Here is a 143,104-nt window from a genome sequence, read left to right as displayed (position 1 = left end):
TAGTCATCTGCCATCTTGGACCCATTTGGTTCTAATCAGTTTATGTCATGTCCTCGGGCTATGTCATTCTTTTAAAGGTTGTGCCCTGCTCCCTTCCTTTCTCAAAATGATTACCACAATAAGGTTAGTTAACACCTCCATCCCCTCTCATAATTACCATTTGTGTGTGTGTGTTAAAACATTTAAAATCGGACTCTTAGCAACTTTCAAGTATATAATACAGTATTGTAAATATCGTCACCAGGCGGTACTTTAGATCTCCAGAATTCATAACTGGCAGTTTGTACCCCTTGACTAAGATCTCCCCAGATCCCCTCAATCCCAGCTCTTAGCAACTACCATTCTATTCTCTATTTCTATGAGTTCAGCTCTTCTAGATTCATATGAGATCATACAGAATTTGCCTTTCTCTGTCTAACTTATTTCAGAAGACGTTTTAGTATGATGTAGTCCCACTTATTAATGTTTGCTCTTGGTGTCATATCTAAAAAACTGTTGCCAAGACCAATGTCAAGGAGATTTTCCCCTATTCTAAAACTTTTACGTTTTCAGGTCTTCCATTTAAGTCTTTAATCCATTTTGACTTAATTTTTGTGTAAGATCGGAGTTCAATGTCATTCTTTTGCATGTGACTATCCAGTTTTCCCACCACAATTTATTGAAGATAAAATCTTTTCCATATTGAGTGTTCCAGTCTCCCCTGTCAAATATTAGTTGACTATATATGCATGGCCAGTATCCTGTTTTTCTCCATCCTGAATCCCCTCAGGGTACACCAGGGAAGGAGTGGGGGGCAGCTGGCTGTAGTGGCTGAAAGCTTTAAGACCTCCAAAACATCCTTTGTTTACTGAAATGGCAGGCAACATTCTTTGTCCACAGTAGATACTACCAAATTGGGATAATCCCAACAACACAAGGCTAGTTTAACATTAAATAATGTATTAATGCAAATTTATCACATCAGCAGATTAGTGAAGAAACACCATATGATCATCACAGATACGGAAAAAGCCTCCCGTGAAATTTAATATTCAGTCATGATAAAACTCTTCACAAACTAGAAGTAGAAGGTGAGTTCTTTAACCTGATGAGAAATATCTCCAAAAAACCTATAGTAGCCATCATACTTAGAAGTGAAATGTTACTATAGTTCCTTTGAAATCAAGAACAAGTCAAGAATGCTGCCATTACCACTTTTTGACATTGTACTTAAGATCCTAGCCAGAAACAATTAGAGAGGAAGAGACTAAGTTATTATGATTATCCACATGGAAAATTCAAAAGAAACTATAGATTAATTTTTAGAATTAACATATGTTTAACAATGTTGCTAGGTAGATAGAAATAATTGTGTTTTATTGAAGCAACAAACAAAATATTACAAACTTTAAATAATACCATTTACAATAGCAACAGTGAAAAATAACAGCTGGACCTAGAGCTCATCGTTGTCGTTGTCGCACTTCAGGCTGAGAGGTTGGCAGGTCCAGCCCACCCTCAAGGGGAGGGAATTACACCAGACGGTGAACATCAGGAGGCAGGTATCACCCACATAGCCACTTTAAAAGCTGCCTACCGCACCCATTTGGGGGGGGGGGTGTTTTCTCTCAGTAAATATTCCACAATAAAAATCTCTATTGTGGCGATTTCCCTGGCGGGCAAGTGGTTAGGACTCTGTTCTTTCACTGCCAAGGGCACAGGTTCAATCCCTGGTCAGGGAACTAAGATCCCGCAAGCTGCGAGACGCAACCAAAAAAAAAAATATCCCTATTGTGGGCCCCCCAGGAACTTCAGGATCAAAACAGTTTCCTCAAAAAAAAAAAAAATTAAAAATAAAAAAACAAAAAAAAAAACCAGTTTCCTCATCATGGTAATGCCATGCAAAGAAGCCCTCTTGCATGGCCTGCCCTTGTCTGCCCTCCAGCCTCCATTGCCCTCCCATCAGACCAGTCGACTTGACTTTCTCAAACAGGGCATGTGCAGTCAAGCCTCCAAGCATTTCCCCACACTGTTCTCCCACATAGGGTGTCTTCTCCTTATTGATCTTCTTCACCTGTTGACTAACATGCATCACCTCTCCCCAAAAGCCATCTCTGCTCCCATTCCGAATCTCCCTGCCCTCAGGCCCGGGTTGGGTTTTGCTGATCTTACCGTGGCTTTGGCACCGGCTGCATTTGACTCTAGGCTCTCAGAGGGCAGGGCATTCCTGCCTGTGTTGCCTCCCAGGACCTAGCCCAGAGCCTGGCACGTGAGCCACCCCAGGTGAAACAGCCCAGAGAGAGTGAAGGGATGCTGGTGGACGTCCAGGCACAGCAAGGGGTTAAGAAGAGGCTGTGAAGGGCCTGTGATGGTTCAGGTGGGCCTTTGAAGTCAAAGCAATTATGAAAAACGGTTAGTTTTTAGAGTTTTTGAATTTCCGATAAGAGATTGTGGATTTGCGTTGCTTGAAATATTCAGCATTATTGTGAGGAGTTGTTTTGGTTGTTTTCAGGAGTTTTTTTTTTTAATTTAATTTTTTCTTTGGAAAAAATTTTAAACCCACGAAAAGTCGCAAAAATATTGCCACTAACTTCCATATACTCTTCATTTATGGTTAACTTGTTAACATCTTAACACATTTGCTTTTTCTCTCTCTTTATTTCAGTGTGTGTGTGTGTGTGTGTGTGTGTGTGTGAATGATGGCCCCCAAATATGTGTACATCCTAATCCCTGGAGCCTATGAATATATTACGCTGCATGGCAAAGAGGAATTAAGGATGTAGACAAAATTAAGGTTGCAAATCAGCTGACTAAGATAAAGAGATTATCCTGGATTATCCAGGAGAGTCCATTGTAATCAAAAGAGTCCTTCCAAATGGGGACAAGGGAGGCAGAAGAGTCAGAACCAAAGAGATGGCATCGAGACAAAGACTCCACCCGCTATCGTGAGCTTTGAAGGTGGAAGGGTGTCATGGAATATGGGCAACCTCTAGGAGCTGGAAAAGGCAAGAAAGCATTGTTCCCTAGATCCTGCAGAAAAGAATGCAGTCCTACACTTTGATTTTAGCCCACTAAGACCCATTTCAGACTTCTGACTTCCAGAACTGTAAGATAAGAAGTTTGTGTTACTTAAAGCCAGTAAGTTTGTGGTGATCTGTTAAAACCACAAGACGAAACTAATACAATGTGCCTATAATGTACATATTCACATTAAATTTTTTTTTAAGTTTAATTTTTTTCAGTTAAGAGTGAGTTTCGGAGGTCAAGGACATTCTCTTATATAGCAATAGTGCAATTATTAAATTCAGGAAGAGTAGCATTTATACAATACTATCATCTAATGTACGGTGCATGTTCAAATTGGCTGCTTGTCCCAATGATGCCCTTTAGAGCAAAAAGATCCAGTTCAGAATCACATGTTGCATTTAGTTTTCATGTCTCTTTAGTCTCCCTCACTCTGGAGCCATTCTCAGCTTTTCACTCTCAGACACTAATATTTTTCAAAGTACAGACAAATTCTTTTGCAAAATGACCCATAATTGGGGTTTGTCTTATTTTATCCTTATGATTAGATTGAGGTTATGCACTTTGGGAAGGAAGACCACAGAAGTAATATTGTGCTGTTGCAAGGCATTTAAAGAGCTGATAATTCTATTCCTGAACCCACTAGAAAATGATTGCCAATGCAACCCAATTTTTAATTTACGTGAAAAGTAGCTTAGGAAAAAAATCTACCCCAACGTTTCTCTCAATTCAAGCGTGTTTCTTTCTTTCTTTCTCTCTCTTTTTTTTTAACCATTACAGAAAATTTTACTGACCCCTGGTATCATGATTTTTATGAGGATCAAAAAGTCTGAGAAATGAGCAAGAGTTTTTTGTTTTGCTGGGTGCTGGGGTGAGGAGGAAATAATAATTCTTCTTTGGGTATATTAAAATTGAGATGCCAAGATGCCTCTTAGTTATGCAAGTGGGGATATTTCCAGGGCAGCGGGAAATACCAGTTCGAAATTCAGGGGAGAAATAAATGTTTGAGTCATCTTTATACATATGGTATTTAAAACTGAGGAATGGATGACTGGTCAACTAGAGAGATGACACTGAAAGAAAAAAGAAGAGCTAGACCCAAATCCTGGGGCATTCCTTAAGTTAAAGGGTGCTCAGAAAAGGGAGAGCCAACAAAACACTGAGAAAGAATGGCCAGTGAGGTACCAAGAAAAACCAGAAAAATGTTGCAGAAGCAAAGAGAAGGTTTATCAAGAAAGGAGGAGTTGTCAGTTATTATCAAATCCTCTCTCTCTTTTTTTAAACATCTTTATTGGAGTATAATTGCTTTACAATGGTGTGTTAGTTTCTGCTGCATAACAAAGTGAATCAGCTACATGTATACATATATCCCCATATCCCCTCCCTCTTGCATCTCCCTCCCACCCTCCCTATCCGACCCCTCTAGGTGGTCACAAAGCACCAAGCTGAGCTCCCTGTGCTATGCGGCTGCTTCCACTAGCTATCTATTTTACATTTGGTAGTGTATATATGTCCATGCCACTCTCTCACTTCGTCCCAGCAAGCGTGTTTCTAATTGAAAAGGCTTCAGGAATAGAACGAGTTTAAGACTTACATAGAAATGAAGCATCTTGCCCCTTCAGAAGCTCTAGGGGGCGCCCGGCAGCTGCTGTAGGGCTTGCAGCCCGGTCTGTCTCCTGGGTTCTGCGGGGGGTTCTTTCCCTTTGAGCCCAGCAGCTGACACTCAGAACCCACGGAACCTGGAAACAGCATGCACCCACAGAGGAGTACCCCCGAAAGTTCGTTGCAGTAATATTTTAGGAAAATCTGGGCGTTGCTTAAGGGCCTGGTAGATTACAAACATTAAAACATGGAGAGAAATAACAGAATGATTTTATAGTCTTCTGTGATGATAAAGAACAAATTAAATGTAATTTGAATAAATATTTTCACCATCACGTATTTGTCCGCTAAGAAAGACACTATTTGGTACACAATTTGGTTATATATGTCCAAAAGTGGGCTACATATTAATAATTTTATGATTTAATGGTATAATTTAGCCAGAATGCAATTATGAATTTGAAAGCAGCAGCTGGGTACTCCTAGAATCTCTACCCCATAGGGGCATCGTATGCAAAATATTGACATTGTATCTTTAAAACGATTAAAGATACAATTCTTTAATTGTATCTTTACAAATCTCAAAAACTGATTCTAATTGCAGTTGTGATAAATGCCCTCTTTTTACCTCCCCCTAGCCCTTCTCTTCTTGGGACATGGGATTTTATGCTGACTTGAGTGGGCATTAGAGTAAATACTTTGCTGTGTCATACAGGAAATCAAGAATTTAAAGTAATATTGTGGTTTTTGGTGCAATTTCCTCTTTGTTCTCGGAGGGTTTCCCTTTAAAGCAGGTGGGAGGAGGAGAAGAGCCAATGACTGCAGTTGGCCTGTCCCGGCGGCCGCGAGAGTGTGTTCACAGTCTAGGGAAGCACAGAACACATTCATCAGTTTTCCTGTTTATTTGTTTACTAATATTCAGCAGTGTTTACTGAGTTACAGAGAAATCCTGGCAGAGCTTGCTTGAATTTAGAACTTCCTTCAATGGCTCTTCATTGTTTATGAAAGACCAATATAATTGCACTCAGTTATATTTGTGGGAGAGGCAGAACTAGGAGAGAGAACTGCTTTCCAAAGGATTCGGTAGGTAGAATTTGCATTTACAATTGCGCCCCTGGAGTTTCAGATTTGGAGACAGAGACAGAGTCCCAGGACAGAAAGTCCAGCTAGCTGTGCCCCACAAAATAATTGTACCTGATGGGCAGTGAACGCCCTGCCCCAGGTGAGGAAGTAGAGGAGGGCAAAGCTGTTCAAATGGGGAATTATCAAAGGGGGTGAGAGAATCACCATGGTTTCCTAGCTCAGACAGATCTGGGTTCAAATCCTGAGTCTGCCCCCCGCTCTGGGAACTTAAGCAAGTCATCTTCTCCTATTTTTCCCATCTATACCTGCCCCAACAGGGCTGCTCTGAGCTCTAAATGTGAGATACACTTGTGAGGAGGCCTGCTACCCAGTAGAAGGCCAATACGTGCAGTACCCCGCGGGGCATTCCATTTTGCCCAAAGGAAAGCTGTCAACTCCGCCTTTATTAAAACCCTTTATCTGCCTGACCTATGCTTTGAGAAATTTCCGCCAGTGTCAGTCTTTACTATCTCAAGAAAAAAAGTAGAAACTTGTGTGCAAAGGAAAGAGTTGGGTAAAGAAAGCATTTTCCTTTATTTTAGAATGAAAAACATATATGAAAACAGTGAGAGGGGCTATGTCCGTAAGTTGAGTTCACCCAGTGCCTACAGAGGGAAGGAGAGAAATCACAGTATAAATTTGCCATGCCCAAAGTTCTGCAAAACCAATTTGGTGTTAGAAGACAAAAAAGTTGGTCAGTATTTTGTTAGAAGAAATACGAATTTTGGTGTGTTTCGTATTGATTTCTCTCATGTCACAGTTCTTGGGAACTCGTATAAGTTCCTTCTTGTGACTCTCAGGCAAGGGCTAGCTTAAGACTGTGAGTCTAAAGCTCTTACTCATCGTTGTCGCATTTCAGGTTGAGAGGTTGGCAGAAATCTGCCACAAATGCGTTTCCTCTCTATTCTTACACTGCAAGCAAAGCATGGTTAGATTATAATTTCATATCATCTAAGGATTAATTAGCTAACCCAATTAAATGGGCAAGTGTCTTACGAGAAAAATGTGCAGCGTTGGCTTGGCTAGGTGTTTGTGTATAAAACAGAATTGGGTTGATGGTTAACACTTCTTATCCTTCGTTAGCTCTTCCAACAAAAACTTAGGACTTAAGTCGTCGAGGGGCTCAAGGCTCAGCTCTTTCAGCATCGGCAGTTTCCCAGTGTCTACTGCTTTTTCATCCATCAAATGGGGACAGTGATCCCCGACCCCAGAGTCACCCTTGGAATCCAGCAGAAACCTGAAGAAGAAAGCACAGCTCTCACTGTGGTGACTCTGCTCTCGCTGTGGAGCTGCAGAGGCCATTTTTTCAGCTGTACTGCTAGCAGTCCTCAGCCAGGACAGTCCCACACACTAGGGAGCTCTTGCAAAGCACTCTTAGCGCCCAGGTCCGCTGGAGGGGTCCACTGTCTCCTGCAATGTGTGGGGTGGTATGATCTCAGAGTGCTGTTACTGCTGTATTCTGCCTAAAGGTCATGACCTCCCCTGTATTGTGCCTGTTAAACATCTTACATTTCCTCCCGAGTCTGAGCGGAGGGAGTCTGCTCTCAGACCGGGTGGGGGGGGCGGGCAGTGGTGGTCTCACTATGAAATGAATCTGATTTCTGTGTCTACAGCGAGATGCCGTTGTCGTCATGCTCGTCAAACCACAAAGCTGTTCTGCACCCCACAGAAATTCTCACTGTCCTACCAGAAACTCATGTAGATGAAAAACCTGTTCCTAATTAGCTCATCCTGGAACTTTTTAATATAAACACATAGTATTTTTTTTAACATCTTTATTGGAGTATAATTGCTTTACAATGGTGTGTTAGTTTCTGCTTTCAGTTTCTGATTCACTTTATAGTGAATCAGCTATACATATATATCCCCATATCTCTTCCCTCTTGTGTGGTTTTAATATTGTGTTTTCTAGAAATGCATCTAACTGTGTAAATCGAGGTAAGATTATGCTTTGTTTCATTCTGATTGAAACCTTACTGAGGGTTTTGCCATTTTAGAAAGTTGAAACCACTCCTGTATTTGAGTCACTAAGAAAACACCCCTGTTAGCCTGCCACACAAAGCGATTTTAGGTGTAGGTATTAGCATCTAACTATATACTTCATTGTGTCTGCTGGTGTAATTGCACAAGCATTTATATATTGAAATACATATTTTTACAAATTACTTTCTTTTCATTTCTCCTAACGTAACATTAGAATTGGGACATTATACTGATTTGGATATATTACATGTGACTGATTTTTATTTCAAGATGATAAAGGGGACTTTGCAAGATATTTGTCATATAAAAGGAAAGTTTTCTCGGGAAAGCTGATAGCCTGTGAAGCAGGGCATCACTGAAGGTCCAGAATTCTGCAGTGCTTCTGCATCTGACGTTATTGTTTATATCTATTTCGATTAGGCTCATCTACCCTGAACAAAATACCCCAATACATGGCTTAAACAAGATAGAGTTCTGTTTCTCTCTCCCATAAAGGAAGTCCAAAGATAGGTGTCAAAAAACAAATGATTCATGACACTTGATCAAGACCGTAAGGAAGACTCTATTCAAGGGGCTCCACTACAATGGGGTTTTGTAGCAGGGGACTGAGATCAGGCTCAACTCTGAATACAACAAAGACAAGTAGGGATTTATACCTAAGGAGCAGGGTAGGAGGTAAATGGATGAAAAACTACTAGTAGCAAACATCAGGGATGAAGGAGGATTCTGGCTAAAATGGCCTAACAGTATTCCTGCTCAAGGCAGGCCAGTGCAATCAGACATCAGCTGGACGATGGTGGAGGATGAAGAAGCTGACTTGATATCAAGGGTGATCAGATATTGATGGCGAGGGCACTGTTCTGGCTAAACTACTTTAGCAGGATTCTCGCTAAAATTGAACAATGCAGAGATGAACACGGGAAGCTCAAAAGTCAGGGTCTAATTGAGAAGAGAGCTCAGGGGAGACTGACTAGAGTTCGATCAAGTAGAGAATCTTGGTCATAGGCAGTCCCACCTGGCATGGCAATTCCTCCTCATCAGGGACCCAGACTCCTTTATCTTTTTGTTCCCTTATCCTTATGCCAGGTTTCCATTCTCAGTGCTGTTTTATGATCCAAAATGACGACGGAGCTCCAGTCATCCTGGCCACAGTGTAAGCAGGAAGCTAGGAAGGAGGAGGCCAATGGCTACCCAGCAGTTGTCTGTTCCCTTACAAGGAGCTTACCCAGAAGTCCCAGCCAACAACTTCTGCTTATATCTCATTGGCTACTCCCTAACTGCAAGGGAAGCTGGGAAATGTAGTCTTTCAGCTGTGCACATTTTTTTCCAGAGTTCTGATAATAAGAAAGAAAGGGGGAATGGATATTGGAGTGACATTTAGCAATTTCAGTTGCTGCTGCTAGTGTTTTTGATATTGTAAAAGCACCTCCCTCCCCAGGTGTAGGGAGCTTCGTTTTTATGAAATCTAAGAGACTTGGATCACACTGTAACCCATCCACTTACTTATTATGTGCTGACCTTAACCATGTGACTTAACCTCTTTGAGCCTCACTTTCCTTGTCTGTACAATGGGAATAGAAATGGTACTTAGCTCTTAGGATGGATGTGAGCTTTAAATTGTTTGTGTAGGCCTTACCAAAAGCCCTTAGGAAATCCACCTCTCCTCTCCCACACAGACACAATTACACACTTCGCAGTAGCACCACTGAGTCCTCCATGAGGAAACTTGTCACTCTTTGTTTGAGGTATCAGCTTGGTGAGCAGAGGAAGCGGGTCTCCAGGAAAACCCCCGCCTCACACCTGTCAGCTCTTGGCCAGTTGCTCTGCGGGAAGGATGCGAAGACAGCTGGGCTTGGTTTTTCTGGGCTTTTCTCCATTGTCCTTTCCGGCAGGGCCAGCCAGAGGCCAAACTCTTGAAAGCAGTGAGGTTTCTTTGCAGCATCTGTCTCTCCTGGCGGCACCAGAAAAGATCTGACCAGCGATTGTGGGAACTGCTTGTCTGCTTCACTTCCACAGGAGGAGAGCTTTTAAAATGATTGTGTTCTTCACCATTGTAAAGCAGTTATACTCCATAAAGATGTTGAATTTTTTAAAAAATTAATTAATTTTTAAAAAATGATTGTGTTCTTTTAAGCACCAAAAAGGAATCAGGGCTCCTTGGAAAAATGATTAACCCCAGGGCTGGGGCAGGATGTGGACAAGACAAGCCTGGGACATCTTGTGCCAGAAAACAAGGAAGCTCTCAGGACTCCCTGGGTCCTATGGAAAGGAGATAAATCCTCTTGAAGGGACTCTCTGTGGCCAAAGATGAGCCAGTTTGAGCATCAAAAAGAATAATGATCGTAATTTATTGAAATATCATATATACTTTAAATCCTCTTTAAATGATACTTACTAAGAATTTATTGTGGCGTTTTTGTTTAAGTTTGGTAAGGAGTAAGTCATTCTGAAAACAGGTAAATAAAAAAGAAAAGAAACAAGCACTTATCCTGTCTTTACTGGGTAGACTATATTTCAGAGTAATCAAAGAGTTGATGGGGAAAAGTTTATCTTTAGAGAAGAATCATGGTGAATAAAAGCAAGAAACATGATTTGATGAGAAAACCACTATTTTTGCAAGCCCTGTTGAAATAATGGGTCTAAGCCACAGTCATCACTGCTGCTAAAACCATGCAGTGAAAGGCAAGGGGGCTTTATGATGGTTAATGAACCCCCTGATCCATTTTAGCATCACCCAAAGTGCAGCACCCAGAGGTGACATGCCTTTGGGTGCAATGCCATGGAAAATACACAGCACTACTATGAAGTATCCCTAGCCCCCAAACTGACCCTGACTAGAACCACACTTCTAGATCTTCCTACAGAAAACGCAGGGGGTGTAGGAACGTATTAAGAAGCACTGGGAGGATACGATCAGCCAAGGCCAGAATGTGGGAAATTCTACAGGATAAATGACTCTGTTTCTCCAATAAATAAATGATGTAGGGTAAAGAATGAAAGAGGCTATTATTATAGATTAAAATAAATTAAAAAGATATTAAAACACATAAGCTGTATGCAAAAGGAACATAACTGGATTCTGATTTGGACAAACCAACTACAGAAAGACATTTTAGCACAGATGGGGAAACACGAACATGGATTGAGTATTAGATGATTTTAAGAAATTACCATAATTTTGTTGGGTGTGATAATGGTATTGTGGTAATGTTTTTTTTTTTTTTTTTTTTTTTTTTTTTCGGTATGCGGGCCTCTCACTGCTGTGGCCTCTCCCGTTGCGGAGCACAGGCTCCGGACGCACAGGCTCAGCGGCCATGGCTCACGGGCTTAGTTGCTCCGCGGCATGTGGGATCTTCCCGGACCAGGGCACGAACCCATGTCTCCTGCATTGGCAGGCGGATTCTCAACCACTGCGCCACCAGGGAAGCCCTGTGGTAATGTTTTTAAAAAAATAAATTTATTTATTTTTGGCTGCGTTGGGTCTTCGTTGTGGTACGCGGGCTTCTCATTGAGGTGGCTACTCTTGTTGCGGATCATGGACTCTAGGCGCGAGGGCTTCAGTAGTTGTGGCACAAGGGCTCAGTAGTTATGACACATGGGCTCTAGAGCACAGGCTCAGTAGTTGTGGCGCACGGGTTTAGTTGCTCTGCGGCATGTGGGATCTTCCCAAACCAGGGCTCGAACCCATGTCCCCTGCATTGGCAGGCGGATTCTTAACCACTGCGCCACCAGGGAAGTCTGGTAATGTTTTTTAAGTCCTTATATGAGGGTTAAATGATAAGGTGTCTAGAATTTACTTTAGTATGATCAAAAAAAAAAAAAAAAGATGAGGGGATAATGGACAGAATAGCTGAAAGAAGAATGGCTAAAACTCAGTCACATCTCCTGCTGACTGCAAGGGAGGCTGGGAGGTACATCTTCCCATGTGCCCATCCTCTGCCCCCGAGACTTGCCAATGGCTGATGACAATGGATCATGACTGAGGAATAGGATTAGCGCCATCATCTGAACTTGAGGTTAAAAAGAAGAGAAGGGGAGCTGAGGAAGCAAAGGTAAATAGGCAGAAAAAGAAAACCAATGGGCTTAATCAAAATTGGGTATTGCTTTGCTCACATACATGAAAGGCTCAAGCAATGCCAGGCTCAGAGGACCCTCGGGCTGGGTCTCACTCGTCTCTTGGTCCTGCTCTATATGGTTCAGTCTCAGTAGGCGGTGGGCTTCGGTAGCTGTGGAGCACGGGGTTAGCTGCTCCGTGCCATGTGGGATCTTCCCGGACCGGGGCCCGAACCCGTGTCCCCTGCGTTGGCAGGCGGACTCTCAATCACTGCGCCACCAGGGAAGTCCCAGTGTTTTGTCTTTCTGACCAAGGTTAGAAGTCGTGCAAGAGGCCAAGAGCTCAATACTTACCTTAGGGAAAGAATCAAGTGAAGCAGATCAAGAATATTGGCCTTGGAAACAGACTGCTTGGTTTAAATCCTGACGTGTGACCTTCAACAAGCATTTCTTAGACCCAGTTTCCTCATCTGTAAAATGGGAGTTAGAATTTGGCTGTGACACTTAAATGGAGAAATTCTTTGGGTCCGGCCCAGGCAGGCCAGCACACAGGGCAGCTTCCATCCCCCAGCATCAGGATGGTCTCAGGCAGCACGTGTGTGTGTGTGTGTGTGTGTGTGTGTGTGTGTGTGTGTGTGTGTGTGTGGTGGGGGGCTTGGTGAGGACCACCCTGGGGCCTTCGCCACCTTTGTCTGTCCCCTTTGTTCGCCATCTGTCTGGCCAGGGTGCTGCGTGCTGGAAGGTTCCCACTTGCTCCCCTCCCCCAGCCGGGAGCTGCCCGGGGCCTCCCTTAGAACAATGCAGGACCCCTTCCGGGGCCTGGGTCAGGCCTCTGCTTTGTGTTTGCCTGGGGACCTCTCTTCCTCCCGGCCAAGCCCAGCCCAGCCAAGCCCAGATGGGCGCATGGCCGAAGCCCTTTCAGGGGACGTCAAAGGGGGGCTTTGTGGATAGGAATGTGGGGGACAGAAGACAGAGATGGCCCCAGGGCACCACAGCCTCCCAGACTCCCTCGCTGTTCACCCCAGCCCTCGGTTTCCTCAGCAAGGATGGTTCTGAGCTTGTGCGGGGACCAGGCAGGCCTAGAAGCACAAGTGTATCTGGATTTATGAGAGCTTTATGCAAAGTTAATTCTGTCTCCTGGGAACTATTTTCCCCCCTTTTGGGCACCAACCTATTCCATGTGTTCAGGTGGCATTCTTTAAGGTAATTCTCTCTCTCCTATAATTTTCTTGCAATGACTCTGTGGATATTTTCTTTTCCAGTTTTATTATGATATTGACATATCACTTGTAAGTTTAAGATATACAATGTGATGCTTTGATACATGCGTATATTGCAAAATGATTACCACAGCAAGGTTAGTTAATACCTGCATTTTCTCACATAATTCCTTCTGTGTGTGTGTATAACATTTAAGATCTATTCTCTTACTAACTATCAATTATGCAATACAGTATTGGTAACTGTAGTCACCATGCTGTACACTAGATTCCCAGAACTTATTCATCTTATAGCTGGAAGTTTGTAGCCTTTGACCAACATCTCCCCATTACCGCCACCCTCCAGGTCCTGGTAACCACCATTCTACTTTTTATTTCTGTGAGTTCAGCTTTTTTAGATTCTACATATAAGTGAGAACACACAGTTTTGTCTTTCTCTGTCTGACTTATTTCACTTACACAATGCCCTCAAGATCCATGTTGTTGCAAATGGCAGGATTTCCATCCTTTTATGGCTAAATAGTATTCCATCTTCTTTATCCATTCACCTGTCGATGAACACTTATCTTGTTCCTTTATCTCAGCTATGATGAATTACACTGAAACGAACACGGAGTTGCAGCTATCTCTTCAAGATAGTGATCTGTTTTCCTTTGGAGGCATACCCAGCAGTGGAACTGCTGGATCATATAGTAATTCTATTTTTAATTTTTTGAGGAATGTCCAACCTGTTTTCCATAGTGTTTTCCAGTTTACATTCCCAACCAACAGTGCACAAGGGTTCCCTTTACTTTGGTGGATTTTTTCTGAGTTAGACTCAAGCACAGGGAGAACGCATGGACTGAGAGTGTCTGATGATGTACAGAAGACCAGGGGTAGGGAATAGAGGAAGGTAAAACAGAGAAAGAAAAGAATAGTCTCAAATAATCAGTGGGGCGGGGAGACAGTTCTGTTTTTAATTATATACATAACATGAAGCTTCAAATGTTTAGTTTTTTTGGTTTTTTTTTTTTTTTGGCTGCATTGGGTCTTCATTGCTGTGCACAGGCTTCTCACTGCAGTGGCTTCTCTTGTTGCAGAGCACGGGCTCTAGGCATGTGGGCTTCAGTAGTTGTAGCATGCAGGCTCAGTAGTTGTGGCTCGTGGGCTCTAGAGCGCAGGCTCAGTAGTTGTGGTGCTCGGGCTTAATTGGTCAGCGGCATGCGGGATCTTCCCGGACCAGGGATTAAACCTATGTCCCCTGCATTGGCAGGCAGATTCTCAACCATTGTGCCACCAGGGAAGTCCAGACTGTTTAGGTTTTAATATTTCAAAATAAAATGAGCCAGTAAAGACACTCCCAAAGGAAAAAATCACAAATAAGCAGATTTGTCTTCACAGAGAAAGAAATCAAGTGAGTTCCTTGTAGAAGGTTTTTTTTCTTTTTGAATTTTATTTTCTTTATTTTTATACAGCAGGTTCTTATTAGTTATCAATTTTATACATATTAGTGTATACATGTCAATCCCAATCTCCCAATTCATCACACCACCACCCCTCCCCACCACTTCCCCCTCTTGGCGTCCATACGTTTGTTCTCTACATCTGTGTCTCAATTTCTGCCCTGCAAACCAGTTCATCTGTACCATTTTCCTAAGTTCCACATATATGCGTTAATATACGATATTTGTTTTTCTCTTTCTGACTTACTTCACTCTGTATGACAGTCTCTAGGTCCATCCACATCTTTACAAATGACCCAATTTCATTCCTTTTTATGGCTGAGTAATATTCCATTGTATATATGTGCCACATCTTCTTTATCCATTCGTCTGTCGATGGGCATTTAGGTTGCTTCCATGACCTGGCTATTGTAAATAGTGCTGCAGTGAACCTTGGGGTGCATGTGTCTTTTTGAATTATGGTTTTCTCTGGGTATATGCCCAGTAGTGGGATTGCTGGGTCATATGGTAATTCTATTTTTAGTTTTTTAAGGAACCTCCATGCTGTTCTCCATAGTGGCTGTATCAATTTACATTCCCACCAACAGTGCAAGAGGGTTCCCTTTTCTCTACACCCTCCCCAGCATTTGTTGTTTGTGGATTTTCTGATGATGCCCTTTTTAACTGGTGTGAGGTGATACCTCATTGTAGTTTTGATTTGCATTTGTCTAATGATTAGTGATGTTGAGCAGCTTTTCTTGTGCTTCTTGGCCATCTGTATGTGAGTTCCTTGTAGAAGAATTTTATCTTCATTGTACATTTGATCATCATTAATAATCCTGGGAGGCAAGTAGTATCATTACAGCAGAGCACAGGCAATGAAAGCTCAGAGAAAGTAAGTGACTTGCCTAAAGTCACACAGCTGGCAAGTGGAAGCCAACTCAGACCTGAGTTTCTCGCAGCTTCCAAAGTGCGCTGGTTTCAGCACTCCTGGTCTCCCTTGAGACATCGGACATCCTGTGAGCAAGGTGCTTGCTCGTTGGTGGCAGTGAGGAAGGCCCTCTGGGCCAGAGTCTCCTTCCCTCTACAGTGAGGCTTTCTTATCCCCCTGCTCAGGGCAGCCCTGAGACTTAAGTGAGATAATAGATATGGAGGAATTCTTAAGAGTATTAAGAGCAGTTGTTCTCTGTACAGGTGCTGCTTTTTATCCCGGAGCCCTGTCACTTCTTTTAATTTGTGGCATTTGCAGTCCAGGCATGCTCCACAGTGGCTCAGGCATGTCCCCCGACAGACAAGGGGAGAAATGCAGCAGCTCCGGCTAGAGAGCAGGCAGCTGATTGTGATGGCCTCGAGAAGGAAGCGATGAAGATGAGGCAGGGGCAGCCCCGGCCAGGGCGGGAGGGATGATGAGCATCCTGGAGGCAAAGCCAGGGAGGAGGCCTGACAGCAGGAGGGGAAAATACACACACACATGAAAGAAAGGAAGCCACAGGAAAGAAGCCATCTTAGCATGTTGACCTGCCAGCGACCTTGGATGCCCACAACACACACACGCACACATACACACACAAACCCCACTGGGTACCCCTACTCACCCTACGGCCTAGTGCTTTTCCCAGCCTGCACCCCTAAATAATGAAGATCTCCAAGATACCACTTTATTTGCCCCTAAGTATAAAAAAGGGTAATTTATACTTCTATTAACATTCTGTATTTGTGTACAGATACACATTTTATTGCCCATTTTAATTTTTTAAATAAATTTATGCATTTATTTATTATTTTTGGCTGTGTCGGGTTCTTGTTGCTGTGTGCGGGCTTTCTCTAGTTGCAGCGAGTGGGGGCTACTCTTCGTTGTGAGGTGTGGGCTTCTCAGCGTGTGGGCTTCTCATTGTGGAGTGAGGGCTCTAGGCCAGCAGGCTTCAGTAGTTGCAGCATGCGGGCTTAGTACTTGTGGCGCACAGGCTTAGTTGCTCCGCAGCATGTGGGAATCTTCCCAGACCAGGGCTTGAACCTGTGTCCCCTGCATTGACAGGTGGATTCTTAACCGCTGCGCCATGAGGGGAGTCCCTGCCCATTTTTGAAATTGACTTATTTGTTTTCTTATTATTGAGCTGTGCACGTTCTTCATAAATTCTGGATATAAGTCCCTTATCAGATATGTGTTTGGCATGTATTTCCTCTGCATTGTGGCTTGCCTTCTCATAATCTTAACAGTCTTTCAAAGAACAGAAACTTTTCATTCTGAGGAAGTCAAATTGACCAATTTTTCTTGTAGGGTTCAGGATTTTTGTGTCCCCTTTAAGAAATCTTGGCCTAAATGTTAGGTCAGAAAGATTTTACATTAACTCTATGATTCATTTTGAATTAATTTTTGTACATGGTGCAAGTTTAAGGTCAAGGTCCTTGTTTTATTTTTGAAAAGATGATGATGTAGAAACCATTGAATTACCTTAGCAATTTTGTTGAAGAATAATTGACTATATATAAATCAGTCTATTTCTCCGCTCTGTTTTGTTGCATTGATCTATATGTCTATGGGATCTATATGTGCGCCAGTTCCACACTGTCTGGACCATTATAGCTTTATAGAAAGTTATGAAACCAGGTAATGCGAGTCCGTTAACTTATTCTTCCTTTTCAGATGGGTTAGCTATGACAGATTCATTGTTTTTCCATATGCATTTTAGAATCAGCTTGTCAATTTAAAAAAGTCTCCTGGATTATTGGTTGGGATTGTACTAAGTCTATACATCAATTTGAGGGAATTGAATCTTAGTTATGAGTCTTCTAATTTATGAACACGGCATATCTTTCTGTTTATTTAAGTCCTCTTTAATCTCTCTCATACAAAGCTTGCACATACTTTATTTTATTTTTTATTTTTATTTTAATTTTTTTCGGTACGCGGGCCTCTCACTGTTGCGGCCTCTCCCACTGCGGAGCACAGGCTCCGGACGCGCAGGCCCAGCGGCCATGGCTCACGGGCCCAGCCGCTCCGCGGCATGTGGGATCCTCCCGGACCGGGGCACGAACTCGCGTCCCCTGCATCGGCAGGTGGATTCTCAACCATTGCGCCACCAGGGAAGCCCTGCACATACTTTAAACACTTTATCCCTATGTATTTTATGATTTTTATGCTCTTATAAATGGCACCGTTTTAAAATTTTCAACATACAATTAATTGTTAATAGTATGTAAAAATACAATTGATTTTTATATTATGATTGTGTTTTCTGATTTCACTTATCTCAGTTAATAGTCTTAATAGATTTTTTGTTGATTCTTTGGAATTTTTTTACCTAGATGATCATGTCGTTGGCAAATAAAGACAGTTTTGTTTCTTTCTTTCCTATTTAAATGCCTTTCGCTTTTGTGTCTTGCCTCATTGCTCTTGCTAGGATTTCCAGTATGATGTTGGTAGAAGTGATGAGAGTGAACATTCTTTTTTTTTTCCAGCCCAAAGTAACAAATTTATTCTTTATTTTTTATTGAGAGTGAACATTCTTGTTTCCATTCTTGAGGGAAAGCCTTCAATGTTTACCAAGGGGTATGAGTTTAGCTGTAGGTTTTTAATAGATACTCTTTCTCAGGTTGAGAAATTTCCCTTTGTCCCCTTCTAATTCTTAATTTGCTGAGAGTTTTTATCCTAAATGAAAAGCAAATTTTCACATGCTTTTTTTGCATCTATTAAGATGATCACATAGTTTTCTTTTTAGCCTGTTGACATTATGAATTATATTGATTGACTTTTGAATGTTCAGCCAATCTTGCATTCCTGGGATAAACCGCATTTGGTCATGATGTAGTCTCTTCTTTAATAGACTGTTGGATTAAATTTGCTAAAATTTTAAAGGAATGTTTATATCTATGTTCCTATTGGTCTGTGGTTTTCTTTTCTTGCCATGTCTTGAGCTTGGTATCAGGGTGATGCTGGCCTCATAGAATAAGTTGGGAAGTGTTCTCTTCTATTTCCTGGAAGAATTCATGTAGAATTATAGTATAGAGTTATAATAGCTGCTTTAAAATCCTTACATGCTCATTTGAACATCTGAGTTATCTCAAAGTGGTCTTTTTTAATTTTCTTTTTTTCTTCATGATGGGCTAAATTCTCCTGATCTTCGTATTTCAAATAAATTTGAATTGTATCCCCAACATTGTGCATCTAATTTTGTAGAAACTCAAGATGCTGGTTTGTATATTCGCTCATTTGTGTCTTAGTAGGTGATTACCTTTGTTGGATTCCAACTGCAAATTCTCTTTAGTAGCAGCTCAAATCTCACTCCGTTTCTTTTCTCTTAATGAGGCTGTTCACAGTCTGCCCTGGGCATGCATGGGTCAGTGGTTCCGGAGATGTGAGTGGAGCTTTCGTGGTGAATCTGGGACTTCCTCTCTCTGGCTCTCTCCTTTACAGGATCCACCTTCACTTTTCAGTGGCTACAGTTGCCCTGAGCTCTGTCTTCTTTTTCAGGCCCCAAAGTGAAGGTTTTCTAGCAGAGGTTTACCGACCTTGTGTGGAGCTAACTCAGGCTTACTTTAAGTCTAAAACCCATAAATATGAGTAACTCACACTGTGCCATTCATTTGTTTCCAAGTATAGACTCGTCCCCAGACTCTGCCTGCTTTGGTTCATTCTTCAGTGTCTTCAGGTCTTTCTTTTTTTTAGTACATTTATCCAAAGTTGTCATTGTTTTCTCTGGGAGGATCAGGTCCTTTGGCCATATTGCCAGTGGAAATATCCTTTACCTTTGTTTTGTCTATATCATGTTCCTTTTAAATTTATTTTAAGCTTTCTAAACACATGTCTGACGAAATATTGTCCAATATAAAATGGACTTTCATTTTGCCAAATTCTAACAGCCATGACATCAACAAAAATGTAAGATTATTAAAAGGAAGCCTGTTGACACCCCTTCAAGCTCTCCACAAGGAAGTGTTCATTCTTGTGTGTTCTAACAGCACTGGGGGAAGCCCTTTGAGGAATGCTTTTCTGTGATGAAGGCAAAGTCCTCAGCTCATATTATGGGGGTAGGAAGGGCGGGAGAGGGGCCGTGCTGGATAAACAAAGCCGCACTTCCACAAGGGGAGGTACCCCCAGCTGCGCAGGTGATTCATTTACTCATTAAATATTTACAGAGCACCTACTATGTATCAGATAAGGTGCCGGATGACAGGAATATGATTATCAGTGATTTACTAAGGGAGCCAGGCACAAAACGACGACCCACAGGTATAGGATTTGAAACCGTGACTCATGCCCTGCCTTAAAAGCACAGATAAGAGTGAATAATGGGGAGCTTGGTCCAGCCTGAGAGGTCAGGGAAGTCCTCCTTAGGAGTGAGAAATCATGGGAAAGAGGAGTAAAAGTGAATTAAGTGTGTGTGCTGGTGGGGGTAATTCCAGGCAGAAGGAAAAGCATGTGTAAAGACTCAGAGATGGGAGGGGGTATTGGAAATGTGCAGAAGGGAGAGACACAGGCGAGCCAGAGCATGGAGAGCCGGGAGGGCCCGGAGCACAAGATGAAGCCTTTCAGCATCACGAAAGTGCCTGATCACTCGAACTTTGTGGTCCAGTTTAGGAGTTTGTTTTTCCTTCTCCTCCCCTTCCCCATCCTCCTTCCGCTCTTATCCCTTTGTTAAATTGTTATGAAAATGACTCAAGGGTTATAGTCAAAGAAAACTCAGTGCCCTCCCGGATCCCTGCCCCATGCTATAGAGATAACCATTGTCAAGCTTTCTCATATGTGCTTCCAGAGTGATTTCACACACACACACACACACACACACGTAATATATAGCTTTTTCTAAGAAACAGCTGGTGTGTGAGGGGAAGGAGGATGGAGTTCTACTTGCGGTGTTTCATACCTTCATTTGTTCCTCTTGACAACACACGCAGAGACTTTTCCACATTAGCGCCGTTGGATATACATCGGTTTTTTCCAAGGGCTGCACGGTACCCCAATGCACGGGTGTGCCATTATGTATTTACTCAATCTCTGATTGATGGATATTTTAAGTTCTTACTATTTTTTATTGTTACAAACAATGTGGCCAGGAACACTCTTACAAAGACATTTTGGGGCACACGTGTGAATATACATGTAGGATAAATTCACTTCAGTGGAATTTCTGGGTGAAAAGTATGCACCTTTATAATTTTCAGAGGCATTACCTAATTGTCCTCTGAAGATGTTTGTCCAGGGCCCTTTTACCATTAAAATGTTCTATAGGCATAGTTTAGCATCAGGGGCCTAGGAAAACATCTGGGCACTGAACAGTATGGATTAGCTTCCTGACACAAAGGGAAACTGCAAATTTGAGATCAATAAATATTTAATTAAATATCTCTACAACATATTACTTGTAATGCTGTTATTCATACAAAGTTCATTATAGCTGAAAACAATTTGTAGGTTATATATTTTGCTTATTTTGCAAGAATTCACAAGTACGTATAATGACTGTTGAGAAATGAGCTGTTATAAATTAAATAGCCTATCATAAATTCAACAGCTCATCATAAGAATTACTTACAGCCAAGTAACTTCAAAAGCAAAATTATTAGAACCCTTTCAATACTTCAATATCAGCAAAAATTGTACTTAATATCGGATATACACGTATTGTAGTGTATGATGTAGGGCATGGCTTCTGACAGTAAGAGTGCCTGAAATCTGTAAAGGTTTTTAAATGGCCTTGATTATACAAACCTTGTAGGGAATTGCCTGAGCCCTTATACCTTCATCAGCATTTTGTATTTTCAAAACTTTCAATCTATCCCAAGCTGATAGGCAACTTTTTTGTTTGTTTCTTAGTTTCATATTTATTTAACTATGATGGCAGTTGGCACATTTTTTGTGTACTTCTATGCCATTTTTCTCTTTATTGTGAACTAAATTGTTGTGTTCTAGATCCATTTTGCTATTAGAGGTTGATCCTTTTCTTGTTGATTCATGAGGTCTTTTATATAAAGGAGGAATATAGCTCTTTGTTACTCAAATATTTGTTGCAAATATTTCTCTCCAATTTGTTATTTGCTTTTAGCCTGCTTTATGATAATTTATATGTATTCTTTTTTGCCTCAGAGAGTTTGATACATTTTTCCTAGTTAAATTTAAAGTTTTCCTTTATGGCTTCCTGCAGGAAGTCCAAGAACAAAAGGAAGCCTCGAATTGTTTTTCAGTGGGAAAGTTGATACAATCTTATTTGTGTTCTAAACGTGGCTGCTGCCCAAGGAACTGGAGACGAGTCTCAGGAGGGAGAGATAAAATCCAAAGAGAGTGGTTAGAAGGTGAGAGGTGATGGTGGCTTGGCTTGAAGGGGACAAATGGGAGAGCAATCAGGAAGCAAAACCAATGCAAACGATGATGGAGAATTTCCCAGATTTCTTGTTCTGATACTGAAATGCAACAGGGCAGCCACTCTCCGATACAGCAAACACTAAAGGAGGGCTAGGGATAATAGATATATTTATTGTTTGTTTATTTCGGTGGGGGGCTGGGGCTCAGGTTCGTGAGAATGTGAGTTAGGATTAAGACATGTTGAGCTGAAGTACTACTGAGATATCCAGGGGGGAAGTAGAAGAAGCCGTTGGATCCATGGCGATGGAGTGTAGAGGTGAGACATATAGCAGGTGTGTTTCCAATTTATGAGTCTTGGTTTCCACATTGAGCATCAAAGTTCAACAGACGCCTTTGTGGGTTTTTTAAATTAAATTAAATTAAATTAAATTAAATTAATTTATTTTTGGCTGCGTTGGGTCTTCATTGCTAAGCATGGGCTTTCTCTAGTTGCGGCGAGCAGGGGCTACTCTTCGTTGCAGTGGCTTCTCGTTGTGGAGCACGGGCTCTAGGTGCGCAGGCTTCAGGAGTTGTGGCTCATGGGCTCTAGAGCGCAGGTTCTGTAGGTGTGGCGCACGGGCTTAGTTGCTCTGCGGCACGTGGGATCTTCCCAGACCAGGGCTCGAACCTGTGTCCCCTGCATTGGCAGGTGGACTCTCAACCATTGCACCACCAGGGAAGCCCGGTGGTATTAACTTTGATCATTTTGTTAAAATGGTGCCTTGCAAGTTCCTATTTTTCCTTTTCTAATTAATAATTACTTTTGTGGAGAGATTCGTTGAGACTGTAAATATCTTGTTCCTCAGTAGACTTTCAACTAGACTTCCAAGTAGACTTTCATGTTTTAGCATCCCTTGATGATTTTTGCCTGGCTCTTTTACTAGGATGGTAGCAAAATGGTGGTTTTCTAATACCGTCATTTCTTCTGCATTTATTAGTTGGCATTCTACAATAAGGAAGAGCTGTCCTTTAGGTATGTGTGTACAGACTTGGATGAACTTATGGTTTCTTATTATACTCAATTGGTTATGACCCATAACTGTCATATATTTGGATGTTTACTGCCTTTGGGTGTCTCCTTGTACTTTTGATCTATTCCTATTATTTATTTTCTGTCACAGTCTGATGTTCCAGACTCATCTTGTACTTGCCCTGCCCCAGTCCTTGAATCAGTCATTTCTTCAGGGATCTCTGGTTCCTTTTCACAAAGAATGCTTTTTGGAAACGAAAAACTGTGTGCTGTACTGTGCTCAGTGCCAGTCCTGTCAATGCTTCTAGGCCCTTTCACTGGACAAAGCTAGAAATACTGAGATCTCTAATTCCCATCGAACTCTGTAGGGATTTGCTTGCTTTGCCCTGTTTCAGGGTTGTGTCACCTTTCTTCCACAGTTAGAACTCTGATTCCCAACAACATTAGTATATTCATTTATTTGTTCAGATCTCAAAATATAGAAAATAGTTGCAGAATTCTTGTACTCATACTACTACAAAAAACCAAATCTATTAAGTAAAATATAAGACATTTATTTATGTATGTAGTTGCCAGCAATGGCTGAAACCCATCGAGATTCATCCCTGAGGCTGGATATATTGCTACTGGATTAAAACTATTGTTCTGGTGATGTAAAAGGTATAGGGGAGCCTTTTCAGTGGGCAACCAATAATAATTGCCACAATCACTCTGGGTGTTATTTGGAGACCACTAGGAAGTGAGATGAGAGAGGGGAGTCTAAACTGCCAAGATCCAGGGGAGAGATGATAAAGGCCTGAACCAGGGAAGTCTATTGGGGCATGTTGCCCTTGAAATCAGCTGAGCCCTTCTGGAATCTTCACGGTCTAGTCTGTACCAAGTCCCTGGATAATACATTTCAAATGTGCATCCTCCAGTGTCAGGAGAATACTAGCTGTGTGACCTTGGACGAGTTATTAACCTCTCTGAGCCTCACACAGGTCACGCTGGCTCTACCAGAAAGGGTGTGGGCTTGTCCATGATGTTGCACAGAGAATTTTTCCAAATTTACTTCTAATCAGTGCTTTGGGCCAATAGTACACTTTTCTTTAATTGGCAATTACACATTCCTTTGAACGCTGCAGGAATCCCAGGTCCTTTTAATAGATGGCGCTGTAATTGCATTTTTCATCTTAAACCACTTTATTTTCAGAGGGAATGAGAGACTATGTCAAGAACATAATGAGATAATTCAGTGAAAACAATGAAATGCTTGACTACCACACAGGTAATGGCTGATAAAAAAAAGTCTCCAGTGACAATAGATTAGGTAGCGTGGAGTGGGTAACTTTCAGTTGTGTGGGTGGAATGTATTCTGAGTTATTAATTCCTTATTTGCTCAAGGCTGGCCATCCTCAGTGATGGCTTGACCAGGTTTCCTCTCAACAGAGGGTGTGCTATCCGTGTCAGTAGTGGGGTGTAGAGGCAGCAGTCGGGGCTTTGGAGTCAGCCAGACCTGTATTCAGATTCCAGCTCTGTTATTTATTGCTGTCTGATACTGGGGTGTTAAATGGGGTTAAAAAACATGACCCTATAAGATATCATGTGCCTTTGCTGAGATAATAAATGATGAAAGCCCAGTAGAGAGACCCATTGTAAGTGTGAGTTCTCTTCTTCTGTACCTCTGCAACTTCATGGATTTACTTCTGTGCCCTGACAGAGCCCTCTTATCTCTACATCCTCTCAGCCACACAATGGCCTCAGCCAGCTCTGAGGATTAGACCACCAAGCAATGAGAGCAATACTTCTTCCTACACCACACCCGGTATTTCTTCCAGGACTCAAAGAGCATTAAGTCACCTGCTTCTCTCTTTATAAAGACATTTAATAACGTTTTAAAATACCTAAACAGTGCTCAGTCTCTGTATTGGATTTTTGCAGATGATGCGAAGAAGTATAAGAAGTAGTCCTTGTTTTCCAGGAACATAGAATCCCACTAAGGACCCAAAATAATTACAATGCAAAGCACACAGACCTGGGTTCAAATCCCAGCTCTGACACTTACTAGCTATGTGACCTTGAACAGTCACTTAACCTCTCTGTACCTCTATTTCCTCACCTGCGAAACAGAGCCACCAATACCTAGCTGGTCAGGTCATCACGAGGTTTAGAATAGCTGCTATGTGTAAGGGACCTGGCACAACGTAGGCCCTGAGAGAATCCGAGTTCCTTGGTCTTCAAACCATGTGGTAGGTAAATAATGCAACAGGAGGGAGACCTGTTACAAAATTGCCTGTAAGTAATTGGCAAGTGAGATGCCCTGAAATAAAGGCTCTTGGAGTTCGGTGGAGGAGAGAAACATTCAGGCAGAGGTGGGTGGAGTAGATTCTTACATGAAGAAGGGAAGTGACTGGCATCCTCCACGGATGGGCTGATTTTCTCAGAGGCATCATGGGAGCCTTGTTTCCCGCACCAACGATAATGAATAAAGACTTGGATGCCTAAGATAGGAGTGGCGCACTGAAGACTGAAGAAAGTCATTAAGTTATCCACCCAATGCCCAGACCACTGATACTCTCTGTCCTTGAAATACCAGTTCTCACCGTCCATCTGTCTCAATGGCCTTTGGGCCCACTGTGAATGAATCCTTCCAAATCCTGCAGTCATCAGAGTAACTCTGGGCAATAACAAACCAAGTGGAGGACAGATACATACCCAAGATAAAGGAAATGTTAATGGACAGAGGTGTGTTCACCCCAATACTCTTTTTTTTTTTTTTTTTTTTTTTAATTTTTGGTGGTACGCGGGCCTCTCACTGTTGTGGCCTCTCCCGTTGTGGAGCACAGGCTCCGGACGCTCAGGCTCAGCAGCCACGGCTCACGGGCCCAGCTGCTCCGCGGCACGTGGGATCCTCCCGGACCGGGGCACGAACCCGTGTCCCCTGCATCGGCAGGCGGACTCTCAACCACTGCGCCACCGGGGACGCCCGACCCTAGTACTCTTTACAAAGTATAGCTTTGAACAAATACCACACAGGGAAACTTACGTGCAGAAGATGTTAATAACAGTCACCAGCTGTTGTAAATTATGTTTTGTTCCCAGTTATCAGCTCCCTCTTCTGTAAGAGAATCATACATCCTTTCTCTGCCAGGACTCTCTGAGGATGAGTGTAGTGGTCTCCCACTGATTTTCAGGATGGCCAATGGAATGTGAGAGCATGCAACAGGCACATCAAAGCACAAACGTTAAATGCATTTCAGTGATTTATTTGGGCTCATGCTTTTGTCTTCTCAGATGATCCTACTGTCAATCTGGGTCCCAGAATGAGAAAGCCTGGTACTCAAGGTGAGCTAAGCATGTCATGAGTCATGACAGATAATGACCAATAAACCAGAACACCCATGAGCTAGAGGTGTTTGTTATTGTAAGTCACTGAGGTGTGGAGGTTGTTTGTTGCCACAGCAAAGGCTGACAGGTACATCAACATTAACTGAACGCTTGTTCAGTGCTGGCGTTGTCCTGAGCAATTATATGTGTTCTCTCATTTAATCTTCACATTAATCTTGCAAGGTAGATTTTCACCCAGTGTTCTCCATTGTAAACATCAGAAAATTACTCTGCCTGTGTACAAAGGGAAGTACAAAAGGAAGGCTTCTGCTTCCAGCCAAGATAGAAAAACACAGGCTGGATGTGCCCTCCCACCTGAAAGAACTAAAAAGTCAGTGAGATATATAAAACAAATGTTTTTTTAAACAATGGTTTTTAAGATATTGCATAATGGGCAGTGAAGGACGGTAAGCTCTGAGATGTGGGAGTCTGCAAAAAAAGGGGTTAGACTGGCAGAGCTTGGTATTCTCCTTGGTTTGGGAATATGGAGCTGAGAGCAAGGAGGCCAAGGCAACTAAAATTTGCAGGGCAGAATACTGGAAAGGAGAAAACTACACAGAGGACAATGGAGATTTGCAAAGGGTCCCCGCAGAAGATTCAGCTGAGCACAGATCAGGGCGTACACAAGAGGAAACTAACCACGGTGTGGAAAGTAACTACCGATAAAACTAGAGGGAACAATCTCTGGAGCTCACCTAGGACTAGAAATAGCATCTCTCCCTACCAGCCAGAGTGGACATCAGGCAAAATAAGAAAAGGGTCTTGCTCCACAGTGGGAAAAAATTACCAGGCATGCGAAAAAGCAGGTACATGCAACCCAATGTGAGGAGAAAAATCAATCCATTGAAACTAACCCAGAAATGACCCAGATAATAGAATTAGTGGACAAGGACATTTTTTAAAGTACTATGACTGTATCCCATACATTTGAGATACTATTTGAGATATTTGAGATACCAAATATGTTAAATAAATACATGGGAGATATAGAAAAAAAAAAGGCCCGAGTTGAATTTCTAGAAACAAATCTACAGTGTTTGAGATGAAATCCCACTGGGTGGGATTAATCACAGATTAGACATGGTAGAAGGAAGAGTTAGTGAAATTGAGGACATAAAAATATAGAAACAATTATATGAAAATGAAGCACAGAGAGGAAACAGACGAAAAACATGAACAGAATAACAGCAAGTTGTGTGACAACTTCAGACAGCCGGGGCATGTGGAGTAGGGGTCCTTGAAGGAAATGAAGGAGCAGAAAAAGATTTGAAGAAATAATAACATCCAAATTTCCTACCTAATATGAATAAAACTCTAAACCCACAGATCTAAAAAGCTTAAAGAAACTCAAACACAGGACACATAAAGAAAATGACACTGAGGCACATCATAATTGAATTGATTAAAACCACTCATATAAAGAAAAAATGTTGGAAGTAGCTAGAGGAAAGGAGGAAACACATTACATACAGAGGAACAAAGAGGATGACAGCAAATTTTTTGTCAGAAACAATTCAAGCTAAAAGACCATGAAGCAACATCTTTAAAACAATGAAAGAAAAACAATCCATCAACTTAGAATTCTTTACCAAGAGGAAAAGCTTTCAAAAGTGAGAGCCAACAAGGCTTTTTTAGATATACAAAAGCTTCAAGAACTCATCACCATCAGACCTGCTCTATAAGACCCACGTAATTTAAAAGTAAAAGGATGGAAAAGATGCATTGTGCTAACACTAATTTTAAAAAGAAGTGAGAGCAGATATAGCAATATCAAACAAAACAGATTTCAGGGCAGTGAGTATTAGCAGGCACAAAGAGAGTCATTTCATAAAGGGATGTAACAACCCAAAGGTATATGCACCTAAAACAAAGCTTCAAAACACATGAAATAAAAAGTGATAGAACTGCAAGAAGCAGATAGATCCACAGGTATAGTCATACATCCTTCTCTTAACGACCGACAGAACAGATAGATAGAAAATCAGTAGGAATAGAGAAGACTTGAATAACACAACCAACCTGACCTCACTGATATTTCCAGAACACTCCACCCAACAACAGCAGAATACACGTTCTTTTCAAGTGCACCCAAAACATTTAGAAAGTTCAACTATATTCTGAGCCATGAAATGTTTCAGTAAATTTAAAACTATTTAAGTTATACAAAGAATGTTCTCTGACCACAATAGAAATAAATTAGAAATCAATACTGGAATGATGTCTGGAAAATCTTCAAATATTTGGAAACAAAATAACACAATTCTAAGTAAGCTATGCATCAAAAAGAAAAAAAATTACGTGACAAAGTATTTTGAACTGAACGTAGATGAAAATGCTACATTGCAAAATTTGTGAGATGCGGTACTTAAAAAACAATTTATGGCACTAAAGGCCTATATTAGCCAAGAAAAATGGTCTAAAAATCAGTGATCTCAGCTTCCACCTTAAGAAACTAGTGAAAGAGTAAATGGATGCCAAAAGTAAGCAGAAGAAAGGAAATAGAGCCAAGAAATAAACAAACAAAAAAAATAGAGAAAATGAATGAAACCAAAAGCTGATTATTTGAGACCATCGATAAAATTGATAAACTGCTAGCCAGACTGAACAGGCAAAATAAGAGAGAAAAGACCCAAGCCAGTATCAGAAACAAGAGAGGTGATATCACTACAGATTTTTCATGTAATAAAAGGACGATAAGGAAAAATTATGAACAACTTAATGTCAATATATACAATAATTAGATGAAATGACAAATGTCTTGAAAGATATAAACTACTATAGTTCATTCAAAAAGAAACAGATAAACAGAATGGCTCTATATCTATTTTAAAGTCATTGAATTTCTATTTAAAACTCTCCCCATAAAGAAAACTCCAGGAATTTCCCTGGTGGTCCAGTGGTAGAGAATCCGCCTTCCAATGCGAGGTACACGAGTTCGATCCCTGGTCAGGGAACTAAGATCCCACAGGCTGTGGGGCAACTAAGCCCGTGTGCCACAACTACTGAGCCTAGGCACCCTGGAGCCCATGTGCCACAACTAGAGAGAAACCCGGGCACCACAACAAAGACTCAACACAGGCAAAAAAATAATAAAATAAAAAATATATTTTTAAAAAGGAAAACTCCAGGGCCAGATCACTTCACTGGTGAATTCTATGAAACATTTAAGGAGGAAATAATACCAATTCTATATAAACTCTTCTTTTTTCTTAGAAGAAAAAGGAACATTGTTAACTCTTTTTTTTTTTTTTTTTTTTTTGTGATACGCGGGCCTCTCACTGTTGTGGCCTCTCCCGCTGCGGAGCACAGGCTCCGCGGCCATGGCTCACAGGCCCAGCCACTCCGCAGCATGTGGGATCCTCCCGGACGGGGGCACAAACCCGCGTCCCCCGCATCAGCAGGCGGACTCTCAACCACTGCGCCACCAGGGAAGCCCTGTTAACTCATTCTTGAAAGCCAGCATTAGTTTGGTGCCAAAGCCAGGCAAAAGACATTACAAGAAAAGAAAAGCGCAGACTGTATTCCTCATGAACATATATGCTAATGGAATCCAACAATGTATTAAAAGGATAATATATCGTGGCCAAGTGGGATTTATTCCAGGAATGCAAAGTTAGTTCCACATTCGAAACTCAATCACTGTAATTCACTGTATGACTAGATTTAAAAAGAAGGGAAATTGGGAAATCACAGAATGCCTGGGAAGGCTGGAGAGCAAGATCCAGGAAAAAAAAACAGGCAGGAGCAGCAACAACAATAAAATCAACAACAAATTCCGGGCAGCAGAAATACAGCTGGAATCACACCCCAAACCCAAACTACTGAGCTGCCATTCCCAGCACTGATCACTGGGCACGGGAGTGGGTACCACCGCTAATAGCATCCCTGGGATCTGGATGTTGCTGCTGCCAACGCCTCCATCAGAAGGAATTCTCCACCATCTTTGCTTTTTTGGAATAGCTGATTCCAGCTTTGAAAACCCAGGAGGGAGGTTCTGATTGGCCAAGCTGTCAGGAAGACTGGAAAAGGGAGGACAACAGAAGGGGTTCTTAGTTGCCAACAATAGAATCCACTCCATCTACTTCATGCAGGTGGGACTTAGTAAAACAGATTAAATAGCTTATGGAATCATTCAGATTGTTGAAAATTAGGCTCTGGACCGAGCTTTCTGGAAAATACTTCTGTCTACACTGCAGAACAGGCCTGGTAAGGGAGCTTCTGCCATAGCTGAGACGAGGAAGCTGCCACTCTTGCCCTGATCCCAGAAAAGAGTTGCCTCTACTTCTCCAGAAGTACCAGCCAGAACTCACACCGTAGTCTTAGAGGATTTCCTGAAGTAGCGAACTTCTGAATCTGACTGGTGTATTTGTCTGGTAGAATCCAGATCACACCCCAGGGAAAGGGAGGCTAGGACATGAAGGGGGTTTTGGTTTTGGTTTTTGTTTTTATAAATGTATTTATTTATTTTTGGCTGCCTTGGGTCTTTGCTGCTGTGTGCATGCTTTCTCTAGCTGCAGAGAGCGGGGGCTACTCTTTGTCGCGATGCATGGGTTCTAGGCACACGGGCTTCAGCACGTGGGCTCATTAGTTATGTCTTGCAGGCTCTAGAGCACAGGCTCAGTAGCTGTGGCACACAGACTTAGTTGCTCCGCGGCATGTGGGATCTTCCCGGACCAGGGCTCGAACCCGTGTCTCCTGCATTGGCAGGCGGATTCTTAACCACTGCGCCACCAGGGAAGTCCCATGAAGGGGTTTTATCTGTTTGATTTTACCAAAAATAAAATGCAAAGAGGGTTTGCAAGAGACTTGAGAGCCATGACTGGGTGCTGGGCTTTTTGTCCATCAGCAGGAAGCGACTCTGCTTCCTACCTGGATGCGTGCAGAGGGGAACTCCTCAGGCTTAGAAAGGTGGTTCAGCTGCTCAGTGTTTCAATGTGACAAATGCCACTAGAGAAAGGTACATTTATTAGTTCACAGATTGGAAACTGAGCTTCCCAGACATTTGGTAACTCGTGCGAGATCACAATTTGAAGAACAAACATTGGCCAAGCCCTTATAGACATCACCTCCTTTAATCCGTACAACTCTATGTGCTAGATAGTATCTCTCCCATTTTATATAAGAGAAAAATGAGGATTATAGAAATCCATTAAAGGCTAAAAGTTCTGTGGTGCGACCCTGCCGTGTTCTGCCCCCCCATCCTGCTGTACCAAGGTGTTTTATGACCACAGAACTCTCCAGGACTCTGGGTGTAGGTGTGTGTATCCTTAATATCTTGTCCTGCATCAGGTTCAGTGTTCACTGGATGAATTTGGGGATCTCTGTCACTGAGTCTCACCTGTCTTCTTTCTTACTACAGGCTAACTTGGGTGTATTGCAGAGTCCTCCTGGGGTGCTCAGACCTCAGGGCCCCAGTAACTCTGCTCATCTAGGAAGTAAAGGGCAACAGGAAGGGGAATGGAATAACCTGGGATCTGCTGCTATGTTGGTATGCAAATCATTTGTATGCAAATGATTCTAAGGAAATAGTGTTGTGGATCCCTGGGTCAATCATTTTTGTGTCCTGTGAAAGATGCAAATTATTTTTGGTGCCTTTAACCCTCCATGTTTCGTAGCTGTACTGAAACAGTTAAAAAAAATAGACTTCATTTTTAGAGTTGTTTTAGGGACACAGCAAAACTGAGTGGAAGGTACAGAGAGTTCCCATACACCCCCTGCTCTGACGCATGCACAGCCTCCCCCATAATCGGCATCCCCCACCAGAGTGATACATTTGTTACAACTGATGAACCTGCACTGACATATCATTAGCGCTCAAATTCCATAGTTTGTCTTAGGGTCGCTCTTGGTGTACATGTTTCGACAAATGTCTAATGACCTGTATCCACCATTATAGCATCACACAGAGTAGTTTCACTGCTCTAAAGATCTGTGTTCCACCTATTTATCCCTTCCTTCCTCCTAACCCTTGGCAACCAATGATCTTCTTACTGTCTCCATACTTTTTTGCCTTTTCCAGAGTGTCATATAGTTGGAATCATACTATATGTAGCCTTTTTAGATTGGCTTCTTTCACTTAGTAAGAAACATACATTAAAGTTTCCTCCGTGTCTTTTCATGGCTTGAGAGTTCATTTCTTTTTAAAAAAAAAATCAATTTATTTATTTATTTATTTATTTTTGGCTGCGGTGGGTTTTCGTTGCTGGGTGAGGGCTTCCTCTAGTTGCGGCTAGCGGGGGCTACTCTTCGTTGCGGTTTGGGGCTTCTTACTGCGGTGGTTTGTCTTGTTGCGGGGCACGGGTTCTAAGCGCACGGGCTTCAGTAGTTGAGGCACACGGGCTCGGTAGTTGCAGCTCGCGGGCTTTAGAGCGCAGGCTCAGTAGTTGTAGCGCACGGGCTTAGTTGCTCCGTGGCATGTGGGATCTTCCCAGACCAGGGCTCGAACCCGTGTCCCCTGCATTGGCAGGTGGATTCTTAACCTCTGCGCCACCAGTGGAGTCCGAGAGTTCATTTCTTTTTAGTCCTGAATAATATTGTGTGGATGTACACAGTTTATTTATCCATTCACCTACAAAGGACATCTTGGTTGCTTCCAAGTTTGGGCACTTATGAATAAAGCTGCTATCAACATCCATGTGCAGGTTTTTGTGTAAACATAGGTTTTCAACTCCTCTAGGAGTCTGCCCAACTGTCCTCCAAAGTGGCTGCACAATTTTGCATTCCCGCCAGCAATGTATGAGAGTTCCTGTTGCTCTACATCCTCGTCAGTGTTTGATGCTGTCAGTATTCTGGATTTTGCCCATTCTAACAGTTGTGTAGTGGTATCTCGTTGTTTTGATTTGCATTTCCCTGATGACATTTGATGTGGAGGATTGAAACAGTTTTTAGCATGTCTTTGGATAGGCTGACCCAGGCTAGACAGTGAATCAACAAGTCCACTCCTACGAATAGGCCCAAGAAGACATTAGCACAGATGCAGTAGGGAACCTGTTCAACAGTGTTCACAGCAGCACTGTTCATAATAGCCCCAAACTAGAATCAATCCCAACACACCTTGAAAGGACCATGGAAAAATAAACTGCTGGCAAAGACTCCTTCTTTTGACCAAACTTTAATGTTTCCTCTGCTCATCCAGGCCTGACCTTGGGCTTCCCTCTCTGTTCCCCTAGAATCCAGTTTGAGTAGGAATCCTGCTAAGTCAGTTTAGCAAAACTCTCCCACCCTTTGCTATCTGACCACCCTCAACATCTGATCAAATCTCTCATCCCTCATGCTGGCCTGCCTTCAGCAAGGACCCTGTTGAGTCAGTCTAGCAAGAATCCTCCTTACCCCTGTGTCTGCTCTTAGTAATTTTCCATCTCCTGACCCCCAACCTTGCTCCTTGGCTATAAATCCCCACTTGTCTTTGTTGTATTCAGAGTTGAACCTGATCGCTCGACCCTGCACCTCCCCACCCCGCCCCCATGGAAGAGTTTTCCTTACCATCTTTAACAAATGTTAGGAATAATTTTTTAACTTTGTGTTTGTTCACCCAATAATCTATTATAGCCATGAAAATGAATGAGCTACAGTTGCATGCTTCAATATGGATGAACCTTGTTGAGTCCAAAGAGCAAGTCCTAGAAAACTACATACAGTATAACATCTTTTAATAAAGTTTAAAAAACAAGTAAAACTAAATAAAATAATGTTTAAGCATATATATTGTGTATATATATATGTGTGTGTATATATATATATATATATATATACACACACACACGTGCAAAAACACACACACAGTTGACCCTTGGGTTTGAACCACACATGTCTACTTACACATGGATGGCTTTCAAGAACTATGTCCTATGCTTCTACACAACCTGTGGTTGGTTGAATCTCTGGATGTAGAACCTCGGATACAGAGGGTCAGAGGGCCAACTATAAAGTTATACAAGGATTTTAAACTGTGTGGGGATTGGCACCCCCATTTCCTGGGGTTGTTCAAGGGTCAACTGTATAGATATTTGAAAAAAATAATCTAAGGAAATGATAAATCTTAACAATAGGGAGAGTGGTTTTATGAGATGGGGAGGCAAGATGATGGGCTAGAAAAGGAGCACATGGGAGATGTAGGTGCCTTGGGTTGGGTGGTGGACTCATAGGTGTTTACTATTTTGTGAATAAGTACGTAACTATATAAGGGCCATGCATAGGTTAATGATGACAGTGTGTCATGGGCTGTCTACTGCGTACCTGGCCGTAGACTGGGTGCCAGGAGCACTGAGGTGAAACAGACACAGTCGTGCCCTTAAGAGAGCTGCTGTCTGCTGCGGGAGTCTGACAGTACCCAAAGGGTTTGCGATGGGCTGTGACAGAGGTAAGACAACAAGCTGCTGTTGGGCCCCCTAACCCACCCGGGGCTGCTGAGGAGGGCTGCAGACCTTGGAGAAATTAGTGAGTTGGAAATGGAGGTGGGAGTGCAAAAGCTGTAAAGAAGAAAAAGACAGCTCAGCCCTGGAAGTGCTCACATCTTGTGGGAGGGGAGGATGGCAAGAAAAGAGGCAGCAGCAACGGTGGAATTGGGGCCCTGAGAGAGGGCACAGGCCAGAGGGCACACACAGGAGGGGGTACACCAAGACTAGGCTTTCAGGAAGGCTTCCTGGAGGAGAGGGCATGCATACAGGCAGAGAATTGGAGTCACCTGGGCAAAGTCTGTGCCAGGGAGAAAGGTCAGTGTGTGTGAAGGCTGATGTCAGGGAGGAAGCTTGGTTCCCTGGAGTTGCTCGGAGGTGGCCTGGCCCAGAGCAAGGGTGCAGGAAAGTGAGACTAGCACGCAGGAGCCAGATTCAGCTAAGAAGTGGGAAAACCACGCTTGGGCCATCCTCTGAAGGGGGCGGCAGGGCTGACTGTCACCTTGAAAGGCCAGCTGTAGCTGTGGAGCAGCAGTAAGGAGGTGCTGCAGCAGTTGGGGATAGAGATGGTGGTGAGTGAGCTGTAGAGAGGACCAGAGAGGAGGGCCCCTTATGGGCAACCCCACACTGTAGGTGGGGCTCAAATGGGGTTTCCTCTGAGGGAGGGCAGAAGATGTGCCAACAGCACACACCACCCTTCTCCTCCCTGGCATGCATCTCCTCGGAGCAAGCCTCAAGCGCCAGAATTTCTCAGTACTGATGGTTTTTCCTCACCTTCTATTAAACTACAGCTGATACTTTTGGAAGACTGAGAAGGAGACTAAGTAAGGTTCCTGAAACCTGATAAGTAGATTCTAAGCCGCTTGGGAGAAGAGGCAAGCAAATGGTGGGGTTCACAGCTTTGCATTACAAACAGAGGTTCTGGACCCCTGACTGTAGCAGTGCCCCAGTGGACCTTCTGCTCTAGGCATGACTTTGCCTTAGCCCGAGAACTCCCAAGAATGCTGCAGGTCTTCACCTACTGCTCAGAAGTAGAAGGAAAGGACTTACTGAGCAGCTACTATGTATGTAACATGCTACAACACATAACCATACTCAGGAAATCCTTCTGTCCCCATTTTACAATGAGAAAGCTAAGACCCAAAGAGTCTGAATTGAAATTAAACCCAAAGGCTGCCTGGCCATACCCATGAAATATTGTGTTTTCTTTGGAGTGAGACTGGCTAGTTCTTTGAGGGTTTATTTTTTGAATCAACCTTGGACAGTTAAGAACATCTTGCATGAATTATCTATTGCTGCACAAGAAATTATCCCCCACATGAGCAGCTTAATACAATAAACATTTATTCTTTTACAGTTTCTGTGGTCAGGAATCTGGGCACAGTGTAGCTGAATGTCTCTGATTCAAGGTTTCTCATGAACTTGCAGTCAAGATGTCAGACAAGGGCTGCAGTCTCATATGAAGGCTCAGCTGGGACTGGGGGGTGAGATCTGCTCCTGAGTTCGCTCACTTAGAAGTTGAAGTGAGTTGTTGGCAGGCCTCTGTCCCCACCACATGGGCCTCTCCACAAGGCTGCTTCAGCATATAGCAGCTGGCTTCTCCCGGAGAGCTAATTCAAAAGCAAGTTAGAGAGAAAGAGAGAGAGAGAGAGAATGCTCAAAGTAGAAGCCACAGTCTTTTTATAACCTAATCTTGGATGGGTCATCCATCACTTCCACATTATTCTCTTGGTGAGAAGCAAGTCCATGAGGCCAGCCCACACCTAAGCAGAGGGGTTACACAAGGATGTGAAACCAAGAGGCAGAGACTGCTGGAGACATCTTAGAGGCTGCTACCTCAATGTGAAGAGTTTTAATAGTCAGGTTATTCTGGTTTCTACCAAAATGACAAATTGCTTCACCTGGTATCCAGGGGCTGGAGTATTTTAGGGCCTGCAGGGACACTTGGGGGGCTCTTGTGGCCACTCCTTTGGGCCTAAGGCATATTTGGAAGGGTCAGTATGGTGAACCTATCTGGAGCCCCCAAGAGACAGGGAAGTTAGTTTCTCAAATTGTGGCTATTTCTCCTTCCCCATCTTGTCCTTGAAGCTGTTGTCATGTTTCCAGCAAAGAGGGCAAGTGATAGCATCCTCCTCCCTCCACCCCGTCAGCCAGATTAGGTTCAGGTGGAGAAACCACTGAAAGTCTTTTTTCATTTCCCCTTTGCTTCTATATCTTTTTTCCCCAGATTTTCTTTTCTTGTCCCCCACCTGTGTCCATAGCCCCCTCAGTAACTTGCAGAGTAGGTGCTCCAAGAGTTTCCTGATGGGGGGATAGAAAGGCCTGCTGTGGAGACCCCCAAAATACACTAAGTGTGAATGTACATCAGAACTGCCACTTGGGTCAGTTCAAATCACATTTACTCAATGTCTGTTCTGTGCTGGATACAGGGAATCCAGAGATATATAAAATGTATTCTTGCTCTTTGAGAGAGTTCACAGCCTTAGGAGGGAGACAGACATACAAACAGGCAACGACAAAACAATAGGATAAGTGCAACAAATACTTGATCAATACACCCTTTGGCCATCCCACCACTGCTACCCTGGTTTATGAGGTATCATCTTTTGCTTGGACTATTTCAGTAGCTTCCAAGCTGATTTTCTCCATCCACCCACTCTGCTACTGAGAGATCTTTATAGAATGCAAATCTGACAAAATATTACCCTGGTTAAAGGCCTCAACTAATCTTGGGGGAACGGTCAAACTCTTTGGATGGCTCCCAAGACCCTAGCCACTGTCCATCCCTCCAGCTACATGTTACCTTGTTGTTTACATTCCAGTCATACCATAGGCTCTGTGCTGTGATAGGAACCTAGCCAGGTGACCATCCCGTCCCTGGGCCTCCAGGAGCTAATTCCAGACTGCCCTTCCCAGTCTGGGAAAGGAGCCCCAGAGCCGCCATCAAAACATTTCTCGCACTAGGTTGCCTTTACTTGCCTGTGTCCCAGATGAATGGGAGCTCTGCATCGAGGCTCTTTGGTACCTGGCACAGAGAGGGCTGGGGTCTGACCAAATAACTGTGGAGTGAACTGAGGTCACCTCTGGGAGCAGAGACGAAGGCGCCCAGACCAGTAACTTCCAATATCCCCAAGGAAGCACTGATGCTACAAGCACTCGCTTGGCCTCCGCTCTGGCCGCGCCCTCTTCCTTATCTCTCTTGCGCCTGCTGGCAGAGAGGCTGCCCACCTTCAGCGTTGGTAGCAGGCAGAGTAGAGAGACGCACCTACTTGCGCCTCGGGTGGTCGGGGAAGGCTTCGTGAAGCAGGTGCGGTATGAAATTGGACTTTAGAAGATGCGTTGGATCCTGATCTTAAAAAATAAAGTATAGACACGTGTCTGAGGAAGAGGTTATTAAACCATGCCCTTTCCCCGGCTGCTATTTCCCACATGCATTGGGTAAAGACAGCAAAGCTGCCGAGTGACTGTGTGTGTCCCCTCCAGCTCAGGGGTACCCACCCCGGCGCTCCCGGAGCTCTTGAATGAATAGGGAGGAGCGCGCATGAATGGGTGCGTGAGTGAGGGAGTGCGCGGGCTAGCGGGCTGGTGAATGGCGACCGCGCCGACTCGGCACGGGGACGCGGGCGCGGGCTCCACTTCCCTCTCCCGCCAGCTGGTGGCCTCGGGAAGGTGGCGGCGCCGGCAGCTGCCCGAGCTGGGACGGGCCGGGGCGCGGGATGGTGGGGGAAGGGGCGTTCCCGGCGGCCGCGCCTTCCGCGGCTATTGGATTAGTGGCCTTCAGGGATGAGCTCAGCCGGATCGGCTTTCAGCTGCAGCCTCCGGGCCGGCCGGGAAGGCGGGGAGCGGGCGGCGGCGGAGGAAGAGGGGGAGGCGGCGGCGGCTGCAGCATCCAGAGCTGGCCGCGGCGGCCGACGCGCCCCGCGCACAAAGGCGCCCAGCCCCTGAGGTGGGCGATGAGCGCACCGTAGCCCGGGCCCGGGCCCCAGCTCCAACCACCAGTGCGTGCGCCCAGGGCGCGGGGGAAGTCGCAGGGCGCGCCAGGGGCCGGAGGCCGAGGCGCGGCCCGTGCGCCCTGAGCTCGGGACTCGCCGCCCTCCGGGTCTGGCGCGGAGCTTAGGAACCGCTGGAGCGCGGGCCTTGGCGCGCCCCCGGGATCCGCGCAGAAAGGCGCTTCCCCACTCCCACCCGGCCTCCTGCGCCCTCCCGCCGCGCCGGAGCGCCAACTTCCCAAGAACGCTCCAACTCCAGGCCACCCTGCTGGGCAGAGGGGGCGCTGCTCCTGGGCACGGGCCGTGAGGACGCGCCCCTGGCCCCGCGGAGTCAGCCGGCATCTTAGGGGTCGCTCGGGCGCCCCTGAGTGGGCGGCAGCGGCGGCAGACGCCTCTCCCGGCAGTCCAGGACCTGCCAGCACTGGCGATTCCTCCAGGGCAGGCGCTTGCCCTCTCTTTTATGGTGAGTATTCTCCATCTTCTGGTGAGGGGCACGCGGGAGCCGAGATCTGGCCGCGCGGACCTCTTGAGGGCCGGCACTCGCCACAGCCGACGCTCCTGGCGTGGGTCCCGTCCAGGTCCTCGGGAATTCCTCTCTGCGGGCTGTGGCAGTCCGACCTGGTTGGTTTGTGCGCAGCCTTGGGGCGTTGAGGGCCGGCACCTGGTGCCATAGGTTCGAAGCCCGCTGCTTTTCTGCGTAATGGAGACACCACAAAAAACTACCCCCTCCCCCCAGTCACCCTGCCTGGGTTTGGGTCCATGATCTGTCATTCACTGGTTGGGTGACCTTGGGCAAGGCGCCAAACCTCGATTTCCTCATCCATAGGATGGGGATGATAATGGTACCCTTTTAATAGGGCTATTGGTAGGATCTATGGGGGTGGTCCTCGTAATGTACGTGGACCTGTGCCTGGCACATAGGAAATACTCGATCAAATGTTAGCCAGCATTATTATTAGCTGTGTGAGCCCAAGCGTGTTATCCAACTTTCCAGAGCTGCGGCAGCTCTCTCGTGTATGTATTGGGGACAGTAATTTCCAGGGGTCTGTTCATCTGGGTTGGTTGGGGGGGGGGGGTTCGGAGCTGTGGAAATCAAGCGCCTGGCACGCAGTGGGCGCTGGTGAAGTGGTGGCTGTTATCGTTTACTCTTGACGCCGGATAGTGAGGCTTGTCGCCCGGTCCGGGCGCTCCTTGGGGCCAGTTCCTGGCCTTGCTTGGAGACAAACTTGGCGATGCTTGGGAAGGGAGGGGGTCGCGTGCTTCGTGAGTCACGGGCAGGGGGTGGGGGTGGGGTCTGGGAAGGAGGGAGGAGGCCAGAGCTTGGAGCGCGGTAAATGTGTACGCCCGGGTAGCTCAAGACGCGCCACGGGCTCGGAGCCAGGAGGGGACGCGAGCCCAGGACCTCTCCCTGGCGGGAGAAGCGGTGGGGCGCGGGTGGGGGCGCGGATTGGCTGCTCACGCCTCCCGGATGGCGGAGCGTGGGCTGTTGCGGACTGGAAAGGAGAAGAGGGCACTTACGGGCCGCCAGCGCTAGGAGGTGGGGAGCTCTCGGCTCTGGAGTAAGGCTTGAGTTTGAATTCCGCCTCCACCACCAGCCTGCGGTGTGACCTTGGGCAAGTACTCTCATCTCTCCCAGCTCAGTTTCCTTGTCTGCCCCATCCTCCTCCTGGGGGAGTTTGGAGGGGTGAAGGTAGGAGTTCTCTCCTCTCTAGGAATCTGAGCCTCCCTCCTCCATGCACCTTCTGTCCCCCTGCAATCGATGAGCATAAATCAGGAAGGCGTGCCTGAGCCTCAGAAAAACGCTATTAAAAGGAGAATCCAGGAGCTTCCCGTCCCCCCTTCCAGGAGGTCATCGCACCGAGGGAAGAAGCATCAGTGCATTACATCTTTCCCCTCTCCCGTCTCTCCCTCTGTTTTCCCACCTTGGTGCCTTTATCCTCAAACAAAATCCTGCAGCCTCTGTCACTGAGGCTGATGGGGGAAGCCCTCCTCATCTCCCACACCTTCATTTTTCAAAAAGTGCTACTGATTAATGGAGTTTGTAGAAGGACGGTGTCAGTAGCATGATATGAACATGCTTGACACAAGGGCATAATCCTCTTGAGATACATACCCTCTGATTGATACCATTTTTTAAACTTCCTTTAAAAGTACTAATAAAAGGAATTTAAGCCGCTTTTGGCAAACAGCAAACAAAATTCAACTTGCTGGCCATTCCACTCAAATATCTCTCCAGTCTGTATTTTTATTTTATTTCAGAGACTGATAAACTCAATTATATAAAAAGAACATCTACAGGGACATCACCAGAAACAGTTAAAAGACATATGACAAAAGACATATGACAAACTGGGGAGAGAATCGTCACTCCTGTCACAAAGGGCTCATCTCTTTAATGTGTAAAAATGTTCTCAAGTCAAGAAGAAAAAGAGCAAAAGCAAAGACCATTAACAGTTCACATGCACAAAATAAAATTGAAATAACAAACATAAGACAAGCTGTTATACCTCACTCAGTAAGAAAAATGTAAGTTAAAACTACAATAAGATAAAATTTTTCACATATCAGATTAGCAAATAATAATTTATCAGAAACATCTTTTAAAAATATAAAATAGATCAAATCCCTCCCAGTCTTAGAAGGTCCTCGAGGTTGCCAGGGTGTAAAATCTAGGTGTCCCCAGGGCCCTCCGGGTCTGGTTACTGCTCCTTTCACCCCTTTCTCACTGTTTGCCTCTCTCATTACCCTCCACCCCCTGGCCTTTTTGGTTTTGCTCCAACACTCCAAGGACTTTTTCCCGTGGCTTTTTTAAGACTGGCTCCTTCTCCTCATTTAGACAGGCCTGTCCTTGGGAGGCTTCGCTTCTACCCCAGAAAGTGGCCAAGACCTGGGCCAGTGCAGAGTTCCCCATCCCTCTGGGAAAAGACCTAGTACCATTCACCATATGGGGGCTAACTGATTCTCCCTGAGCTGCCTGACCTGTTGTAACATAGCCAGGTTCTTGAAAGGCCCCTTCTCTATTGGTACAGGAATGAAGGGTCTCAGGCAGCCCGGCAGGTAGAACAGGCCACTCGGTGCAGAAAATCAGGGGGTGTGAAGGTACCTGGAGCAAAGCTATCAGAAGTCTCTGCCTGAGTCATTAAAAAAAAAAAAAAGTACATAAATACATGCACTTAACTTATGTGAACATAACCAAACATACTTGGCAAGAAAGATCAACAACAAAAAAATTAAATAATACAGCAACACATTTTATTTAGTTAGTTAGTTTTTTTTTTTTTTTTTTTTGGCCGTGCCACGCGGCATGCAGGATCTTAGTTCCCTGGCCAGGGAACGAACCCACGCCACCTGCAGTGGAAGTGCTGAGTCTTAACCACTGGACCATCAGGGAAGTCCCCATTTTAAATAAAATATTTTAAACAAAACGTGGTCCCTAACTAAGTCTCACTGGCTGTATCTGTTCTGAAGCTGGAGGAAAAACAGTTGTCTGTGCTGAACCCCTTGGGAAAGAGGATGGCAGACCCAAATTGGGTATCATGAACCTTCTTCAGAAGAACTTTCCAGGGCAGTGTTGATTGCATGTGATTTTTTTTTTTACACATGTTGAGTTAACCCCCATTTAAAATGTTATGAGAGAAAAGTTACGAGAGAAAAATGTTTGTTGTTAAAAATGCAAACTATACAAGAGGTGTGGAGTGAAAGTTTCTTCTTCAGTCTGAGAAGTGCTTTCTAATGCAGACAGAGGTAGCAGATGCCGGTATGGTGCTGGTAGGAGATAGAGGCTGGCTGGCGCTGGCCTTGCCAGCAAGAAATGTAGCACGGGGTGCAGAAGACAGCTGTGGATGCAGTATGAGGCTGAAGGGGGATGGAGGGACGTCACAGAGGGTGCCCAGTCCCACTTGCGGGTGGGAGGAGAATGGATCACTGTCAGCCAGGCAAGGGAAGGTGGGAAGGCCCCCGGAGGCCAAGGTATGTGCAGGATGTGGTCTCCCAGGGGAGTCTGCTATGACTGGTCTGATGGGGGCCGTGCTGGGAGACTAGGCGTGGGAGAAGTAAGCAAGAACAGGTCTTAAGGACTCTTATAGGCCAAGCTAAGGGGTGCGGCTTCTCCCTGGAGAAGCCACCTGGAGAGTTGAACAAAAGGTGTGTGTGTGCCTTGGTCAGATTTACCCTGTGGCAGCATGGAGGGTGGCTTGGGGGCCACAGACTGGAGTCAGGGAGCCCCACTGGGAGACCATGGTAGTAATCCAGGCAAGATCTGAATTGAGGGAGAGCTGAAGGCATTGAAGGAGACCGAGAGACAAGGGGATCCATGGCAGAAATGGGGACGAGAGAAGAACCTGGTTTGCCGGAGAGGGAAGAGACTGCTTTCAGTCCTGGGCATGTAGATTCTGAGGTGCCAGTGGCCCCCGAAACCCCAGGTCTGATATCTAGAGTGGGTGGGCATGTCCTAGGGGAAAGAGACCAGCTGGCTTTACAAGGTCGTTTGAAGGAGCCCCTAGTCTGGCGTGGCCAGAGGCCTTGGGATAGGTGGGTCTGGAGCTAAGGAGAGAAAGCGGGGCTGGAGACTCAGTCTGGGAGGATCCACAGAGGGCTGGAAATGCCAGTTGTAAGAGAAGATGCATGCAGAGAGGGAGTATAGCAGACACTGAAGATGCGGCAGTGGGTGCGCCCCATTTATGAGGCCAGCCAGGTGGACCTCAGAGCCGAGAGGTGGCAGGAGACTGCCCCGAGCTCTATAACTCCATGTGCTGGTGTGTGTGGAGAGAGAGAGGCCCAGAGCAGTTCCCAAGTACCCCACCTGGCTTTCAGTGCTGTGAAAAGTCACTTATGAGTGAGCCTGGAGCTCTGACTTCTCCAGAAACTAGTGGGGCTGAGTCCGCAGAGACCTCTCACCTGTCAGCCACATTCTGTGAGATGCTCAAGTCACACAGATTCCCGCAGGTCACACAGATTCCCGGGGCCAGAGTGGCTCTCTGCTCCCTGGGGCTCCCTCCCTCTCTTCTCTCTCTCTCTGGGTCTCCCTGTCTCCCCACTTCCTCTCCATCCCCTCTTCCTCTCCAACAATGCCCACCCCGCCCCGCTTCCCACCCCCCCATCTCGAAAATGCTCCCAGAGACAGCTGAAGCTTAACAGAGGGACCTTCAGAAATCCCAGCAGGTTCCTACTATGATTTCCTAGACCAAGCCTGAGTTTCGCTTTTCATTCAGGCATCCCGAGTTTTCAGACAACCGGTTATACTAAGTGGGCAAAGTTCGGCTCATGAGATAAATGATGGGCCAGACATGAAGATCATTGTGTTTTCTTCATAGAAGTTGATCCAAGAGGGTCCCGTTGTACAGCACCCACCCTGTCCCCTTTCTCCTAGCTCTGCTCCAGCCTGAGCCCTGCTGGGTCTCACAGAGGCCAGCTGTCCTGCAGAACTACCCACGTGTGCTTAGGGCACAGGGGCAGCTGGAGCGATGACCAGACCCGCCAGGAATGCACGTGGAAAAAGGGAAGAAGGGCCTCTGGCCTTCCTGCCTTGGAGGTGTGTCTCTTTCAAATGACCTGGTGGAGCACGCTGGCTTGGTCACCGCCCACCCAGCAAACCTCCTTCATCCCATATCCCCTGCGTTCCTAACTGGCTCACAGCCTGAGCTTCCGCCCTGGGGGATCCTGGCTCAGTCACGCGTGGGAAGATTCCCATGGAAACCCCACAAGAAGAAGAGGCACGGGGAAGCCTCATTGATTCACACTCCGGGAAGATGGGTGTGAGATGGTTCCACCTGGAGCTGCACAGATGGCTCTCCTGGGAAGAAAGGGCCTGCCCAGCCCAGTGTCGCATGAGCTCCATGCATGTGTACAGAGAGAAAAGTTAATGGACGCCTGTGAATAAAAGCTTGGAGGTTCTTTAGCTCATTCACCATTGGCAGGTTCATTCTGAATCAGCATCTTTTAATAGAATAGCCTCTCTACTTAATATTTGTACTAAGAAAATCTTAGAAACATCCCAGCCTAACCAGGTCCAAGTGGGTACCGCTGGCACCATTGCACAGAGGTGAAAATTGAGGGCTGAAAATGTAAATGACTTGCCCTAGCTCAGGGAGCTCTGCTCTCCCAGTCATGCCTCCTCGCTGGAGGTTTTTTTGTGTGTGTGTGGTACGCGGGCCTCTCGCTGTTGTGGCCTCTCCCGCTGCGGAGCACAGGCTCCGGACGCGCAGGCGCAGCGGCCACGGCTCACGGGCCCAGCCGCTCCGCGGCACGTGGGATCTTCCCGGACCGGGGCATGAACCCGCGTCCCCTGCATCGGCAGGCGGACTCTCAACCAGTGAGCCACCAGGGAAGCCCTGGAGGTTCTTTTTAAAGTGGCAGGTTGCTTTTATTTCTTTGCTCGTGCTTGTGCCTCCCCCACTTTCTCTGAGCCAGAGCTCTGCAGTGTCCTGGGGACTCTGGTGAGGAGACCCCGCCCCTGCTCTTGCGTTGTCCCCCGTCTGGTGGGAGGGAGGCAGCTGAGGAGACGTTAGGGCCCCTCGTGATCAGTCTGTGATGGAGACAGGTGCAGGGGCTCTGAGGGCCCGGGATGGGGAGCGCCCCAGAGGCACTGATACCCGAGTAGAATGAATTCCCCAGGTGCGTGTCTATGGAGGGGTGTGCAAGGGAGGGGGAAAGGGTGGAGGGGTGAGCAGAGAGTCAGTGCACTGCTTTTTACAGTCCTTGTCATTATTCAGACCTGTCACGGGTCTGACCCCTTCGGCGTGAGCTCTCCCAGGAGGGAAGTGATCGGGTCTTACACTTTCCTGTAGCCTCAGATCCCCAGGGAGGCATCGTTACTGCTGGTTAAATGAAGGAATGAAATCCGCCCCCAACCCCTACCCCAGCAAGTCCAGAGCCATAGGCCGCATTGAGGGGAGGGCATTTAACCCAGTCATTATCAATCCTGAGGCAGTCCTGTCTCCTGGCAGACCCCGTGCCTAGCTGAGTCCGGCAGACAAGACTTCGAGAATGGGATTTTGGGTCCTGGGCCTCTGAAGACTGAGGGCCACACCTTGCAAACCGTTGAGGCTCTTTAAGAAGTGCGACATCCACGCTTCATGTCTCCTCATTTCCCCTGTCAGGTTGCAGTACCCACCAGGGTCCTGGGAAGGGCAATTGGCAATTTGAGTTTTTGTTTCCTTGCTCAGCCGTCACTGAAGCCCTGGGGCGGATCCTTCTGGATAATGGCATTAAGCATCCCCATCCAAGCATGGCCTAAGAAATTAAGTTTGGTTTGAGGAAATGTGATGGAGGCATTGTTCAGTATGCTCTCTGCTTGCTGGATTGAGAGACAATGTTACTCTTACCGGGAACTTAGACTCTGTGGTATCTCCTCTGTGCCTGGCCCAGCGCCACGAGCTATGGTGGAGACAAGAGGAGAAAGGTGACCAGTACCTGCTCCCTCTGTCTGGAGAGAGAGGGCAGGGGCTGAGCCTGACCTGGCCACTGCTACGTGTCCCTAGCTCTCAGCCTCACAGAGCCTGGCACATGACAGCCATCCACCGAGTGTTTGTTGAAAGAATAAATGAGGCTGGGAACAGGAAGGGTGCATAGCAGTATATAATAAGGGGCAGACTGGATACAGCCCAGGGTCAGCGGCTCAGATGCAGTGACTATGTGAGTGGAGAACTTGGCCCCGTGCTCCCCGTGCTCTCATCTCCTGACTCCAGCCCTGGCCCTTTCCCTGCGGAATCCTCTAGAGAGAGCAGAACGTGAGAACTTGCTGAAGCCAAGAATCTCCTCTTCATACCCATACACGTATTCTGCCCTGTCTTCCAAAGCACCGTGCTTGTCTGTATATGTGCTAGGTGGGGTTAGATGGGAGGTGGTGAAGAAGCCCAGGGGAGAGCTTCCTGTCCCCAGAGGAATGCCCCTCAAGGTAGAAAATGCAGATCAGTGGACCAGAAAGTCGTGGCTGGCTCAGGGGTGACAGAAGTGTGGGGCAGGCACCTAGAGGCCCTGGGGGGATCAAGGTGGGCTTCCTGGAGGAGGTAGGGCTCTCAGGCTGGATTGGGGAGGGGAGGAAGGAAGGACTGGGGGTCCCAACTGCCTAGACAGAGACATGAAGATTGACCTGTGACCCCGGTTTAGGGGTTGGGAATCTGCATTAGTAACTTCCTGTCTCCCAGCTCTGGCTTGTGATCCTGACCACTGCCTTTGACAGGTTCCATGGGGACTAAAACCAAGTTACTTAGCCCGTCTTTTATTCATTTGTTAGTTCAGTCACAGTTGCAGGAGACCGTAGGAGCTGGAACTTCTCCGGGGCGAGGACTGCAGAGGCAACATCCCAGCTGGGTGCAGGGGAGGTACGGGCAGAGTAGATCTGGCTGGAAGCTGGGGACCCCATGAAAAAGTTATAGACCCCTATTGTGAGCATTTATCTTGATCTCCACCTTTTGGAGCTATGAACCACCCTGCCCTTTGCTTCTGTGGCTGAATCCTAGTGCACGCCCTGGTGTTTCTTTAGGATGCATTCAGGTGGTGAAATGGCAATGTCGCAGGACATACACAGTTTAAAGGAGCACTTAACATTTACTGGGTGCCTCCCAGGTGCCCTGTGCCATTTCAGACTTTACAGATGTCTCCCCTGATCCTTGCAAAGACAGGCAAGCTTAGCACATAGTTAGAGCACTTTTCAGATGAGTCTCAGAGAGGGTAAGCCCTTGCCAGGGCCCAATGGACAGGAAGGGATTCAAACCCTGCCCTTCGTTATATTGTGCTGTCACTAATTTTCCTTAATGGATGGTCATTAATGGACATGAGCACGCCACTCTGGGTCCTGCCTTGGGGGGAGCAGCAAAGGGCTGCTGTGTGTCCACTCCACCATCGCCAGGGTGGGCAGCTTTTGAGGCCCCCGCCTGCCGCTGATGGGGCAGAGGCCTCGAGGCCAGAAAGGAAAGCACCGTGCCCTCCATGACCCAGCATGGCTTCCTCTGGGGCCGCTGCTAGGCCGCTGCTTTCAGATATGTTAAAGGTGTCTTTCAACAGCTCCAAAGTTGGCCTGTGTGCACAAGGATAAAGCAATTTCCCTGAGAAATGTCCCATGCGGGCCGCAGAGCTGCTTACAGTAGGCACCGTGAGAGGCCCTGTTCTGTTTTTTTTTTTTTTTTTTTGCGGTACGCGGGCCTCTCACTGTTGTGGCCTCTCCCGTTGCGGAGCACAGCTCCGGACGCGCAGGCTCAGCGGCCATGGCTCACGGGCCCAGCCGCTCCGCGGCATGTGGGATCCTCCCGGACCAGGGCACGAACCCGTGTCCCCTGCATCGGCAGGTGGACTCCCAACCACTGCGCCACCAGGGAAGCCCTGTTCTGTTTTTTGATTAGATCTTTTCTTTTGTTTTGAAGTCTATTAATTTATTGAGTAAAAAATTCATTGTCAGACGTATTAAATTCAGTTTGGTTCAAGTTTGGCTGATGTCCATTTGCAGCAGAGATGAATGGAGGAGAAGAGAAAACAGTGATGCTGGTAAGGGGACACTGAACAAAACCATCTTCCGTTAATTATAAAAGTGGGCATCACACAGCCAGCATGAGTCAGTTAGCTAACAAGCAGGGATAAAACCAAAGTAAGCGAGAACTTTCAAGAAAAGAGAGGCCAGAGCTTTCAGAGGACAAGGTGCAGCAGGGGCTCGTTGGAGAGCAGTGCTGGGTGCAGAGCTGCCGGCTCACTTAGGGAACACAGTGATCACATCATAGCCCTCGGGTGGAGTGACCCGCTCCCGGGCGTGCTTTTCACAGTAGATCTGATCCTCCACAAAGAAATGGCCCTTCTGTTTCAGGTTGTTGCCACAGTCGGTGCACACGTGACACTCAGGGTGGCGGTGACGGTCCCGCCGCTTCACAAACATGCCGACAATACTGGTGCCACATTTGTCACACGTGGGCAGCTTCTGGGCATTTCCGATCTATGCAGCCACTTCGGTGACTGGAGCCTTAGCTCTTCTGAATCCTGAGGGCTTGTTGAGATCCCCCCTTTCTCCTCAGGCTCCAGGAATTCCTGCAAAAGCAGGAATGAAGTGGACTGTTTTCAAAGGCTCATTTAACCCTTGTTTCTCCTGAGGCATCTTGTAAACTTCGGATTCTTTATCAATGACGAGTCTCCTTGGAAGCTGAGAATGGTCTAAAGCCCTGCCATGCGTCTCCTGCCCACTGGCTGCCGTCTTTGACTCCAAGGCGCTGTTGAAGTTGGAGATGTTTGCAGAGGAGTAGAGGCCAGCTGGGTTGTTGTACTGGTTTGTGATGACCGTGGGGGCAGAATTGGAGGCAGGTGAGGCGGTAAGGGCACACGGCGCTCTGGCTGTGGTCGCTTCTAGGTGTAGGACCTCTTGCGGTTCAGAGGCTAAATTCATCTTGTATGCATGATGTTTCCCTTCCTCTGTCACCAGAAGAGACCAGATTTTCTGTTCACATCTGGTTACTGTGAGAGTCATGTTGTCTGTGCAGCCCTTGATTTTGTCCTGAGCTTCCAAGTGCGTCATGTGGCTGGTATTTTCCCCATCGATGGCTGTGATTACATCTCCAACACATAAATTCGCTAATAGAAGCCTTGCTTCCGGGAGTGACCCGGGAGATGGTGAGAGGCTGCTCGAAGTCCTTGCCCCCCACAAGGCAGAAGCCCCACGATCCCGGGCCCTGGAGGACTATTTGCTGGGTGGTCATGGCGCAGTGATGGCGGGTGGCGACTCCAGGGGACAGACGGGGCAGGACGCGGAGTGGTGCGTTGGGCTCTCCGGCAGCTGTGCTGATTAGATCTTTCATTTTTCTATTTTATTATGCTTAATTTGTAAATTTTCACTCTTCTTCATTTACTGATATAAGTACACCAGCCATGACTTCCTCTGAGCTCTACTTTAATGGAATCCCATAGGTTCCAATATATGGAATGTTTTTTGATATTCTTGTTTTCTAGGTACTCTACAATTTCTATATAGGTCTCTTTTTTGATCTGAGTTGTTTAAAAGAGAGTTTTCAAAAACGTCCAAGTGGTAGGATTTTGTGGTCCATAATTTTGTGATTAATTTCTAGTTTTTCTTCTGTGTTACCAGGTTCTGTATTATGTCTGCTTTTTTGGTGAGGTTTTATTTGTGGCCTAATATATGGGTAATTTTTAGAAATATGTATACATCAATTAAATGTCATTACTTACGCAATTTTGGTTTTTCTATGTCTTTACTTAATTTGGTCCATTGATCTGTCACAAGCTGAAAGAAGTGAATTAAAATCATCTGCCTCTACTGTGTATCCGTCTGACCTTTCTTGTATTTCCTGTAGCTTTTGCTTTGAATTTTGGTGCTGTTATTTGGTGTGTTCGATCTTCAATTGTGGATTATATTCTTTATTGTTATGAAGTGTTCTTTGTCTCACTTAATATCGTTTGCCCTGAATTCAACCTTACTTGCCTCATATTAAGGCTACTGTACCTGCTTAGTTTGATGTAGCCCTTACTTGATATATATTTACTTTTCCTATTTTTTCAACATTGTTGAATTACTTTGCTTTAGGGATATCTCTTAAATATGCCATAAAGTGGGAGTTTTGTCTTGTTCCCCAACCTTACAATCTTTTCTTTTTAGTTGTTCACTATGGCCATTCATTAACATAGCCAGTATTTTGGTCATAGTTTTACTATCATATTTTATGTCTCCATGTTTTTGTTTCTATTGCTTCTTTTTTTTTTAATTTTTAAATTTTATTTTACCTATTTTTTTATACAGCAGGTTCTTATTAGTCATCAATTATATACACATCAGTGTATACATGTCAATCCCAATCTCCCAATTCATCACACCCCCACCCCCATCCCCCTGCCGCTTTCCCCCCTTGGTGTCCATACGTTTGTTCTCTACATCTGTGTCTCTATTTCTGCCCTGCAAACCGGTTCACCTGTACCATTTTTCTAGGTTCCACATACATGCATTAATATATGATATTTGTTTTTCTCTTTCTGACTTACTTCACTCTGTATGACAGTCTCTAGATCCATCCACGTCTCAACAAATGACCCAATTTCGTTCCTTTTTATGGCTGAGTAATATTCCATTGTATATATGTACCACATCTTCTTTATCCATTCGTCTGTCAATGGGCATTTAGGTTGCTTCCATGACCTGGCTATTGTAAATAGTGCTGCAATGAACCTTGAGGTGCATGTGTCTTTTTTTTTTTTTTTTTTTTTTTCATTTTATTTTTTTTTTAATTTTAATTTTAATTTTTTTTAACATCTTTATTGGAGTATAGTTGTTTTACAATAGTGTGTTAGTTTTCCCTCTACAACAAACTAAATCAGTTATACATACACACATGCTCCCACATCTCCTCCCTCTTGCATCACCCTCTCTCCCACCCTCCCTATCCCACCCCCCCAGGCGGTCACAAAGCACAGAGGTGATCTCCCTGTGCTATGCAGCAGCTTCCCACCAGCTATCTAATTTACATTTGATAGTGTATATATGTCCCTGCCACTCCCCCACTTCGTCACAGCCCACCCCTCCCCCTCCCCATATCCTCAAGTCCATGCTCGAGTAAGTCTGTGTTTTATTCCCGTCCTACCACTAATCTCTTCATGACATTTTTTTCCCTTAGAGTCCATATATATGTGTTAGCATACGGTATTTGTTTTTCTCCTTCTGACTTACTTCACTCTGTATGACAGACACCAGGTCCATCCACCTCATTATAAATAACTCAGTTTCATTTCTTTTTATGGCTGAGTAATATTCCATTGTATATATGTGCCACATCTTCTTTATCCATTCATCTGTTGATGGACACTTAGGTTGCTTCCATGTCCTGGCTATTGTAAATAGAGCTGCAATGAACATTTTGGTACATGAGTCTTTCTGAATTATGGTTTTCTCAGGGTATATTCCCAGTAGTGGGATTGCTGGGTCGTATGGTAGTTCTATTTGTAGTTTTTTAAGGAACCTCCATACTGTTCTCCATAGCGGCTGTATCAATTTACATTCCCACCAGCAGTGCAAGAGGGTTCCCTTTTCTCCACACCCTCTCCAGCATTTATTGTTTCTAGAGTTTTTGATGATGGCCAATCTGACCGGTGTGAGATGATATCTCATTGTAGTTTTGATTTGCATTTCTCTAATGATTAATGAGGTTGAGCATTCTTTCATGTGTTTGTTAGCAATCTGTATATCTTCTTTGGAGAAATGTCTATTTAGTTCTTCTGCCCATTTTTGGAATGGGTTGTTTGTTTTTTTGTTATTGAGCTGCATGAGTTGCTTATAAATTTTGGAAATTAATCCTTTGTCAGTTGCTTCATTTGCAAATATTTTCTCCCATTCTGAGGGTTGTCTTTTGGTCTTGTTTATGGTATCCTTTGCTGTGCAAAAGCTTTTAAGTTTCATTAGGTCCCATTTGTTTATTTGTGTTTTTATTTCCATTTCTCTAGGAGATGGGTCAAAAAGGATCTTGCTGTGATTTATGTCGTATAGTGTTCTGCCTATGTTTTCCTCTAAGAGTTTGATAGTGTCTGGCCTTACATTTAGGTCTTTAACCCATTTTGAGTTTATTTTTGTGTGTGGTGTTAGGGAGTGTTCTAATTTCATACTTTTACATGTAGCTGTCCAGTTTTCCCAGCACCACTTATTGAAGAGGCTGTCTTTTCTCCACTGTATATCCTTCCCTCCTTTATCAAAGATATGTGTGTGGGTTTATCTCTGGGCTCTCTATCCTGTTCCATTGATCTATATTTCTGTTTTTGTGCCAGTACCATATTGTCTTGATTACTGTAGCCTTGTAGTAGAGTCTGAAGTCAGGGAGCCTAATTCCTCCAGCTCCATTTCTCGTTCTCAAGATTGCTTTGGCTATTCGGGGTCTTTTGTGTTTCCATACAAATTGTGAAATTCTTTGTTCTAGTTCTGTAAAAAATGCCAGTGGTAATTTGATAGGGATTGCATTGAATCGGTAGATTGCTTTGGGTAGTATAGTCATTTTCACAATGTTGATTCTTCCAATCCAAGAACATGGTATATTTCTCCACCTATTTGTATCATCTTTAATTTCTTTCATCAGTGTCTTATAGTTTTCTGCATACAAGTCTTTTGTCTCCTTAGGTAGGTTTATTCCTAGATATTTTATTCTTTTTGTTGCAATGGTAAATGGGAGTGTTTTCTTAATTTCACTCTCAGATTTTTCATCATTAGTGTATAAGAATGCCAGAGATTTCTGTGCATTAATTTTGTATCCTGCAACTTTACCAAATTCATTGATTAGCTCTAGTAGTTTTCTGGTAGCATCCTTAGGATTCTCTATGTATAGTATCATGTCATCTGCAAACAGTGACAGCTTTACTTCTTCTTTTCCTATTTGGATTCCTTTTATTTCTTTTTCTTCTCTGATTGCTGTGGCTAGAACTTCCAAAACTAGGTTGAATAAGAGTGGTGAGAGTGGGCAACCTTGTCTTGTTCCTGATCTTAGTGGAAATGGTTTCAGTTTTTCACCATTGAGAACGATGCTAGCTGTGGGTTTGTCATATATGGCCTTTATTATGTTGAGGAAAGTTCCCTGTATGCCTACTTTCTGCAAGGTTTTTATCATAAATGAGTGTTGAATTTTGTCAAAAGCTTTCTCTGCATCTATTGAGATGATCATATGTTTTTTCTCCTTCTGTTTGTTGATATGGTGTATCACATTGATTTGCGTATATTGAAGAATCCTTGCATTCCTGGGATAAACCCCACTTGATCATGGTGTATGATCCTTTTAATGTGCTGTTGGATTCTGTTTGCTAATATTTTGTTGAGGATTTTTGCATCTGTGTTCATCAGTGATATTGGCCTGTAGTTTTCTTTCTTTGTGACGTCTTTGTCTGGTTTTGGTATCAGGGTGATGTTGGCCTCATAGAATGAGTTTGGGAGTGTTCCTCCCTCTGCTATCTGTTGGAAGAGTTTGAGAAGGATAGGTGTTAGCTCTTCTCTAAATGTTTGATAGAATTCGCCTGTGAAGCCATCTGGTCCTGGGCTTTTGTTTGCTGGAAGATTTTTAATCACAGTTTCAATTTCAGTGCTTGTGATTGGTCTGTTCATATTTTCTATTTCTTCCTGGTTCAGTCTCGGCAGGTTGTGCATTTCTAAGAATTTGTCCATTTCTTCCAGGTTGTCCATTTTATTGGCATACAGTTGCTTGTAGTAATCTCTAATAATCTTTTGTATTTCTGCAGTGTCAGTTGTTATATCTTCTTTTTCATTTCTAATTCTATTGATTTGAGTCTTCTCCCTTTTATTCTTGATGAGTCTGGCTAATGGTTTATCAATTTTATTTATCTTCTCAAAGAACCAGCTTTTAGTTTTATTGATCTTTGCTATTGTTTCCTTCACTTCTTTTTCATTTATTTCTGATCTGATCTTTATGATTTCTTTCCTTCTGCTAAATTTGGGGGTTTTTTGTTCTTCTTTCTCTAATTGCTTTAAGTGCAAAGTTAGGTTGTTTATTCGAGATGTTTCCTGTTTCTTAAGGTATGATTGTATTGCTATAAACTTGCCTCTTAGAACTGCTTTTGCTGTATCCCATAGGTTTTGGGTCGTTGTGTCTCCATTGTCATTTGTTTCTAAGTATTTTTTGATTTCCTCTTTGATTTCTTCAGTGATCACTTCGTTATTAAGTAGTGTATTGTTTAGCCTCCATGTGTTTGTATTTTTTACAGATCTTTTCCTATAATTGATATCTAGTCTCATAGCGTTGTGGTCGGAAAAGATACTTGATACGATTTCAATTTTCTTAAATTTGCCAAGGCTAGATTTGTGACCCAATATATGATCAATCCTGGAGAATGTTCCATGAGCACTTGAGAAAAATGTGTATTCTGTTGTTTTTGGATGGAATGTCCTATAAATATCAATTAAGTCCATCTTGTGTAATGTATCATTTAAAGCTTGTGTTTCCTTATTTATTTTCATTTTGGATGATCTGTCCATTGGTGAAAGTGGGGTGTTAAAGTCCCCCATTATAATTGTGTTGCTGTCGATTTCCCCTTTTAAGGCTGTTAGTATTTGCCTTATGTATTGAGGTGCTCCTATGTTGGGTGCATAAATATTTACAATTGTTATATCTTCTTCATGGATCGATCCCTTGATCATTATGTAGTGTCCTTCTTTGTCTCTTGTAATAGTCTTTATTTTAAAGTCTATTTTGTCTGATATGAGAATTGCTACTCCAGCTTTCTTCTGATTTCCATTTGCATGGAATATCTTTTTCCATCCCCTTACTTTCAGTCTGTATGTGTCCCTAGGTCTGAAGTGGGTCTCTTGTAGACAGCATATATATGGGTCTTGTTTTTGTATCCATTCAGCCAGTCTGTGTCTTTTGGTGGGAGCATTTAATCCATTTACATTTAAGGTAATTATCGATATGTATGTTTTTATTACCATTTACTTAATTGTTTCGGGTTTGTTTTTGTAGGTCTTTTCCTTCTCTTGTGTTTCTTGCCTAGAGAAGTTCCTTTAGGATTTGTTGTAGAGCTGGTTTGGTGGTGCTGAACTCTCTCAGCTTTTGCTTGTCTGTAAAGGTTTTAATTTCTCCATCAAATCTGAATGAGATCCTTGCTGGGTAGAGTAATCTTGGTTGTAGGTTTTTTTCCTTCATCACTTTAAATATGTCCTGCCACTCCCTTCTGGCTTGTAGAGTTTCTGCTGAAAGATCAGATGTTAATCTTATGGGGATTCCCTTGTGTGTTATTTGTTGTTTTTCCCTTGCTGCTCTTAATATGTTTTCTTTGTATTTAATTTTTGACAGTTTGATTATTATGTGTCGTGGCGTGTTTCTCTTTGGGTTTATCCTGTATGGAACTCTCTGTGCTTCCTGGACTTGATTGACTATTTCCTTTCCTATATTAGGGAAGTTTTCAACTATAATCTCTTCCAATATTTTCTCAGTCCCTTTCTTTTTCTCTTCTTCTTCTGGGACCCCTATAATTCGAATGTTGGTGCGTTTAATGTTGTCCCAGAGGTCTCTGAGACTGTCCTCAGTTCTTTTCATTCTTTTTTCTTTCTTCTGCTCTGCAGTAGTTATTTCCACTATTTTATCTTCCAGGTCACTTATCCGTCCTTCTGCCTCAGTTATTCTGCTATTGATCCCATCTAGAGTATTTTTAATTTCATTTATTGTGTTGCTCATCATTGCTTGCTTCCTCTTTATTTCTTCTAGGTCCCTGTTAACTGTTTCTTGCAAATTGTCTATTCTATTTCCAAGATTTTGCATCATCTTCACCATCATTATTCTAAATTCTCTTTCAGGTAGATTGGCTATTACCTCTTCATCTGTTAGGTCTGGTGTGTTTTTATCTTGCTCCTTCATCTGTTGTGTGTTTTTCTGTCTTCTCATTTCGCTTATCTTACTGTGTTTGAGGTCTCCTTTTTGCACGCTGCAGGTTCGTAGTTCCTGTTGTTTTTGGTGGCTGTCCCCAGTGGCTAAGGTTGGTTCAGTGGGTTGAGTAGATTCCCTGGTTGGGGGGACTAGTGCCTCTGTTCTGGTGGATGAGGCTGGATCTTGTCTTTCTGGTGGGCAGGTCCTCGTCTGGTGGTGTGTTTGGGGATGTTGGTAACCTTATTATGATTTTAGGCAGCCTCTCTGCTAATGGATGGGGCTGTAGACCTGTCTTACTCTTTGTTGGGGATAGGGTGTCCAGCACTGTTCTTTGCTGGTCCTTGAGTGAAGCTGGGTCTTGGTGTTGAGATGGAGGTCTCTGGGAGATTTTCGCCGTCTGATATTACGTGGAGCTCGGAGGTCTCTTGTGGACTAGTGTCTTGAGGTTGGTTCTCCCACTTCAGGGACACCGCCCTGGTGCCTGGCTGGGGCGCCAAGAACCTTTAATCCACACGGCTCAAAATAAAAGGTAGAATAAATAGAGAGGAAAGAAAAGGAAGGAAGGAGGGAGGGAGGGAAGGAAGGAAGAAAGGAAGGAAGAAATGAAGGAAGGAAGCAAGAAAGCAAGGAAGGAAGGTGCAGAGGAAGAAAGGGAGGAAGGAAGAGAGGAAGGGAGGAAAGAAGGGGGAAGGAAGGAAGAAAGAAAGGAGGGAAGGAGGGAAGAAAGGAAAGAAGAAAGGAAGAAAGAAAGGGAGAAGACAGAGTAGTATATAGTTATTAAAATAAAAAATAATTATTAAGAAGAAAAATTTCCTTTAAAAAACAAACAAACAAACAAACAAAAAAAAAAAACAGAAAAATGGGTCGGTCTAACCCTAGGACAAATGGTGCAAGCAAAGCTATACAGACAAAATCTCACACAGCAGCACACACATACACACCCACAAAAAGAAAAAAAAGGGGGAAATAATAGTATATCTTGCTCCCAAAGTCCACCTCCTCAACTTGGGATGATTAGTTGTCTATTCAGGTTTTCAACAGATGCAGGGCACTTCAAGTTGATTGTGGAGCTTTAATCCGCTGCTTCTGAGGCTGCTGGGAGAGACCTCCCCCTCTCCTCTCTGTTCGCACAGCTCCTGGGGTTCAGCTTTGGACTTGGTCCCGCCTCTGCGTGTAGGTTGTCCGAGGGCGACTGCCCTTCGCTCAGACAGGACGATGTTAAAGGAGCAGTTGATTCGGGGGCTCCAGCTCACTCAGGCTGGGGGGAGGGAGTGGCACGGGGGCGGGGCGAGTCCGCGACGTCAGAGGCCGACGTGACGCTGCACAGGCCCAAGGCGCGCCGTGCGTTCTCCCGGGGAAGCTGTCCCTGGATCCCGGGACCCCGGCAGTGGCGGACTGCACGGGCTCCCGAGAGGGCCGGTGTGGAGAGTGACCTGTGCTCACACACAGGCCTCTTGGTGGTGGCAGCAGCAACCTTAGCGTCCGACACCCGTCTCTACTGTCCGTGCCGACAGCCGCGGCTCGCGCCCGTTTCTGGAGCTCCTCTACGCGGTGCTCTTAGTCCCCTCACCTCACACCCGAGGAAGCAAAGAGGCAAGAAAAAGTCTCTTGTCTCTTCGGCAGCTCCGCGCCTGCTTCTAGGGCTCCTTTAAGCGGCGCACTTAATCCCCTCTCCTCGCGCCCAGGCAGCAAAGAGGGAGGAAAAGGTCTCTTGCCTCTTCGGCAGCTCCAGACTTCTCCCGAACTCCCTCCCGGCCAGCCGTGGCGCACTAGCCCCCTTCAAGCTGTCTTCACTCTGCCAACTCCAGACCTTTCCCCGGGATCCGACTGAAGCCCGAGCCTCAGCTCCCGGCCCCGCCCGCCCCGGCGGGCGAGCAGACAAGCCTCTCGGGCTGGTGAGTGCCGGTCGGCAGCGATCCTCTGCGGGAATCTCTCCGCTTTGCCCTCCGCACCCCTGTGGCTGAGCTGTCCTCCGCGGCTCCGGAGCTTCCCCCTCCGGCGCCCGCAGTCTCCGCCCGCGAAGGGGCCTCTAGTGTGTGGGAGTCTTTCCTCCTTCACGGCTCCCTCCCACTGGCGTAGGTCCCGTCCCTATTCTTTTGTCCCTGTTTATTCTTTTTTCTTTTGCCCTACCCAGATATGTGGGGAGTTTCTTGCCTTTTTGGAGGTCCGAGGTCCTCTGCCAGCGTTCGGTGGGTGTTCTACAGGAGAAGCTCCACGTGTAGATGTATTTCTGATGTCTCTGTGAGGAGGAAGGAGATCTCCGCGTCTTACTCTTCCGACATCTTTAGGAGCACTCGCATGTGTCTTTTTGAATTATGGTTTTCTCAGGGTATATGCCCAGTAGTGGCATTGCTGGGTCATATGGTAGTTCTATTTGTAGTTTTTTAAGGAACCTCCATACTGTTCTCCATAGTGGTTGTATCCAGACCAGGGCACAAACCCATGTCCCCTGCATCGGCAGGTGGACTCTTAACCAGTGCGCCACCAGGGAAGCCCCCCTGTAATTCATTTTTAATCTCATAGCATTGTGGTCAGAAAAGATGCTTGATATGATTTCAGTTTTCTTAAATTTACTGAGGTTTGATTTGTGACCCAAGATGTGATCTGTCCTGGAGAATGTTCTGTGCGCACTTGAGAAGAAAGTGTAAACTGCTGTTTTTGGATGCAATGTCCTGTAAATATCAATTAAATCTATCTGGTCTATTGTGTCATTTAAAGCTTCTGTTTCCTTATTTATTTTCATTTTGGATGATCTGTCCATTGGTGTAAGTGAGGTGTTAAAGTCACCCACTATTATTGTGTTACTGTCGATTTCCTCTTTTATGGCTGTTAGTATTTGCCTTATGTATTGAGGTGCTCCTATGTTGGGTGCATATATATTTATAATTGTTATATCTTCTTCTTGGGTTGATCCCTTGATCATTATGTAGTGTCCTTCGTTGTCTCTTATAACATTATTTTAAAGTCTATTTTATCTGATATGAGCATTGCTAAACCAGCTTTCTTTTGATTTCCATTTGCATGGAATATCTTTTTCCATCCCCTCACTTTCAGTCTGTATGTGTCCCTATGTCTGAAGTGGGTCTCTTGTAAACAGCATATATATGGGTCTTGTTTTTTTATCCATTCAGCAAGACTGTGTCTTTTGGTCGGAGCATTTAGTCCATTCACATTTAAGGTAATTATCAATATGTATGTTCCTATGACCATTTTCTTAATTGTTTTGGGTTAGTTTTTGTAGGTCTTTTCCTTCTCTTGTGTTTCCACTTAGAGAAGTTCCTTTAGCATTTGTTGTAGAGCTGGTTTGGTGGTGCTGAATTCTCTTAGCTTTTGCTTGTCTGTAAAGATTTTGATTTCTCCATTGAATCTGAATGAGATCCTTGCCGGGTAGAGTAATCTTGGTTGTAGGTTCTTCCCTTTCATCACTTTAAGTATGTCCTGCCACTCCCTTCTGGCTTGTAGAGTTTCTGCTGAGAAATCAGCTGTTAACCCTATGGGAGTTCCCTTGTTTGTTATTTGTCATTTTTCCCTTGCTGCTTTCAATAATTTTTCTTTGCCTTTAATTTTTGCCAATTTGATTACTATGTGTCTCGGCATGTTTCTTCTTGGGTATGGGACTTGCTGTGCTTCCTGGACTTGGGTGGCTATTTCCTTTCCCATGTTAGGGAAGTTTTCGACTATAATCTCTTCAAATATTTTCTCTGGTCCTTTCTCTCTCTCTTCTTCTTCTGAGACCCCTATAATGCGAATGTTGTTGCGTTTAATGTTGACCCAGAGGTCTCTTAGGCTGTCTTCATTTCTTTTTATTCTCTTTTCTTTATTCTGTTCTGCAGCTGTAAATTCCACCATTCTGTCTTCCACGTCACTTATCCGTTCTTCTGCCTCAGTTATTCTGCTCTTGATTCCTTCTAGTGTAGTCTTCATTTCAGTTATTGTATTGTTCATCTCTGTTTGTTCTTTAATTCTCCTAGGTCTTTGTTTAACATTTCTTGCATCTTCTCGATATTTGTCTCCATTCTTTTTCCGAGGTCCTGGATCATCTTCACTATCATTATTCTGAATTCTTTTTCTGGAAGATTGCCTATCTCCACTTCATTTAGTTGTTTTTCTGGGTTTTTTTTCTTGTTCCTTCATCTGGTACATAGCCCTCTGCCTTTTCATCTTGTCTGTCTTTCTGTGAATGTGGTTTCTGTTCCTCAGGCTGCAGGGTTCTAGTTCTTCTTGCTTCTGCTGTCTGCCCCCTGGTGGATGAGGCTATCTAAGAGGCTTGTGTAAGTTTCCTGATGGGAGAGACTGGTGTTGGGTAGAGCTGGCTGTTGCTCTGGTGGGCAGAGCTCAGTAAAACCTTAATCCACTTGACTGCTGATGGGTGGGGCTGGGTTCCCTCCCTGTTGAGTGTTTGGCCTGAGGCAACCCAACACTGGAGCCTACCTGGGCTCTTTGGTGGGGCTAATCACAGACTCTGGGAGGGCTCATGCCAAGGAGTACTTCCCATAACTTCTGCTGCCAGTGTCCTTGTCCCCACTGTGAGCCACAGCCACAGCCCACCTCTGCAGGAGACCCTCCAACACTCGCAAGGAGGTCTGGTTCAGTCTCCCTGGGTCCCGATGCACACACTACTTTGTGTGTGCCCTCCAAGAGTGGAGTCTCTGTTTCCCCCAGTCCTGTCGAAGTCCTGCAATCAAATCCCACCAGCCTTCAAAGTCTGATTCTCTAGGAATTCCTCCTCCCCTTCCTTGCCGGACCCCCAGGTTGGGAAGCCTGACGTGGGGCTCAGAACCTTCACTCCAGTGGGTGGACTTCTGTGGTATAATGTTCTCCAGTCTGTGAGTCACCCACCCAGCAGTTATGGGATTTGATTTTACTGTGATTGCGCCCCTCCTACCGTCTCATTGTGGCTTCTCCTTTGTCTTTGGATGTGGGGTATCTTTTTTGGTGAGTTCCAGTGTCTTCCTTATGATGATTGTCCAGCAGCTAGTTGTGATTCTGGTGTTCTCTCAAGAGGGGGTGAGAGCACGTCCTTCTACTATGCCATCTTGGTTCCTAGTCTCTATTGCTTCTTAAAGCAAAATCTTTCAGTATGGTATTTTATTTTGTGTTCTTTTTGACCATTTGGAAGATCTGTATTTTATTCTTCTGGAGTTCTTCTGGAGGTTGCCTTTGTACCTATGTAAAAATGTATTTAATCTTTTTTTTTTTTTTTGGCTGTACTAGTTGTCTCCCTTCTGAAATAAGTGATCACAAAATTAGTTTATAAATTTGCTCACAATTTTTATCCGCTTTGTGACAGCTTTTTCTTCTGGTGAGTTTTCTTGGCTTACCATATTTTTTCCTGTTCTGTTCCTCCTCTATTTCTTTTCCAGCATCTTTGAGTACATCATTTGCTGGTTCCTAGTTGGAAGAGGCAGACCTTCCAGGATCAGTAGTTTGCAGGGGATGCGTGTAGAGGAGATGCCAGGAGGTATTTTAGGAGAGCAGGATTGCTCCCTGGTTCCTGGTAACTCTGTTCACAGGACTGTGGCAGTGATTTCTTTTAGCTTCTACCCAGTCAGCAGAGATCTGCAGCCCTGGGCTTCCCCCAGTTCAGGCCCTTCTCCCACTCTGCCTCAGCAGCACACTGCTTCCTAGGAAGATGGCAGACCTGTAAAGTTTTCTCTGTTAGCCCTGCCCTCCTCTTTCCCCACAGTGTCAGAGGCAGCTCCAACTGCTAGACCGCATACCCTGTTCCCATTGTTCCTGATTAGGAACCATTGGTTTTCTCCTTCCGGGAGTGCCAGCTACTGGCTGGCTCTGCCATCTTCAACTGAGATCTGCAGCCACAGGTGTCTTCTGTAGGTGTTTTCTCACACCTCGTTTGATCTTCACTGGTTTTGGCAGCCCTTGACCATTTTCTTGGCAGCCTTTCTTTATAAGTTGTGGTTGGATTACAAATGTGTTCTAGTTTTGCTGAAGACAAAATTTGCATTCCTTTTTATTTCTCCTTTATTTTGGGTGATTTTGGATATGAAAAGGAGTAACTATTCTGCTGTCTTAAAGCTGTCTAGTGTTGTACATTTTTATGTATTCTGGTATTTCCTTAAACATTAGCCAGAACTCTCTGGATAGGGTCAGCATGAGCTGAAGCTGGGGTCTGACAGTAGAAAAGAAAGAAAATGGGAGTCGAGAATAAAATTGGAGGGTTAAAAAAGCAATGCATATTATTGCTGCCTGTGCTGTATGGCACTTTGGCTGGGATTCTGCCCCTGTTTGGGTGGGAGGTCATGGCCAGGCAGAGCGGGGCATGATAAACACCTTCCTCCTGATCTGTCTCAAGGAAAGCCTAGGAGCTCTCAGACCAGGGAGGGCAGGACACACACCTCTGCTCTGAACAGGTTGCAGGGCTCAGCTCTCCATCTCTCCCCACACCCGGGGCCCATCCAAACAGCCCAAGCACCCTGGGTTCTGGCTAGTCTCTTAGTGATAGTGGCCAAGTCCTGAAAACCAGGATCTTGTCTCAGAGGAGGTAGCCCAGGATCAATGCTGTTAACTAGGTTTATATGCCTAAAGAAAGAGCTAGGCCATCCAAAGGGAAGGTGTATATGCAGGATGCCCAGAAGATAGAGCCAGAGAGGAAAACCTGCCCGCAGAATCTCAGGCTTGACTTTTGATATTGTCTCTTAGCTTCCCACACCACCTGCAGGGAGCATTTTACCCCCATTTAACAAATGAGGAAACTGGAGTCTTAGAGAGGCTAAGAGACCTTCCTGTGGACACACAGCTAAGAGATGTCTCAGAGAGGGATTTGCATATACTTCTCGCTGGCTCCAGTCTGGACATCAACTCTCTCATCTCCCTGCCTCCAACTCACCTTCCCATGGAGACCCCACCCCATCCTCAGATGGTTATCTTATGTCCATGTCCACATCCCTGGGTGACCTTGGTGGATCCTTGCTTAGTGTCTGGCTTCTCAAGCCTGGCTGCACTTTGCTGTTTAAGCTCCCCAGGGCGGCCAGGAATGGGAACCAATGGGCCACACCCTAAACATCTTTGACCCCCTGTCTTGGGCACTCTGTCCCCCCAACCTTGGCACAGGGCTTGTTTCTTAGGACCAAATGCATTGGGGTTCTCTGTGTTCTGTGATCTTGAGCAAATCACAACTTCTCTGGGCTCAGTCCTTATTTCTAAAATAAAATTGCGTGTGACTGCTCTAAGAGCCGAACACAGACTCTGAAGCCAGGTGGCCTCACTGTGAATCTGGGCTCAGACCCTTCTTAACCGTGGGACGTTGGTTAATTACTTATCTCCTCTATGCTCTTTACTTTTCTCATCTATAAAATGGGAATGATAATGAATGTCTAATAGGGAGGTCTTAAGGATTAAATGAGCTAATAAATATGAATCACTTCAAACAGTGTCTGGCATATGGCAAGTTCTAGATAAGTGCCAGATATCATTCGATTCATTAGTTATTATTATTAATGCGTGCCCAGCGCCCAGCCAAGGCATGGGCATAAGTGGCTGTCGAGGCTGCTGTAATAACCCGCGTCCTTTGCTTCCTTCCAGGAGCTTGGGCCCCTGCCCCAGCCCCACAGAGGCTGTGGACGTGTACGGTCCGGAAGCCTGGTTTCCAGCCCCGTGGCCCATCCCTGGCTGCGGGGAGCGGAAGCTCCCACGAGGTAGCGGTGGCCCGCATTGGCCCCGTCCCGGCAGCGAGCCATGGGCCAGAAGCTCTCGGGGAGCCTCAAGTCGGTGGAGGTGCGAGAGCCGGCGCTGCGGCCGGCCAAGCGCGAGCTGCGGGGAGCGGAGCCGGGGCGGCCGGCGCGGCTGGACCAGCTGCTGGACATGCCGGCAGCGGGGCTGGCGGTGCAGCTGCGCCACGCGTGGAACCCCGAGGACCGCTCGCTCAACGTCTTCGTCAAGGATGACGACCGGCTTACCTTCCACCGGCACCCGGTGGCGCAGAGCACGGACGGCATCCGCGGCAAGGTGGGCCACGCCCGCGGCCTGCACGCCTGGCAGATCCACTGGCCAGCGCGACAGCGGGGCACGCATGCTGTGGTGGGCGTGGCCACGGCGCGGGCCCCGCTGCACTCAGTGGGCTACACGGCGCTGGTGGGCAGCGACGCCGAGTCCTGGGGCTGGGACCTGGGCCGCAGCCGCCTCTACCACGACGGCAAGAACCGACCCGGCGTGGCCTACCCCGCCTTCCTGGGGCCCGATGAGGCCTTCGCGCTGCCCGACTCGCTGCTCGTGGTGCTGGACATGGACGAGGGCACACTCAGCTTCGTCGTGGACGGCCAGTACCTGGGCGTGGCCTTCCGTGGCCTCAAGGGCAAGAAGCTTTACCCGGTGGTGAGTGCCGTGTGGGGCCACTGTGAAGTCACCATGCGCTACATCAATGGCCTTGACCGTAAGTGCAGCCTGCTGAGGGGGGAAGGGGTGGGCAGGGGTGGGTCCAGAGGCTGCCTGTCCCAGGCAGAACTCGGGGCGGGGGGAGGGGGAAAGCATCCTCCTGAGGCCCCATCCTCCATCAGTACTTGGGATAATCCTGCCGTGTGAACTCGTGGTGAGGACGTGGGCCCTGAGGCCAGGCTCCTGGGTTTGGACCTTGACTCTTTTTTGCTCGCTGGGTGAATTTGGCGCGTGCATCAGTTTCCTTTTCTGCAAAAGTGACTCAATGACAGTAATCTAGCTCTGGGTTGTTGTGAGAAATCAAATGAGATAATAATATATGTGAAGTGCTTAGGACAGTGCTTAGAACTGGCGCCTAATAAGTGATTTGGGTGTTGATGCTAATTACGAACGTTTCAGTCTCTGTAAGGGTTGCGCAAAACGATGTCTCCTGTGTTTCTGGCTTCAAGTTCACAGTGGGAGGAGAGTGACAAGTAGAAGACACAGTCCCTGCACTTGAATCCCATGCACTCGAGTTACTGATAAATAATAAGTAGTGATAACTATCATGTATTGAACTCCTACTGTATGCAGGGGCTGAACACTCAAATGTAGGTCTTCCTGCTGAACTCTCTGTTAAAGGGGGCATCTAGCTGATTATTGCCTCATGGGTATGAGAGCCACAAGTTGTGGAATCTTCTGATTTCTTTCAAGAGGACCTAGAAATCTAGATTTTGTGTGAACTATTCCAATTTTTAACGTTGGCAGCTGCTTAAGACACCGTATGGACACACAAAACACCCTGGCAGGTTGCACATAAGCCCACAGGCTGCTGTGTTTGACTGCTGACAACTCTAAGGCCTCCTCTCATTTAATATACACAACCATCCTGTGAGGCAGCTTAAAAACCCTAGTAACGAAAATAGTTATTGGTTTTAGGAGGGAGTCACTTAGGGAGGCAGGGTGGCCTCTGGACACCCTGAGGTGCATGTGGTCGCCTGTCCCGTGTTGAATCCCAGCCGAGTGGGGCCTGGAGTCAGTCACCGGTGAGCTTGCACACACCTCATCCAAACAGACTTCCTGCCACAACCCTGACAAAGCTCCCAGTGGTGGGCGCTTAAAGCCAGAGTTCCAGCTTATTCATTTTATTTTATTTATTTATCTATTATTTGCGGTACGCGGGCCTCTCACTGTTGTGGCCTCTCCGGTTGCGGAGCACAGGCTCCGGACGCGCAGGCTCGGCGGCCATGGCTCACGGGCCCAGCCGCTCCGCGGCACGCGGGATCTTCCCGGACCGGGGCACGAACCCGTGTCCCCTGCATCGGCAGGCGGACTCTCAACCACTGCGCCACCAGGGAAGCCCCCAGCTTATTCATTTTAAGTGAGAGATATAATTGCCCCCCTTCCAAGAAGAGAAACTCAAGAGCAGAGCTATGGAGAACCAGAACCTGAACCTCCCCAGGTCTGTCAGCCTCCGAAGCCCACTCGTTTCCCATGCTCCCTCCTTTAGCTGAGGGGCTGAAAGTGACACTCCAGAAAAGAGGTCAAGAACAAGATTTTACTCAAGTAAAAATTGACATTGACTCAGGTTCGTGTGGGTTGACCATTTTCAAGGGTGACAGACCACCAGCAGGTGGCTGGTGTGCTCCACTCTGTGGTATAATTGGCGACGCTTTTGCTCATATTTCGTTTCCATGGTTGTTGGACTCAGGTTGCCATTGAATGGCAAAGTGGCCTGTTTTCTCTGATTAACTGGTTAGGTAGAGAGAGGGTGAGTGTGTCCTGAGTCGGGCTAGTTTAGTCACTGCAGTGCCTTGTGGAGAATGTTGAGAACCCTCAAAGACATGATGACCAGGCACACCCCGGTGCTTAGGAAACCAACAGCAATAACAAACGCTCTTTTTAAACGGAATTGGAAAATATCTACTTGCCAGAACTGATCCCTGGACTACAGGGTGGCCTTGGTGTACCAAGGCTCTGGGGTCTGACATGCCTCATTTCCCACTGCATCCCCATTGCTCAGTGGTTTTGTGTCTTGGTGAGTCACTCTAATGCTTTAGGGCTCGTTTTACTCATCTGTAAAATGGGACAGTATCGGGTGCCTTTCATAGCTGCTGTGAGATCTTGTGTGACGGCACCAATATTATGGTAGCTGGGATTAAAGGCTGGCACTGATACCCAGAGGGATTACCTGAGCCAACCATTGGGCCCCCAAGGGGTGGGCTTCCTCTTGGGTATTGATTCACACTTGGATTATTGTCTGTTGCTTGGTTTACTGGCACAAAACTAAGGTGCTAACAAGGCTGCAGCCAGTGGCTCCCCCACGAAGGATAGGATCAAGAGCATTCAAGCCATGGTGTTCTGCTTGGTGTGCTGCTGAGGGTAGAGGCTGGGTGGGAGAGGACAGTCGTGATCAGAGCATTTTGAGCTCTTGGATCCTTCAGGCGGCTGGAGATGGTTGGTGAGAGTGAAACTTGGAGCATTCTATCCTCCCTGGTGGCAGTGATTTTTTCAGGTTGGCTGAGTCTAGAAAGCCCATCCAGGAGGCAAGGGGAGACAAGGCCAGGATGTCATATGATGCGAGCCTGTGGCATCTCCTGTTGGGTGACAGGATTGGCTTGAGTGCTGCGGTGCTGGCCCCTTCTCCAGATAGGAGTGATGTTCTCTATCTTGGGCAGGGTGTGATTGCAGAAAGGGGGAGCTCAGCTTTTTTGAACAAGCCCTGACTACAGGGTGAGCCACCAAAGAACAGGCTGAGGGGAGTCTGACGGGCTGGTTGGGAAGGGACTGTGTGATGCCTGTAGCTAGTGACCTGGGCTGAAGTCCAGTGGATCCCTGGACACCGAAAAGGGTTTGGCCCTAGGGAGTCCCTGGGCAGGTAGGGTGACCCAAAGTGGAATTCTGTGCATGAAAAGAATTCTGAGCCAATTGGCTGTGGACACAAAGGTGGGTCCCCAAATTCAGACCCAACAAGGGGGTTAGGTGGCCACAGTTAGAGACAGGCTCTAGTGCAGAAAGGCAGGGCCGCTCTCTGGGGTTGCTTCCCCACGAGGCCATGGGGGTAGAACAGGTGGGGTTAGAGTTTGGTCCCAGGACTCATCAGGAGGCCCTGGACGATGATTACCTCCTCGCTCTGGACCTCAGTGTTCTCCTCTGTAAAATGGGCATGGTAAAGCTCGCCAGCACAGAGCAGGCCCACAGCAACTGGTGCTGCTTTGACTAACTAGGTGAGCTGGGCCAGGTCCGGGGCTTCAACTATGGATAAAAACAAAAGTGGCCTCAATAAGAGGCTTCCCTTCTACTGTGTAGGAAGGAAGTTAATGGGCATGATTTTCTCAATTTTTGATTTTTATGACTATGAAAGCAAGACTTAGAAAGAGCTAACTGCCTGTAACTCTGAAGTATGTGTTTGTGGAGGACAAGAGCTCCTGGAAGTGCATTTTCCTATTACAAATGTGTTCTTCGGCTACACCATGGGATGAAACAGCTCAGCATCTTGGGGGGTTTACAGTAAAGAGCTGCAGGACGCCCAGGGGCTCTGCCATCTGAGTGAGCTGGGAAGTGCAGAACCGAGGCCAGGCAAACAGGCCAGCTGGCTCCGGATGACTGGGTCCAGGGTCAAATAATAACAGCAATAACAGTACCACACTAACTAACACTTCTCTGATACTTAGTCTGTGCTGGGCTAGATTCTAAGCGCTTTACAAATGTTAATTCATTTAATCCTTGTAACAACTCTTTGAGCTAATACCTTTATTAGCATCTTCATTTTCCGATGAAGAAACTGAAGCCCAGATAGCTTGAGTAATTTGCTCAAGGTCACACAGCTAATAACTGGATCAAACTGAGGCACACTGGCTTAGTGGGTCCCTTGTGGAGATGTTTACAGACAAGGCAGGAAGAGGAGGAATAGGAGAGGCTGCTCCACCGGGCTGGGTGGCCAGTCAGCAAAGGACTGGACCCTTTCCTTCATTCCTTCAGCGGTGAGTTTGGAGGAGGCCCTGAGGTGCTGTGTCCCCCCCTCCCCCCCCCCCCGTTTCACCTCCAGCCCTCAAAGCCCTTGGCTGAGCACAGCACTCCGCAGGGCGTTCTGAAAAGCTAGTTGCGTATAAACAGCCCCAGCGGTGGCTGTGAATCAGGCATCCTTTGGTCGCTAACAGGAGAATGTCACTGAAAATGTCCCAACTGCTGTGAGGGTGGCCCGCGGGGTGGGCCAGGCCTTTGGAATCTGCTCCGGGCTGGTTTCTGGAAGGCGCCCTCCAGCCCCCGGCTCCTCCTTCCACGTGCTGGCGGCCGGGAGGGCTGACAGAACTGCTTTGTCTCCTGTCTTGGAGTTCTTGTGGTAGTGAGTAGTATGCGAGTGACACAGGGAGAAGGGGAGGGGACCCCAGAGGGAGCAGCTTTGATTTGAGGGTCATAATCATTATACGTTGGGGAGAATCCACCCAAGTTCTGTGCCCTGGGCCAAGTGTTTTACTCATTTTCTTTTTCTTTTTCAGCCCACGCAATAAACCTTGAGGCAATGTAATTGTTATTAAAACCCATCTTAATAGATGAGGAAACTGACTCCTGGAGAGGTGAAGAGTTAGCCCAAGGCCGCACGGCTAGCCCATGGCAGAGCTGCCCTGAAACCCAGGTCTTCGTGACCACTCCCGGGCCTCCTGCTACCTGGGCCGGCCCTGCAGCCTCCACTCTGCCCACCGATTCCAAAGAGCAGGTGTCCGAGCCCAGGGCTGACTCAGCGGGGATGGGGAGCAGGGCCCTAGGATCTCAGGCCCAGTGGGCAGGGAAGCCTTGTCAACCTGCTTCGAGCCAGGGAGACTGTCGTTCCAGACGTCATTCCTAGATGGTTTAATTGATCTGCCAACAAGCATTTATTGGCGCATCAGCTCAGCAGAGGAGATTGGCGTCCAGCCAAGTCTTCTGGTACTGATGAAGGCCAGACAGAGTTTTCTACCGGGATGCCTGCAAGGACACCGTCCCCTTGCCAGAGCTGTCTGCGCTGCACCCACGACTTTCCTGCCCAGCTCCCTGGTGTCTCCTGGGCGGCCCCATCCTCTGGACTCTACTCCTCCTCCCTCCTGAGCCAGGTCCAGGCCTGGTTCTCCCCTTTGCCCCGCACCCTATCATTCTTCTCTGACTCCAGCTCACCACAGCCCTCAACCCAGGGCTCTGTCCCCTGCACCCCCAGTTCAAAGCTGAGTCCTCCTCCCATCCCCTCCAATCCCCGCTTTGCCCCAGTCACTCACCTTTCCACGTGTGTAGGCCTTCTTTCCCCAGGTGGGTGTGAAGTTCCCCAAGGGCGCAGACGGTCAGCCAGGCACAGTGGGGACTTTAAAATACTTTTGGAAGGTGAATGATGTATGTGGTAACAAATTTCAGTGCTACAAAAGCATATGCCTGGTGAAGTACCTCCACCCCGAAGCTCCTCAGCCTCTCTTCCTGCCGGTAACCACCATTATCACTTCCTCCCATGTCCTTCCAGAATTTTATGACAGAGAAGTTTCACGCAAATGTGATCATCCTGTGAACATTGCTTTGCGTCTCGTTTTCCCCCTTAATCGACCTTGGTGATTGTTTCATATGATTAATGTAGAGCTGCCTCATTCCATGTTAACAGCTGCATGGGTTTCCACGGTATGGTTGTATCGTAATTGGATTATCCAGACCCTTATTTTTGGACATTTAGGCAGTTTCCAGTCTTTGAGAAATAAACTTCTGATCCTGATTTGAATTTTATCTCTGCCCCCTGCTGGCTAATTGACATCCTCAAGCCTTTGTTTTGCCATCTGTGCAGTGGGAATAATTATATGTACCTTGCAGAGTTGGTGAGTATTAAGATTGATGCAGAAATGCGGCGTGGTCCAGCATGTGGCTCACATTAGGTGCGGGGTGGAGGGGAGCTGTTGCTATCCCACACTTAGCCTGCATTATTGATTGTGTTGAGCTCGTCTTGGGCACCCGATGAATGCTTGTGAAGGATTTTGTTTCTGATTTTAAATACGGCACAATCACATTAATTTGCGATTAAGACGGCTTCAGACTCATCGTTGGACTACCATCATTTGAGATATATAATTCAGTCAGTCCTTACATGGGGTATATGTCAGCACGGTGAGACCCCTGGACCCCTTACTTGCACAGAGCAGGTTCATAAGAGGTGTGTTTTGCTGTTTTGTTATTGCTACTGCTGATGCTGCTGAGAGTGGCAGTTCTTTGAGGCGGGACTGCATCCTAGCCTCCTCAGCCACCCTCATAGCAGAGTACATAGTAGGTGCTCAATAAGTGCATGTTTTCTCCATCGCAGCGGGACTGGAGTCACAGTTGCCTGGAACGAAGTGAGGCTGGCTCTGAGCTGTCACCCCCTTGAAGCCTGACCCCGGAGTGATCCACTTCCACCCCTCATTGTGCACCGTGCATAGCACATCTGTCCCCACACACGGGCCAAGCAGAGGCTGCATGATGGCCCAGCAAATTCAATTCAGGATCTCAGCATTCAGAAACTGGCCCCTACCCTTTGTTTCCCTCTAAAAAGGAAGAGACTTTCAGCTGAAAAAAGGTTTCACTCAGACGCTGTGGCCCTGCTTTGAGTGTTTTTGCCCACATTTAACCCAGTCGCGAGTAGGTTCAGTCCAGGAAGTCCTGCCTGCAGAAGGGAGCTTTGAAACTCAGGCCCGTTTGGGACAGGTGTCACCGTGGGCCACCGCAGAGCTGCTGCCATCTTTCTCAGAGGCTCACAGCCCGGTGTCATGGGAAGAACTGCGGCTCAGGGATCTCCCAGCCCCGGGCCCAGTCCTGACTTGGCTGCTAGTTAGCTATGACCTTGAACGAGTCACCTCACCCCTGAGCCGGTTTCCTCATCTGTAATAGTAATAGAAATTTACTTTGCCACGAGCCATCAGGATCGTGGGTCATATATAGAAAGTGACTAGGCTGGTGCTTGGCACATAGAAGGTACTGAAAAGGGTAGGTTTAAAAATTGCCGGTTGTAACTTTTACAGCTCCCGTAGGTTGTTAAAGTTACTTAGTGTTATTAGATGTGGAAATAATTATTGTTATTCAATTTGGGTCCACATTGTCAACTCTGAGGGCTTCCACGCAAGGGAATACATTGGTCTGGGGAGGGTTTTGACTCGTTTCTCTTTAGGATGCATGAAGGAAGTGCCACCTGAGGCTCAGAGGCCACTGTGAGTTTGTCACAAATGAGCCTGGAGTGCTCAGCCTTCCCTGAAAGCAGTTTTAAAGGCTTCCAGCTAAATGTCTGGCTCAAGGACTCTGTAGCTCCCGGTGGTGACTTGCCTGGTGAGCACGTGTTCAGCACGGATGTCCAAACAAGCGGTGTCCTCGCCGGCTGTGCCCACGTGTGTGTGCAGCAGGGCTGGGCTGCAAGGTGGCGGGCCTGAGGTGCGGCATCTGCCTCTGAACAGACGGTTGCTAGGCCTGGCTGTGGGCTGCCCGCTGCCGGGCCACGGAGGAAAGCGAGTGAGGAGGAGACGGCCGGTCTCCACCTTTCTGGGACTAGCAGGGGTTGAAGGCAGGCCCCAGTCTTCAGGGCTGGAACGGGCCATTCAGCAGCCTGTGCAAGACCCACATTTACAGGTGGGAGCTGAATGGACAGAGAGCTGGGAGAACTTGCCCAAGGCCACCCGCTAATGAGCAGCAGAACCAGACTAAAACCGAGGCCTCCAGTCCCTCCTTGACAGTGCACCTTGCCAGAAACAAGAGAGTAAGAATTCCATGCAGTTTATGAGTCCATATTGAAAAGCCCGACGTAGGTGAAGGAGGATGTAGGAGTTCAGGAGGAGAACGATGGGTGAGGGTGGAAGGGCCTTTGGAGTTTGGGTGGAGTTTAGAATAGGAGCTCCCCACTCCCACGTCTGCACATAGGAAGACCCTCCGTGGCCTCTCAGTGCCTCCCACACGTCAGATACCCCCTCCTGCTCAGACCACAGGACTAGGGGGGTTCAGCGCCATCAGGACCACACATAACTGATCTCTCCATTTACTACCTGGATGACCTGGGCGTAGGTTTCATAACTTCTCCGTCCCGTACAGTGGGTGTGATGCTGGGGCTTCACCATAGACTTGCTGTTGGCTGCGCACCTCAGACTTCCACGTGCCCCTCACGTCCGCTGGGGATCTTGTTCAAAGCAGATTCTGACTTAGCAGGTCTGGGTAGGGCCCCAGGCTGCATTCCTGACAAGCTCCTGATATGCTGATGATGCAGCCTGCTGAGGCATCGGGCAGTCTGTTTAGCAGAAGGTTTTCCCGAAGCTGGTGTCGGCAGCTGCCACTGCATGGGAACACCCTTAAATACAGCCCAGCCAGACCATTCGTTCTCACCCCTGCCGACGGGCATCGGTGGGACTGGCGGGGGTGCCGCTGGGAGGGGGGCATAGGGCAAGGCCTCCACGACAGCTCGTCGCCAGGCGAATCCACACTCCTATCCATGAATTCCCCGCCAGGGCGACTTCGTTTGGGAAGGGATTACCGCAAATAGAAACAGCTCTGTGGTAGACAGTCCTCGTGCGAGCACGTCGGAGGCCAGGCGCCGCTCAGCGCGGCGCGTGCGCCATCCGATTTAAACTGCCACAGCCCCATGCAAAGGCCGGTGAGCGTTCTGTGCATGTTATCTCGTTCCACGCACGGATGACAAGGCACTGCTCCCCCACGTCTCCCGTGAGGAGACTGAGGCTGAGGGGGGATGAAGAACCCGCTCGTGGCAGGAGCTTGGCAGGCAGCCATCCGGCAACCTTGAACCCACGCCCCTCACCTCCGTGCCGCTCGGGGTCCTGTGAGTCTGCGGTGGCTCTGTGGGTGGTCCCAGGCCTCGGCTTTCCTGGGCTCCGCAGAAGGGCTTCCCGACGCTGCTGCCGGCAACTCCCACTACCACAGCCTGCGAGCGCCCTCAAACACCGCACAGCCAGATCTTCCGTCCTCGGCCCTGCCCGTGGGAGTGGGTGCCGCCGGGAAGGCAGTGCACGGAGCAAAGCACGTTTGCAGGAGGGTGTGCAAACCGCGGGCCGAGCAGACGGCCTGCTGGGCTGTGCCTGCGGCCAGGGAGCCGGCTGATTCTCCCCGGCTCCTCACTTGGTTAAGACCAGGGGGCGGCTAGCATGAGTTATGGCCTAACCCAGACACTAATAAGGCTGCTTGTCTGAGGCCTTCCATAATTCAAGTTAAGGCTGTGCCGTTTAATGGCCCTTCTACATCAGATCTTCCAGGACTCGGTGCCTCCTTAATGATTTATTTGCTTGGGATGAAATTAAGCCGAGACAGCGTGAGCTTGGAAAATACTGCCGAGCCGGCTCTCCCCAGTTCTTCATCCTCCGCAGCAGCTGCTTTCTATAAATAGAGCTGCGAGCCCCGCTTCGTGACCTGCCTGCTGGGAACCCCAACGGGTACAGGCTGCCCCATCCTGGGGTCCTGGGGCCCCACTTGACGAGGCACCTGAGGCCCCCATCTCTCACACCGCCAAGGCCCATGACCTCACCAGGGAGCACTGAGGGCCAGAGCTGCCAGCAGAGACATGGTCGTCCTGGCTTTGGAGTCATTTAAGTAGAAGCGTCGACCCATTTGGATCCATTTGAGGCAATCCATTTGGAGCCACAGCGGCATTCCAGATCTTGTCCCATTTGTTGAGGCTTCTCCCTCAAGATGCATCCACGATGGTGTCCCAGGGTGAGGGCAGTTTTGCCCTAGTGTTTACTGAGGTGGACAGTAGCTCTCTGCTTGTTGTCTGGGCCCTGCTGGGGGTGCCATGTGGGATCCCGGTCTTCTCCCTGAGGGTGGCTACCTCTGGGGTGAGGGGTCAGAGTCACAGCCCAGGGCCACTCACAAAGCTCACCCAGGGGCCAAGCGTCGAGAAAAGGGGAGGGACGTTTAGTTGAGGCTCCCTTGGAAATCCAGACCCCAGGAGATCCGAGGGAAGGGGTGAGCATAAGGTTGCGTGTGTGGTGGGGCGGGGGGGGGGTCCAGGAATGGGCTGCTCCCAGGTACCCCACTGCTGCCTCCACAGCACGTCTGCCCCAGACCCCCTCCCGTCCACCTGTGCCCCACCTCTCCATGTCATCTCTGTTCCCTCAGAATTTGGGTATCTCTTGGGGTTAGCTCACCAGGGCCCTGACCCCTCCTTGGTCCCTGACCTCTCCCACCTCATTGTTAGCTGGCACGTTCTTTTCCCAGGTCTTGGTTTAAAGTCCTGAGCGTCTGTGATGGGTCAGCGCTTTCTCAGGTGCAGACAGAGGTTCCCACCGGCCCTCTGATTGGTGCCTCTGGGTCGGGTCCCACCTGCTGGTTCCCTTAGTTGTGGGGAATCCTGGAGCTGGTCACTTGGCACACTTGCCTGGACCTCAGCGACCCTCAGGGAGGGTGGGAGGAACACAGATTCTGGCTGTCTTTCAATGCATGGGCCCTGGAAAGTGTGTGTGTGTGTGTGTGTGTGTGTGTGTGTGTGTGTATGATAAGCTTCCCAGTTGATCATGCCGTCAACCCAGCACTGGCTGGAAGTCAGCTCCTTGAGATGCCTGGCTGGAAGGAGGCTGCTGGAATGAGTGGGGGTGCAGGGTCATGGAGTGAGGGGGCAGCTTGTGGCTAAGCAGAGATGTCCCAGGTTTACAGGTACTAGTTGTCGGGAGGTGCTTGGAAAAGGTTGGGGGGGGAACAGGTCCTAGAAGGAGCCCTGCACTAGGAGCCAGGAAATCTGGCTGGGCCCCTCCAGCTTGGCAACAGGCTGTGTGACCTTGGACGAATCACCTCCCCTCTCTGTGCCTCTGTTTCTCCATCACAGGAAGGAAGGGATTAGACAAGATGGCCTGGAAGAGTCCATTACTCATTGGTATCTAATATCCAGAGGCTGTCTGGACATCTGATCTTTTGGATGACAAACTTTATACAGCTGTGCTGTGCAATACAGTAGCCACTAGCCACGTGTGGCTATCTATGTCCATTTAGGTTTAATGAAACTGAAATTAAAAATCCACTTTTTCAGTTGCAGTAGCCACATTCGAGTACTCCATAGCCACAGGTGGCTGGTGGCTACCATATCGGACAGGGCAGATGTAGAACACTTCCATCATCGCCCAAAACTCTAGTGGACAGTGCTGCTTTAGAGCCACTGGGAGGACTGGGGAGCCTCATGGAGAGGGTGTTGGCCACTGGGTGGGGCTATTTCCATCGGGGGCTGCAAGGAGGTCCAGCTCTCCCATGAGTTAGTTATCCTGGGGGCCCAGCTCAAGGATGGTGGGTCAGGAAGAAGATTCAGCACAGACGCCTGCCCAAGGAGAGTCGGGCAGCTACACTACCAGGAATACTTGGGAGAATGTTGAAGGTCCTGGGTGGGGAGAGCCGGGAGGGGGGCAAGGACAGGAGGTATGCCAGGAATGCGAGGAGGAGGGCCTGGGGGACAGCAGGGGTCAGGAGCCCTGGTGGAGGGGAGGGGCAGCCGCACCAGAGAAGCGAGAGCCCAGGTACACCCAGCCGCAGGTTGGAGGAACAGCAGAACCCCTCTCTAGTCTGTGTCCTTGGGAGCATCCCTGAGCCCGCGGAGCCTCCACCTCCTTGTGGCTGAAAGGGGAGGAATGAGAAAGAGGCTTGTTACAGAGATGAAATAAAAGCAGACCCTCGAGAGCCCTTCGTAAATGGTGGCCCGGATCGCGGTAGAGACTGCTTCACAAGGCACGGTTGAGTGTTCGTTTTGACTTGTAATCGTAGCTGCCCTCAGTGGTGATTTGAAGGTTCTGAGGTGTCTGTCCTGTCTGTCCGTCTGGGCAGTAGGCTCTTTGGAGAAGGGGTGGGTGTGTTCTTCCCATGTCCCTGCAGCCCTGAGCACGCAGGCGGCTTCCGTCCATCTGTCCCGCTGCAGCTGAACAGAACGGCCCTGGTGGCCACCATGCGGAGGCCGCTGGCGCTTCCTCCTTCCTCCTGACCTGGGGGCCCTTCGCCGGCATGTACTCGTGATCCGGGAGTTGTCCCAACACTTTCCTTGTCCCTGACACACGTGTGTGTCTGCCTGGGTCTGGTTGTCATTTTCTGACCCCAGCCCCGCCACGTATAAACAAACCAAGGGCAGAGGTCAAAGGCCAGAGCGGGGCTTTGCTGGCATCTCGCAAGGGGTGCACTCGGCAGGAAGTAGCCTGGTGTCTAGTTTCCTGATGAAATGGGCTTTCATCTGCATTCCTCGCTGGGAGGTGACTTGACCGGCTGACTGTGGATGATGGATTGCCTGCTGCACCCCAGCCCTGGATGGGTTCATGGCTCCTGTCTGGCTCTGGCTTTTCATGAAGTCCCTACCAGGACACGCAGAACATAGAAAGGGGAGTTGAACCCCACCAGAGCCACCTGTCCCGCCATATGGTTGGTGGGCTTCCCCACAGAAGTGGCTGTGAAGATAAGTCAAAGTAACCGTTCGCTAACCACTTCCCTGCCCCAAACTAAGTGCTTTATATATATGCAGTTCCATTAAATCCTTTTTGGTGAGTCGTGTTGACATCCCCATTTCATGGACGGGGAAACTGAGGCTGTGAGAGGCCAAATGGCCACAGGGTCAGAACTGGAATGTGGACCCCAGTCTGTCTGATTCCCATTTCAGGTTCAAATGTCCTGAAAGTCTCCTTCTTGCCTCTGGTATCTTCCATCTGATCACAGTGAGGTTTTTCAACACCTGAAATGCCCCCTGCTGTCCTTGTTTAGCCTCAGCTTGATGATCTGAACTTCGCTAGGTGTGGGCTTAGGGCCAGGTTTTGCAGAGCTGTGTGACCTGGGCCAGCCACAGAACCCCTCTGAGCCCCAGGTGCCCTCACTAGACAGTGGGGGCACCTCACATATCCCAGGAACTGGAGTGGTGGGGTGCCAGGTACATGGAGGGGCCCAGGGGAACTGTGCTCTGTGGTTTCTGAGGAGACAGTCACTGCTCCCCCCTTGCTATCCACCCTCGCCACCCCCGGTAGGACCCTGGCGGTGCATCTCCTGATCCCAGGACGTGTCCAGCAGAGGACATGGCAAAGGCATCAGCCCCGCATGGGCCCCGTGTTCTCGGCCTTCTGAGAGCGCAGCTGACTCTGCCCTGGGAAATGAGGGCTCTTAGTTGCACCCCTTTCTCGGGGCAGACCCGAGGAGATGGACCTTGTATGTGGCCTCCCTCACCAGAGCCGGCTTCTTAGCACTTCTGTCACAAGAGTGGGCTCTTGTGCTCAGGCCAGCGTCCACATCTCACCAGGCAGCTTTCACCTCCGCTTTTGCCTGTGTTGTGCCTCCTGCCTGGATGCCGTCTTCTCCGTCTCCATCTGTCCAGAGCTGTCCTTTCTCAAGGCTCAGAGAGATGCCATCTTCGTTTGTAAAGTGCTCCCTAATGACCTCAGTCCATACTGACCACTCTGTTCTGTGCTGCTGGAGCGCATGCGGGTGGATGGAGGGTGTGCGGGGCTTTACAGCTCAGAAAAGTTGAAGGCACGACCGCATTCTTAGTGACCAGCCCTCCGACGCCTCCCTCCGTGGCTCCTCTTCCTTAGACTCTGGCCCTCCGCTTACCTCTCCTCCTCTGAACTCCGGAATCCTCTGGGGGCCCTGCAGAGTAGATGGAAAGGCTCTGAAGTCAGGCAGAAAGCCTGGGTTTGAATCCTCGCTCGGCCGTTCCGGGCTGCGGCCTCTCTGTGCTTTCCCTTTGGTGTCATCACCTGCAAAGGGCGGCTAACGATGGCCGTGCTGGAGGGTGGCAGAGAGAGGTCAGGGAACCTTTCAGCTTGGCAAGCCCAGCTCAGCGCTGGAGGGGGGCTGCCCTGGCTGGCGCTCACGTGGATTCCCTTCCTCTCCCAGAAAGGAACAGCCTGAGATACAGCCCTGAGTAGACAGTGGGCACGCAGTAAAGACTTCTTGGCTCTTCCAGTACTTTCTTTTACGATGTTTCTCTATTAAAAGCGACCTGAGGTGCTCGAGGCTGAGAGCAGAAGTGCGGTGCTCGCTCAGCCTCTGAGGGGGACCCTGCCTGGCCCTTCCCCCTCCTCCTCCCCCACACCCCTGCCCTGGCCTCTCTGCGCCCTCCCTCCATGCCCCCCGGGTGGCTGCACCGGCCTATAAATCAAACCTGTCCCAGGAGACCTCTGACCCAAACCAGATGGCTGTACAACGCCAGCACAGAGTAGGCTCAGCTTCCAACAATGCCTGACCCCTCCCCTGCCTGACCTGGGGCCTTGGAGATTCTTTAGGCAGCTGCCCTGTCAATCACTACCAATTGGTGATCCAGGCCTGGCAGCAGCTGGGGGCCGTGACCTCACAGAGACGCTTAAGAGACTGTCTTGGAGACATTCCATTAAGCCATATATAAACATCTCTTGAGGATTTATGGTATCTACTTTCTGTGCCACAGGCAGTAGCCTGGCCCAACAGCCTGAGCTGGTATGCTCTGTGCCACTGTCTGCCTCCTCCTCCAGGAAGTCTTCCCCGGCTAGAGCCACTGCTGGAGCTTCTGTAGCAGAGCCTGTCTGACCCTCCAGGCACTTATTCCGACACTGTTCATTCTGTCTACAGCCTTTCACTGTGCTTCCTTGCCTGGGCCCACGGGGACGCTTGGACATTGCCTTGCTACCAGGAGCCCCCCGAGACAGCTATAGATAATTACAGGACAGGGTGAGCAGGGGACCCAGAACACCATAAGAACTCACAAGGTGGATGCACTATAACCTGGGAATCCAGGACAGCTTCTCTAGGAGGAGCACTTGAGCTGTCTTGAAGGATGAGTTGGAGTTTGTCAACTAGAGGAGGGTGGGGAGTGCGTTTCAGACAGAAGAACGGCATGCAGCAGGTACTGGCTCGGGGTGCAAAGCAGCTTGATAGATTCAGGGGCCTGCAAATTGGAGAGCACGCCAGAAGTACACCTGGAGGATGATTGAGGGTTAGAGGTATATCAGTATGAATTAGGTTTGATTGTGTGCAACCCCAAATCCCTAATAATAGGCTTAAAATCGAGTAGAGGTTCATTTCTCTCTCACTTAAGAGAAGTCTGGAAATAGGCAATCCAAGGATACTGTGGGGCTCCAGGTGGTGATCAGTGCCTCAGGCTCCACCTCCCTGCTGCTCTGCCTTCCCGGCTTGTGATTTTCATCCTCTAAGGTACCTCATGGTCTCAAATGGCTGCCAGACCTCCAACCTTGGCACCTACATTCCAGGAAGTAGGACGGAAAAAGAGCTGGAGGGCACACTGTCTCTCTTTAAAAGGATGTCTCAGAAATACCCTACTCTGCTTCTGCTTACAGCTCAGTGGTTAAAACAGCACATACCACTCTTAGCTGCAAGGAAGCTGAGAAATGTAGTTCTGATCAATAGGTGCTGACTAGAACATTGTTCTGCAAAGGATCCAGAGGCCCTGCCTTGCCTCTGTGGGAAAGAACACTGCTCGATTAATGATGTCTCCCTTCATTGTGGGCATGTAGCCAACAAGATGCATCTCAGTGTTTGCCTTGCTGGTCTGCCGCCAGAAGGTCCTCTCCCCAGGGATTCCCAAGGTGTTTGGTGCAATTCCTGCAAACAGAGCCAGGCACATGGCCAGCCACTCTCCAAAGCCCCAGAGCTGAGCAGAATTCTGGGTGAAAGTGTTTCTTGGTGCTTTGCAGTCTGATTTTGTGTCTGATCTACAGCGTCCTTAAGGCATCCATTGCGCTTCAGCAAGCCTAGAGTGTGCAGAATGGGCCGTGCCATTAGAGCATGGACTTGGAGGACAAGAAAGGAATACAGTGTCACTAAGGTAACTGCAGCCTCACCCCCCAGTGAGAGCTTTTCCAGAAGGTAATAGTAGAGAAAGAATTTGAGGAAAGTTCTGAGCCATTTTATGTCACAGCTGGAAATGCATTGTCTCCTGGTTTAATTTCACACCTGCTGTGTGTCAGAGCCTCAGTTTCCTAGGCTGTGAAATGGGGTTAATACTACCTGTCTTCAGGGGTTGCTGGAAGGATCACATGTAACAAAGGAAGGCAAAGCAGGGAAGAGACACAGAGGGTAGCAGTTGGGAGCACAGGCTCTGGCCTCAAACTGCCTGAGTTCCAGTTCTGGCCTCGCTGCTGGTATATGTTACTTAACCTTGCGTAACCCGGTGTATGATAACTGAACCTCTCAGTTCCTTTGTCTCCTTATCTGTGAAATGGCGATGATGATAATAATAGTACCTACCTTGAAGGGCTGTTGGAAGGCCCATACGTGTCATAATATACACATAAAGGGCTTACACATCTGGCCCACGGTATGTGCATGTAAGAGGTAACGGCTCTGAAGGGCACAGTCTTTGTGACCAGGCAGCTGTGGGCTAGGATTCTGGGTAAATTACTCGCTTGGGTCTTAGTCTCCTCATTTGTAAAACAAGACTAACAGGACCTGCCTTGCAGTGAGGGTTAGTGACAGAATAGCTGTAAAGTGACACCTAGGACAAACTCAACAAGTCAGCTGTATGGTGACAATTATAATAATGAGACCGTGTCCCAGGCTGTGTTATCAGCATCTTTTCCTCCTAAGAACACTAGACAGCTAAACTGCTAGTGACATTCTTCCTGGGGAAAGTGAGGCCTAGGGACTTACCCAGGGTCACACAGCTGGTGAAAAATGAAGCTGAGCTTTGACCTCCTGGGTCAGCTGACCCACAGCCCGTGCTCTCTTACGTGGGAACGTTGGTCCTGGAGAGGAGCAAGCCTTGGGTTTAAGGGGGAAGGGCTGGGTGTGGAGGTGGCCCAGAGCTTCAGGGACAGCTGCCCCAGGGGTGCCATGCGACACAGAGGACCAGGGCTTCTGAGCCCTCGTAGTCAAATTCGCCTGCAGGGCCCTGACCCTTACTCGGAGCACGAGCTCTCTGGGCCGGTCTCCAAGAAGGGCTGTCCTCGTGGGACTGCCCGTGGCAGGCAGTGCGGATGGCGGTGGGGCAGCAGGCGTGCGGCTCGCTCCCTCAGCGTTGAGATCCGCAGGTAGACAGTGGGAAGCGAGGGAGGGGCTGGAGGAGCATGTGAAAGCCAGGTGTCCAGAGGATTCCGCGTCAGTGGGGTGTGGCAGACAGGACGCTAGCAGGTGGTAGAGGGAGATCGACCCCATAGGGAGGTGGACCCAGGGGAGGGACCCAGCAGGAGGCGAAAAGTCCCGGATGTGCTCTTGAGGCCCCCAGTTTTGGGGTCCCAACGGTGTCAAGCAACGTGGCAGCTGCTTCACATCCACGTCCTTGTTTGATCCTCAGATTGTCCTGGGGAGCAGGTATGACGTACCCATTTTCCTGGTAAGGAAGCAGAGGCTCCAGAGGCGAAGGGGCTTGCCTGGGCTGGCCGGGGGCAGCAGAGCTGGACCTGGGCCCACAGCCGAGTGCCAAGCCCACCTGTCGAGGCTGGCGGGGGCGGGGGGGAGGGGAGGGATGGTGAGTGTCTCCAGCCACCTCCTTGAGGAGTCCCTGCCTTGTCTGTGGCGGGGACCCGGGTGCTGGGATACTTCTGCGCTTACAACCTCAAAGGATAGACTTTTCTTTAGGAAGCCAAAGTTTGGCCGTGCTCAGTGAGCAGGAAAATGGAAGTGACCCCAGGGCAGAGATTTAAGGCCCTGTTGGCCCCTTGGGCAGCACCGTGTTTAACAGCTGGGACGGAGGCGGCGGTGTCAGTGATAAATGTGCTCTGTGCCCGTGAGGTGGGGGGCCGCCCTCCCCTCTGAGGACCTCAAACTCCTTCCCAAGCCCGGCCTGGAAGTGGGCCTGCGGCCGCCCATCCCCCTCCCCTGGACAGCCGAGCTGTTAGCACCAGCCCCAAGGGGAGGCGTCACCCGTGCTACATGGGGACACACAAAGAGGGCACAAAGTTACAGCGACCGCATTGACACACACTATAAAAAATAATGCTGGAAGGCTGTGCTCCAAGCAGGTTATCTAGGTGGCAGGAGAAGAGGTGAATTTCCTGCTTCTTTGTGCTTAATGTCCTTTCCAAATCAACACTTACGAAAGGATAGAACTGTGGAAAGTCTAACGCCTTCTAACCATCCCCATTTCCTATTTGATTGCTGGGGTGCCCACCCCCCATCCCCTCCACCTCACAGTGGCGGGCAGTCCCAGGCCCGGTGCTTCCTGAAGGGCAGCATCCATCCCCTCTGCTCTCCCCGGAGCTGTAGGTGGCCACTCAGCTGGGGTCAGTGGATAAGTGTCCCCGGCTCCCCAGCCTGCAGTGGGACAGCTCTGAGGCGCATTCTACACAGCCGCTCAGAGGGTCCAAGCACAAGCCCGGGGCTGTGTCCACTCATTAACACACCCTCCCTAGTCTTCCGCCCTTTCCTGTTTCACTCTCCCCTCTCCCTCATTGTTATTTCCTGAGATTGCCTCCCCGCAAAACTACCGGCACCCAAAGCCTCGTCTCAGGGGAACCCCAACTAAGACAGGCCCATTCTGACCACTTTCTCGTAGAGCATCTCAGATGTGTTCTAGGCATACACAAGTGCATCTGTATCCGTATCCAAATACTGATTTCCAGATTCCTATCTTGCTCTCTTTATGTTTATTCCATCTACTCAATAAATTTACTGAATAAACTAAAAAAAAAAAAAAAAAAAATCCACAAATGGGACCATTCTGCAACGTGCTTCCTTCGTGACTGGATGAGACACTCAGGGGGATTTCAGGCGCCGGTCGGTGCACCTAGGAGCCCTTCCTGGCGACCTCGATCCTGTTTATGGGGGCACCCACATCCCCCAAGAGAGGGACCAACCCCAGCTAGAGGTTACTGGTCTTCAAGGAAAGGGAATGTGGGACAAATGCTCCTCTTTGTCCAGCCGGTCAGTATGCACTGTCCAAACACTGGCTGAGCCTTCTCTACCTCCCCCAGCAGGCCAGACCTGGGCTGGGGCCTTGCAGCTGCAAAGATGGGCTGACATGGTCCAGTCGGTAGGAGCCCCAGGTTCCCACAGTTCTCAGACAGGGACAGAGGGCACACAGGGGGCACAGATATCCAATCAGGGAGGGCTCTGCAGAGGAAGGGACTTCTGCCAGGTTGGGTAGAGCCTGAAGGAGCAAGGCAGGCCGTGGGGGCTGCTGGAGCGAAGGTGTGGAGGGGTGGGGGGAGGGAGGGAGAGTAGGACAGCGAACGCATGGGGTGTTTCTAACAACTGACCCGATCGTTTTCCTAGACTGCAATGAATTCTTTACGCAGACTTTCCCAAGCAGGTCTGTGCGTTGCCAGCGGCCTCAGGGTCAGGAACCAGATGAGATGATGAATGCACTTGGACAGAAGCCCTTACTTTATTCTGTAGGGAATTTGTCAAAAGCCAGTTATCTTTGAAAAGCCAATTTTCAGGGATTTCACCGAAATCTTTTCAGAATTTGTGGATGTTGACAAGCTCTGCCACTAATCAGCTTGGGGGACCTGGGGAAAGTCACTTCAGAGCCTGCTTGGAACTGCTCTTTTTGTTTCTTCAAAGCAGCGAGGGAGATGTAGGTATATGTACTGTGGGAGGGACGGGGGCTTTCATGAACACCAGTCTTGGGTGATGCTGGCCCCCCAGCTCATGCTGCCCTTCTAGTCTGTTTATAAATTGAGGGGAGTACTAAGCAGAACACTTCTCTCTCTCTCTCTCTCTCTCTCTCTCTCTCTCTCTCCCTCGCCCTCCACTGCCTCCCAGATTGGGAATATACATAGGGTCAGCCCAGAATTTAGACCCCAGTTCTACTACCATGTGACCCTGGGAAAGTATTTTTTTAAAAATTCATTTCTGCACATATTAATTGAGCACCTCCTACTATCCCATGCACTGGGGATACAGAACTGCAGGGACAAAACAGACAAAAATCCCTGTCCTTATGAAGCGTGTATTTTAGTAGGTGGAGGTAGACAATCAGCCAATAAGTGACTAGTAAACTGTTAGCTGGTGATATGTGCTATGGAGAAAAATAAAGCAGGGACGGGGCTAGAGTGTGTTGGGGGAAGTTGGAGTTTGCGATTTTTAAATAAGGTGGCTGAGGAAGGCCTTGTTGAGAAAGTGACATTTGAGCAAAGAACTTGAAAAGAGGAGCAGGAATGAGCCATGTGGGTATATCTGGGAAGAGCTCTCCAGGCAGAAGTAACAGCAGGTGCAAAGGCCCTGAGTCACGTGGTCACATGTGCTGGAACTGAAAGGTGAAGGGAAGAGGCACAGGGGGTGAGGCCAGAGAGGAACCAGGCCGTGGGGGTAGGCAGACCAAGTATGACCTTCAGTTTTCTCTCTGAACGAGATGGGGAGTCACTGCAGAGTTTGGGGAAGAGGAGTGACCTGATTTTGCCTTAGGTTTCAGCCATCACTTTAACTGCAGTCTTGGGAATACATTTTTTTTTGGGGGGGTGGTGAGGGTAAAAGCAGGGAGGCCAGTTAGGAGGCTGTTTCAATACAAATGAGAGAGGGTAGGGTGGATGGATCAGGATGGTAATGGTGTAGGTGATGAAAGGTAGCTGATGCGGGATGTATTCTGAAAGTGGGACCAACACTTTCTCTTTTTGAGACAAAGAGAAAAGTCAAAGAGTCAAGGATGACCCCCAGGTTTGGGGCCCAGGCAACTAGAAGGATGAAGGTGCCTTTATCCAAGATGGGCAAGACTGCAGGTTGGGGGTGGTCGTCAGAAGCTGGACCTGGGACATGTAAGGGTTGAGATGCCCAGCGGTCATCCAAGAAGAGGTGCTGTTCAGGCAGTTGGATACGGAGTGCAGGGGAGAGGTCCAGCCTATAGATGGTTTTTGTAACCGTGACACAGTGTGAAATCCCTGGGGCAATGGATGTAGCTACTAAAGAGAAGAGGTCTCAGGACCAAGCCCTGGGGCACCGTAATGCTTAGAAACCAAGCCTCAATTTCTCCCTCTGTAAAACAGGGATGAAAACCGTAACTACCTCCTAGGGGCTGTGGTGGAGATTATGTGAGATGGTGCATGTCAAGTCTCTAATAATAAATGGCATAGAGTAGGAGTACCATAAACAAGCGTTGTTATTAATGATAGAAATTATTGTCTCAGCAAGCATAATGCCTCTTACAGGGGCTTTTCAACTTTTAAATCCACTTTCTGTGGTTTTTGACCCTCCAGAGTGTCCTGAGCAATAAGACAGGACATACTTAGCCCCATCTGGCAAGTGAGAAGCCTGGGGTTCAGAGAGTTTTAAGGCAGGTGCTCAGCTCTCCCCTGCACGTTAGTGACAGAGCCAGGGCTCGAGTGCAGACCCCAGACTCCCGCTTCTCTGGTCTTTCTGCCACAGCCTGTTAATGCTGACAAACGACTTAATTAAGCAGAGCAGGTGCTGCTTGCCCTTGAGAATGTGGACGCCAGCTCTGCTTGGGACAAGCTCCCATGGCAGTGCCCACCGCAGGTAGTGCCAGGGGCCCGGGTTCGTGCTGAAAGGCCAGGGGACACAGGCTGAAACCTACAGCGATAGTGACAGGGCAGGGCAACCTCCTTTTGTTGGAAAACTTCCTTTTTAAAAGCAGCTGCAGAGGTAAGGCTAATTCAGCAAAACTGCCATTCACTGGGGCTGGCCCTCCCAGCTGCTGGTTGTCTTAGTGGTCAGCGTGTCGTCCGACCCAGCAGGAAACAAACGTTGCAAGAAGCCATGAACCCAGAGTTAGCCGTTCGGGGCGGGGGAAGCCTGGGGTGGCTTTGAGTCAAGCTGAGCAGGGTTCGCATCTCAGCTTCTTTTGTCCCCAGCTGGGAGCCCTGGTGCAGGGGATTTCACCTCTTTGAGCTTCAGCTTCTTTTTCTGCAAGGTGGGGCGGGAGGCTTGATTCTTAGCATTGTTCACAAACTGGAAGTAAAGTATGTGGTGCAAAACAGGACTGGATAAATAGCAGATGGTATCACTATGAGCAGACAAAAGGAAGACTTCCAGGGTGAAATCAACCCGTGCCCAGCCAAGCCCTGCTCCCTCACTAACCACATCTTCCGTTCTCGACCATCACGGAGGGGTGATTAGGACGTGCTGCACTGGAGGCCTTCATCACCGTTACAGTTAGCACCTCTGTGGGCCCCTGGGCACCAGGAGTGAGGCTTGAGGCTGGGCCGCAGCAAGACTCTGCTGGAGCAGCCCAGGCAGCTGCTGGCTTTGCCATGCATTGCCCGTGAGTTGGTCCTCTGGAGGAATGGCTGGCAAGGGGGCTCAGTCCCCTGCTGTGGGGTTCGCAGCATCTCCAGTGGCCTCCCAAGCTTGCTGACTTGCTGACTCAGCCCGGCACTGACCCAAGGCAGGGAGAGAGGGGAGACGGTGCCCCCTCCACCCGGAGGGAGCCCCTCCCTGTGCGAGCATACACTGGCTATCTTAGCAACTCCTTCACCCCTGCTCCACGGCAGGGAGGGGCTGCTCTCCCTGTATTCAGAGGCTCAGAGAGGTTAAAGCAACTTGCCCGAGCTATTTCCAGGACGGTCTGATGCTAGGGCTTGGGCTCCCGCTCCTCTGTCCCCCTCCCTCGGCCCTGCTCAGCAGGGGCTGTGGGCCTCACTATGGCTCTGAGCAGAGAGGTGACGTGGGGTGCTGAGCCCAACCTGCCTGGAGATGATGGGTGCCAGGACCCCCACTCAGAGGCGGGAGAGGAGGTCAGGAGGCTGGGCAGCCCTGCGGATGCAGGAACATTTGCAGAGGTCACGCAGGGAGATGAAGCTGTTCCTTTCCATAATAGAGTCTGTAGGGAGAAATCAAGGCTTCTTGGAACTTAAAGCTAAAAATGCCAGCTGGACATAATGACAACAACAACAATAATAAAATATGTAGTCCTGCCACATATCGTGATAAGCACTTTTCATATTGTAAATCTTCCCAGCAGTCTGCCAAGCAGATGTTACTTCCTTTTCTACTTTGTAAATGAGGTAATCGGGCTCAGAGAGGTCACTTAACTCACCCAAGGTCACCCAGCCAATAAGTGGCGGAGCCAGGATCCAAACCAGAGTCTCTCTCATTCCCAAAACATGCTTATTCTGCTACACTAACTGAGGTGTAATTTAATTCATCAGAAGGTTCCACCTTAGGTGACAAAGAGGAGGCCCAGAGAGGTTAACCTGCGCTCGAGGCCCCAGTGGATTAGTCACAGCTGGGGAAGCTTCCGGATCTCCAGAGCCACCTTGCCGCCCTGCAGTGCTGGAGGAGAGCTGTGTGCCAGCTGCCAGGCCCAGCTGCGCCCTCCCCTCCCCCCTCCTCCCCCACACATCGATCACACACATACACATCTTCATGAAGCAGCTCAACCTCTGCAAGAGGGCCCAGACAGGAAGCCAAGGGTCCTTCTTACCAGCTGGGTATGAAGAGCCACGTGCCTACTTCCTCGGCCATCCAGAGCCTGAGCCACGCCTTGCTGAACTCGGGCCAAACAGCCCCTTCCCCTAATACCACATAAACCTCCTGTGGGACCTCGGGCAGTCTTGGCCATGTCCTGGGCCTCAGTTTCCTCTTCTGGGAAGTAGGGGGGTAGCAGCACCTCCCCCCCTGGGATGTCGGGGGGCTTTAGTGTGGTGGTGTCCATAAAACAAGGCAGCCAAGTGTCCAGCATGCCGTGGACGTTGAACAAATGCCACCCGGCCTGGCCTGGTTCCCTTTAGTTACCGGCAGCTGGGCGTGCTCATGCAGTTTCTAGAGCAGTGTTTGCAGCAGCCTGGCCGCCCGGGGCCCGTTGGAGTCCAGCGGTCACCTCCGCAGCTGACACAGCTCGTGCCCGTCTCCCTGCTCCTCCTGTGGCTCCCACCGGCAGCCCCTGTTGTCCCGCCCGGGCGTCCCCACGCTGGCTGGGCGCTGTCCACCCCTCTCTCCACCGCGGCGCTGCACACAGTAGGTGCTTGGGAACTTGGTGAATCGCGGAACTTGTGCTCCGGCCCCGGGCAGGTCTGTGCCGGCTCCCACAGGGCATGCCGAGGAGCGACTCTGCCGGCCGTCCCCAGGCCACCGTGGCCCACGGGGCAGTGGAGCCGCCCAGGTGCTCCCTGGCCCTTCCTTATCCTGCGAGAGGCCCTCTGCCCACAGTGCCAGAGCAGCTGTGGCATTATTAGAGATCTGGAGTTCAGACTGGTGGGCCGCCGGGAGACCCTTGCCAGCAAGTCTGGGCCGAGTCTGTGCCTGGATTCGGGGAGCCTCCTCGGAGGCGGTGGAGCTGCACAGCTGCTCTTTGCACACACTCTGTGCCCTGAGCCCAGGGAAGGGCGGGCAGAGCAGGGCAGGCTTCTCAGAGGAGGCAATTTTTGAGTCAGCCTGAGGAGAACGCGGGTTGGATCTTGTGCTTGCTCCTGGCCTTTTGTTTGGCCCACCCCAGAAGTCCTGCAACAAACACGTGGAAACCGCTCGCCCGGGAGGGCTGAGACTGGAGGAGGCCCCATCACTCTCGGCCGACTCTCCGCGCCCCGTGGCCTGACCTCTGCGCCTGCCCCCGCGCTGAAACCTTCTTCTGGCCGTGGGCCCCGGCTGGGCCACCCACTGCCCTGGAGCGGCTACAGTCACTCTCTAGAGGGGGGATCCCTCGCCCCTCAGGTGGGGTCACCCTGAGTGGGGCTATGCCCGCGGCGCTCACGGCAGTAGCTGCAGTAAGGACACTCCCCTCCTGGTGTCACCTCCACCCTCCTGCCCGTGACTCTCTTGTCCCCGACCCGACACTTTTTCTCTGCAGCTGCACTTTCCTTCTCACAGGACAGGGGGGAATCTAGCAGCATCCTCACAGGGCACCAGGGATGCATTTTATGAGAAAGTGTGTCCGATAAAGTCTTGACTATCTAACTATATATTCTTGCTCCCCGACAGGGCGTGACCAGCCTGTCCCCACTTGAAGAGCGCTCCGGGCCCCTGTCTTGGGCCCGCCTGGACGTGGCAGTGGGGACGGGAGGCCCGGGCAGGCGGGGACCGCTGCACGGAGTGATGCTAGGTGTGAGGGCAATGCTGCAGCCCCTGCAGTACCCCAGGAGGGGCCTGCTCCCCGGCTGAGACTGCAGAGGGCATGTTCAGGAAGGGATTTCCGCGCTACTCTGAGGCGGAAAATTTGAGACTATAAGCTCCTCAACAGCTGTGTCCTCTGTATTGTTTGGGCCGCTGCCTGGAGCGCCATGGCTACAGGGTGAATACAAATGCATAATGGAAGAGGCTGTCCTGGGGCTCAGAACAGACTTTTCATTCCTCGCTCTCCCAGCTGCTCCCTTCCCGGCTCCCCTGAGACTTTGCTGGGACTTGATGTTGTCAAAACCCATATAAATCCTAATGTCATCTGGCTCTGTTGACTGCAAGGCCCCAGACATCAGGAGGAAGGAGGGAATTTTCACTTTTCTCCGTGAGGGGAGTGACTGGGGAGGGCCCATGCCTGCCCAGACTTCCTGGGAAGCAGCTGGGACCTGGCATGCTGGAATGGCATGGGACCCTCGGTGCCCTGTCCTCCTGGAACATTTTAGGTGATCTGACCCAGTGCTTTTGGCTTAGAAGGCTGGGCGGGGCCGGGGTGTGTGTGTAAACCTGGATGGGCACCGTGGCAGAGGGGCTCTCACGGGATGAGGAAGGACTAGGGAGCAGCTGTGGCATTATTAGAGATCTGGAGTTCAAGCTGGTGGGCAGCCAGGAGACCCTTGCAAGCAAGTCTGGGCTGAGTCTGTGCCTCGATTCAGGAATCTATAAGAGGAGCATCGACGGGGTAGAAATAACCCCCAAGGCGGAAGAACTGGAGGCATCTTCTGCCTCAGTCAGAAGCTTCTTATATGCTTTCCTCTGGAAGAGGAATACCTAGGATGTGATGGCCACCCAGGGCCAGAGGTGGAAGCAGCTAAATAGATTAATAAGACGGCAAGTGAGTTTAGTGACTGAAGGAGGTAGATGGTATGATGCATAGTCAGGGCCTCTCCAACCCAAGTTATAGTGGGACCTCGCCTCCTTTCATTGGGACCTCATACTTCTTTTGATGTGGTCTCTGTTAGTCTTAGCTAACTGAGCAGGCAGCTCTCATTGTCCAGTCTCAGGGAGCTTGTGACTCTCTTTCGCAGAATAGTATGTCACAGAATATTATTGTCACAGAATAATATGTCCTGCCAGCCAGATATACTTCCAAGGCCTAAAAGCAGGACTTTATAGGAATCCCTGATGGGTTCCATCCTATTGCATTATGCCAGATTTCCTAGATTATGGAGGGCATTTGGCTTTCTAATTCCCTGCTCGGTATTATCTATCATTTCCAGCTTGTGCTGCTTACACAGGTGGTAACATCATCATAACAAACATGTTAAAAATGCACCACATCCTACATTAAATATAATGAAGGTGTAACTGTCAGCTGAGTTGCAATTGACTTCTTGACACCATGCTTTTTTGGGGGGGTAAATATTTAATTAACATGTATTAATTTTAATTTTGCAACTTTCTTTCAGTAGCTTTTGAATCAATACATTCACCCTAGTTCTCAAACCTTTTTTAAGGCCCTTGAAGAATCTGTGGTCCCGAGCCTTGTGCCTGACGTCGCCCATGGGGGAAACAGGCCCACTGTCTTCTCCCCTCTCTCCTGGTCAGCTGCATCAGTGTCCTGGCTGACCTTCCTGTCTCTGGGTCCCCTGTCCTCAACTTGGTGTCTTTGGTACATGGCTTCCAGCTTATCACTCTGAAATACCATTTCTTTTTTTTTTTTTTTTTTTTTTTTGATACTGCATGCATTTATTTATTTTTTAATTTTTAAAATTAGACTTTTTTAAAAAACATCTTTATTGGAATATAACTGTTTTACAATGGTGTGTTAGTTTCTGCTTTCCAACAAAGTGAATCAGTTATACATATACATATGTTCCCATATCTCTTACCATTTCTTTTTGTTCCATCCTCTCTTGAGAGTCTGTGTTGGTGGCCAGAACGAGGCCAGACCACTCAGCCTGCAGGGGGCACCCTCCATCACTAGCTCCCAGCGCCTGTGTGACCCAGTGACCCTCTGCCCTAACGTAGGCCATCCTGAAGTCAGGCCAGGGCCTTCGTTGACTCCTGGGCCCACGATGCTGATTCCTCCATCTCCTCACTGCTGCTCTCACCCACCCTGAGAAGGGGAAGAGCTTCAATGGTACCGTCCTGGGCCCACGACCAAGGCTTTTAAACAAGAGAGACTGTATTTCCGAGGCTGACCACCACCTCTCGGAAGACTCACATTTCCCAAAGTCTTGATCCTTTCTTGGGAGCATCTCTTAAGGTCTCTTCATTTGGACTTTCTGCTTGTCTCCCATGAAGGACAGGGACTGGCCTCTCTCTGTGAGGCGAGGAGGGATGGGTCAGGGATCTGCAGGCAGCTCTATTAGGGAGGGAGGACCAGATGGGGAGCTGGGGTGTGGCTGGTGCCACAGAACACAAGGCCACGGGGCCTCTGATTGGGTGGCAGAGTGGTAATATTCAATAGTTAAATTAATTTTACTTTCTGTTTTGGATGCATTGGGTCTTCATTGCTGTGCGTGGGCTTTCTCTAGTTGCGGCGAGTGGGGACTATTCTTCGTTGCGGTGCATGGGCTTCTTACTGTGATGGCTTCACTTGTTGCGGAGCACAGGCTCTAGGCACGCGGGCTTCAGTAGTTGCAGCATGCAGGCTCAGTAGTCGCAGCACGTGGGCTCTAGGGTGCGCGGGCTTCAGTAGTTGTGGTTCACGGGCTCAGTAGTTGTGGCTCGCGGGCTCTGGAGCACAGGCTCAGTAGTTGTGGCGCACGGGCTTAGGTGCTCCGCGGCATGTGGGATCTTCCCGGACCAGGGCTCGAACCCATGTTCCTTGCATTGGCAGGCAGACTCTCAACCACTGCGCCACCAGGGAAGTCCTAAATTAATTTTAAAATAAAAATAATATTGATAATAAATTATTGATAGTAATAGTGACCTTTCAGTGAGTACATTTGAGACCCTGTTCTGAGCACTTTACATACATAACCTTCTTAAGTTCTCAAGATACTCACATGAAACAAAAACGGGCTCAGAACAGAAGCCACAGGTGTCCAAGGCCACACAGGCTGGGAGGACGGCCCACGTCTGTCTGGCTCTCAAATCCGTGCCCTTCCTTCTCCACCAGACCACTTTCTTACAAGCAGCAGCTTTTGCCGATTCTTGGAGAAATGCAGCATTCCATTGGTCCGTCCGTCTAGGCCTTCACCAGGACCACATGGTTTTAATTACTGTAGCGCTATGATTAAAAATCTTTTTAATAGCCCGTAGGACTACTCCTGCCTCATTATTCTTTATTTTAGTGTTTTTCTGTTTCTTCTTTTGTGTTTACTTTTCCAGACAAACCTTAGTTAATCATTTTGGTAAGGTTCCCCCCAAACCTGAAGGTATTTTAATTGAGATCATACTGCATTTATAGATTATTTTAGGGGATAATTGGCATTTTTGAGTTATTGAGTACTCCTCTGCAAACATAAAATGCCTTTCCATTTATTCAAGTTTTCTGTCATGTCCTTTAGTCTGATTTAAATTTTTATTCTTACAAGTCTTACACATACCTTGTTATGTTTAGCCCTAGGTATTTCATCTTTTTTGTAGTTATTATGGAAGGAATCCTATCTTCCGTTATATTTCCTAGCTGGTTCTGTGTCTAGTGGGAAGCTGCTGATTTTTTATTACCAGTGATTTTCTGCTTCACTGAATTCGTATTTCTCTAGTAGCTTCCCTTCAGATCCTCTTGGGTATTCTAGGTATACAAGCATATTGTCTGCAGATAATGACAATTTTTCTTTCTTCCTCTTACTAATTATTTGGCCAGTACTTCTACAAGAGGGCTAAGTAGTGGTGGTGTTGGTGAGATAATTTAATTGTTAATGACTAAATAATATGTCACCATTTGGTTATATCATCATGTAGTTAACCATCCTCACTTCTGTACATTTAGGTTGTTTCCAATTTTTCCCTTTTACACAAAATGCTTCAGTGAATGCTTCTGCTTATACTTGCTGTCCCTTTTATTTCTATCAGCATGGTAGCTTGTTAGGAGTAAAAATTTATTTCTATCAGCATGGTAGATTGTTAGGAGTAAAAAGAATGGCTCGATTTTGAGATTGCTGATACTGAGTGCCAACTGATTTTCCAGGAAAGGATTCTCTAATGAATTAAAGTCACATGTGTATTTTGAAGTTTCAAACTTTTGGTCAGTGCCTCGCAGAGTCTCAGGACCCGGCCAGGGGTTGGGGGGTGGGCACCATTTCCTTAGAGGGAATTTGTGTTAAGTGAGCTTGGTTGTTAGTCCTGCCGGGAAGGCATTTTATTGTGAACTCAGATTTAGTTAAGAACAAGAGATTGGGGCATCAGCATAGGCTGGTGCTGAGGTTGTCCGGCCTCTTGGGGCCCCCTGGCCTAAAGTCCAACATGGCTTATGTTTACCTTCGGAGAATCCCCTCTGTCCGGCGCTGTCGTAGACTGTGCAGCCCTGAGACACGTGCTGCAGCGGTCTTGCCCTGGCCTGACTGGGCAGCCTCGGGTCTGCGGCAGTGGTTGTTATGGCCCCGCGGCAGCCACGTGGCCCCCTGCTCTGGCTGCCATGGCTCTGCCCACCCAGTGCTGCCTCTGCAGAAAGTCTCACGTACTTCGTGGCTCTCCAGCGGTGTCCTGGGGGCTCTTGTCCATCCAGCTGCGCTGTAGGCAGCTGCTGGGCTGCGTCATTCTCCCCTGTCACCCTGGTCTCCCCTTGCATGAAGTAAACAGAGTGTTATGGGTTGAACTGTGTCCCCCTAAAACTCATATGTTGAAGTCCCAACTCCCAGTACCTCAGAAGGTGACCTCACTTGGAAATAAGGTGCAATAAGGTAAGATGGGGTCATGAGAGCGGGCCCTAATCTAATACGACCGGTGTCCTTATAAAAAGGGGACATTTGGACACAGAGACACGGCTGCTGGGAGAATGCCACGTGAACATGAAGGTGGAGATCAGTGTGATGTGTCTACAAGCCAAGGACGACCAGAGATAGCCGGCACACCACCAGAAGCTAGGGGAGAGGCCTGGAACAGACTCTCTCAGCCTCTGAAGGAACCAACCCCGCTGACACCTGGATCTTGGACTTCCTGCCTCCGGAACTGTGAGATAATACATTTCTGTGGCACTTTGCAGCGGCAGTCCTAGGTAACTAGTACAGAGGGTAAAGCCTCATCTGCTCAACACAGGTCTCCATTTGCTCAGCAATGGTGCCTCAAGATGGCTTGAACAGGTGGAGAGGTATGGAGGGGACTAGAGCCTGTATAGGGGACATCCTGCCTCCCAGGACTTGGCTGCCCTGGGCTTGAGCCGGGAGCCTAGAGAGAGAAGGCAAGGGTGCCCTCGGTGCCCAGAGAGTTAACCACACAGTAGCTCTCTGGGGAATGCTTCTTGCATGAACCTGACAAGGAGTTCCTGTGCATGGCTCAGAGGCCCCCCCCCGTTTCCAGGGCCCAAGCCAACCAGCTGCTCCTCTGGTGGTGGAGATACACGGTGACCACGCAGGGATGTAACTTCCAGGACGCCGAGGATGGGCTTTATGGGACCTGCAGCTCTGCAGTTACGGAAGGACGGGGGGGCGGTGAATGGGGCTGCCCTTAACCATGCCCCACAAGACTGTCCGTCCAAGGCCGGCGATGGAGGAGGTCCCTATGGAGAAGGACGGGGACCTTGGAGCCCAACCGCCATCCCCTTGGAAACTGCCACCACCACCCCACCACAGGCTGGCCCCATGTGCCCTAGTGGCCTGGCCCGAGTGGTCTGAGGGCTGCCGTTCCCCTCCTCCCCGGCCACTGCAGACCGCCAGGCTGGGAGGCTGGGGGAGACCTGGTTAAAGACTCGGGAAGCAGACCTGGCAGGGCCGGAAGCTGGGAACCTTGTTTCCATGGCAGCACTTCACCTTCAGCTTGGGGGACGCCTGCCCGGAGACCCCTGACCAGCACCTCGCTCTGTAGCCGAGGCAGAGACCTGGGAGTCCAGCTGCTTGGGGGTAAAGCCCACCTCTGCCACAGCGAGTTCTGTAACCTTGGCCAAGTTACTCAACCTCTCCGAACCTCCATCTTCTCATCTGCAACGTGGATATAACTCCCACCTTTCAAAGTTCTCTTGAGGATTCAATAACATAAGGCATGTAAACCGCCTGGCACAGTGCTGGCATGCTGACGTGATCACTGCCAGGTAGCTCTTATTACTACCTGCATAATGTTCTCCAGATGACAGACACCTAGGTTCTTTCCACCTTATGAAAGGTTTCCCCTTCCTTAAGCTGATCAACAGACAGCACGCCAAGTTCAAGACGCACTGATGACGTGTGCCCATCTCAACTTCATCATGGTAGGTTCTGCACTAGTCATTTCCACTCACCAGCCCTTGCTCACCAGAGACTTCTTAGGATTTCCCAGAAGCATTTTAGAAGGGTGCTTGTGCACTCATTGAGCTTTGTTGTGGGCAGTACTCCCACTCAAGGGCCTTTTCCTCTATGAATACTCCTCTTGCCACACATTTGGTGCCTTTTCAGCTGTGCAGTGGAGGGCCTCAGAGAATTATAAATTCTCTGACATTCTGATAGTTTGTTTGTTGGTTCATGCTTTCTTTGATTTATTCATTCCTTCATCAAAGAGCAGGAATTACTTAGGCAAGAAAGGTGTATCCAGGCAGAAAGAGCAAGAAATTAGAGTTATAAGAGGGCTTGGGGTCCGGGGGCAGCCCGGCATGGCTCGAGTTGGACTGAAGGGTGTGGGCATTGATTAATAGCAAGTATTTACTGACTGTAAACCATAGTTCAGGCCCTGTGCCAGGCCCTGTGCTAGGTGCTGGAGATAAGGGCATGAACAGGCAGCCGGGGACCCCACCCCATGGAACTTATAAGTCCACGGGGAGACATGTCACAGCCAAGTACAGAGATTATCCTGTGGTTCCTATTGTGCTAGGCGTCATACTGGGGAAGCAGAGGGTGCTGAGAGAGTGTGTGAGGGGTCTGGTCTGTCTTGGGCATCAGAGAAGGCCAATCTAGGGACCCTGTAAGCTCAGAGGAAAAATTGACAAACTAGTAAAGTGTCTGCTATGGGGTGAGAGTGAAGAAAAGGGTGTTCCAGGCAGAAGGAGTAGCATGTGCAAAGGCCCTGAGGCAGGAAGCTCAGAGGAAAAATTAACAAACTAGTAAAGTGTCTGCTATGGGGTGAGAGTGAAGAAAAGGGTGTTCCAGGCAGAAGGAGCAGCATGTGCAAAGGCCCTGAGGCAGGAAGGAGCCTGGTACAGTTTAGGAATGGAGATGGCAGGTGGAGAGAGGCCACATCTCTGCCTCCACACCTGACCCGGGGTCTCCAGGGCCCTCCTAGGCCCTTTCTTCCCCTGTCCCTGGATCCTGACAGTGCAGTGTAGTCACTGCACCAGCTTGCGCTTTGTCCAGCCCCTCTGTTCCCAGGGCTTAAAAGAGGATTTACTGCAGCCCGAACCAGCTGTGGTAACTTACAAGAAACCAGACGGTTCCTAAGTGGCCATGCCTGTCTTGTGTGCTGCATAAAGTTGTTGGACATCTCTGTTTTCCCAAGAACCACAGATCAGATGCAGCGATTGTTTGCAACAAGGCTTTAGAAATCTTTACCCGTCCTACAGCCACATCCTTTGGAGACAGCAGCGACCTGAAGTCACGGCCTCTGGGAGCCCGTAATGAGGCTGAGCCAGCTCCACCTGCAGACCCGGCTGCCCTTTTAGGATGCAATTGATTCTAAAGTAAGAGCCGATGATGGAGCTCTGGGATGAGCCACATCCAGGTCACACATCCCAAAGCAAGTCAGCTGGGTCCTGTCTCTGAGCTACTCTGGGTCAGGCTCTGTATGGGCACAGGGGACCCCACTCATCACCCCACAAATGCGTCAGCATAGGAACAATGCCCTTATGTGGCACCCTCAGCTCCACACAACCCCAACCCTGGGAGCGAACGGGAAGACTCACTTGGGGCCTTGAAAGGAACCCTTCTCAGATACTGTTTGCTGTTCATCTACATCCTACTAGCATTGACACACGCTTTGTTATCTGCGTCCCCCTCCCTTCACAGAATAGAAACAGCAGATGGGAGCGTAGGGGGTAGGTGAGGCCAGAGGCAAGCACACCAACTGCATCCCCCGCAGCATGGACCACCTACCCACGTGGAGGGACACAGAACAGCGACAGCAAAAAGCATGAGCTCCCAAAGCATAGCCGTCTGGGGCCAGTCAGCAAAGGGGCACACAGCCCCCAACTCGGCAGCCAAACAGGGCAAGGTCACGGTACCAGAAGTGGCATTTTCTTTTCTAATTCTGCATCCTCAAAAATGCATTCCATTCCATCTAGGGATAATTCATTTAAGAGGAGGACATAATACCCTTTTGCCGTATATGCATATATCAAATTATTGTGGTACACCTTAAACTTATACAGTGTCATGTATCAATTACATCTCGGTAAAACGGAAAAAAATAAAATTAAAAAAAAATGAAGGTATAATGCATTTTAGAAAAATTCCCACCCAAAGAGATGAAGCTGAAAGTAAGTTGGTACTTAACAAGGATAATTTATCAGAAAAATTCACCGATGTTGAAAAAGCTCTTTCCCTAAGTTTCAAATAAATGAGGTGTCAGTGAAATAAATAATCCCAGCATTAAGTAATAAGAGGCACCCCAAGAAGGGTGTGATTCATTATCTCATGAGAGGCACGGGCAGTGAGTGCTGTCAGCTCGTGCAAAGGAACAGTCCCTGTGGGCCCAGAGGGACTGGGCTGAGAGGAGGATGCTCTGCAGGGCTGGGGAGGGGTGGGTGGAGAGGACAGGGAGATGTGGTCCAGGCAGGGGGGGTGGCGGGAGCAAAGGCAGGGAGGCTGGGAAGCACGAGGGTGGAGTCCTTGAGGGGAGCCCTCCTGGGGCCAGACCATGACCCAGACACACTGCAGACCTCTCCCGGGTGGCTGCCACTGACCAGTCCACAGAAGCTTCTCTGAGGGCCTCCCTGCCCCCCAAGGATCCCCCCCTGCAGGGCCGATGGCTGGTGTTGTTTTTGGCAGCTCAGGGTCTGGAAGGGTGTGGAAGGTGGGAGGAGATGGCCTGGCGGGGCTGAGAGGCTGCCAGGCCTCGTGGCCTGCACGCAGGTGGCCGGTGTCAAGCGGGCAGTGGTTGTCTGCGGACCTCTCTGCCCAGACCTGGGCAGGGCCACCCATCACAAGTGAGCCTTTGTGGCCCCGGCTTACAAAACCAGCCAAATATTTTCCCGGTCACTTTATGAGGTGCTAGCTCTGCCCGTTCAACCTGGGAAAAATAAAGTGTCACATAATTTGCTCCTTTAGAGTTGAGAAGGTTTGAAGTTATGTGAATTCTGTGCCCCTGGGAAGGCCAGTCAGCCTGAGGGGGAGGGGTGTTCCCTCTGGAGGGGACGTGGGCACCAGCCAAGCCAGCTGCAGGTTTTGCAGAGGGAGAGAATGAGGCCCTGAGCCTGGGAAGTCAGCCCTCAAGCTGGTGTTAGATGAGGAGAGCCTGTTCCCCGAGAATCTTCTTTAACACCACGCTTTGGGGACCGTTAGCCCCCTGCCCACAGGTGAGGCCAGGGAGCTCACGGAGAGAGTTGAATGGGAGTTGTCCTGCAGACCCTCCTCACGAGGCACAGAAGATTCTAGAAGGGTTTCAGAGCCGAGGTGCATGGTGAGGGGAGATGATGTGCACTGAGGTTGAAAAGCATCAACCTTATGCAGTAAGCTTGTGGGCAGCCACGGACACACTGTGATTTCTGGCCTCCGGTGAGTTCTCACATCCCCTACAAAACCCCCCTACCTTTTTTGTTGTTGTTTTTTAACTGCCCATGGCCTGTAATTTCACTGGTAGACCTGCTTCCCTTCTGCCTCTGATAAGAAGTGTCATTTATGGAGTACTTGCTGTATTACGCCAAACACTTCAGTAGGTGCAGCATTCATTGCTGCAGCTGAGACCTAATCAGCACCTGCTGTACGCTAGCCCTGTGGATGCTACAAGGAAGTTCTCCTTCACGGCAGCCCTGTCCAGAGTAGTAGTGAACCCATTGTTGTAGATGGACGGACGTGTGGAGCTCAAAGAGGAGTGACTTTCGAAGGCATACAGCTAAGACACGTACAGCTAAGACACAGCTAAGCAGAGCTGGGTTTCACAGCCAGGCCAGTCTGACTTCAAAGGCTGGCTTCTCTCCACTCCCTCCTCAGCAGGGTTAGAAAGAGGCAAGTAATTAGTAAAGAAGAGAGACAATGTGTGTAACCCTATTATAATCTTCTGGTTTGTCCTCGAGGTTTTATTCAAATTAATCATAGCTGTATATGCCAATTATCTTTTGAGATGAATAAAGATACATTTTTATGTAAAAGCAAATCTATGAGGCCCGCTGAATTCCACACCAAATGTGGTAACTCCATATTGCCACCTGGTGGCAGAGTCTTTGCATACATAGCTAGGGAGAGAGATTTAAAAGAGAAGAGCAGAGACTTAACCAGGGTAAGCTGGGACAAAGTGAGAGGGTGGCATGGACATATATACACTACCAAACGTAAAATAGATAGCTAGTGGGAAGCAACCGCATAGCACAGGGAGATGAGCTCGGTGCTTTGCGACCACCTAGGGGGGTGGGAGGGAGGGAGATGCAAGAGGGAAGAGATATGGGGACATAGGTATATGTATAACTGATTCACTTTGTTATAAAGCAGAAACTAACACACCATTGTAACACAATTATATTCCAAGAAAGATGTTAAAAAAAAAAGGGGGGGGCTTCCCTGGTGGCGCAGTGATTGAGAATCCGCCTGCCGATGCAGGGGACACGGACGGGTTCGTGCCCCGGTCCGGGAAGATCCCACATGCCGTGGAGCGGCTGGGCCCGTGAGCCATGGCCGCTGAGCCTGCACGTCCGGAGCCCGTGCTCCACAACGGGAGAGGCCACAACAGTGAGAGGCCCGCATACCAAAAAAAAAAAAAAAAAAAGACTTAACCAGACAGCAGCTGCGGCCAGTGGGATGGACTCTGTGTTGGAAGTGAGAACCCAGGGGCTCCAGCCTGTGCCCTGCCCTAGACCCACCCTGCTGGCCCTGAGTCAGCTGCTTCAGCTCTCTGGACCGTGGATCCTTGATTGTGCAGCTCCAGCATGGACTGGTATTATTCCTGGAGATCCCTTCTAACAGACATTCCCTGACTTTTCGTTGTCTGTCTTGTGTTGCATTGAACTTGGGAAAATTGTGCAGGTAGATTTTTGAGGCACCACAGGGGGAAGTGGGGTCGGGCAAGTAGGGCTTTCCGGAGCCCTCAGGCCACTGTGTGAAGGTAGCACCTTCTCCTGCAAGTGGGCGGCTTGGCCCACTGTGGGTTCTCACTCTCTCTCTGGGATTCTCTCAGACTCCAGGCGCCTAAGGTCAGTTCTCGCCCCCTGCCTTTCTTCAGGGGACCAGAGATCCTCTTCCACACACTAGGGTGTTTCCACCAGGAATGACCTCTGATCGTAGTCCAAGAACTTAAGTTCAGGATCTAGCGAAGACTTAGCACAGTGGGGGAGGTTAATAGTTGTATTCACTTGTAAGGAACCGGGAAACTGACCCGAACTGCCTTACGTTGATAAAGGGAATGTATGTGCTTTTTAGTTCTGGGGTAAATCTGGTTTCAACTTCACCTGTATCCAGGGTTCAGACACCGTTGCCAGGATCTAGATCTGGTTTCTCTCTATTTCTCAGCCCTTCATCTTTCAAGCCTAGTGGTGCCTTAGGGGTGTCTTATGGGGCTTTAGGTCCTCATACTCTCAACCTCCATGAAAAGACACAATCTAAGTAAAGACAGTGATTCCACACTGATCCCTAGATCTCCCGTCCCACAGAGCACCATCCCTAAGCGCCTCCAACACACACATTCTGGATGGAGGCCCCATGGTTGAGGTCTTCTTCTTTCTAGGGTCCTAAAATGACTGCAGGAGCCCCTGGGGGCACCCCTTCCCTCCTTATCCAGCAGGAGCCAGCATGCTTGCGCCAGCTTTGCCTAGCACAGGTCCTGGAATGCATTCTGATTGGCCCCATTTGGGTCACATTCCCCGCCCCCCGCCCCCCACCCCAACCAATCACCGTGGCCACTGGATTGGAATGTGCTGACTGGCTCAGCCCCTGTCACAGGCTCCACCCCTGAAGGTGGGAGGGGGCAAAGTCTCGAAACAAACGCACTCCACAAGGGAATCCAAAGATGTTTTACTAAAAAAGGAAGCAGAGGATGCTGGAGGCAAAACCATCAGGAATCCATTAGTAACTAACATAAGGGTTAGTAGAATGGAAGTTTATAAATGATTGATCTTTCAGATAAATCAGGGTGATAAGGCCATCCTCCTGACAGCATCACTTCACTGGCCCTGGGAAGTTTCATTTGATAGCAACTGTATCCTGTCCTCCCGTGCTACCATCCACAGAGGACAGTCACGCTGAGGACACATTTCAGTGGTGACTTCCATTCAGAGACCTGAAAGAAGAGAGGTATTTCCTTAGGGTTCGGGGTTTACACATGGGCGTGTGCCTTGCATGTGAGTATCTTCCTGTAACTACTGGGGCTTCCTTACATCCCCTCCTCTTGTCTCTGATGCTCACTGGGAGATTTTACTTATTTAGCTAGAGTGGGCTTCTCTCACTGTTCTGCCCTGCTTGGCTGATGTTTACAATTCCAGATAGAGTTCCAAATAGGGAGGGCTTTAGGGACCGGCTCCAAGCCCCCCGCGCAGTGGATGGGACGAGTGAGGGTCAGGGCCTTGCTGAGTTCCTCCAGCCGGTTAAATTGCAGAGCCAAGACACTCTGCCTGGCAGCCCCTTCTCCAGGGGTGCCTCATTACCGTGGGATTCCTGAGCTGGCAGGCAGGAAGGCAGCCGAGGTGAAGGCCCAGACGACATCTTAGCCGTGAATAATCCACAAAAAATCAGTTATCCCCAGTCAGGCAGTAGGCAGGCCCCTCACCGTGGCATTGCTGGCACCTCTATTGCAAGTACTTGTTGCTACAGGGCATCCCTTCCTAATTGTATTTTGCTCAGGCCAATGTTACAAATTAACTTTCCCAGCACATTCAGATGAGGCCAAGGGAGGAGGTGGTGTGAGAGCAGAGACTTGATTTTCTGCAGATAAACCACAAGGGGATCATCGGAAATGAATGCTATATGTGTGTGTGTGTGTGTGTGTGTGTGTGTGTGTGTGTGTGTGTGTGTGTGTGTGTGTGTGTGTGTGTGAGAGTCCTCAGAGACCCAGAGTGTTGTACTGAGTGGCACTCTGTGCCAGGTCCCAGTATACACCCTAGAATCAGACCTGGGCCCTGCTGAGAAAGGCATTTCAGGGGTGGGCACAGCATGTGCAAAGGCACAGAGGCTTAAAATGCACAGCCCAGTTGAGGAGCACATGAAGCAGAGAGTAGTAGCGAAGAGACTAGTTCATGGAAAGAGACCCCACTGGTCTAGTTTGTCATTTATTCTTTCATTAAAACCTGGGCCTTCTGAAGTCTCGTTTTTTGTTTTGTTTTGTTTTGTTTTTTTTGCTGTATGCGGGCCTCTCACCGTTGTGGCCTGTGGCCTCTTCCATTGCGGAGCACAGACTCCGGACGCGCAGGCTCAGCGGCCATGGCTCACGGGCCCAGCCGGTCCGCGGCATGTGGGATCTTCCCGGACCGGGGCACGAACCCGTGTCCCCTGCATCGGCAGGCGGACTCTCAACCACTGCGCCACCAGGAAAGCCCCCGTATTTTTTAAATTTAGATTTTATTTACACTAAATACATTCATAAGGTGTATTTAAAATAAGTTATAAGTTCCCTGCCTACCCCTGTTTCCAGCCACCCTCCTCAGAAGCAACGAGTGCTGTCAGATTCTCCCGTTTTCTTCTAAGATACTTTTCGAAAATACACAAACAGCAGTCTTCCCCTCCCTGCTGACATGTACCCTTCTTTTTAAAATAATTAATTAATTAATTAATTTTTGGCTCTGTTGGGTTTTCATTGCCGCGCGCGGGCTTCCTCTACCTGCAGCGAGCCGGGGTTACTCTTCATTACGGTGCGCGGGCTTCTCATTGCGGTGGCTTCTCTCGTTGCAGAGCACGGGCTCTAGTCACGTGGGCTTCAGTAGTTGTGGCTCGCAGGCTTAGTTCCTCCGTGGCATGTAGGTTCTTCCCAGACCAGGGCTCGAACCCGTCTCCCCTGCATTGACAGGCGGATTCTTAACCACTGTGCCACCAGGAAGTCCCACACCCTTCTTTCTCCGCTTCATGGACCTTAGAGGTAACTCAGCACACGATGGGCTTCTTCTTTCTTCTTTCTTCTTGGGAGTTCCAAGGTAGCGCCCCAGGCTGAGCATCTAGAGTTTAGAGACCTCTCATGCCGCCCTCGTGTTGCAGTGGAAAAGACCAGAGACCCAGAGAAAGTGGGGAGCCCCCCACCCAGGTCTCCCAGCTGTCCAGGGACTGAGCCAGGACCGAAACGCTAGTCTTCTGCCCTCACATCTACCCAGGGCCAGCCAGGCCCACTTCCCTGCCTTGGTGGCCCTCATTTGTCAGAGCAGCAGTTGGAAAAGGTGAGGGGTGAGGCTGCCGTTTGGGGTGGCCATTGCAGGCCGTCAGCTGATGTAGCACCACCTCTTGTGGTGTGGCTCCAGACTTCCGTAGTCACCTTCAGACGTGTGCCCTCCCCTCCCCTTTCTCTCTCCTCCTCCTCCTTCCCACCTTTGCGGCAGCAGCGCTGTGTCCAGCCTCTGCCCCATCCCTAGCCCAGCAGCTGGTCCCTATGACAGTACGGGCCTTCCATCCAAAAGTGGCATCACAGGTATTTTATTCTGAGCCTCAATTAAGCAGAGCAGGCTGCTGGCTGGGAGTGATGCAGGGAAGTATGTTTTATGGCCTGTGAAAGAGCTCAGGTGCTATTTATAGCTCCTTAATCGGTGTTGCTAAATGGGGTCTTAATGCAAGTCCCCTGGCAACTGCGCATTCTCATCACAGAGGATATCCTCCACGCAGCCTCGCTCCCTGCATCTGGCGCCCCTCTCGGAGGAAGTGGTGCCTCCCCCCGTGCTCAGCAGCTGTCAGCAGGCTGCCTGGCCCTCCTAACCTCCTCCTGACACAAGCAGGCCCTCTGCAGTCCCGCCTTTGGGGATGTTTGGTCCACAGCTGTCACTTCCATCAGGAACCTGAAGTCCTTGGGCAGCTGTTTGTCTCAGGGCTGACATTCTGGCCCCAACCTCCCTCCACCTCCACCCAGCCTCTCTGTCAATGCTAGGGTGGGATGAGGGACACATATGACTCAATACATTGGTAAACATCCACAAAATCCTTTCCATGAATACCTCATGGGTTAACAGTAGTTTCAGTTATTTAAACGGAGCAAGGTAACTATTACCGCCTTCCTCCACTCTCCCTCCGCCACCGTTCTTTACAGCTGGGGAATTCAGGCTGAGCATGGGAAAGGGAATCAACTAATGTCGTTGGTCGGGCGCTCTCCTGGAACTTTACATGTGCCACTTAATTCAGTGTTCACACCAGTTACCTTATAGAGAAGGAGCCTGTATCAGTCAGGATGGGCCAGGTCTTGCTGCAGTAATAGACAAGCCCCAAGTCACACTGACTTCAAACAACCAAGATTTGTCTCTGCCCTTGGTGCATGCTCAGCACTAGTCCCCTGGAGGCTCTATTCTGCAAGCTTTGTGTCCTCACTTCAGGTCCGGGGTCACTAGGAGCAGCCCCTAATGGTCACTAATGGAAAAGAGAAGGCAGCAATGCCCTGACCAGCTAGCTGCTAAAGCTTCCAGTTGGAAGTGACACACAGCACTTCCACTCATTGGCCAAGGCAAGACTTATGGCCACACCTAACTTCGGTGAGTAGGAAAGGGCAAGGTGATTCTGTGCCCAGAGGATGAGAGCTGGAATATTTGAGAATAGTCCTAACAACCTCCACAGAAGCTGAGGGTCCCAGGGTGAAGCCAGATCCCACAGCTCCGAAGTGGCAGAGCACAGATTCGAACACTCTGTTGTTTCTCCCAGATGTCTGTGCTCTTTTCCCATGTTTAGACATGGGCTCTCAAGTCAGACTTCCAGCTTGAATCCTACCTCCAGTACCCACCTGTTGCGTTACCCTCACTAGGCAAGCCACTCCACCTCTTAGAGCCTCATTTATTCGTCAGATGATGATGTTAGCACAAGACTATGTTCTGAAAAACAAAACTTCATTCCTAAGTTCGGGGCAAACTCCTTCGGCAGCCAGATCAACCTGAACTGGTGTGAGGCTATTTTGAGTCGTTTCTTATTTCACTCAGTGTGAATATTCATAGGTTTCGCTATAGAAATATCAACGTGTGTGATTGCAGACGCTGCCCCAGACCCCTGGGATGTTAGGCAACACCTGGCATATGCAACCTAATTACTAAACTCTGGAACTCTGAATTCCCAAACAGTCTGCCCCAGGGTTTGGATAAGGGACCACAGATCTGTCTCACCTCCCTCAAGGAGTTGTAGTGAGGATGAAGGGAGATGATGTGTCAGAAGTTCTGAGCATGTGGGCTTCCCTGGTGGCACAGTGGTTAAGAATCCGCCTGCCGATGCAGGGGACACGGGTTTGAGCCCTGGTCTGGGAAGATCCCACACGCCGTGGAGCAACTAAGCCCGTGCGCCACAACTACTGAGCCTGCACTCTAGCGCCCTTGAGCCACAACTACTGAGTCCACGTGTCACAACTACTGAAGCCCGTGCGCCTAGAGCCCGTGCTCCACAACAAGAGAAGCCACCGCAATGAGCACCCCGCACACTGCAACGAAGAGTAGCCCCCACTCGCTGCAACTAGAGAAAAGCAACGAAGCAGCAACAAAGACCCAACGCAGCCAGAAACAATAAATTAATAAAATAAAATAATAAAATAAATAAGTTTATTTAAAAAAAAAAAAAAAGTTCTGAGCACAGGCCCAGCACATAGTAAGTGCACAGACATTGATGGTGATTCTGGGTCCTTAGGTGGGACAGACGAGGCAGGAAAGAGGCCACACAAGAGATGAAATGAAAGCAGGAAAACAGTGGGGCTGCTCCAGTTGGCACATGATTGAAATCAGCACATCTCCCTCATTCCTGAGTACTGTATCCGTCAATAGAGGTTCTTTAGGACCTCATAAATCCTTGAATGTGTTTTGGAATGGTTCACTCTGACAGCAAATAGGATGTTTGTGCAGGTCCTTGGAAAAGACAACATGCTTTGTAAATCTAAGGTATTGTTCTCACACGTTAAATTTAAAAGCAAAAGGCTGTGCCCTTGCCTGCCATTGGGCAAGAGTCCGAGATTTTGTCTTCTCACTCACTTCTCAGTATCTCACTCAGAATCGTGGAATTTGCAAGAGGGTTCCAAAACCCTCTTTTTCCGAAGTCCCCAAGGCCCCACCTCAAGGTGGGAAACTGGGACCCCATCCTTCCAGCAGCTTCCCATCTATCTGCTAAATAGACTGGGGTTGTACGTAAAATTTCATCTGGCAAAGGGGTTCTCCTGCTTTGGCAAAGAGACCTGCCCTTCCTCTCCCGTTGCGGAGCACAGGCTCTGGCCGCGCAGGCCCGGCGGCCATGGTTCACGGGCCCAGCCTCTCCGCGGCATGTGGGATCTTCCCGGACCGGGGCACGAACCCGTGTCCCCTGCATCGGCAGGCGAACTCTCAACCACTGCGCCACCAGGGAAGCCCAAAAAAGTTGATTTTGTCTGTCATTTTTCTCTGCTAATATGTTTTTGTCCATAAACCTCTACCATCCGCCACCGCTTGTCCAGAGTAAAATAAGAAATAAGAAGATACCTGATTTTATGGGAAGATAGATGTTATAGGCATCTTACACCAAATACAGAAATGTTCTGGGCGTTGAGGGGTGTCTTGTGAGGAACACAGACTCTGGAGCCCACGGCTGTGCCATTTCTCGGAAGCCCGTCTCTGTGCCTGAGCCTCCTTGTCTCTAAAGTGAGGGCCCACGGGGCCCACGCAGAGGCGCTGTGAGGACTGACCAGCTGCCCGGGCGAACTCCGTATTTGCCGCAGAGGTGGTGGTACCGCTGCCGTCCCCCCGTGGGGCTCTCTGCGGTGCCCCGTCCCCCCAGTGTCCTCAGCCCTGCACACTCACGGAGAACTGGTGTGGAGAAGGAGTGGGTGTGTCTGGTGACCGGGCGAGTGACATTTGCTCAATCTGGATTCTCAGAATCCACGTGGAGACCAAAGGGAGAAAATGGGTTTGGGTGAAGCTCTGGTTTATCACATGTGGTTGTGGATATTATGGCTGTGGAAGGACGGGGAGCAGACTCGTGGATCCCCTGGAGTTTGTGCCTCTGTGGTTGGATCAGACCTTCTGGCAGCCCATGGGGGCTGGGCTGCCCCCCGTGTGGGAGGGGCAGGTTCCGACCTCCCGTCAAGGTGGTAGATGAGCTTCACCTGAGTAGAGGTGACACTGTCAGCCCAGGGCTGTCTGTGTCTGGGTCTAGAAATGTCAATATTGCGTTTGGCCATACTAAATTAAAGTAACTCAGAAATGTCACATAAAAAATCTGGATTCTTGGCTTTTTTGGAAAGGGCAGGGAATCTGGTAACAGGGGCCCACATTCCCGCTTGGAGCTGAGGCCAGAGCTGAGTGATGACCGCTGGCGTGTGTCTCTGGTGTCCGTGGACCCCACCACTCCGCTCCTGTCCGCTGCTTTCATCTGCTCTGCGGTGGTCGCTTAGGGTACCTGCCTGGCCCCTAGGCACCGGAGTTTGCAGCCTCTGGTCTAAAACCCAACCATACTTGTGATACTAGAAGTGGTTTCATTCACGCACTGATCATTAACGTTTTGAAAAGTTGTTTTAAAACAAGAACTCATTTGCCTTGAAACTAGAAGTGGAAATAGAGCAGTCGTTGCTAAATGTACTAGCCATTATCCTTTATCAGGGCTCTTGACACACTGAAAATATTTATCTGCAGACCTCATCATTTACCACTTCTCAGTAGATACGGTTTTCCTCTTCCAGAGCTATCCCATAAACATGGGTTCCTCTTGAGTCTAATTGGATCTTGTAACCAAGGGAGGTGGGGAGCCAGGGTGAGAAAACTCAGCAGACTCCATCCAAGAATTCAGTTCACTCATCAGTTTTCCTTAGCTTAAGAAAAACAAGCTTCTGCCATCCTCCTCTGGGCCTGTTTCTGGGCTCACACTGGGAAAGGTCAAATAAACACAATAAATCCATTAGAAGGCCTTCATTTTAAACCCCTGGGGCTGGTGCTGTTTAGCAAGAGGCTAAAGTGATGCCGTTTCCCAAGTGGAAGTTGGCCTGACCTTGGCAATTTTCTAGAAAACAAGAGTCAGCTGTGCCAGTTGGCCTTAGAGGTTGCAAGGAGCACAGCCCCAGGGCTGCTTCGGGAAGGGATGGGTGATTCTGGTGGTTGGCCCTGGAGAGGAGAAGACCCCTCACGTGGTCTGCACCTGCTTCCTTCTCCTCTCCTCTCCTGAAGATTTGGTCTTCGGGCCAAATCGCAGACAGAACCAGGTGGATTGAACAACCCGTAACTATCCCCATAGGCAGGGTCCTTCATCGAGGCCACCTCATAGCTTACCTGCCAGCCAGGGCTGGGCTTTGTTGGGTCAGGGGCCCACCTCCAGTCCATTCAGGGGCCTCTAGTGCACAGACAGTGATCTAGCACTACCACGTGGAGCTGGGTTGGGGTCTGGGGCATGGGGGCACTGTCACTGAGAGACAGAATCAGTAGGGCTGCATTTCCTTTGCGGTGACTGTCACCCTACCTTCCCAGGAGAGTCTGGCAACAGAATGCGCCCCAAACCACACTGCCTGAATTCCAATCCCATTTTTCACTACTTCACTGTGGCTTTCGGTGAGTTACTCTGTGCCTTGGTTTCCTCAGTCTATAAATGGGCTTTCATGATAGTAACTAACTCATTGTGTCCTAGTGAAGTATAAGTACAGTAAGACATAAACTGCTTAGAACATCTCACGACATAGGACGTGCTAGGTAAGTCCTTGCTGTGATTATTCACATCATCGTTATCATCATTATCGCCAGCAATCCAGCCAAAGCGCCCAGAACACCAAGATGGGCTTTGAAAATCTACCAGCACTCATGAGTGTCCTTCTGCTTCTGCTTCTGATGAAAGGTTGGAAGGAACATCCCCCAGAGTAGAGGAGGCTGAGGGATAGGGCTGGATCAGGGTCCCAGAGGGCTGGGGTTGGAGCCCGGCTCCTGGCCTGCTCAGACCTCTGGTCGGAATTATCTGTGGTTGTCGACATGCAGGCATCCCACACAGGGCGTCAGGTCCTCGGCTCGCCACACCAGCTGCCTCTTTTTTTTTTTGCACTTTGTCCTAAAGGACTAACGGCTCTGAAAACAAAATAGCTGTCATTTGACGCTGGCCCACATGTGCCAGGGCCTACGCCGGGTACCTATCCTCTGCCCCCGTCCCGTCCTGCCCCTGCTGTCCGTGAGGCGGGGCTTGTCCCCCTGCTACAGAGGAAGCAGCTGCCCTGTGAGACCAGAACTGGCTCTATGACTTCTCACCCCAGGCCTGTGCTTCTCCTTCCCAGTGACGCCTTCCCTGCAGCTATGCTAAGTTCCCAACAGACAACAGCGTTATTACCCGGTAACTAGAATTTACCTGTAATTCATCTTCTAGCCGAGCTCTCATTTGAGCCAGATTAAGGCCAACTCATGACTCTTCTCATTCGCTTTTGCCCTTTCTCTTTCTTTTTTTGTTTTTAACTGATACACAGAATTGGATTAAACAGAATCTTTGGTTGTAATACACTGTCATCATCGGTCCCGTGCATAGCCCTCTTTTATTCTGCTTTGCTGATTCCTATATTTATTTCTTACTAATTTAATGCCACCGTGAATCCGTCATCCAACCCTAGGACTAGAAAATTGACAAGCGGGCGCTTCTGTGCCTCCATGGTCTAGCCTTGCCGACCCCCATCCCCTCTGCCTCAAGGCAACCACTCCTCTGAATTCTGTGTTTCCTGTTCCTTGCAGACTTTTTAGACACCTATAGTATGTGTCTAAATAATGCCTTGCTTAGTTTAGTTCTCGGACTTTCGAGTTTGCCTCTTCCTTTCCCAATACCACACTGTGTTCATTACCATGGCTTTAAGGAAGTCCCGCTCTCCAGCTGGCAAGTTCTGCTATCCCCACGCTCATTTTTCTTCTTTGGAAGGGGATACACCATGAGGAATGGGGGTCCCAATCCCTGAGGGCCCCAACCTTGCCCTGGAATGGATGATGTACCAACTGTCTCTGAAGGACCCTACGGCCCTCCCTGGTCTCCCTGTGTTGGACGTGCTTCTTTCAGTGTCTGTAGGGGCAACCAGGTTGTTCCCATGGCTGCAGCGGCAGAGATAACGTCTAGGGGTGTTGAGATGATCCGTGGTGCAGGATACACGCCAGCCAGGCCCTCCCCCACTGAGGCTCTCCCCACGTGGCCAGAGGCTGTCCTCGGCCAGGGCCAGGGTGTCCAGCCATTGTGCAGCTCCCTGGGGCGGGCTCCAAATCGAAAACAGTCAGATTTTCTGGGAAATTTTTCAGCTGAGTCAGGAGCAACCCTCCAGCAGACCCGCGGAGCCGGCACAGTGTGTTGCTAATTCTGTCAGCCTGCAGGAACCTTGCTGGAGGCTTCTTTAGTTGACTTAGGGCAGTAGGAAAGGGCTACTTTTTTTTTTTTTTAATTTATTTATTATTTTTTTAATTTTTTTTTAACATCTTTATTGGAGTATAACTGTTTTACAATAGTGTGTTAGTTTCTCCTTTACAACAAACTGAATCAGTTATACATATACATATGTTCCCATATCTCTTCCCTCTTGCATCACCCTCTCTCCCACCCGGAAAGGGCTACTTTTAAAATTCATTCCCCCTGGGCTTCCCTGGTGGCGCAGTGGTTGAGAGTCCGCCTGCCGATGCAGGAGACGCGGGTTTGTGCCCTGGTCCGGGAGGATCCCACATGCCGCGGAGCAACTAAGCCTGTGAGAGCCATGGCCGCTGGGCCTGTGCGTAAAAAATAAAATTCATTCCCTGCACCAGAAGAGCTGGGCCATAGTTTGCTTTGTAGAGGTGAAGGCTCATTGCAGCTGTCTCCCCTCCCCCAGATACCCTCCCACTGGCCCAGCACCCACGATGTCCAAAGCAGAGCCACGGGGCTGGGCAGCGAGGACAGGAGCCAGTCCCTGCCTGTGGGAGCCCACGGTCTGCAGGGGTGAAGACGACATCACCACTACGTCAGGTGATGCACGGGGTGTCACATGGTGTGGCTTCATCCCCCAAATGCTTCCAGTCACCCACACGGGCACTTGGCAAAGACACCTAGGGTATAGCCTCTGTTCCCAATGAGCTAAGGACGCTGACTTCTTTTTTTTTTTTTTTTTTTAACAGACTAGACTTTCTCCAACAATTGTTTATTGTTTCCTCAAAGTGTCTTCTGGGAAAACTGTGAACTTTTCCCAATGTTACACAAAAGAGATTTCTCTGAACGCATCTTAGAGATATGCCTTCAGAGCCAACAGACATCCTTCTCAGCCCTCAGCAGAGATAACTCTTCTTCATCCTCTAAAACTTCTCTTAGCTGAAGCCTCCTCCAGGAAGCCGTCCTGGACACCCCCTGGCTGGGTTAGGTGCCCCTCTTCCTGGCTCCCTCAGCTCCCCCTACAATTCCTTCTCTTAAGCACAGACGCCTCTGTGCTTATTTCAGCCTCCCTGTCCTGTCTGTAGCCCCGTGAGCCTCCGTGTGCCTGGCTGTCTACTCAGGACCTGCAAAGCACGTTTGTAAGTAGAAGTCTGACGAATACACGCATGTGTGATGAGCATGAGAAGTTGGACAAGACTTTATCCTCAGAGTCCACAAAATGACATTAGAACCCTGATATCCCTCCAAACCCTTCTTGAGAAGCCTTTGATCAAAACAGTGATGTTCTTTGTGCCTTGATTTTTCCATCTGCAGAATGCAGCAATCCTCTTACATGGTTCAAGTTTGCTGCTGAAACAGACTGACCTTGGCCTTGTGCTAGGGTGGAGTCCTATCCAGCACAGCTCCCTACACCCCAGCCAGGCTCTCAGAGGCTGGGCAGGTGATGGGACCCTCTTCCGTCTCCCCACTCCTTCCCAACCCAAGCACACGGAGGTTTCTCCAGGCTGCATCTGCTTGGACGTTGAGAAGGCCCAGTAGGGGCCAAGGCCACAAACCACCCCAGGAGGGGAGTCCCCAGTGCCCACCTGGAGCCATTCATTCAGCCTCAGAGCTGGGAGACGGCAACAGGTAACACGCCCCTGGCTTCAGCAGGACCAGGCATGGCTGCAAGGCGGGCGGACAGGCAGCTCCAGCCCTGCCGACATCTTGGCCAGCGGGGCAGAGAGTACTGGTGGATGGAAGGCCCTCGGACAGGGGATTCAGGTCACCGGATCCCTCGTTCTTTTGCCAAGGCTGTGGCTAAAATGAGCCTCACCCGGTAGAGCTGAGGACAGCCTTTGAGCAGCCAGCCCTGCTTTTGATATGATAGCAGATTGTAACCAACTAGCCCCCTGGACCTGGCTCAGCACCACCTCCCCCAGGAAGCCTGCCTGGCTTGTGCCAGCAGCTTGGGAGCCACAGCCCTGGATTACCAAGGCTCATCATGTAACATGTATTTCACAGGCATCCCTGGCCTTGCCATTCACTTCTTCTTGTGTGTTGAAGCCTGATTTGATTGGGTGCAGTCAAGAGTCCTTCCACTGCCAGGATTAAATGTGACTTCTGTTCTGTCAAGTGTCAGCTGGTAGAAAGGACCCCCCAGCCTTCTCGCCAAGCCACTTGCCGCACTGGTAGAGGCTGAGGCCCCAAGGAGGTTGGGGAGGCCTCCCTGCCAGACGGTGGCCGAGGCCGCCTAGAGCCCAGGGCTGCCAGCTGCTCAGCCACTTCCCAGTCAGCTGTGACGCCTGGTTGGGGAGAAGAAGCTCTGAAGTGGCACTGAACACAGAGGACCTGAATGCCAGAGGCTTCTTGTCAATTCATTTTCCAGCCCCCAACCTGGAGTCCCCACAGCTACTCACCAGCACCCCCCATCCTGCCTGCCTTGCCCCCGCATGCTTTGTCCCTGAGAATAGCGAACTGGTCAGCTGGGTGAGGAGGGAGGTGAAGAAAGGCAATGCTGATGGGCTGAGCAAAAGCGAGCAGGAAGTCATGGTCAAAGTAGGGGTGGCTGATTCAGCGTCCCTGGGGTCCTGGAAGGGGCATTTAGGAGCGATGCTGCAGTCCGTGGTGTGGCCCAGGATGTGGGTAGCCGGGTGGAGGAGCGTGGCCCTGAGGAGGAGGCAGTCCAGACACAGGAGGATGCGTGATGAGAGGGTCGTGCCTGTGGAGGAGTCTGTCATCGGGGAGGTGGCAGGTATGGGTTGAGAAGGGACCGGGGAGGCCAAGCCAGAGCCCTGACAAGGACCAGAAGGGGACCCGGCCAAGTGGTGTGAGCCACGGAGGAGCTGGGACTTCTCCTAGCAGATGGGGGCTGCAGAGCTTTGTATGTGGCAAAGGAGCGAGGGGGTCCTGCCCGCCTCCGGGCCCTGAGACACCAACAGCGCCCAGGGAAGGCTGAAGGGCAGTGGTGTCCCGGGAGAGGAAGCTGGGTTCAGTTAGGGCGGGAGGTGGAGGGGGCTCTCAGAAAAGAAGTCGGGTTGCAGTTTTCTGTGTGGAGTGGCACTGCCAGAGGGCGCAATGGGAGCTCTGAGGGTGGGGAAGCCAAGGACTGGGGTCAGAGGTCAGGAGGCACTCGGAGCTTTGTGGGTGCGGCACTTTAGAGACACGACGGCCACTGGAAGGAGGCTCTTCCAAGCATCACAATCTAATGGACCTTCATATCACTCATTCTACCTTCCTTTCCTTCTGTGTTCCGTTTACAACCCCCCCCCCTTTCCTGGAAGCTTGTGCCATCCTGTTTCTTGGATTCCTTTTTCATTTTGCTGGAATAACTCCTTAAGTAACTTTCAGGCTGGGTGGGTAGAGGCTCTTCTTTTAGAGCCACTGAACACATCTAAAAATGCAGCTGCTGTTCACTCCACAGCCATGTAGCTCCCCTCTGCCTGGGAGCACCGCAGAGTCTTTAGGTGAGACTATTCTGCTGTCTAGTACTGTGTCGGGGAGCTGGTGGACAGGCCAGCCCCTCGGGCGCTCCCTCCGGTGGAAGTGTCTGTGCCCGTGATGCTTGCTGGCACCAAGTTCATCTGAAGACGCTGCTTTTGTCCTGGCTATAGTCATACCCTTTTTGTTGGGGAAACAGTGAAGCTTGCTAAGAGAATCCTCCAGATTCCAGGGGCTTTCTAGATGTGAGCTGAGGTCTCTGTTGGCCATGATAGGGCCAATTGGTAGAGGCATGGCGTATTTTAGAAGTGAGCAGGTAATGACACACTTGTCCATTTGTGTAGTTAGCTAAGTGGGTTGACACTTGACAGGTGCAGACCCAGAAGGTGGGGGAGCCATGTCTCTGGGGAGGAGGTGACACTTGATTTGGGTCCTGAAAGAGGAGACGGGCTTCTGGAGGCAGGCAGTACAGGGGAGGATGTTCTAGCTGAAGGAATAGCATGAGGCGAGGCCCAGAGGCATGCAGACAATTCTCTGAGTCTTTGGACACCAAAGCCATGGTCTGCAGAAAGTGATTAGCACAGTGTCTGACACGCAGAGTGTGTGTGCTTTTGCCCACATACATGTCTTCTCCTTTTTGTTCCCCCAAAACCATGTCTACTTAAGTTCAGATTTCAGGGCTGTCACTGAAAGCTTCCTCCATCTGCTGACCGTCGTCTAAACTGTTCCAAAAGAATTTCACCTCTTGACCTTAAAAATGTTGATCTTCTCTTTTTTTCCAAAATATAAATGCAGGAATGGGGGTAGGGTGATGACTCGTGTCTTGGCATCTCCTCGCCATCAGCAGAGGAGACTTAAAGGGGCCCAGGGAGGAAGCTTAAGGCACAAAGTGCCTAGCTCTCCACTGTTTCATCACAGACATAGACCATCAAAACCAGATGAGCTAACACCCCCATTTTATTGACAGCAAAACAGAGTCCCGGGGCAGTTCTGTGGCTTACTGAGGGTCATGTAGAGGGTGAGTGGTGGAGAATTATGGAAAATTCAGCTCCCTGGAGAACTTTGAAAATGATTGCCTTGCGATATTTTTAGCACAGAACAAGACATCCAGCCCTGGCTCCAGTAAGTCTTCATCAAGATCAGAGCATTGTTGTCAATTAGGATGATGTACCGGGACATTTTTAGGACCACGATAAGTAAATTATTACTATTTTTTAAAGGTACCTCTTGGGCTGATGGCCTGGAATAAGACATACTGTAGAGAGAACGCCTTTGGAACCAGGAGCATGTTGTGTCATACCACTGTCACAAGGCATGGATGGAGGTGTTGATGCCCCCATTTTACAGATGAGAAAAATGTGGCTCTGTGAAGGTGAGCCAGCCGTCTGGCCCACTGGTGGTGGGAGCAGAAGCTGGATAGTTTTCTTTTAATAAATGTTTACTGCATTCCTTTCTCTTTTGGCCTTGCCACGTGGCATGCAGGATCTTAGTTCCCCAACCAGGGATCAAACCCAGCCCCCCTGCAGTGGAAGCATGGAGTCTTAACCACTGGATCGCCAGGGAATTCCCTGGGAGCAGAAGCTGGGATTCCAAACTAGTCCCTTCCCCCCACTTTGCCTGTTGGGACAGGTGGGAAGGTGCCTGGCTTGTGTCATATCCACACCCACCCACCAGGGAGCCAGGGCACTCCTAACTCAGTCAGTGACTGATTTTTTTTTTAATGTAAACTTGTCTTTGAAGTATAACATGTATGCTGAAAGTGTACAAATCTCAGGTGATTAAGCCTGATGATTTTTACGCACTGACCACACTGATACTGCCAGAGCTCAAATCAAGAAGCAGAACAATACCCACCCTCCAACCACTGTTCTCCACTAATGTCACCACTACCCCAACTTCATCATCCTGCTATTGAACTCTGTACAGATGAGGTTACACAAAATGTACTTCTTTCACTCAAAATTATGTTTGAGTGATTCATCCATGTTTTTTTTGCATGTAATTGTGGTTCCTTCATTCTCACGGCTGATTAGTATTCTACTATAAGAAGAGACACAGTTTGTGTGTGCATTCTACTGATGGCGGAGAGTCGAATTCTTGTTTCTAGTTTGGCACTTCGCTAAGCATCCGTGTACGTGCATTTTGGTGAGCATGTGTACCCCAGGGGGAGACTGTGGGCCCTAGGTTCAGTCTTAGTAGATGCTCCCAATTTTCCAAAACGGTTGTGCCAGTTTATACGCCCATCCAAAGCCATATGAGAGTTCCAGTTGCTCCACAGCCTCACTAGCACTTGCTACTGTCTTATTTTCATTTTAGCCATTCTTGTTGGCATATGGCAGAGTCACATTATGGTGTTAATTTGCATCTTTCTGATGGTTCTTGAAGTTGAGCACTTTTTCATATATTTGTTGGTTATTTGGATATTCACTCTTGCAAAAATGATTCCTTTTCAAGTTTATCTTTGTCGGAAAATGTTTCTAAGAATGGCTTCCAGGCTGAAAGATGCTGTGTTTCTCTTCCCACCTGGGTGATCATTTCTAAACCTTGACACTTGGCAGTTCTAAAGCCAAAGGGAGTTAGGAAGAGGAGCTGGCGGATGGCCCAGGCCACATGGGGCATCCTTGGAGCTCTGGAATTTACTTTCTCTGTGTGCATTGGGGTTACTGTGAAGTCGTCAGTTAAAGTTCCCTCAGAAATTAGGAGAGTTTTTTTTTTTTTTTTTTTTAACAATTTCAAGATCTTTTTAAAAAATTAATTAATTAATTAGTTTATTTTTGGCTGCGTTGGGTCTTTGTTGCAGTGTGCGGGCTTCTCATGGCGGCAGCTTCTCTTGTTGCACTGGCTCTAGGTGCGCGGGCTTCAGTAGTTGTGGCACGTGGGCTCAGTAGTTGTGTCTGGCGGGCTCTAGGGCGCAGGCTCAGTAGTTGTGGCACACGAGCTTAGTTGCTCCGCAGCATGTGGCATCTTCCCAGACCAGGGATCATACCCATGTCCCCTGCATTGGCAGGCGGATTCTTAACCACTGTGCCACCAGGGAAGCCCCGGGAGAGATGGTTTATAGTTCACATTTAGAGCTAAAGGTGCGCTCTGAACTCCGGCCCCTCCCCCCCGCCTCGCTTCCTTTGGAGTTTGGGCTCTGTAGTGATTTCAGTGACTGCAGAGGAATGAATAGAAACAGAGCTCTTTCCTTCTCTTCAGCACCTAACTGGGCAGGGAACACACAGGGAATTGAGTTTGCTGACAAGGCTTAGCATTTTGGACACTGAGGACCTAGTATGTGCCTAGAGCTTTGAAGTGATTCCAAAAGTTCTTAAGCCCTGGCAATGACTCTCAAACGTTAACAGCTCAAAATTTTCCCGATGCAGAATGCGAGCCCATCTCCCGACATTCAGAGAAGGAACTGCTGGCCTCCTAGCAGACCCCACCTCATTAACAGCCCTGACCAAGCTCATCCTCACAAAGGGTGACCAAACAAATGCCTGGACGGGGACGAGATAGCTTAGAAGTGCTGAATGTCAGACACCTACTATGGGCTGGTCACTGTGCCAAGTGCTTTCTACTCTCTAAGTCGTTTAACCCTCACCACGAGCCTCCTGTCAATTAAGACCTGCCCTGTTCTCAGGGGGTTTACAGGAGAGTGGGAACTCAAGACAGCAACCTTGTCAGGTGAGAGCAATTTATTTCAATAGCTTGAAACAGCTGTAGAAGACACGCCCCAAAGAAGCAAGTCAGTTCGTTCATTTAACAGATGGTTTCTGGGCCATCCCACCGTGGCAGGCCCAGGCTGGGGATCGTTGGTCCATTTTACAAATGGAAGAAACAAGCGCTCAGAGCACCCTTCACAAAGGCACAAACTTGCAGTTGGCAGAGCTGAAGCTGGAAATCGGGGACTCCAGATTTCTGAAGATCCCTGGGATGTGCCAGAGGAGAGGGGTCTGATGGCCGTGAAGAAAGGGAAAGTGGCTGACCGGGTCCACGCTGAAATGGGCGGACATGAGAGCAGAAAAGGCGTCTTGGTGGCAGGGCGGCCCATTTCGGCGGGTGCAGGACTCACGGCAGGAGAGGTGGGCACCGGTGAACTGGAAAGAGGTCAGAGCCAGCGTAAGAGCCTGTGGACCGGGTGGGCCCGGGAGACAGGTGACCCTCTCCTTCGCTTCATACCATAAAGCGATCTTCCATTACTGCATGGTGTTTAAGGGAGTCACCGTGAAGCTCCACCTGTAGGCTTTTGGGCTGTGTGATTCTGGACAAGCCCCTTCCCCTCTGAGCCTCAGTTTTCTTTTCTCTGAAGTAGGCATCTCTAAATGAGATGCAGTAAGTCCCCCTACACACGAACCTTCAAGTTGCGAACTTTCAAAAGATGCGGACATTCCTTCGCATGTCCAGTCACGTAAGTTAGTCCACGTGTCTGGAGAACATTGTCACGTGCGTGCATCCTCTACAAGAGGTTGTGCTTTTGTGTACAGTACTGTATAGAGTACAGTAGTACCGTATCTTTATTTCAAGCCCAGGATGTCCGGAAGCAAGCGTAAAAGTGGTGGCGTTGTAGCTGGTACTGCTAAGAAGTGCCGAGCGATAACGATGGAAACAAAAGTGAAAATAATTGAGAGAGTGGAGTGAGGCAAAAAGATGGTTAGAAGTTGCTCGTTCTTATAACGTGAATTGTTACAACCGTCGGCACGATTCTAAAGAACAAGTACAAGATCATGGAGCATGTGAAGTCCTCTGTGCTGATGAGGTCGACAGTGATTTTGAAGAAGTGTGGAAAAGTGATGGAGGAGATGAAAAACTTCTCAGCGTGTGGATGCAGCATCAGCAGCAGAGTTGAGTCCTGCTCAGCTTAATGCTGATTCAAGAGAAAGCCAAAAGCTTTTATGAAGACTTGAAGAAGAAACACGGCGAAGAATCACAGGGTGCATCTTTTTATGCCAGCCGTGGCTGATTTTATCGGTTCAAGACTAGAGCCAACCTTCACAAGGTAAAAGTAAGTGGCAAGGCAGCGAGTGCAGATATGGTAGCTGCCTGGGAATTTCTTGAATTCTCTTCGTCCCAGAGAAAGGACTAAGAGAGACAAGAGGAAGAAAAAGTAACTGAAGAACCCAAGAGATTTACAATGCAGGAAACGGCAGGGGATTTTCTTTACTTGAGGAGGCACTGTTAGTTTTCGAGGCACAGGACCCGAATGTAGAAAGGTACACAAAGGTTGCAGCAGCCGTTCAGAATGCAATCCAGTGCTACTGTGTCATCTATCACGAGAAAAAAAGAGCTACTACCCAGACATCACTGGACCATTTTTTCAAGAGGGGAGATAGAATTGAATCTGGCAAGGAACCAGAACCTGTGCCATCAACGTCAGTCATGAGTGAAATGGCAGCTTGCCCTCCATCTCCTATTGCTGATGGTCATTCAGCTCTGCCATCTCCCACCTCCTCCCCGTCCTGCAGTCAGTAACTCTTCCTGCCCGTTCACTCGGTGCCAGCCCCTGGGTGCCAGCTGTTGTACTATACTACTGTACTTTTCAAGGTACCGTACTATAAGATTTAAAATGTATGCTTATTTATTTTTTCTTTTTTATGTATTATTTGTGTGAAAAGTATTATAAACCTATTACAGTACAGTACTATATAGCTGGTTGTGCTAGTTGGGTACCTAGGCTAACTTAGTTGGACTTACGATCAAATTGGACTTATGAACACATTCTCGGAACAGAACTTGTTCATATGTAGGGGACTTAACTGTAAACCTAACGTAGCAAAGGGACAGAACAGATGCTCAATAAATGTGGTTAAATATAAGACAGTTTCCAGTTTCCGCTGCCTGGGTCCAACTCCCAGCTTTGCCATTTACCAGCTGTGTGAGCTTGGACAAGTGACTTACCCACTCTGTGTTGCTGTTTCTTCCTCCTTAAAATGGGGATAATAATAATAGTTCCTACCCTAAGAGGTAATTTTTTTTTACTGTATTACCTTTTGATTTTTATTACATCTTTATTGGAGTATAATTGCTTTACAATGTTGTGTTGGTTTCTGCTGTACAACAAAGTGAATCAGCTGTATGTATACATATATCTCCATATCCCCCCCCCTTACGTCTCCCTCCCTCCCACCCTCCCTATCCCACCCCTCTAGGTGGTCACAAAGCACTGAGCTGATCTCCCTGTGCTATGCGGCTGCTTCCCACTAGCTATCTGTTTTACATTTGATAGTGTATATATGTCAGTGCCGCTCTCTCACTTCGTCCCAGCTTCCCCTGCCCCCCGCACCGTGTCCTCAAGTCCGTTCTCTACGTCTGCATCTTTATTCCTGCCCTGCCCCTAGGTTCATCAGTACCGTTTTTTTAGATTCCATATATATGCATTAGCATACGGTACTTGTTTTTCTCTTTCTGACTTACTTCACGCTGTATGACAGACTCTAGGTCCATCCACCTCACTACAAATAACTCAATTTCCTTTCTTTTTATGGCTGAGTAATATTGCATTGTATATATGTGCCACATCTTCTTTATCTAATCATCTGTCTATGGTCACTTAGGTTGCTTCCATGCCCTGGCTATTGTAAATAGAGCTGCAATGAACATTGTGGTACATGACTCTTTGAATTATGGTTTTCTCAGGGTATATGCCTAGTAGTGGGATTGCTGGGTCATATGGTAGTTCTATTTGTAGTTTTTTTAAGGAACCTCCATACTGTTCTCCATAGTGGCTGTATCAATTTACATTCCCACCAACAGTGCAAGAGGCTTCCCTTTTCTCCACACCCTCTCCAGCATTTATTGTTTGTAGTGAGGTGGATGGACCTAGAGCCTGTCATACAGGGCAGGTCAAGATGTCAAGGATGGGAAGATTCGGGTGGGGAGGCAGTGAAAGGGGTTCACAGAGGCATAATTTGGGGGACTGTGCAAAGCTTGGATGAGAACCGGGTGGGAGACAGTGTGAGGAGAGCTGGGTGCAGGGGCATTGCTAGGGGAGAGGTGGGGATGCCTCGAGGGGGATGTCAGGTGTTGGCCTAGGCATGGTGACCATGTGACCGCAAGACTCGGGGTGAGTAATCTGCTTTCTAGGCCTGGGAAAGAGGGGATGCCCAGGCCTCCCTAGCTAACTTCAAGGGTCTGTATGAGGATCAAAAGAGGATACGGAGGTGGGAGTGTTTAAAACCACCAACACTCCATGAAGATATGCAGCCTCGCCCCACGTGGAGGAGGGCTGGGTACGCTCTTGTGCATGGCTTCCAACGCACCAGCCAAGTCTGGGTTTGATCTTAATCACTCTCCTCATTAGCTCTGCATCTCCAGTAAATGAAAATGCCTATAAAATGCACTCTCAACAACCTTCCCATTCCTTCCCTTTCCTTGTGATATTATTCCTCTCACAACTCTTGTGTTAGTGTTTACCACTCACAGTTTTGTTGTATCTTAGCACATTATAGAATGCTTTTAAAACATCACTTGTTCTGTTGACCAAAAAACAAGTGCTAAGATGCAGCATCAGGCCTCTAGCATGTTCCTGTGGGTTTGGGGAAACTAGGGCTGCAGAAGCCACATGAAACAGCATGTGACCACCACCCTCTTCATTCCAGATCCAGCTGATCGGCACCATTCCTCTCCCTCCAGACCTCCCAGCCTGTCCTGTCTTATGCCTCCATGCTTTTACCTGTTCTCTCTGCCTAGAACACCCTCCCCAACCTCACATCACATAAAACTCCTATTCACCCTTCAAAACCCCTTTCCAGTATCCTCTCTTGGAAGCTTTCAAACGACTCTTCCGTATAGGAACTGCTCAGTTTCTGTCCTTGTGCATTTAAGAATTATTGCATATGTTACACGCTGCTACAATTATTCACATATGTAAACTTCCAGGCCTCGAGCCTTCCTTCACACCCAGGGCTGCCATTAGCCTTGGCTTAGTTATCTGTGTATCCCCGGGGTCCAGTTAGAGGGCCCAGAAGAGAATAAGAGCTTCATAAGCATGTCTGCAATAAACCTAACTAAACCTCGGTCCTATGTCCAGAGGTTCCATGGCTTATGAATTCTAATTCATGAATTTTTTCTAGAACTGGACATTTGAAGAAAATCCACTCACCATCAAAAGAGGCTAGAGGAGAAGTTTGAGGGTTCCAGGGCATTTCAAACAGCCCCCACCACCTCACCTGTTTCTAAGAGGAAGCCCCCTGCAGATCCACCCTAGGTCAGCGTCTCTCATTTTATCACGACCTGCAGTGAACAGTATTTTTTACATTGAGACACACTGCACACTTACGTCAGAGACAGAGCTTTCGTGGAGCAGTATTCACGCCTTGCTGTGGCATTGCTCTCTGTTTCTTCTTTCTTTTCTTTTCGTTCCTTTTCTTTCTTTTTTTTTTCTTTAATCGCTGGTCACCACCTAATGAATTGATTCCATGTGTCTTTAGTCGGGTTGGTGGCATGCCACAATTTGAAAGGCACTGCTCTAAGCCTTCAGCTACTATAACCAGAGAAGGCTTCTCTGAGGAACCTGGGGCCCTGAAGGGCAGCTCAAGAGCCGCCAGGCAGGGGGTGAGCAGGGGGTGAGTAAGGGTGAGAAGTGTAGGAACAGCTCCGGCGAGACTTAACTCTCTTCCCTCTCGTTGTAGCCGAGCCTCTGCCGTTGATGGACCTGTGCCGGAGATGCGTCCGCCTGGCCCTGGGCCGCCAGCGCCTACGGGACATCGGCTCCCTGCCCCTGCCTCAATCTCTCAAAAACTATCTGCAGTACCAGTGAGCCGGGGACGGAGGGGCAGCGGAGGGCACCCACAGACCCAGGCCTGTCGCTTCACGGGCACACTGTACATCAGGAAGGAGTCTCCCTCCTCATCCTGGTTCCCCAGGACATTCACTTCTTTGAAGGGCCAGGACATCTTCCCAACTTTGAAACTGAAATGTCTGTTGCCAACAGTATTTGCTGCCTTGGAAGCAGCCCTCCCAAGTCAGACACCTCCTTGGAAGCCGGGAAGAGCCCGAAGCCTGCGCTGGGTGGAGATCCTACCCGCTGAGCAGGACGCAGCAGCCAAGCAGAGCCTGTTTCCTTATTCAAGAGAATGAATAAAACATTTAGGCAGGACACTTTCTGTTGTGTGCCCCGCTGCAGACAGGGCCAGGGGAAAATTGGCCAGCTCCGGGAGAACGTTGCCTCTGAATAATGTGTGGTGAAAGCAGCTTGACGCCTGTGCCTCTCTGGGTCCCCACCCTTCCCAGGGCACCAGGGTTGTCATGACACTTTAGGACTTTGTGCCCCCTTGAGAGACTGTAACCTAGGGATGCGGAACTGGCGAGTGGACAGAGCAGTGTTGAGACACCTCCCAGCTTACCTCTCTGAACGTTGTTTACTTCCCCTCTCACTCGCTGTCCTTCCCCACCCGGACCCCCAGTCTCTGGATGCCTACGGCACCTCTATTCAGGGAAGCTGAGTCTGACAGATTCACCCCAGGGAGTGAGTGTATCCTTTATTATTATTGTTTTAAGTAGCGTTGCATTTTAAAAGAGTGTGTTGAGGGCAGTACTTAGTCCAAAGGTGCTAATGGGGGAATTGGGGGCCTTGTGACACCCACGGGGTGGGGGGTGATGTCTTCGGGCTGGGGAGCCTTCCTGGGGGCTGAGGGTCTCCAGGCAACCGTCCATTCAGGATGCAGCCTGGCTGCCACAAAGCTTTATTTGAGCGAATTATTTTTTCACTTGAGGAGACTTGTACGAGTTTGTTTCTGTTTCGTGTGTGTGTGTGTGTGTGTGTGTGTGTGTGATGTGCTGTTTATTTATCAGCTTGGGGCCATGGGGGCAGCTTTGTAACTGGAAGGGTGGATGTGAGGCATCTTCTCCACGCGCCCCAGCCTGTCCTCCCCCGGGAACAATGCTGCTGCCGCCGCTGCCGCCACCAGGCATCTCTCGCGTTTCCAATACTCTCTGCCCAGACTGATTTTTAACTGGAAATTGTCACAGCAGCGGGACACCAGAGCCCCAGACGGCACTGCCCCCTGCCACTTTAATGTGAATTCGATGAATGAAGAGCGTTTCTAATAAAGTTTGTCATTCAGTCCTTCAGTTTATTCAGTGCTCTTTGGGAAGGGACTGGGAGGGTGTCTTCTATCAACCTGGCTGCCAAGCCTTCAGAAGGCAGGACTGTGCTTCCGTTTCCAGGCACTTCCCGTCTCTTCTGTCTGGTTGTCCCCATGTAATCCCAGACTCGAATCATTTTACAAAGGCCTGACCCGACGGAGAGAATGGGCCTGGGGCCTGGAGCCATATAATGCTTAGCTTCCATGGTGGAAAACAGGCCAAATTATTGGTGCCAGGGCCCTGATGTCCACAGGGTGGCTCTGTAGGGGGCAGAGGGTCAAGCAGGGTAAACCCTAAGGGCCAACAAAGTGACCCAGAGGTGGGGCTGGATGCGGCTTTGGAAGTGCATGGTGTCACCAGGGGGCAGTGCAGGTTGCTGAAGGATGAGCGTGTGAGGTCAGGAGCCAGTTCAGGCTGGGGTCTAGGTCAGTATCTAGTGCAGCATCCACTCAGTAGTACAGGCCACCGCCACACACTGTGCCAACCTCTGAGGACCCAGAGCTCAAGCAGATCTACCCCATCCCCAGCGGAGACATTTACAGCACAGCCGAATAAAGTGAGAGGGAGCTCACGAAGGGGTTGGGGAAGAGAGGGGCTGAAGGGAGGGCTTCCTGGAGGAAGAGGCACTCTTCACACCCGCTTTTTAAGGGAAGGCAACCTTGGTGAGAACAGACCAAAAGAACCAGACATGCTGCACCTGCCCCCAGGGGCTGTGTCCTCCACCACTCTGACCTCTGACCTGGGTTCAGCCTCAGGCAGGTTTGGGCTGTGGAAGGGCCGCTTCCTGCATAGGCGCGGGCTCAGGCTTCAGGGTCAGGAGGCCTGGGTTTGAGTCCCAGCTTTCTATAATGCTGTGACCTTGGATAAGTCACCTCCTCCTCCACACAGTGTAAGGGCTGAACCAGGTGGCCAGTGGATGAGGACCCTCCCTCTCCCAACTCGTAGGGTCCCAGTTTCAGCACCAGCTTTCCAGCTTGGCTGCATCCGCCTTGCTTATGCAATTGCCTCCCCACAGCAGTGCCCTCCTCATCCTCACTCCACCTCCTTCAGGAAGCCCTCCCTAACCGCCCACCAAACTCTGCCCGCTCTGAGCCAGCTCCACGCCTCCTGGGCTGATGACACCTCTCCTGGCACCCAGGACCCTCATCCAAACACTAGGAATGGAGCCCCTCTCTGCCCTGTGGCCTCATCTGCTCAGTAGGCTGTGAGCCTTGGGACAGTAGGACCTGTGCCCATTCTTCCCTCACAGCCCTGGGGCCAGACACATGGACTTAGCCAAGGCCTGATGGCGGTGGGGAATGAGAAGATACCCCCTTTATAGCTGGGGTGCCCATGAAACCTGCAAGGAAAACCCTCGGGGCAAAGAGGAACTCCTGCTGGATCCTCCGGGGCACCACGCCTCTGACTCCCTGGCCATTCCACGGGTATTGTTGGGCATTTGCATGTGCCCAGCACTGCCTGGAGACAACAGGGAGATGTGGCCCTGCCCTTCCGGAGCTCGCGTTCTAAGGGGGCGACGATGACGATGACGCAGAAGAAAAGCAGCTGTGAGATGACGTCAGAGGGAAGAGATGAGCTGGGCCGGGGGCCAAGAGCAGGCAGCAGAGGGGCCCCATTACTGAGGGTGATCAAGGAAGGCCTCTGGGGAGATGCTGAGTTCTGAAAAAACAAGAGGCAGCGAAACCCGTGAGAGGCAGTGGTGGAGGGCTCTCTCAGTAGGGGAACTTCTGGCTGTCCCATCCTGCTCAAAGTGGGGAGTTCTGTGCCCCGATGAGCTGAGCTGAGATCAGAAGCCCTGGCCCAGCAGGCTACAGTTCAGTTTGCCTGTGTATGTGCAGCATATGTCCAGGGTTCCTTGGGTATCAGTGCCCTCACACACACACACACACACACACACACACACACACACGCTGATGGCCTTTCCCTGGCGGACATCCTGGACACCTCATGACCCTCCCATCCCCGGCATGTTCTCTGAGGTTCCTGACAGCGGCACCAGCTGAAACAGTCCTGCTAATCGCTTTTTAATGGTCTGCAGAAGAGCGTATGGTGAGCTCGGTTCCTCACAGATCTGAGCCCCGCTGAGTCCCCCCGTTCACACTTTACCCCAATGTCCAATGTCACATTCCCACTTTCTGGATCAAAGCCGTCCCTCTTTCCCTGGCTTTCTCCCCATCACTCATGCCATGCCGCTGGCTACTTTAGGGGGCTGTCTTTCACCAAGAAACAGATTTCATCACCTCACCATGTTACAGCCAAAAAGGCAGCAGGTGGCAAGTAGCACAGTTACGTGGCGATTGATCTGTGCCAGGACAGCTGTGCCTGCTCTCTGGGGCCTGGCTGCAACAGAAGGCACATTTGTTCCTCGGCAAATGGACAGGAGACTCTGCGGCATTGCTCTTCAGGTCCTTGACAAGGAGTGGAAATCTCCACTTTTAATCCAAAACACGAGGAGTTGGTCCGCTGTTCCCTCTAGTTCTGGGGGCCTGGGTCCCATCCCAGTCTGCAGATGTGTTTTGTTGTCCTACTTAGAGTATGTGTGTGTGTGTGTGTGTGTGTGTGTGTGTGTGTGTGTGTGTGTTTTAATAAAATTGAGCTCAACTCAGAAAAGTCAAGTAATTGAAAAGAAAATCCAGATTTCTGACTCCCCTTGAAAATTAGGGAGGTGTGGTGAGACCAAGCACACATTCCTTGATGGTGATGCTGGCGGAGGCTGAGCAGTGGCGGCCCCTTGAGAAGGGGCCTCTGTTCTGTGACCCACCCTTGGGTCCACCCTTCTCAAGTCACATCAGGCGTTAACTGTCTGGGTCTGGATCAAGACTTCTGCATTCGCCTCTCTGGACTATTACCAGGACATACATCAGCTGGTAAACACACACACACACACACACACACACACACACACACACACACACACACACGCATACCCCAACCAAGGGAGGCTTCAGGAGGGGAGTCTGCTAATTCCTGACTTGACTTTGAAATATCTCACATGCTCAGCCACTGATGTCCAAGGAGCTCACAGACACCCAGGATCTCAGCCCAGACACCAAAGATGACCTGTGGTTAGACGGTGAACTTGAGCGCGAAGACAAGACTTCTTGGGTCCTCCCGTTAATGAGCAGGATGATATGATCAGGCGAGCCCGGCTGCACATTAGAATCCCTTTGAGGAACTTTGTAAAATGTCCGAGGGCCCAGGTCCTTCCCCAATTAAATCAAGATCTCTGGGGGTTGGGGTCCCTGCTTTGATAGTTGTTTTTTTTTTTTTTTTTTGCGGTACGCAAGCCTCTCACTGCTGTGGCCTCTCCCGTTGCGGAGCACAGGCTCCGGACGCGCAGGCGCAGCGGCCATGGCTCACGGGCCCAGTCGCTCCGCGGCATGTGGGATCTTCCCGGACCGGGGCATGAACCCGTGTCCCCTGCATCGGCAGGCGGACTCTCAACCACTGCGCCACCAGGGAAGCCCCTTTGATGGTTTTTTAAAGCTCTCCAGGTGAGTCCAATGTGAAGCCAGGGTTGAGCTCCCCTAGATAAGGTGCTGAATTACGTCATCTCAGTGAAGACACAGTTGAGGTTAGAATGTACAGCCGTCCCTCGGTATTCACGAGGGATTGGTTCCGGGATGCCCCAGGGATACCAAAATCCTCAGATGCTCAAGTTCCTTATCATATAAAATGGCATATTGTGTGGTTGGCCCTCGGTATCCACGGATTCAAGCAACCGCAGATCCACCTGGTTGGTTGAATCAGAGGATGCGGAGGTAGTGAATACGAAGGGCCAGCTGTATATCATAGACTAGAGAGAGCTGCCTCAGCCCATCCAGAATGCTCAAAGAGGAGAAGATTTTGCATGGTGCTTGTCACCAGGGTGATTAAGTCCAAAGGCAGGGAGTCCTTCCCAATCCTCCTCCTTCCTTTAGTGATGTTGACCTGGTTGCTCTCCAGAACCGGGGAGGAAGGACCAGCCACTTCTGCCCCGATGCAGCACAATTCATGATAGATTGATTCTAGCCCCACTCGCTCCTGTCCTGTAGGGCTGGAGGTGTGGGGAGAATTTCTCAGAGAGCATTGCCATGATCCATCAGAATAACTGTAGAATAAAAGGTATGAGACAGACGGAAGACGGTAACATTTGGCCAACAAGAATGATGCCCCCTCCACTTTCTTGATGGGCTTTGGGAGTAAATAAGCCAGTGACAAGCCAACTCTGGCTTGGCGACCGTGTCCTTACCTGCTTTGTCTATGCAACAAGTAAGACTCTTTTCCTGAGGAGCCCTGGCGTTGGTGGAGTGCCCAGCCCACCAGCCTGTGTGGGAGAATCAGGGTGAGTGCCGTTTCTTCCATCTGGCACGGAGGCCTCCGTTATACTGGCCCCGTGCCTGGGGATTTTTCCATCCAGCAGAGATAATATGCTAATGATTTGCTGCACAGGGCTGGCATCTGAAGGAAAAAGTTGCCATTCAGTCATCGCTTTGAGTCAACAACTGACTGTGTGCCAGCCCCAAGGGGTGTCCTCCTCCCACCGCCAGGGCCACCCCACACCCCAGCAGAGGGACTGACACGCAAACTGGTGGGCGCCAAGCCCAGTGCCTGCTGACGGTGTGAGCAAGGGGCTCAGGGGAGAGAAGGCCCAGCAGAAGCAATGCATGGAGGTGGGAAAGGGCTCAGAGTGTGGTAAGGAAGGCCCGGGTGATGGAAGGCGAGCTGTGTGGAGGCAGGGCGCGGTGATGCAGAATGAGGGCTGGCAGGTCACACTCAGGGATGAGGGCTTGGAAGGGCTCGGGGTTCCAGGACACAGCCAGCACACTCGAAAGGGAGGCTGAGGAGAGTTAATAGAAGGACTGCATACACAGGTGTGGGCAGGGCTCGGGGAATCCAACCATCGAGAGTGAAGCACCCTGCATCAGTGGGAGGGGAAAGTTGTTACGTCACTAGGTTCAGAGGGCTAAAAGAGGGGAACAGCAACTGGAGAAAAGGGGACCTGCAGCTGCAAGAGAGCTATGGCCTTAGATGGAGGGACACAGCCTGTGCCAACCACAGTCTGGCAAGGAGGGAGCCGGGGCATAAATACTCTGACCCATCTCTTGTCCCTCCTCCCACCTCCATCCATGCCTCCCCATTGGTTGAAACCCCAGGGAGCACAGCAGGCAAGGGAACCTGATTGTGTTGTCCTTAGAAGTCCTACAGAGCAGGGCAGAGAAGGAAGAATGTGGATCTGTGGGTGTCAAGAGAACAGTCCATAGACTTTATCTTAGAGATCTGCAAAATTCTTTTTTCAAACACAGTTGCAAAGATCCAAAACCTTAGTGAAATAGATAAAAGCCAATGTGTCCCAGATGTGTGTGTTGGGGGTGCTTTGGAAGCCCACCCCTCTGCCTCTCCCACCTGATCATCAGATGACATACAGCTGAAGCATCGCCAAGGAGCCTTAGGCTACCGTCAAAATGATATCCTTCTGAGTAGCAAGAAGCAGCAGGTGCAGGGACTGGACTAGATTTCTTAAATGCTGTTGCAGGAATCACAGCAGGCTTGAGGCAGGAATGATGAGGGTTAGTTTGTGTCTTTGTACAGCCTTCCTGGAGGGTCTGTGGAAGGGGACTTAGCACGCAGGTGAAAGTAGAGGTGGGGAAATCGAGGGCAAGGCTGTTGGCCCCAGGGACCCTTAGGAGTAGGGGTTGGGGAAGAGAGAGCCAGTGCAGAAGACCCACGTCCTTGGGGCTTGATGACTGGGCGCCTGCAGGAGTTAGGCAGGGGTACGTGGGAGGACACTCGCCATCCATTCATTCACTCATCCATTCGTTCATTCATTCAACAGCTGTGTATAGAGGCCTGCCATGTGCCAGGCACTGCGGGTGGTGCTAAGGATACTATAGCGAAGAAAACAAACAAAACTCTCCACCCTCGTGGAATTTATCTTCTAGTTGGGAAAGTACACAGCCAAGTAAGCTGGTAAATATAGAGTACGCTGGATGTTGCCAAACAGGGAAAAGACGTAGGGAGCAGATGGGGAAGTTGCTACAGCGGTGGGCTTGCAAAAGTTTAACAACCAGTTCTCTGGGGAAAAATTAAAAACCCTGATTTGTAGGGTTTGCTGCTTTCCATAGTGTGGATACTCCCACCACGGCTGATTTCAAGCTCCAACGGGATGTCACTAAATACAGAGCTGGGAAAAGATGATCAGTGGCCAATCCTTTGTAGTATTGCCACCATATATATACAATAAATGTAAATTACCCATAGGACAAAGATGATAGCAATATAATTAAAAGTGATGTGTTTAGGGTATTTATTACCTTTTCAAAATATGACTTAATTGCAAGTTTATATAATTTATTTTTAATAATTGTTGTAACCAATAGCCAGCTTTCAAAATTCCTGAAATTTTAATCATCAGCTGTTGCAAGCCACTATGAGCCAGCTCCAGGATGCCACCAGCCCGCTGGGATTGGAATTACGCCAGTGCCGTTCTGATCCACCAAATGTGAGCACATTTTGACAGGCCTAAGGTTAAAATGGTCTTTTTCCTGAAGTGCCCCTTGCAGAGTGATGAGGTTAGAGTACACAAGAGTGAGGTTTAGAGTAGACAGGAGTGGTTTAGAGTAGACAGGAGTGAGGAGACCACGCCTGGATGAAGCCCTTCCAGCAATGACCCAGGGTCTGACCCAGGCACACTCAGAAGTTTATGCCACTCCTGAGCACCCACGATGCACGTAACATTTCCAAGTACTACTCAAAATAGAAATGCAAGATCTTAAAGAAAATGCAAAGCAAATCCAGGGGTATATAAAAAGGTTTATCATGATCAAAGTCAGTTTGTTTCACGAGTTGATTTAAAAATCAAAAAGTGATGCAATTCATCATAGTGACCAAGTAAAAGAGAAAAAACATTATCATCTCAGATGTGGGAAAAGCATTTGCTAAAATGCAACACTTGTTTATGATTTTTTTAAAAACTTTCAGAAAACTAGGAAGAGGGGAACATTCTTAATCTAGTAAAGGAAATCTACAAAACACCTGTAGTTAATATCACATGATAAATTATTGAATGTGTTCCTCTTAGCTGACAAACAAGAAAGACTGCCCACTGTCGCCATTTCTATTCAACATTACATTGGAAGTCTAGGCAGTTCAATAAGACAAGAACAAGAAATTACAAGGTATTAAACATTGGAAGAGAAGAAATGAAACCAACATTATTTGCAGATGACATCTACAGAAGATTTGAGAATTAATAAAAGAATTTAGAAAGGTCACTGGATGCAAGGTCAATTTAAAAAAAATTGTATGTCTACATACTAGCAACAATTCGAAAATGAAGTATAAAACAGTGCCATTTATAGTAACAAAAATAAGAAAATCTAATGAAGGATGTGCAGGACCTCTACACTGAAAACTACAAAACATTGTCAAGAGACACTGAAGAAGGTCTAAATAAATGGAGAGATATACCGTGTCCATTGAAAGGTTCAATATTGTTAAGATGTCAATTCTCCCCCAAATATCTATAGAGTCAATACAATAACAATAAAATTTTTCTGGGCTGTGTTGTGGAAATTGACAAGTTGATTCTAAATTCATTTGGAAATATAAAGGACTTAAAATAATTATAAACAATCTAAAAAAAGAAAAGCAAAGTAGAACTTTTTATTACCAGATAAAGATATAAAGATATATTACTATAAAGATATATTACTATAAAGATATAATAATTAAGATAGTTTGGTTTGCATATATATAAACAAACAGACGAATGAACAGACTAGACTAGACTAATAGAATAGAATAGACCATGCTGACATCGTCGATGAATTGTGTTACCAGAATTCAGTGGGAGAACGATGGTCTTTTCAGTGAGTATTGCTGTGTCAATTGTACATCCAGGTGGAAAAATACAAATCTTCCCCCATCTCATGTCACAGACAAAAATTAAATTGAAAGTGATTATAGACCTAAACACGAAATGTAAAACAACAACAACAAAATCTTCTAGAAGAAAACATAGGAAAAAAATCTTCATGTCCTTGGGGTAAGCAAGGCTTCTTTAGCAGTGCACACAATGCAGTAACCATAAAGAAAAAGCTAAATATATTGAACTTCATTCAAATTAATAACTTCTTCATCAAAAGACACATTAGAAAATGAAAAGATGGTTACCATACACATAACTGACCAGGGTGTGCATTGCTATTCCTAACAGACCCAAACTGGAAACAACCCAAATATCCATCAACAGGAGAATAGATAAATACATGGGGCAATATTCATACAATGGAATAGTACATAACAATTTTTTTTGAAGAGGAATGAACTACTGCTACACACAATATGGGTGAATCTCATGACAATGTTGACCATAAGAAGCTAGACATAAGAGAATACATAACTCCATTTAGGTGAGTTCAAGAACAGACAAAACCGAACTCTGTAGAAATCAGAAGAGTGTTACTTTGGAGGGGGCAGGGGGTGTGTTATTGATCTTGGGAATATACATGAGGAAGCTTGCTGGGGTCCTAGAAAAGTTCCACAATTGTATCCAGGTGACAGTTACATGAATACATACATATGTAAAAATCCGTCAAGCTATGTGCTAAAGATTCGTGTACTTTTATGAATAACATACCTAAATGTAAAAAAAAAAAAAAAATAAGGGAAGAAGCTGTATCCCTAATATTTCTGTTTTCAAAGTTATTTCCTTCCCACTAGAAATACTTTGGATTTAATGCAGTATTTCCCTTGGCAGCAACTAGTAGAGCTATTGCATCTGAGAAGGGAGATGGTTCCACAGCAGAAAAAAAAAAAAAAAAAGAAAGAAAAAGAAAAAGAAATAAGAAAAGGGGGCTGAGAGATTTGAAGGTTTTGAAGAACAAAGAATCTCATTGTCTTTTGAAATCATCTCCAGGGAGCTGATGTCTCAGAACTCATAGGAGCACAACATCTGTTTGGTGATTTCCCATATCAAGTAGCCTCCTGTAAAGCAAGTGTGGATGCCCTTAGAAGCCTCAGTGACCACAGGGAATATGTTCTAGAATTTCACATTTCCATCTAAAAATGCACACTCCTTTCCTGGATAATGGTCACATTACACAACAGCTCCTGGGATTTTCACATAGAGTCTAATAGGATATCACTGCCTGCTAGCTACAGAAAAGACAACTTTTTTTTTCTTTTTTTGTAAACAGAGAAGATAAATCTTTTATTTTTTAATTTTCTTAAGAAAAATCTTGGGCTTCCCAGGTGGCGCTGTGGTTAAGAATCCGCCTGCCAATGCAGGGGACACGGGTTCGAGCCCTGGTCCGGGAAGATCCCACATGCCACGGAGCAACTAAGCCCGTGCGCCACAACTACTGAGCCTGCGCTCTAGAGCCCGCGAGCCACAACTACTGAAGCCCGCGTGCCTAGAGCCCGTGCTCTGCAACAAGAGATGCGCCACAATGAGAAGCCCGCGCACCGCAACAAAGAGTAACCCCTGCTCGACACAACTAAAGAAAGCCTACATGCAGCAACGAAGACCCAACGCAGCCATAAATAAATAAATACATAAATAAATTTATTTTTAAAAAAAGAAAAGAAAAATCTCTTGGCAGGTTAATCAACGTGATCAATACTCCTCCCCAACCCCTCCAAGATTTTCAGATGAAGTTGCCAGCACTCGTTCTGAATTACTAGAAATCTGAAACAGAGACTGAAAATAATCCTCTTCTTGTAGGAACACAAACAAATATTTCCAGATGAAATAGCATGATGTTGATACTGTTCATTCTATTCATTGTTTAAAATTGTCCGTAATAATAAAAAGAACGGATTCTCTGCAGGTGAACTGATTTGGAAGGATGGACATTTACATCTGATCACATGAGTTAATAATCAGGGAGATTCTGATTGTTGAAATCAACTTGACATTTCTTATCAACATTTGGAAATGAAAATAAAATCCCCTCATTTGATCTCCAGGTCACTAATCATTTCCTATCATCAGTGTCTTCCTCACTGACTGGAGTCTAAACTTGGAGTTTAATAGCTTGCTATTTTCATTTTTTTATCACTAATGAATGTATTTGGTTTTTATGTGCTTTTTAAAAAAATCTAGGTTCTTTCATTTAGGATAATTATTTTATGAAACATCCATATCTTTATTTGCTGCCATAGTTCATTCCTTTTTACTGCTGAGTAGCGTTCCATCGGATAGAAACACCACAATTTGTTTATCCATTCACCACTGCTGGACATTTGAGTCGCTTCTAGATGGGGTTATTACAAATAAAGCTGCATGAATATTCATGTGTGGGCATGTGCTTTCTTTTCTCTTGGGTAAATACCTAGGAGTAGAATGCTAGATCATATGGTAGGTGTATGTTTAACTTTTAAAGAAATCGTCATATTGTTTCCAAAGTTGTGTCATTTTACTTTCCCAGTATGTAAGAGTTCTAGTTCCTTCACATCCTTGCCACCATTTGATAGGATCAGCTTTTTTTTTATAAGTTTAGGTGTGAAGTGGTATTTCACTGAGGTTTTAATTTCCAGATCCTAATGACTAATGCTAAGTATATTTTCATATGCTTATTTACCACCGATATATCTTCTTTGCTAAAATATCTGTTAAATCTTTTGTCCATTTTTAAGTGGCTTGTTTGTTTTATATTATTAAATTTTGAGAGTTCTTTACATATTCTGCATCTGATATCCTTTTTCAGATGTATGCTTTATTTTCTCCCAGTGTGTACCTTGTCTTTCATTCTCTTAGCAGGGTCCTTTAAGAGCAGGTATCTTTAATTTCAGTGAAGTCCAAATCATTCATTTGTTCTGTTATAGACTGTGCTTTTGGTGTCTTATTAAAGAAATCTTTGCTTTACTCAAGCTCACAAAGATTTTTCTCCTATGTTTTCTTCTAGAAGTTTTATAGTTTTAGGTTTTGCTTTGAGATTCTGATCCACTTTGAGTTAATTTTTGTGTTTTCTGTAAGACATTGATGAAAGTCATGCTATTGCATAGAGATACCCAAATGTCCCAGCACCATTTATTGAAAAGACTAGCATTTCTCCACCTAATTGCTTTTGCACATTTGTAAAAACTCAGTTGTCTATATATGTGTGGACTTTTTCTGGACTCTTTATTCTGTTCTATTGATCTATTTGTCTGTCTTGATGCCAATAATACACAGTTTTGACTACTACAGCTTTATAATAAGTCCTGAAATCAGTTAGCATTAGTCATCCAACTTTGTCCTTTATGAAATTTATTTTGGCTATCCTCAGTCTTCTGTACTTCCACATACCTTTTAGAATCAGCTTGTCAATTTCTCTCCAAAAGAAAATTTGCTTGGATTTCAATAGGGATTGCATCGAATCTATAGATCAATTTGGGAAGAATTGATATCTTAACAATATTGAGTCTTCCAATTTGTGAAAAACATATATTTCTCTATTTACTTAGGTCTTCTTTAATTTCTCTCAAAAGTGATTAGTAGTTTTAGTGGATAAGTCTTGCACAAATTTTGTGAGATTCACCTCTAAGTATTATTTGTTGTTGCTGTTGTACATTTTAAAAAATATTTCCTAATTTGGACCATTGGTTGCTAGTATATAGAAATACAGTTGATTTGTGTGTGTGTGTGTGTGTGTGTGTGTTCTTGTATCCTGCAATATTGCTCCACTCATTTATTAGTTCCAGTGTCTTTTTTGTAGATTTCATCAGATTTTTTTACGTAAGAGATCATGCTGCCTGCAAATAAGGATGGCTCTTCTTCTTTATTAGCAGTTTGAATGTCTTTTATTTCTTTTCCTTGCTTTATTTTCATTGGCTAGACCCACCAGTACAATGTTGAAGAGAAGTAGTGAGAGCAGACATTCTTGTTTTGCTCCTGATCTTAAGTAGTCAGTCTTTCTCCTTTAACTAAGATGTTAGCTCTAGGTTTTTCATAAATATGGTTCAACAATTTGAAGAAGTTTCCTTTAGAAGAACTGCTATTTGCTGTGAGTTTTTTTTGGTTTTTTTTGTTTTTTTTTTTTGCGGTACGCGGACCTCTCACTGATGTGGCCTCTCGCGTTGCGGAGCACAGGCTCCGGACGCGCAGGTTCAGCAGCCACGGCTCACGGGCCCAGCTGCTCCGCGGCACGTGGGATCTTCCCGGACTGAGGCACGAACCCGTGTCCCCTGAATCGGCAGGCGGACTCTCAACCGCTGCGCCACCAGGGAAGCCCTGCTGTGAGTTTTTATCTGGAGTGGATGTTGGATTTTGTCACATGTTTTTCTCCATATTTGAGATGATTGTAGGGTTTTTCTTTTTTAGTTCATTAATATGATACATTGTATTGATCAGCTGACACATGTTAAACCAACCCTGCTCCTGGAGTAAACTCACCAGTGATGTATAATCCCTTTTTACACATTGTTGGATTTGATTAGCTGACATTTTGTTTTGAATTTTTGCATCAGTTTAGTGATGGATATAGTCTGTGGTTTTCTTTCCTTGTAATGTCTTTTGTCTGGTTTTGGTGTCAGAGTAGTACTGACCTCATAGAATGAGTTGGAAAGGATTCCCTCCGTTTCAATTTTCTAGAAAAGTTTGTGTAGAAATGATATTATTTCTTCCATAAGTTTTTCGTAGAATTCATCAGTGCCTGGATTTTTCTACATGGATAAAAAAGCAAGACCCAACTTTATACTGCCTAAAAGAAATATTTTTTTAAAAAAATGGGAGTTCATGTCCCATCTGTTCTGTGTTCCCTTTTTATTCCTTTTCTGCCTCCTTTTGGACGAACTGAGTATTGTTTACGCTTCATTTTATTGCCTTTGTTGACTTATAAGCTATAGCTCTTTGTTTTGTTATGTTAGTAGTTTGCCTTAAGGTTTATACCTCTTTAACTTATCATGTTATACTTTCAAGAGATGTTTTATTCATTACTTATATTGTATAAGAACCTTACAATCTATGCTTTCATTTCACCCATCCTAGCCTTCTTGATTTTGTTGTCATATATTTTACTTATATATATATTATAACCCCCAAAAGCCATTGTGGTTTGTTTTTGTTGTTTAGACAATTATCTTTTCAATGAGATTTAAATAAGAAGAAAAAATCTTACAGGCTTATTACCCTTTTAGCTACCATTTCCAGTTTTCTTCATAAATGTACATATCTGCATATTTGAATTACGATTGCAGATTTTCATACTGACCATCTGCTAGCAAATACAACTTCTATCTTCCTTCCTTTCTATTGTTTGTTATTTTGCAAGCTTTGAACATCTTGACCCTTTTTCCATCTGTGGTGTGTCATATCTCTCTCTGATTGTTATAAGATCATCATCATTCAACTATGCTTTGGAATGTTCCAGAAAGACAGCACATTCTCCCCTCTGTATGAAGAAGAATGTGCCATGAGCCTGCTGGTAAAATAAGTAAATGGAGTTTAACAATTTAGTGCAAATGAATTGAACTCTGAACGGAGGTTCAAAGGGATCATGGATGCCAGGGAAACTTCTCTTTCCTGAAGAGAGGCCATTCCGTGATTTCTGCAGGTCAGAGAAAAGTCATAAGCCTGAAGAAATTTGCAGAGATATTTGGAACCTAGTTCCTGATGAGATGGAAATATGAACACAGGCTATTTTCCCCTCAGTGCTTTGCTCATAGTAGACAACAAATATCCACTCATTTCTTTAATAGGTAGAGGAATAAAAAATTATTATTGGTCCTCACACACTTGAGTTGATGTGCTCTCCCTCCCAGATTTCAGCACTTTAATTTTTTTTTTTTTTTTTTTGCGGTATGCGGGCCTCTCACTGTTGTGGCCTCTCCCGTTGCGGAGCACAGGCTCCGGACGCGCAGGCCTAGCGGCCATGGCTCACGGGCTTAGTTGCTCCGCGGCATGTGGGATCTTCCCGGACCAGGGCACGAACCCGTGACCCCTGCATCAGCAGGCAGATTCTCAACCACTGCGCCACCAGGGAAGCCCCGATTTCAGCACTTTAAACCTTATTGGTTGTTAGGAGATTGTAGACTTTGTCCCCAAGAGAGGGATGTAGTGGACAACTGTCATTCTTTCTGGCTGTCTATCCCCTTTGAACTGAACTTGAGGATACCCCACTGTATGGGTTAGGCCAGCTGGACTAGGGGAGCTCCCTTTCCCAGCTTCCCTTGCAGCAAGAGACCAGCCTGAACCCCACTCATTTTAACAAGACCCCCAGTGGCCTGAATTCTCCACTCCTCCACTGAAGGTTTCCATGGTTTGTGATTAAGAATCTGCTGATAGGGGTGCATGTCACTGGTGCCCCAGTGTCTTTATCCATATATTGAGAAGGTTGGACTTGATTTCTGAGGCTTCTTCCCACCCTGACCTTCTGGGTTCTTTGAATTTTAAAAACCCCTCCTTAAGGGGTTCACTCCTCCAGTTTCAGCCCTGCCAATCCTTTCTACCTAAATCTCATCTTGTTGCTTTCCTTTACCTACAAGATTAAGTACAGCTATTTATCACGACATGTACACAGTGTAATCAGACGCCCTGATTTGCCCTGTACGGCTGTGGTTTATTCCTGTTATTTCTATTTGCTCCCAATGTGTCTCATTTGGATCTAAGGCTAGGCAAAAAGTTCTTAGACCTGACATCAAAAGCACGATCCATAAAAGGGAAAAATGATAAATTGGATTTAAGTAATATTTAAAACTTTTGCTCCATGAAAGACTCGGTAAGGAAGATACAGAAAGACAAGCTACAGGGTGAGAGAAATATTTGCAGACCACATATTCAGCAAGACTGGTAGTATTTAGAATATATAAAGAACACTCAAACTCAAAAGTTAAAAGAAAAAACCACAACGCAGTTAGAAAACGGGCAAAAGACATGAACAGACACTTTACTGATATACAAATGGCAAATAAGCACATGAAAAGGTGTTCAGCATCATTAGCCATTAGGGAAGTACAAACTGAAACCAAAATAAAATATCACTGCACACCTATCAGAATGGATATAATAAAAATTAGGGACAACGCCACTGGCCTTGCTTGAACCCGTCTCCATTTGCCACCTGTGCTGTCTCTCAAAGTGACAGGCTGCCTTTGGGGAACAGGATGTCCTGCTCTTTTTTTAAAAAATAAATTGATTCATTTTGTTGTATAGCAGAAGCTAACACAATGTTGTAAGGCAATTATACGCTAATAAAATTTTTCTTTAATTTTAAAAACAGAAGAAAAATGAGAAGGCATGGGTGACCCAGACATCAGGAGAAGAACCTTAACATTTGTGGGAATGAACACTTGAGGAGCACCTAGTGTGTGACACTCACCGCCCCTGGTATTGATTAGAGAAATTGGGGCTCGGAGGAATGCAACGACTTGCTCAAGTTGAAGGTCACCCTGTCCCACCTTGATGTGACCAGACATTGGCCAGCAGAGTCTACTGCCCTGATATGGGGGCCCCGGGCCACAAGGAAGGGACGTTGGCCGTAGCAGGTCCCACATTTGACATGACTGAGGCCAGCTTCTCTGACTTGGCTGAACGTTTCAGAATCATGTACTCCAGGCCCACCTAACCCTTCCAGGTAAATGATAAGATGACCACTCACGAAACAGGTCAACAATAGTGGGGGGAACACCCGGTTCATTGTCCACCTAAGCGACCCAGGGGCTATAGGGGTCACACATAACAGAATTGGTGGACACTTCTCTGTAGCCAAGTCAGTAAGGGTCAAAGTCACTGAAATTGGGGACCCAGAGTCCTCTCGGGGCCACTGTTGATGGCTGTCCACTTATTGTGGACTCCTCACCCGTAACTTGTATATAAGAGCCTGACGGGGCTGCAAGTCTCTGCTGAGACAAAGCGCAGGCTGTGTCTGGTCGAGCAACTTCTCAAAGACACAGTCTGTGTGGAATGCGCCTTCCCTGGCTTTCCTCTTCTAAAGGCCAAGAGTTTGCAAATACTGCAATGAGAGCTATGCATTAAAATTTTATACACTAATATATATTTTACTGAACTTTTTAATGACCCATGGAGAAATGGTTTTAAATAATTCAATATGGTGTTGGCCCCAAGCTGAACTATGTTACAAGTAACCACGTATAAAATATGACATTCATATTGCATACCTTCATAGAATAAATGTTTATCTTGATAATAAGCCATTTGAATTCAGTAGTGTGGGAGTTAAGGGTTGTCACGGCCGGGTCTTGTTAAGGTTTTACACAAGACGTCAACAGCAACAGCGACATAAATACACGCGTTCACCTCTTGCTGTTTATCAACGAGCCAAGTGGAGAGTGAATAGCTTATTCATCAATAAAAGTTTTAAATGCCATTTATGAAGCAATTGAATGACTGAGGAAGTGTGTCGCCAGTGATGTATGTTCATTCTCAGAGCCAGCTTTACGATTTTATACCAAGTCCAGCATGAGGATGGAGGGTACCCTCCCTGCCCAGCAAGAAGGCCATTGTCCGAGAAAGGTGCCCTTGACATGTAGTAGGTGCTCAGTAAATTCCTATCAGATGCACCTTTAAACTGCTGCTTTAGGAAGAAGAATTTAAGAATCTGAGTGGTTTCCAAACCTGGCTACATATCAAAACCACCTGGACACTGCATTACAAATACAGATTTCTAAGCCCCACCCAGACACAGAGTCAGAATCTCCAGATTTGCAGCCCAGGAATCCCACCCCAAGTCCAGGGTAAATTTGCCTTTCATTAAATTTGTACAAGATTTTTAGGCAGAAGATCTTAGAGTTGGAAGCAACCCTGGAGATGACCTAATCCAACCCTTAAAATCACAGCAAGTTTGTGGGAAAGCTGGGACCCAAATCCAGTCTTCTGGCTCCCATGCCAAAGCTCTGAAATTCTTTCCAGTAAGACTGGGCCGCTAAACTGGGGCATGTGTCCACTGGTTGAATTAGTCAGACCTCTGTTGGTTACAAGTGAAAGAAACCTGATGCAAACCAGTTTAACCCCCAAATTAAGTGGCTTCAGGTATAGCTAGATCCAGAGATTTTCATGACCCATTGGGACTTTGCCTCTTCCCGTGTTTCAGCTCTGCTATCCTTTGGATTGATTCATTCCCAGGCAGCTTTTTCTACTAGGCAGCCCCAAAACTTCCAGGTTATCTCACAGCAGTTTAGCCATCCTAGCAGGAATAAACCTTCTCATCCCAGTAGTAGCAGCTGAAGTCCTAAGGCTGATGCTTATTGGTTCTACTTGGGCCACGTGTTCACCTACGAGCAAACACGGGGCTCAGAGGAATGTAACCTGATTTAGGGGTCCAACCCTGGGGACAGAGGGCAGAGTCTGACTGTGGACAGAGAGTGGAGAGGGATGCTTCTCCCAAAGGGAAACTGAGCCATCAGTACCAGAAAGGGATGGAGACAGGGCAGGATAAACAACAGCTGTCTCCACTCCAAGACTGTGTTGGCAGGATGTGAAGTCACAGGGAAACACGGGCATCTTTCTGCAGCTTCTATTTACTCCTGGAAAGAAGTTTAACACACAACATTATGTTAAAACAAGCCCAGAAGTTGAATGCAAAATCCTCATGAATTTTTAAGATGAAATAGATAATTTTCAAAGAGCCCTCAAGATTGTAGCAGGCAGTACAGGCTCACCCCAGACTCCCAGGGGCTCCAGCAGGAGCTCAGTGGATCCGCTCACTGGTGGAGTCTGGGAGGCCTGAACCATAGAGTGTGGCCCTGAAACGTGGCTTTGAATTATTCATTATTTGTTCTCGTGATAAATGTGATATCTCGCCACCCTGGTTATAACTCCCTCATGGCAGGGCCTGTCCCTTATCCCTCATTGGGGAGCAGATCTTCCTTTGGGTAAAAGAATTTCAGAGACTACTCCCACCTCTAGCCTCAGATACTTTGCCTAGACTGAGTCCCACTGGAGGGCAGAAATAGGGTGCCCTGAGCCCAAGCTGAGGAGAAGTAGAGACAGAAGGTGTAGCCCTGGCTCCATCAGGCAGGCTGTGCAATGCAGCTGTGCAGTGCGGCTCCTGGCTTCCCTTGCCCTTACTTTGACAGTTGAGCTGGAGGACATGGGTGTGAGGCCACCCACTCATCCCACCAGGCCCTGTTCCTGGACACTGGGCTGTCAGAGATGAGTACAACAGTGTCTTTGTTCCCAAGGTGCGCCGCCGCCGCCCCCGCCAAAACCAGTCTGAGCAGAAAGCTGGGCAGTTTCTTAAGCATCAGGATCACCATGTACGGTTGTGCAGGTTGAGGACTGCACAAAGGGCCCAAAGGAAAGGCGAGTGGGACTGAAGTCCAGTCAGCACTCCTTTTGCTTTACTGTGAACCCTGGCTCAGGGCTGTGTCTGCCTGGAGGAAGAGGCACAAAACCACACTGTGGGCTAGTGGCAACACTCAGGGGATGGTTTTCCCAAGACCCCGGTCAGAGCTGAGGAGGAAGCTGGGCACCAGAACAGTGGGGGTCTGAGGTGCTAGCCCAAAACACAGTCTCCAAGCCCAGCAGCAGGGAGAGCAGTTTCCTGCCAGTGAAAAGATCAGAAGCCTTCGTCAGAAGCCAGAAAGAGCCTGGAAGCCAGGAGACATGAAGTCAGATGAGGCTGGCAGTGAGGGAGGGGCTTGGGGCAATCCGTGCGGGACGGGCAGGGGAACTGCCCATTGGCTCTCAGACCCATCCCCGGCCCTCTCACGCCCCGCTCTGTGCTGCGGAGACCACCTTGCCCAGACCCTCCTGCCCTCTAGCTGCTGGGCAGTGCCCTGCGGGAATCCCAGCCCTGGCCCTGTGCCCCTCCCTCCGCCAGCCTGACTGCTTTCGAACTCGATCCTGGGGGCACCTCAAGGAGGGCAGCATTTCCTCTTGCTCATAGCACATCCCACATCTCTCCCCTGGTCCCCACAGTCCCCCGCGCGTCTATGTAGTAACAGACACTCCCCGTGTTGTTGGAAATTGAATATGGGCGGATCCATCAGTCCCCCAACCCCGCCCATCACCGGGCTCTGAA

At 48.1% G+C, this 143,104-nt stretch overlaps 1 protein-coding gene and 1 pseudogene across 3 annotated transcripts; one reads left to right on the top strand and one right to left on the bottom strand.

Moving 5' to 3' along the window:
* Positions 1 to 38,342: 38,342 nt before the first annotated feature.
* SPSB4 (splA/ryanodine receptor domain and SOCS box containing 4) lies at positions 38,343 to 124,146 on the top strand. Of its 3 annotated transcripts, XR_010840622.1 has the most exons (4): positions 38,343 to 38,924; positions 63,334 to 64,180; positions 122,147 to 122,280; positions 122,705 to 122,754. XR_010840622.1 is itself a non-coding variant. In XM_067033682.1 (3 exons), the coding sequence occupies exons 2-3, from the start codon at positions 63,487 to 63,489 to the stop codon at positions 122,830 to 122,832; spliced, it is 822 nt and encodes a 273-aa protein (XP_066889783.1). In that variant the 5' UTR covers positions 38,343 to 38,924; positions 63,334 to 63,486; the 3' UTR covers positions 122,833 to 124,146. The 3 variants fall into 3 exon arrangements, 2 of the variants coding, with proteins under 2 accessions (XP_066889783.1, XP_066889784.1); XM_067033682.1 differs by lacking the exon at positions 122,147 to 122,280 and having other exon boundaries at positions 122,705 to 124,146; XM_067033683.1 differs by lacking the exons at positions 122,147 to 122,280; positions 122,705 to 122,754 and adding an exon at positions 117,461 to 117,532.
* Positions 48,141 to 49,134, bottom strand: LOC131756743 (PDZ and LIM domain protein 1 pseudogene; annotated as a pseudogene).
* Positions 124,147 to 143,104: the final 18,958 nt, after the last annotated feature.

This window comes from Kogia breviceps, chromosome 5, assembly GCF_026419965.1.
Source record: "Kogia breviceps isolate mKogBre1 chromosome 5, mKogBre1 haplotype 1, whole genome shotgun sequence".
NCBI classification, from domain to species: Eukaryota; Metazoa; Chordata; class Mammalia; order Artiodactyla; family Physeteridae; genus Kogia; species Kogia breviceps.
Note: the sequence above shows the minus strand (reverse complement) of the source record. Positions and strands in the feature narration are given on the sequence as shown.

Excerpts from the sequence above, each read along its gene's own strand:
- SPSB4 (XM_067033682.1), top strand. The coding sequence starts at position 63,487 with ATGGGCCAGAAGCTCTCGGGGAGCCTCAAGTCGGTGGAGGTGCGAGAG. Across the intron at positions 64,181-122,704 it reads CTACATCAATGGCCTTGACC|CCGAGCCTCTGCCGTTGATG; the intron begins GTAAGTGCAGCC and ends CTCTCGTTGTAG.